Raw genomic sequence first — 130,169 nt, 5'->3', positions numbered from 1 at the left:
TGTTTCTTCTTTTGCTACTGTCCACAAGCTCCTTTCTTAGACACACCAGCGACCTGGAGCTGGATAGAACACAAAGATGATGCCTGCCAGCCTAACCATTTTTGGAGAGGATTCAGTAGGTCCTTAGATGTGCGTTAAATTAGAAGACTGCCCGTCAGGCTGCAGCTATTCAGATAAACTGGTAACCTCTTTTATAGAAAGACTGGGTCAGACTGCTACCTGGAAGGATAGATAGTTAAGAATTATTTTGCTGTTATTTGTTACAGATCTGTGAGACCTGCAAACGTAACTCCTGTTGGCCACCAAAGCCAGCAGTCAAGGAGCATCCTCTGGGTGGCAGATGCAAAAACCGTTGTGCCAGACATCTGCATAAATTCCTTCGCCTCTCAAGCCAAAGCTTCTAAGGTAAGCAAATAGCATTTTTCATGGAAAGACTGAGTGCCTTTTGATCTGCTGCCTCTGCACTGGGCTCTGGGAGGTTAGCCATAGTGAGTTCCTGTGAGCCCTTTCAGAACTGTGTTTTATTTCATGATAGCCTTGTGGGTCTTATAGATTAAAGCCCTGTTGACTTTCAAAGCTAGATGTTTTGGGAGCCCTTCTCTCAGGTAGAAGTCTTAAAGTTGTGGTACCAGCTATGAGGTACCCTTTGCTCCTCAGGGAGAAACTGGGAATTTTGAGTTTCCTCCCAGTTGTGTGTTACTGCGCCGGGTGTGGGGTTTATGGTGAATTTGTGTCTTAGCCTCTGCTACCCATTTCGATGTGGGTTTTTTTCTCGTTTGCCATTGTGTAGGATTCACTCAGCTAGTTTCTGGATTTCATTAAGAAGGAATTATTCCTTATGTAGAGGTAGATTTTGTGTATCTGTAGGAGGAGATGAGTTTCGGAGACTCTTACATTGTCATCTTAAACCAGAAATACATGTTATGGATTCCTACAAGAAATGCTATATCACCAACATTTTTGATGTCACAGATACTGATGTTGTATGGAAATACATGGATATCAGTTATTGATTCCAGAAATGATTCAGGAATGTTGGACTCAATGAGAAGTTCTAAGAATACCTTAACCAATTTATTTCATTCATATTTTCCACTTAATGTTTGCACAAGAATTAGATATAACAATTCATGTCTAATTAAGTATAAAGAGCTATTTTATTATTAAATAAAAGTTCCAAGTGAAATGGAAGCATGTATTGTTGTGTTTAATTGGCCACATTGTTTCTTTCTTAGTGGCATGTAAACTAATGGTGCATTGTAAATGTGTCTTAAGATTTGAAGTGATATGGGACATACCTTAAAATAATAATTCTATAAACATGTTCATAAATTATTTTATTCTCATATGAATACTGTAAAATAAGGTGGGCATTATTGTTTACATACGGCAAATGAAACTCAGGTAATTTTAATTTTCTAATAGATGAGGATATATTTTATTTTACAGACTTTTGAAATTAAGCTAATAAAATAGTTCAGTAATTTGTTTTCTATAACGTTAAGCCACAAATATAGAGCGTTTCTACTGTTGAGCAGATAATGTTACATAATGCCACTTTTTTAAAAATGAAAGATAGGAGTTAAGGATAGGGAGATTTATGTGTGAAGTTAGGAAATACTCAGATATTCCTGGAAAGGAAGCAAAAGATCAAACTTGGGAGAAATGTAGAGGTATGGAAAATATCTCTAATCTAGGCAAAGTGCTTTTATGGTATTTATTATCATATTATAGATTTAGGTCTTGTTGTTCAGTACTTCAAAGGTGGCTCATTTTCTCCTAGATATTGTGCTTTCAAATTATACAGTTGTTTGGTAGTCAGGTTCTTGCTTCCAAGCAAAAAAAAAACCAACTCTGGAAGGATTGTTAGTTTATAGAATCAATGGAAAGGCTCAGAAAATAATAAAGGCTAAGAGAGTCTAGGCAGCAAAGAAGACAGCCACAGGTCATGCTATGAGAATATGTTTGTTAGATTGCCATCCCAGAATACTCACCATCACAGTACTACACTCAGGTGACATGTCTGCCCAGAGTCTGGGACAACCAATATTTTAGCCTTTCAGTTTCCTCCTGTCAAGAATTATATATTTTTGAATTCCTAAAATGGGGAATTCATATTCTGAGCAACCAGAAAAGCTACAGGTATATTTGATTATTATATGTCATGCGGAAAGTACACTCCACATATATTTTGTTTAAATATGACTGAATAGAATATTTTAAATATACATTTAATAAAGCCACTTTTACCTATAAGGAGTTTTATTATTATTGCTTTTCTTTTAAGGAGTGCTATTAAGAAGTTGGAAAACCTGCAAAACATCCCTAGAACTCCAACCTTCATCCTGCTATGGGCATGGCCATTTTATTAACTTCTTTCTTGCCAAAAGTTAAAATATGTAGGAGTATTCTTCCTCCAGAAATCTAATCCAATTTTATTGTAAAATATAATATGATTCACCTTATTTGCAGGAATTCACCTATAAAAGTAGGTGTGCCTATAGATGGTAGAAAGTCATTTTTAACCATTCCGTGATTACACCAAGCTCCAGTGGCCACTTGACTTCCATCTCTGAATGCATAGACTTTCAGTATCTAACATAAAGTTTATCTATTTGTTTGTTTTTTACTTACTGCAAAGGTAATGAACGATTATTTAAAAATTTGTAACATTACAGAAATACAAAACAAAGAATGATCAATCCCATAAGCTTGCTCTCAGGAATAACTCCAGTTAATAGCTTGGTTGATCTTACTCCAGACTGCCTAGGTTCCATTTCCAGCATTTCCATTTAGCTGGCAGTCTTGGGCAAATCATTTGTCCTCACACTGCCTCAGTTGCCTCATCTCAGTGTAATAGCACTGGCTTTCAGGGTTTGGTGAGGGTGTTAAGAAGAATATGTAAAGTGTTCAGCATAGTTTTTGGCATATAGTAAGTGCTTAATAAGTGCTAGTTTTTGTACAGGTATTAGTCAGGATAGGGTAGATTATGTTGAAGTAACAGACAGTAAAATCTCAGTGGCTTAACACAACAAAAGTTTGTTGCTAATGCTGCATCTTTTACACAGATTGATGGGATGTTTTATCCATGCAGTCACTCAGGGACCCAGGGTACTAGAGACTCTACCATGTTGTGGTCATATTCTGCAATAAATGGCCCCTTTAGTTATAGCAGTGAAAAGAGACTATAAAATCACACTTGGAGTTTTTACTGCCTCAGTCCATTACTGACATACTCCACTTCCAATTACAATTTATTGGCCATACCTAGTAACCTTAGCTTTGCCCAACTGCATGTAAGCTGGAAAATATGGAGAGTGGAGTACAGAATATTTGGTGAGTGCTTATACCTCTGTTGCAATCCACTCTTTTCCACCCAGGAAGGTATGTTATCCAAACTGTGTTGCAGTTTTTCTGTTTTCTTTTTTTTTATTGCAATATATCATGGACATTTCCCCATATCAATACATATTTATTCATTTATTGACTATTTATTAAGCCCTTCTATGTGTTTGAGGTAAATTCTGAAAGATACAAAGAAGTGAGCCTTGTGAATATCTAGAGGAAGAGCATTCCAAAAAAATAAAAGTATCAGTGTGGCTTGGTGACGTGTACATGACGATGCATTTTCCTGTTTTGTATATGTTTAAAATATTCCATAAAAAAATAACAAAAAATGTTACTGGAGAGCAGACCCTTCTCAATTATGTTACCAGAGAGCAGACCCTTCTCGGCGAGGTGTCCATGTTCTTGACGTCTTGAGCAAAGAATTGAAAGAGACACAGAAATACAGTGGTGAAAGAGTAGTTTATTAGAAGAGAAAGTACACTCCAAAGGGATAGAAGCAGGCCTCAGCAAAAATGAGGCTCAAAAGGCATCATTATTATAAGAGAAAGTACACTCGAAAGGGATAAAAGCGGGCCTGAGCAAAAGCGTGGCTCAAATGGCGCCAACTGGTGAGAACTTGGGAGTTTTTATTTCCTTCTCTTCTAGAATGGGCTACTCCTTTCCAGGTGTGGGTCCACTCGATAGGCACCTGTGATTGACAGGAGACTATTACCTCATCTTTTTAAAATGCACATATTCTTTCCCAGAATTCAGTCTGTTATAATAATATTAACGAACTTCTGGGCATATGTATAATATTATAATGAGGCCGAAGTGAAATGAAGGTCATTGTGGCCTTTACTGCTCAGGTGTGAGTGATCAGTCTGATCTAATTAGATATCTTGTATCCTTTAGCTTCCTCATAGTGATTGAAGGTTATAGTAAATAAGAGAAAGATTTGGGCATGGAGGGGAGGTCTTCTGGGCAGTTGCTTTCCATAGTCTGCATCGAATGTGTAGGAATGTTTGGAGACCCCATTCCTATCTCTAACTGCCTGACTTACATCCCCCTTGAGAGAGTGATCCCCATAAATTTCTATGGGAAGTTGAGGGACATGAGATGTCTTTTGTAGTTGCTTCCTGCTGAATGTGGCCGTTGTCCCTCCCTGTCGGGGATTCACAGAACTCTTGCCCTGTCCGATCTTAGATGAGGGGAAAGAGTCTCGGAATCCGCCCGGAAAGTTGTGTTGACCTCTTTGGATGGGATATACTAGAAGTCTTGCTGGGGCATCATTTGTATCCCATCGGTCTCTAGATGAGGAAAGATAGATTTTGGTTAAACAGTTAAAAGTGTTCACCCAAGAAACAGAACCCCAAACCACAGATGCAAGGTGGCTGTGTGATGGAAAGTATTTAGCTTCATGGAGCCTGTGGCCTTTTTCTTTGGTTTCACCAGTCATTCAGGTGGCATTGTTCACCCAGGAATTGGGCCTGGAATGGGCTGGAGCAGGGGGCAGGGGACTTCCTATGATTCAGGCTAGGAACAATCTTCCGTTTAAGATTAAAAAACTGATTTGAAAGGTTTTTAAGATCAGCAACTAGGGAGCTAAGAAACTAGGGAAGAGAAGACTTAAAATTCCTATAGTAGGGGGGCTCTCCTGTATCAAAAGTAGCCCTGGTTGTAAAGCTTGCATCCAGATTTTATGTCTGCATTTTGGAGAAGAAAAATAATGATAGAAAATTTAATAGATATTCTCAATTTCCTAAAAAAATAAAAATAAAAAGATTTTATCAATTTGCCTCCTCAGAAACAATGTTTTGTAATAACATCCTCACTAACTCTGGCTACTGTACAATCTAGCACTTGATTAGAGATTGCTGTTTGTCACTGCATACACAATTGTTGTTTATGTGAGTCCGATCTTTCCAATTATTTGTTAAGCTCTTAATTGCTAAAATTTTTATACCCCTTTCTGTCATTCCCTTTATAGTGATTAAACATATAATAAATTTGCTATAAAAATTATAGATTGAGAAGTAAAATGTAGTGATGACTTTATTAAATTTAACCTCAGTTCTTATAGCATTTTACTGTTTTGAGAATGTAAAAGAAAAAAAAGTAAGCTGCACAAAAGTTTATACCCACAAGCAATTTAAGTTTTGAGCGTTAGAGACCTGATTCAAACATATTTTAGGTTTTTTTTTCAAGTAATTGGCCAGATGTGAAGTACAATTTGAATAGAGACCTTTTTTAGTTATATACTTGTCATGATTCTTCCACTGAAAAATTTGTTCTTTTGGTAGTTTACTTTCTGTTACCATAGAACTAGGCTACATTGCACAAACACTTTGAGTAAATTTTGTCAGTTTTTCCTTAAGATGACCAGGAGTTCAATAATAAGATGACTATGATTGAAGCAAAATAATGAAATCAGCCTTGTTCAGTGCAAAGAGTTTACTGAACTCTAACTTATTTGGCTAGATTGTGAGGTCACGCCCAGACACCAAGGAGGAGTGTTACTAAAAGATCATTCACCTACCGCAGAACCACCCTGTGTTTAGGGAAAGTGGTGACAGGCTGTTCAATCCGTGAGGAAGATGCTTGTCAGAGACAAGTTTGTCAGTGTTAGTCATACAGCTAGAACATAATGTTTAAAGGGAAATACATGACACTGCTGGGAAGCTATGTTGGAAGAGTTGTGGCCAAAGAAAAGAGAATTACAAATTTAGGGAGAATTGCACTTACACGATATAGATAACTTGGGAGCCCGGTGTATAAAAAGTTTTGTTTTCATATTTTATTTCACCTTAGTTATGATCTATTTTATGTGAGGCAAAATCTCTATTTTGAGAACAATGTCATTACCTCAGGAAGGAAGGATTACTGCATCAGGCTGACGTTCAGTTGGAAACATTTTTAGGATTTGGAATGATTAATTTTTAGTATCAAACTGTTTAACCATAGGCCTTACCTAATCATAAAAACATTTTTGAAAGAGTGGCCATACTGCAATGTCAAACACAGAAAAGGCTTCATTATAATTCACAGGTCTCCAAATTGCTTGGAGACCACAAACAGTAATTTTGATCTCTGAACATCAATTTCCTCATCTGGAAAATGGAGACACAGATTATCTTTCTTCTACATTTTCCTGGTACGTTCTGAACCTAGTTCTTCAAAATCCTGAGCCTAGTTCTTCCAGGCAGAAACCCAAGCGTGTGGAAAAACAAATAATAATAAAAAGAACCACACATGGTACCCTCAAAAAGAATGTTCCCCATGTTAATTGCTAGTCCTCCTCCCAAGGGAGAATTTCCTTAGATTTCTAGGTGAGGAGTAGAGCTTTGCTTTATACTCCTCTATCATGTCACCAATGCTCTGTTCAATCATCCTTCATTTATTCATTCTTTTTGTGAGTTGATCATTCACCAAATATTAATATCCAACCATGTGTCAAACTCTGTGCTAGAGACTGGAGGTAAAAAGCAGAATAAGATAGCCATAGTTCCAGCCCTCAGGGAACTCCTAATAGAGCAGAGGAGACCGTCATAGACTTGAGTTTATGCAGAAGTAGTGCAGGATGCTATGGGAGCTTTCAGCAGGGGGTTACTTTACCTATTTGGGGGGTCATAGTGGGTTTTAGCAATATCAAAGCTAAAACAAGAAAAATAGGAGTTGGCTAAGCAAAGAATAGAGGGGAAAGTGTTTTATGCTTAATTGATTTTGAAATCTGTACTGGAAAGAAAGCCAACATGGCTACAGTGTAGAGAGACAGGATCCAGATCTCAGAGGCCTCATTAAGCATTTGGTCTTTATTCTTAGAGTAATGGGAAGCCACTGAAGTTTTTCGTTTGTTTGTTTTATATATTTATGCAGGAAAATGACATGATCACTTGCATTTTTAGAAGCTCATTATAGGCACTATGTACAGAATGGAGGAGAGGGTGGCACACCAATAATATATGTAGGTAAAGCAATTAGCAAGCAATTGGAGGAAATGGATTAGGAGATTGGGAGAGAAGAGGAGGCAAAGTGGACTGATTCAAGAGATATATAAAAGACAGAATCAGGGTGACCTTTATGTTTGCTTTGCCTTTCTGAATTGGGAGTGCCTTGTGATGTGAGGTGCAGGGAGGTGAGCCCAAGTAGGAAGCAGCAGTATTTCTAGGTAGAAGAGGCAGAGGTATTCTAGGTAGAAGAGGCAGAGCCCAAGTAGGAAGCAGCAATATTTCTAGGTAGAAGAGAAGAGGCCAAGTAGGAAGCAGCAGTATTTCTAGGTAGAAGATCAGAATTTGGGCTGCGGAGGTAGCTGTAATTTGTGACAAATGACAGAGCTGTGAAGAGGGGACTCTCAGAGGTTATCTTCAGAACTATGGCTAAGTGCTTGGCTGTACATGTGCAAGGCAAGACCATGTGAGGCCTACCAGTACTGACTGTTAGGGAACTGACAGCTTAACAGAAATACCAGTGCTAGAAGATTGTGGAATTCCAGTTCATGGAGAGATCTTATTGAGTGCCTTGGGAATTCAACGGAAACCCTAGTAAGGTCCATGCTCTAGAACTAAGGACAAAACTAAAATAAGATCAAGGTTAAATCACAGTAATTAACAACCTGCCAGAATGAAACTCAAGACTCTTTAAGGAAAGACAATAAATACAGTTCCTCACAATGTAGCAGCCAAAATTGTTTCATGTACAGTAAGAAATTATTAGACAAGTAACTCAGGAGGGAGGGAAATGTGACCCTTAATCAAGAGACAAAATAGTGAATAGAAATAGAGATGACCCTAGATGTTGGAATAAGTGGGCATGAACTTTAAAGCATCTATAAGTATGTTCAAGTGTTTAAAGGAAGAGGTGGAGTTTTTAAAAGTAGGAGTGAATAGATGGGGTATCTCAGCAGAGAAATAGAAACTAGGAAAACAGAACTGAATGGAAATTCTATAACTGAAAAACTCCTGCTAAACAGAGCTTACAGGGAAACTTATCTTAAAGGCTTCTATTAGAAACAAAGAAAGGCTAAAAATTAATGCTCAGAGCCTAATACTTACATTAGAAAAGAAACAGTAGAATAAACAAAATAGAAGGAAGGAAACTAAGAATAAGAAGGGAAAATGATGACATAGTAAACAAATTCGTGTAGTGAAAATCCTAAATGAGTTCAGGTAGAAAATGGAAACTGACAGTATATAAAAGAGATAATACATCATTATAAGGATTAGTTTAATATTAGATAAAAACATGTTTGATAAAATTCAATACACTTATGATTTTTATTTTAAAAAGCTTTTTAACAAACAAGGAATAAAAATGACCTTTCTAAGCAAACAGAGGTTATCTACCAAATACAGCATTACCCTTAATTTGGTATGTTGAAAGCATTTTCTTTAACCTCGGGCAGAAGACAGGTGCAATAAAGGAGAACAGATATAATGGATCTCAGGAGGTAAAAGATACCTATGAAACTCAACAATACTGTAGTCCTAAGGAAATGAAGAGATGTATCATGTTTATCAATTATAAGATTCAATATTTTTTAAATCAGTTCTTCCCAAATTGATCTATAGATTTAATGCTATTCCGATAAAAATGCAAATGAAATTTTGTGTGTCTGTGTACAACTTGTCAAACTATATAAGTTATATTGTAAGAGCCAAAAATATACTCTTGAACAAGATGTGGAGATGTGCCTTACAGATTACCTTATTAAAAAGTTATAGTAATTAAGGAAGTGTGATACTGATTCAGGGATAGAAAACTGACCAATGGAGCAGAATAGGATATCCAAACTGAACCCACCTATATGGAAACTTTATTTGTAGCAAGCTTGTTTTGCAAATCAGTGAAAGAAAGAATGGACTTTTAAAAGTATTAATATAATTTAAAAGAATGACATTAGACCCCAGCCTCCCACCATGCACTAAAATAAATTCCAAATAGATCAAAGGTCTAAACGAGAAGGGCAAACAATAAAACTCTTGGGAAACCATATAGAAAAATATTTGATGGGTTTGGGGTCCAAAAGGATTTCTTTTAAAAGGTCCAAAAAGTGTAAATTAAAAAGCAAAAGATAGCAGCCCTTGCAGCTGCAGAGAATGGATTGGAAGGGGACAAAAGTGAAACCTGATGGAACAGCTAGGTACATTACTTTTCAATATTCATGTGCATATGGGTAACCTGGAGATCTTGCTAAAATGAAGTTTCTGGTGTGGAGGTCTGAGATCTGCTTTTCTGTTAAGCTCCCAGGTGATACTGATGGTGTTGGTCTATGGCCCACACTTTGAGTAGAAAGCTGCTGGGAGATTGTGCAGTATCTAGGTGACAGATGATAGCAATTCAGAACAGGGTCATGGCAATAAAGATGGAGAACAGTAGATGGATCCAAAATATCTTTCATGCTGGTTTGGGGAAAAGGAACATCAAGGTGGGTTGCAATCTTCTGCTCTCACCACCCCCGCTCCACCCTTTTAAATGAGAATTCTCACATAGGGAGGATGAATTTTAGGTCAAGAGCTCTCAGTAGAACTATTTGTACATCAAATCAACTCCCATGCAAATGCTAGTGAAACTTCTGGACTCGACTGTGCTAAAAAAGCATTTCTTCTCCCTACACATGCATTGCAAAGTCTTCTGTTATTAATATTTATTGGTATTGCCATTCCCAATTACCTTGGCTGGTTCCCGGGATTCTTCCCTACCCTGCGGTGGAAAGTATGGAACTAATAAGAAGAATAAGAGTGGTTCTCAAAGTATGGCCCCCAGATCAGTAGCATCAGCATCATATGGGGATTTGTTGGTGATGAAAAATTCTTGGATTCCACTTTATACCTGCTGAGTCAGAAAACCTGGGGGTAGGTTCCATCAATCTGTGTTTTAACAAACCCTCCAGGTGATTCTGAGCCTCATTTAAGTTTAAGAACTGCTGAATTAGAAAATATTAGTGGACATTAACATCATGGATCCAGGATCTTTCTGAGGGGATTTTTCAGGAAGATAAGAAAAAGAAGATAGAAGAACTTTAACCAAACACATTAGAAGACCTGGGACACACGAAAATAGGCCATGTGAGCCTCTGAGATCATGTGCGAGGGCAGCTTTCACTATTACAGTCTGCCCTTCCTGTGTGCTACTACTGTGACAGGAGGCATAAAGAAAGGAGGAAAGAAAAAGGAAGGCCTGTTTTCTTCCATTTAAAATTAATCATTTAATAATTTTCAGCTTAAGTGGGTATTTGACATTTGCTCTTATCTTTGTACCTCTCCTTTCTACTAGTGAGAATTATGAATTAGAGGTATGAGGATGGAGGAATATAAGAAGCTAAAGAGCTTTTTCAAAATATGTATCTCCCATCCACTCCCCCTGACTGAAGTGCTGAGGTAGGAGTGGACGAGCACATATATCTGAGAAATCTTCCTTGTGATTCCAATCTACTTTCATCCTCACCTTTCCCACCGACTATCTTAGCCTCTTGTCAATGCAGTAGGAAGTATAAGGATCGCCATATTTATCTTCTGTCTTCCAGTACTTACTAACATGTACCTGCTATGGAGTGAGATATGGTCTCTGCCTTAAGAGATGTAATTTTCTACATAAACAACCAGTGAAAACTACTAGATGAAATACAATCAAGTGCTATAGTGTGATAGAGACTTCAGAACTATGAAATTTGGAGAACAAATCTACGTTTCCCACTCACTTTCACAAAGTTTATCTTCTCATCTCAGAATATTGGGGCCAGATGGTCTTAGCTGTCAAAAGGACAATTATGCACTCACATTTCACCTATGCCTATGAACAAAAACTACAGAAGGGAAGAGTAACAAGTTACTTTATGAAACACATGTGAAAATTACAGATGAGTTAACACCAAAGTAACCTAAAAGAAAATAGGAAAGGTCTTTTGTGTAGGACCTACTGTTGGGCTTGTGTGTGTTTCATGTTTCTCCATTTCCTGTTGCCTGACTCTTCAACATTTTGCTTGTTTTTTATTGTTTCAGTGGTAAACAATACTACTACTGTTTACTATTGAAGGGGAAGTAATAAATGCATTTTAGTATAATTTATCTTATACATTTCTAATGATGAGAGATTTCAAAGTGTTGGCTAAGCTTTATGTAGAGATATGGATGTGAATTCCAATATGTATTGTTAAGTGAAAAAAACAAAACCCAAGGTGAGAACAGTGTGTAGATATATAATTTCTGTTAAAAGGGTAAAAAAATAATATTTGTAAATGAGCTTAAATGTTTTGAGGAAGATAAATAAAAAACTGGTAACATTGCCCCTGAAAAAATGAATTGGTGACTGGTGGACAGGGTAAAAATGGGAGTTTTCACTGGATACTTTTTTACATTTCTTGAATTTTTAAACCATATGTTTGTATGACCTATTAAAAAAAATAAATGGCATTTTTTAAAAGTATTGGCTAAGACGAGATTTAGGAATCTCAATCATTTCTTCTAAAAGGTTCATGGTACAATAGAAAGAGCATTGTTTTTGGAGTTTAAAAAAAAAAAAAAAAAGGACCTGGTTCCAAAACCTGGTCTGCTACTGACTAGTTTTGTGACCTTGGCCAAGTTCCTTAAATTAACTCAATCTCAGTTTGGGCATTAATAAAATCCGTATAACAAAAGCTACTTTGTGAGGATGAGACATTATATAAAACTGCCTTGTGCTTACTAAATGGTCGCTATTATTCCATGGATTTCAATTATCCCTGCTATCCTTTACCACCAATTATGAGTTGGATGTTGGTTAAAGGGAACCTGAAGTATGAATGAGGTCTAAGAGAGTCTTACTTTACAGAGATCAAATAACTACCTGTGTGTAAGAGAAACCAAACATTTTTTAAAATATCGTATTCATGTGCTTTTTGGGTCTTTGGGTACAACAGTCCAAGACCTTTTCAAGACTTATTAAAGACTATCCCAAGAGATCAAACAATTAATGGCATTTAATGATGGCCCACTCCATAATGCAGTTTCATAGTGGTTCTTTGTCGTTTCCTGCTTCACCCCACCCCCTTTTCTTACCCCGGTTTCTTGAAAGTGCTGGCCCTAAAAGTAGCAATAGTCCATAAGCTTTGTGCCTCAGGTTATATATACTTTCTGGGAAACCCAAGCTAAGAGTGGGGTCTGCCTAATCCTATTGAAAAGTCTGGGAATCTGCAGCAGATACTGTTAGTGCCCTGTCCATACCCCTTCAAGCCTTATTCATATTAATAGGGATTGCTTTCCTGACTGCCAGCATTTGCATCTCTTGCTCTGCTAGAGGGCTTTCTTTGCCACCCAAAACCAGTATTTTCTCCCATTCAATAGGTTGTCTTTTAATTTTCTTGATGGTATTATAGTATACAGCACAAAAGTTCTCAATTTTGATTAAGTCCAATTTATCCTATGTATCTTTTTTTGTAACCTGTCCTTTTGGTGTTGTCTAAGATCACTGCCTAACCCAAGGTCACTAAGATTTAATCCTGTGCTTTCTTCTAGTAGTTTTATAGATTTTTTACATTTAGGCCTATGAACTATTTTTAATTCATTTTGTGTATGGTTGAGGTAGGGGTCTAACTAATTTCATTCACATGTGGTTATCCAGTTGTACAAGTATCATTTATTGAAATGATTGGTTTTTTGCCTATTGAATACCGTGTTTCTCCAAAAATAAGACCTAGGTGGACCATCAACTCTAATGCTTTTGGAGCAAAAATTAATATAAGACCCGATATTATAGTATGTTATATTGCATAATATATTAATGGGTCTTAATATAAAACCGGGTCTTATATTAATTTTTGTTCCAAAAGATGCATTAGAGCTGATGGTCTGGCTGGTCTTATTTTCGGGGAAACACGGTAGTCTTGGCATCCTTATGGAAAATCAATTAACCATAACTGTAAGGGTTTATTCTCCATTTTATTCCATTGATCTATATGTCTATCCTTATACCAGTACCACACTATCTTGACTACTGTAGTTTTGTAAGGTTTGAAATAGGAAGTGTGAGTGCTCTAACTTTGGTCTTCTTTTTCAAGATTGTTTTGGCAGTGATCCTCTTAAATAAGATCATGTCATTCCCCAGCAAAAAACAAAACAAAACAAAACAAAACAAAAAAATCCCCACTCTGATGGTGTCCCGTGGCTCTGAAGAGTCAAACTCCTTTGTTAGCCTGTTGCCACACAGCAGCCTACCTGTCTGTCTCCTCGTACCTGCCCCTAAAGAAAGGAGAGTCTGTGAGACAGATCCTTTCAGGGATTTTGCTTCCCTTTTGTGCTTACACCTTATGTGTCCCTGTTTGGCCCCGGAAAGATGGCTGGCTAGTCAAAGACGGGTACGACTCCCCATGGTGGGGTCAACCCAAGCCAGACACAGCCATGTGGGGACCATCTGGGGAACTCACGGGGTTGATAGAATTGGGCACAGCCCCCCACCTTCCCCCTGCTAAGAAGGGCTGCATCTGTCTCTGTGGCTGCATTTCTTCCCACAACCTGCAGGGGAAGTGATTCAATGATGTACTCTCCATCTATTCATATGCATGAAGGTTTTATCCCTCGGTGAACTACTATTCCTGAGACTTAACTGCCTGCAGGCAAGGGTGATTGGCTTAAATCAGTTTCCTATTGTAACGTATGGGATTCACAGATCTCGAGTTGACAAGCTTTACTTCTTTTACTTCCGCACCTAACTAATAAAAGCCATGTGTTGGCCGATTCTGGGCTCAGTCCTTGAGGCTGCAGTCCCTTGGCCCCGCTTGCACTCTATTCCTGTCTACTGCCTTTCTTAACCTTGTGTCGCCCTCCTCGCTTCCCACAACTCTTGTGCTGAACACCACGTTAGCCCATGAGGCCTGTTGTGAGCTGGACCCATTCTTTCTAATACATACTTATCTGGCGTCATGCACCTCTCTCACTATGCTCTAGCCAAACCTTACTTTTCAGTTTCTCTCATGGGTCAAGATCTTTTTTGCCTTCAGACAAGCTGTTCCTTTTGCTGGGAGCAGTTTCCGTTGCATACCTAGCTCCTTCTCATCCTCCAGCTCTCAGCTTAAACATCACCTCCTCAGAGAAACTACCTTGGCCATGCTATCTAAATTAGTGCCCCAGTATTATTAATTTCCTTCATGGTGTTTACCATAATTTATAATTATAATCTTTTATCTGTTTACTTTTTGGGTCTAGCACCACCCTCACGAAGGAAGTAAACCTCTCTTGGTCACAGTATTTGGCACACAGTGTGCCCTCAGTAAATATCTACTTCAGGAATGACCCCTTGTTTGTTTACCAAGCAAAGGAAAGTTGGAATGGAAGTAGGAAATAGCCTTGGATTTTAAAGACCCCAGAACAGATAGGACCTGTAAATTTCGGGGGAAAGGAAGGAAGTGGGATTTCAAGAAAAAAATCAAGATGAGGGAAGAAAAGGCAAATTTGTTGGTTGAGGCTTTATCCACATGGGGTTACTCCAAAGTGTTAGCAAGGCCCACTTCTCATGTGTGGGAGGTAGGGACAGGTTTGTGAGTTAGCTAGCTGGCTAGTTAGTTTGGTGCAACACCTGACGTGTGCTTCACCCACTGCTTTCTCCCAACCTCTTGTTAGCTGAATGGTTTGGATTCTATCATTGGCTACCAGGGATAGAGAAGGAGGGAAACGTGCTTCCACTTCAACAGTGGTCAAGTGAGATGCCCTCTGCAGATAACAGGGATGCCCAGGGCCCCACCCTGTGTAGAGCTCACACTCAAATTGTTAAACATATATTTATAACTAATGCTTTTCTCTCTCTCCAAAGGATCTCCAGTCTTTGCACTTGGCCAGATTTTCATTTAATATGGTGATATAATTCTTAATTGCACTATGATAGTGCCCTATTTTATGGTTGATAGGATTAGTTTAGATTAGAATGCTGATAATCAGATTGCTTTCTTAAACATCTCTACTTCATTCTGTACTCAAATTTCTGAACTAGGAAGCGTTAATCCGTAAGACATACTTCATTCAGGTGTCAACTTTGTTAATACTGACTTCTAAAGTACCCAAAAGGTGACTGATTGCGAGTAGTGCACCGTAACTACTGTAGTGACCATGAGGTTGATAGGGTGGGTTTTCCTCTATACTGGTCACTTAGGTTTTCATGGAGGAAAACTGACATGGTTATAAATATCTTAGCCAGCTATTCAGAATGGTGTTTTTCAACCTTGTGAAATGAACAGGCCTCCTGTAAACACCTCTTGTAGACCTCTAAGAATATGTCAGCAGAGAAATATTGACTTAATAAGCTAAAAAATCTTTTTATATAAAAATACCTTTTAATTGTGAGTTATGATGAGAAATGAGTAGTTTATAAGTGATAAATAACTGTTTTAAAAGCAATCAGGGATTGAGGAGCCCCGTTTAAGAAATCTTGAAATATAACCAGATGAGAGAGTGGAGCTGGTACAGTTTCTCATCACCATGAATGGAAAAACAGTGTCATGGGCTTGTCTGTCTCCCTCTACTAAAGCTAATAATCGTTAGAACAGTGTGGAGAATTCGCTAGGAGAGGTGGGAACAAGGAGACACTTAACTGGAGAGTGTGGCATTTGAGCTGAGTTTGAAATCTATGCAGGACTTTAAAAAGCAGATGGGAGAAGGGGGAAAAATCCATTTCAGGCAAAGTGCAAGGATGGAGGTGAAAAAGGTCAAGACTCACTTAGTAACTGGCTGCAAATTGCACAGGGTATTTGAGGGCAAGGCACATTTGGGGGAGTGGTAGGCAATGAAACTGTAAAGATGGTCAGAAGGTAGATCACAGAGAGTCCTGTATTTCATGCAGAGGAACTTAGACGTGATGCTGTAAGGGGTGGGGAGCCCCTGGAAGCGTTTAAGCAGGGGAGGGCCCGTCAGATCTGCACTCTCAGGAAGACTCCACTGCCAGCAACAAGGGCAGTGAATTACTTGGAGGGACTCAAAACAAGAAGCTTGGAGACAGAAAGCTATTGTTATAGATACACACCAAGATGAGGCATGTCTGAACTAATACTAATTCAAATGGGAATGAAAAGGGGGTATTTTGACACATATTAATGGAATAGAATTGATAGGACTTAGTAAAAATTGAGTATGGGTATGAACATGAGGGAAGAGTCTAGGGTGAATCCCAAGAGTATGTCTTAGATAATTGAGTGGGTTACAATGCTGTAAACAAGATGAGGAAATCACGAGGAACTAGTTTGGGGAAGAAGATTAATAGTTTAGCATTGGGCATGTCATCTTAGTTGCTGGGAGATGTCTGTAGATAGAAATATGGAATATGTGTTCAGATATGAGGTCAGGGCTAGAGAAAAAAGATTCTGAAATTCTTGGTGGTCCCTACCAGCTTAAGGTCCATGCTCTTAATCCTTGTCACTGGGCCTAGTAGTTCAGGTTCAGGTCGTGGGTATAGACGAGGTTGTCTACTGAGGATTATAAAAGGAGATGAGAAGAGAGCCAAAAATGAGACCCTAGGAAATACTAAAGTTTGAGAGATGGATGAAAGAAAAGAACTTGTTAAAGAGACTGAGAAGTTAAGACAAGAACAGTTGCCTTTGGAGATGGGAGGAGGTGGTACAGAGACGAGAAATATAAATGAGTTGAGAATGTTCTCCGTATCAGAAATTAATGATGAGTCCATTGGGATTTTGTGTATCCCTTCCAAAGTGAGTAAGCTGCATCTTGTCACAAGAATGTAGGTAGACCTGATGTTGCCAGATGTTTTGATTTTTCAAAAGATATTGGGAATTTCAATGTTTATGCCAAATCTTCTCTTATACAAATGTTGGATCAAATTAAATACAAACAAGAACTACATATGACCATAGTTGGTAGGACGTTTGAAACAAGGAAATCAGAGAATGGCATCATCATTGGATATACATTATTAGAGAATATTAAATGTCTAGAAAACTGCTTAGATAAATCAAAAATGAAAAGTTATGTTTGATAATTATATTTTCTGGGTTATCCTACTCGATGTATACTGTTGTTAGATGTATGAGACTATAGAAAAAATAAATGGCTATAAGATTTTAGGCTTTAGGCTTTATGAGTATAAAAATGTATTAAGAGAACTTTTTCAAGATGGAAGTTTCTGGTCAATTCCATTCAAAATATCACTTATTTTTATTTGGCATGTCCGACTATTAGTTCTGTTCAACATATAGCTTTTGCATGCCATTTCTTTTTCGGTCAAGAGCCAGAGAGTAAATATTTTAGGCTTAGAACTTTATTTACCAAAACAGGTGGTGGGTCGGCAATAGTTTTCTGACTCACTATGGGATACTTCTTAGACTGGAAAACAGAGTTGTGTACATCAGCATGCTGAAATAAAGTCCTGATTTGCACTGTTTGTCGATTTCTGTAGTGTAAATACTTCCAGTAAAATGGGTGGTTTCACACTACCAACAGTTTAGCAATTGGATTGCAAAATTCTTGAATATTTAACAATTGGCTTTCATGAGCTGGTAAGAGTCAAATCCAGCACACCACTGGATCCATACCCCTGGGATAATGCACTGGAAAGAGGTAAAGCCAAAGGAAATATAGGGAGAAAAAAGTTTAGCACTTTTTTTTTTTTTTACTTTAAAAAGGTTTGATACACATGAATAAGCAAAATTACTGGAATATCCTTTTCCCTACTTACTAATATTTACGTTGTTTTTGTTTGATTATAAAACACAGGGAGAACATTTTATGTACATGAAGTGATCAGTTTTGCATTATCGGAAAATTTGGTGCCATGTTTTATGTATATATATGGACATTTTATATATAATGTTTTTTATATTCTAAACATGCATGTTTTATGTTATGTATATCATTTTTCAGGCCCTTTTCTGGTTCACACCTTGTTGCTTTTTTTCTGTGTCTTGTGATTTTTTTTATATCAGACATTATAAATGTTATATTGTTAAGTGTTTGCATTTTGTTATTTGTTTTTTTTTCAGAGTATTGAAGTTTGTTTTGGCACACAGGTTAGTGGTTAGGTTAGTTGTGGATCAACTTGACATTTTTGACCATTATTTAAAACTTTGTTGGAGTGTGCCCAGAAGTGTGCATATAAAACCTAGGGCTAGTTTATGTTTAATACTAAGCCTTGACCCCTCTGGGGTTTCTATTGATTGCCCAACGGCTGATGTAGGTACTGCACTTGGATTGGGTAGAATTTAAACATCTCCTAGCCCTCTAAGTGCTCTGAGAATTTGCTCAGTTTACACCCTTTGGTGATAATTCTTTGACCCCAGTCTTGTGGAATTTCAGTCTATGTGTATGCAGATTAGTATTTGGCCATAGACTCTGGAGACCCTGTGCAGATTTTGGAAACTCTTTCGCAGTATAGCTCCCTCCTCTCTGGTACTTTGTTCACAAATTCCAGCTCCCTCCCCTCCCCAAAATTGAATCTCTAGCTCCTCACCTTAGTGAGACCACTGTGCTTTGTTTGCATTTTCCTTCTCTGTGCTGTAATCTCAAAATTGCCACCAGGTAGGAGGCTAGGGCAATTATGAGGCTCATTTTATTTGTTTTGTTTCTCTCAGAAATCAGTCTTCCCCTGTCTGTTGTCACAATACCTGAAAACAGTTGTCTCTTATCTTTTGTCCAGGTTTCCAGTTGTTTACAATGTGAGAGCAAGTTCTGTACCAGTTACTTCATGATCAGTAGTGGAGCTCAGTATTTACAACGTTGAATCTTCCAATCCTTGTATATTTATTTAGATCTTTTTTGCTATTTGAATAAACTTTAAAAATTCTTTCCATAGAATCTAACATTTAGTGTTAGATTTATTCCCAAGCCTTCATACTTTTATGCCATTGCTAATGGTGTTCTTTTAAATTTCTTATTTTTCTACCTACCAGTTGCTAGTATAAAGGAAAAACATAAATTTTGTTTATTGAGTTTTCTATCCAATAACTTTGTACATTGATTTTTCTCTCCAGCAATTAAAATATTAATTATTTTGAATCACTTAGATATCATTTTCAAATAAAAATAATGAGAGTTTTGTTTCTTTTTTTTTTTTTTTTTAAAGATTTTATTGGGGAAGGGGAACAGGACTTTATTGGGGAACAATGTGTACTTTCAGGACTTCTTTTTTCCAAGTCAAGTTGTTCAATCTTAGTTGTGGAGGGTGCTGTTCATCTTCAAGTTGTTGTTCTTTCAGTCTTAGTTGTGGAGGGCGCAGCTCAGCTCCAGGTCCAGTTGCCGTTGCTAGTTGCAGGAGGCACAGCCCACAATCCCTTGCAGGAGTCGAACCGGCAACCTTGTGGTTGAGAGGACACACTCCAACCAACTGAGCCATCTGGGAGCTCAGCGGCAGCTCAGCTCAAGGTGCCGTGTTCAATCTTAGTTGCAGGGGGCAGAGCCCACCATCCCTTGTGGGACTGGAGGAATTGAACTGGCAACCTTGTGGTTGAGAGCCCACGGCCCATGTGGGAATCGAACCGGCAGCTTTCGGAGTTAGGAGCATGGAGCTCTAACCGCCTGAGCCACCGGGCTGGCCCCGAGAGTTTTGTTTCTTTAATTGCAATCCTTATGTATATTTTTCCTTGCCCTACTTCACTGTTAAAGAGCTTCATTGTAATGTTGAATACATATTTCTTTCTATTTCTAGTTGTCAAAGATTTTTCAGTCATTAATAGATGTTGAATGCCATCAAATGCTTTTCTGCATCTATTGAGATTTTGTATGTGTTTTTTCACTTTATTCTGTTAATGTAGTAAATTACATTGATTTTTTAATTCTTATTTGAAACCAATTTGTACTTCTGAAATAAACCCAACGTGGTCATGTTAGATTTTCCTTTTTATAAATTGCTTGATTTGTTTTGCTATTATTTTGCTAAGGATTATTGCATCTGTGTTTGTGAACGAGACTGTCCTGTAATTATCCTTTCTGTTTCTATTCCTATAAAGTTCGGACTTGTGTATATTACACTAGCCCTGAAACATTTTGGAATTATTTATTTCTTGAATATTTGCTAGAACTTGCCTAGTAAGCCATCTAGGACTGGAGTTTTCTTTGTGAAAATTTTGAACCTCTGTATCTCTAGTAGTGCTTTTTGCCTTAAAATTTATTTTGGCTCATATTAATAGGCCATACTAGCCATCTTTTGGTTAGTATTTGCATGATATATGTATTTACCACATATCTTTTTACTTTAAACTTTTCTATCTGACGTGTTTTGGATGCCTTTCTTTTAATGAAAATGTCGTTGGATTTTTAATTTTATCTAGTCTGGCAATCTTACCTTTTAACTGGAGCATTTAGTTCACTGTCATTTAATTTTGTTTCTTATATATTTAGGTTTAAATCTTTTTTGGGATTTCTATATGTCCAATTTCTTTTTCTCTCCTTTATTGAATTCTTTTGGATTAATTGAGGGTTTTTTTTGAATAACCATTCCATGTTTTACCATTTCTTGGGAGTTATAGTAGACTATTCCTATTCATTAGTCGTTGCTAGAAATTTTAACGTGTATTAACTTATCAAAGTCCTAAGCTAAGTATTGCCTTTATGTTTGGTGTAACATAAGGACTTTAGAACGCTTTAACTCCATTTATCTTCTTCCTGATTTATGTTACTGTTGCTGGTATTTTAATTCCAGTGTTTCAAATTTTACAAGTACTTCATAAGTCATTATTTTTATTTTATACCTATATTTACCAGTAAATTGTCACTTCTTTCTTGCATCTCAGACTATGCATACCGTACTACTCCTTTAGTTAATAACAATTTTTGTGAGTCCTTTTCTGCTGTCATTTCTGCTGGTTCTTGCTCATAATGCCCTGTTTCTTGTGTGCTTGGTTATAATTATAGATTTTCTTTGTTTACTGTAAGCTGCTCTTTTCCCTGAAAATTATTTGTGAGGGGAACAAATATATGGTGATGAAAGGAGAACTGACTCTGGTTGGTGGACACACAATGGGATTTATAGATGATGTAATACAGAATTGTACACCTGAAATCTATGGAACTTTACTAACAATTGTCACCCCAATAAACTTTAATTAGAAAAAAGAAAAGAAAAAGAAAATTATTTGTGGTGATTCTGTGAGGCCTCAGATGAAGGTGAATTCCTTCAGAGTCTTGTGCATCCTTCTACCTGGTGCATAGCGTTCTCCCAGGGCAGGCCCACTTTAAAACTATCTTGCTTGGGGTGTTAGAATCATCAGGTGGTGTTTTAAAGAATATTTTAAAGGTTAATTAAGCATATTTAGTTATTGATTGGAGGGGCTGTCTGAATAAGTGAGTGTGCCAAATTACTGAAATGGAAGACATTTCATAACATAAAATTGACCATTTTCACCATTTTTCAGTGTACAGTTCAGTGGGTTTAGTACATTCACATTGTTGTACAACCATCACCACTGTCCATCTCCAAAACTTTTTCATCTTGCAAAATTGAAATTCTCTGCTCCTAAAAGACTAACTCGCCATTCCTTCTTTCCCAGCCCCTGACAGTTACCATTCTGTTTCCTGTCTCTATGAATTTGACTACTCTAGGTACCTCATGTGAGTGGAATCATATAGTCTTTGTCCTTGGGGATTGGCTTATTATGTTTAGTATAATGTCTTCAGATTTCATCCATGTTGTAGCATGTGTCCTTCTAAGAGTTTTAAAGTGATTTTTTTTCATACTTAGGTCCTTGATTTACCTAGGATTAATTTGCATTTAGGTGTGAGGTGCAGATCGAAATTTATTCCAATATAGATATCCTATTGTCCCAATACTGTTTGTTGATTATTCCATCCTTTTTACATTGATTTGTAATGTCACTTCTGTCATATATTAAATATCCATACATAACCTTGCTCTGAGCTGTCTGTTTTGCTCACTTGGTCTATTTATCTGTACGCATACCAGAAAACTGTATTCATTATTAAGGCTTGAAAATAATTCTTAATATCTGGTAAACCCTTCACCTAGTAGATCTGGGTTTTCCTAGTGTCAACCCTGGTCATAGGGAGCTCCCCACAGTCCTGTGGGTGGTGTGACACAGTGTACAGGCCGAGAATTGTAAGTCACCTGCTATTTTACTTTGCTGATAGCTTCAGGTCCTGTTAGGTTCTGTTCGGCTGTTTCTCCCTGATTTCTGGAAATGCTTCAGGTTATAGCTATGTGGAGCAGAAGCACCCACTTCATGGCACTGCTGGGACTGAGAAGTCCACTGGTTGTCTATTGTCTTCCCAGAGACTACCGTGTTTCCCCGAAAATAAGACCTAACCAGAAAATAAGCCCTAGCATGATTTTTCAGGATGACATCCCCTGAACATAAGCCCGAATGCGTCTTTTGGAGCAAATCTTAATATAAGACCCGGTTTTATTTTCGGGGAAACATGGTAACAGCTGCCTCAAGAGCTGAAACATTCAACATATCCCTTTAGTAAATATTTATTAAATACCTACTGTATGCTAGCATTGTGGATGTAGCAACGATCCTAACAGATCCTAGACAGTCTCTGTTCTCATGACATTTGTATTCTAGTTTATTAAAAGGAAAGTAGTTTTTTTTTGGGGGGGTCGGGTATAAGGCTATACTAAAAAATGCTAAGGGGCCTTCTACATGATCATTAGTGAAATTCGGTCCTGTTGGTCTTTGTTCTCTACATTTCAAATATTTCTGAGGACATGTTAATTTGAAAAATGCTTCATGGCTGGTGATGAAATCTTGAACAAAGGTCAGTGTTTTCATGAGCACAGCATTCACTGGAAAACAATGTACGGATATCTGTGTAATTGAGGCCAACTTTCTGATGGGCAAAAAAACCCTGCAGAAAACCTGCAAGAGTGGACAAGACTGCCACCAGAACCTCACCACACTCTGAACACAGCTACCTCCATGCAGCCTTCCTGAAGATACCTTACCCCAGAGAATGTGCCTCTTTACTTTCTCAGTCTGTCAAGAGGGATGGTTTAAAAAAAAAAAAAAAAAAGAAAGAAAGTCAATTTTACAGTCTTATTAATTCTAACCTTTTTATGCAACCTTATCACACAAAGAAGTAACTGAAAATTGCTCTTTTAAATAGATGGATGCTGGCTGAGAGGAAGGCACTGGCAGGAATTTCTTTGAATTCAGGTTTAAATAATTTTCCTTCTTACAAAACCAAAAAAAAAGTATCACAACAAACTGTGAAAATCTAAATAAGGTGAATGACTCAATTGTTCACCTTACATACTGGCAGGTGACTTACAAAAAGTTGGCTTATTGAACAGATTTAACCAACAACTGGAAGGCAGAACTATACCGTTCTTTACTAGATTCCTGTAATCAATATTTATCATGGAAACTATGAATTATTTCAAATTCTTCACATACATGTCATAAAAATTATAGTGTTTATGGTAAAAATCATCAGTCATTTTTCTTTTCTGAAACAGTTCTTTGACAAATGTGTCTCTTAGATTCTAAAAGAAACTGACAAAGAATCAGAATATTTTGTCCCAGTAAATGACATAAATGCTTACAATCTTATCAGATAATACTCATCAAATTGTTTACCAAAATTAGATTGAAATTGTTGCACTCTAATCACCTCTTTTGCAATAGCCTGTGTATATCTTGTCAGGATTAGCCTGCCATAACTCAAAAGATCAAAATATTATTGCTATTAATATCTGTATCTTTATGTAAATCTGAGTCCTAAACATACTGTGACCCCAAAAAAGATGAAAAAAAGTGCCTAGATGCTAAACCTGATATTTGCTATTGGCCCCCTTTAATTTATTTGGGTACAAATTTGGTATGGCCTGTAGCCTGATAAAACAAATGAAATACTCTTTTCCACCTTGATGTTAAATTTAAAACCATTTTTTACACTAATTTTTAAATTTTTCTATTACAGTTGACATTCAATATTATATTAGTTTCAGGTGTACAACATAGTGATGAGACATTTATACAAACTGATCACCTTGCTAAATCTAGTACCCATGTGGTACCATACATAGTTCTTACAATATTATTGACTGTATTCCTTATGCTGTACTTTACTATTTTGTAACTTCCAATTTGTACTTCTTAATCCCTTCATATTTTCACCCATCCTCCGAACCCCCATCCCACCTGGCAACCGCCAAAATATTCTCTGTATCTAGGAGTCTTGAGAAAGTATTTCAGGATTAAGTGTCACGATATCTGCAACTTAGTTTCAATGTTCAATATATATAAATATACATATTATATTTACATATAAATATGTACATTTATATGTAAATATGTATATTTATATATAAATATAAAGTAAAGAAGAATGTTAACAATGGATAAATGTTTATGGGTGCTCATGGTACTGTTCTTTCAACTTTTCTGGATGTTTGAAAACTTTCAGGATAAAAAGTTGAGGAAGTCTTTTAGTCCATTTTTCTCTTCCCTGTTCAGAACAATTTATACTTATGCAATTTCCCAAAGGGAATCTATTTGCCAAAATATGAGTGAGAAATTGGAGACCATACAAATTTAAGGCAGTTTCTAAGTCTAAGTTATATCAGTCAAGGGTAAACTCAGATCTTAGGCAACACTTTCTGAACTTTGTCACAACAATTTTTTAACGTTTATTTGCCTGAACTCCGTTTTACCTTGTACATTCCCCTTTGCCAGAGGAATTGTGTCTTCCTCGTCACTAGCAAGGTAGTGTCACTCAGTCCACACAAACAACCACATTATAGCTCGCTTGGGGTGGGAAAGGGGTGAATCCAAGACAATCAGAAAATCAGTGTCAGTTGGTGCGCTTCCAATTTAATTAGACGGTTGAATATGATGAAGCTGAAGAACACACTCAGAATAGTTTATTAAGTACAAGTTAAAATAGTGCAGTTCCAAAGAGAGTTATAAAGAGGAAGCTGTTGCTAACATCGGCATAGAAACAAAGCTGTTGTGACAATCTAGATGTTACCAGTAACTGGACATTATAGATTTCAAACCTTTTCATAGGTTAAGTTTTTCTTCAAGTTCAAGTAGGTTCAGTGTACCACCACTAGAATTTTCTGATGGAACCCACATTTCCAACTCAGGCATTCTTTTCCCTGAAGTGGAAGCCAGGGAAAGACATTGTGTTTCTAATCACAGAGACATTTTTTGACCATGGTTTTCATCAAGTCCACAAAGCCCCAAAGGGTAAAGAATTAATCTAGGATACCCAATATATATTGTGTACTACAATCTATCATATTATTAAGTAACCATGACATCTGTGGTCCTCAGAGTGAGACTTAAGATAATATCATTGATTTTATCAAGCATTGCCAAAGAAAATGGTTGATCTCCTAAATCAGTGATGGTAGGGGAAAAAATGAACTAAATTTATATAGTAGTTAAGAATTCTTTCAGATGTTGGAAAAGGTTTACCCTATCTTACAGAGGCTATTAAAATTTGTATTCATTTATTCAGGCAACTTCTGTTAATACAAAACTTATCAACCTGATAATTTAAAAAAAATTTTATTGGGGAAAATTGGGGAACAGTGTGTTTTTCCAGGACCCATCAGTCGTTGTCCTTCAGTCTAGTTGTGGAGGGCATAGCTCTGCTCCAAGTCCAGTCACCGTTTTTAATCTTAGTTGCAGGGGGTGCAGCCCACCATCTCATGTGGGAATTGAACCTGCAACCTTGTTGTTGAGAGCTCTCACCAACTGAGCCATCCAGCCGCCCCTCAACTTGATATTTTTTAGACTTAAGGTTTATTTTTAATTAGAATAAAAATGTATAAAATTATTATTTTTTACCTCTAGGTGGTGCTGTGTATTGTTTTATATAAGCACAAGACTGCATAGTTTTGAAGTTGGAGTCTTAAAGATCATGCGTCTCATTTTACAGCTGAACAAATTGAGAGTCATTGAAATTATGTCTTGTTTAAGATAAAATTTCTGGTTTGAGGCAGAGCCAGGACTAACGCCCTATTTGTTTTGTAAAATGTTTAATGTATGGTTTACTTGAGAAAAAATTAGTCATGATTTGAGAGAGGCGCAGAATATCTGAAATTATGCTTGCATTGGAAAATCTGGCTTCCCCTCCCATATATTTAAAATCACTGCTGATTCTGAAATGCTTTTCTGTTCAGAGTCTTTTATAACAGTGTTTACAGCAGGAAACTCCTGGGCCTTTATCTCTCAAGCTTGCACCCAGCTCCAATAGTTTGAAGGCCACTGTTTTCTTCTGTTTTCTTAGTGCCTCACAGAAGGCAGTGCTTAAGTGTTGGAGCTGGGGACATAGTAGCTGCTACTGAACTCCTAAAATCATGTCTCGTGTCAGCTGCAACCATGAACACATCTGGAAGGGTACAACAGCCGTATGTACGAGTGTTCCTCTGTTTTGCACAGGGAGATGTTAGCAGACACTCTAGTGTATAACGATTCTCGAATCCTCTCCTTGCAAGGCCTACCTTAAAGTGGATAGAATACATAGCTGGCTACCCACAAGGCATGATTGAGGGGACACAGACAGGGTGCTTCATCCAAAAAGGCCTACTTCACTGCTTCTTAGTCCAACGTTAGTGAGCTTAACCTTGGCTCTTGAAAGCTACCACAAATGCATTAAAAACACATCTTTCAAAAAGTGGAAAGACATCTTAGGAGAACAGGACCCTCACAGAACACAGTAAGTCAAGTTCAAATTAAAACTTTGGTGAGGGTAACAGTCAGACTAAGAAAGACTTCGGTGTACATATAATTCCTGACAGGAGGTTAAAGGCATCTACTTCTTACACTGTGAACAATGCATCTTCACATTTCACGTTTTACTTTATTCATTCCTGTGTTATCAAGTGTACCATGATTTAATGGTAAGTCACAAAGTCATCTCTCAGTTTGCCCGTTTGAAAAATAGATTTCAGGTTAAGGTTTACTTTGTGTCTGGTTTTAAAATTATTTCTTTGATATGAGTCATATTCCATTTTTGGCCATCAATATTTTTATAGGCAAACTTCTTACATTTGTCTTGTTTTAACAAGTACAAAGGCAGTGATAATGAAATAAGTAAACTTTCAAAATAATGAAGCAAATAATTAATCAATTAATTAATTATAATAAATAATGAAATAATTGAATAATTATTAATAAATAATGGATTAATTAACACGGCATTGATAATGAAATAATTAAACTTTCAGGCAAGAGATTATGAAAATGTATTAAACACAGGGAAAATATCTATGCCTTGGCATTGTAAGCTATAAACAATGAACAGGCTTTATTTTCTCTTAAAGTTCTTAGAGCTATTTATAGTTTATAAACATAGTGATGGTATAAGCCTATAACATAAATTTATAATTTTAAACTTAACTCATATTAATTAGTGATGAAGACACAAGTAGATGCTGAGAAAACAGAATTCTGAGCCTCCCAGACAGATAGTATAGTGTGTCCTTGTTTGGCCAGAGCTTGGCTACTGAGATTTACGATGTACTTGACCGGTTTTATTGATTTTTCTGTGATTCCTCTTCCTCCTGTACATACATTAAAAGTATTCTCTGAAGTTTTAGATACTAATCCATTTGTACGAAAAATTATCTGTTGGATACCTACTGCGTCCTGGGCACTGTACTTGTGCCTGAAGCCACAAAGATGAATAAGACATACTCCCTCTTGGTGTTAGTGGGAGACGATTACAGCATAATGATCCACAGAAATATGCCTGAGGCTCCATGAGGTCTCATAGGAAGGAGGCCTGGCAATGTCAGCAAAGACCTGCCTGAGGAGGGAATACTTACCAGAGGTAGATACTCCTGCCATCTTGATCTAGGGAAGGAGAAGGCAGGTGTGTGTGATAAGTGTTTTGCTATGGGAGCTCTGGGGGGTTTGCTGCAGGGCATCTAGCCCAGCCTGAGATGTTTTGGTAGGGTGCTTGAAGGAGGACCCACAAAGGGTTGGAGGAAAATATGGAATAGGAGAGTCTTCCAGGAAGGCAGAACAGAGGGCCAGGTCACAAAGGTGATTTCATTGGTTATTCAGGGAACTGCAAGTAGTTCAGAAAGCCTGGGAGACAGGACTTGTGCGGGAAGTTGGTGAGAGAGAGAGAGTGGTGAGATCTAAACTTGGTAATGACAGCAGTAATAGTACTTACTGACTGAGTTCTTACGGTGTGCTGTGCACCATTCTACCCTTAGCACATGTATTTACTTATTTAATCCTCACATAACTCCATAAATTGGTTACTATTATTATCTCCATTTTGCAGAAGAGGACATTATGGTGGCATTAAAATATGTCCACAAATTCTTCGATGCTCTTCCATTTAAAAGTAGACCCTCATTCCTTTCCCCTTGAGTGTGGGCTGGTTAATGGCTTGCTTCTACCTAATAAGTATGGCAGGAGTGATAATTTGTGACTTCTGAGACTAAGTCATGAAAGGCATTATAGCTTTGTTGCTCTCTCTCGGATCATTCACTCTGGAGGAAGGCAGCTGCCATATGATAAGGACACTGAAGCAGCCCCATGAAGGGGCCCACATGGCAAGAAATTGAGCGCTCCTGCCAACAGCCATCAAGGGACTGAAGTCTCCTCCCAGCTGCCAAGTGAGGGAGCCATTCTGGAAAGATCTTCCAGCCCCAGTCAAACCTTCAAGTGACTGCATCCCCAGCCCTGACTGCAACCTCATGAGAAATCCTGAAACAAAACTACCTAGCTAAGCTGCTCCCAATTCCCAGTCCCCCAACAACCTCTGGGATTATAAATGGTTGTTGTTTTAAGCCACTAAATTTTGAGGTAATTTGTTACGCAGAACTAGATAACTAATACAGATAATGAGGCATCAACATATTAAGTAACATAAGGTCATGTAACTCATAAATGAATAATTTGAAATTTGAACCCAGGCATTCAAACTCTAGAGTCTATGCACCTAAGACGATTACAGCATAATGATCCACAGAAATATGCCTGAGGTGCCATGAGGTCTCATAGGAAGGAGGCCTGGCAATACTGTTCCGCCTTGAAAAGTAGGTGGGGGGGCCTATCTATGGAGATCCAGTGCTTATATTACACTCACACACACACACCTCTGTCTCTCGTTCTGTCTCTCTCCCCGTTTAAGGACTTAATCCTGACAGTGATAGGGAACCATTGAAATCGGTTGCATTTTAGAAAGATCCTTTCGTGTAGAGGCCTGACTACAACTGGAATTAGGAAGAACAGCGTCAGGTAATGGGAGTAATCCAGACTGGGCAGGGTGTGGCCCTGAACTAAGTAAGGCATGGGATAGAAAGGATCAGACCCGGCCGTGAAATGTTTAGTGCGTGGTCTTGAAGCACTGCTAGGTGGCTGCCTAGATGTTTGTGGTGCTGGGCTGTGAGAGGGCAGGAGGAGTCAACGAAGCACCTTGCAGAACTGGGTAGATCATGGTGCCATGGTGGGTGGGTGGGGAGAGGGATGTTGGCAGCTGGTAGGAGAGTAGGGGAGGGTCATTGTGAGTCCTGTCTTGGCCATAGTGCATTTGGGATTTCTTTGAGACACTTAAGGGATACCTGAGAGGTGGAGTCCTGGCTCCACTGGAGAAGTCTGAGCTACAGTAGGGACCTGGGAGTCATCAGCCTGCCTTCAGCATCATCCATGCTGAAGTCACGGCATGGACGACTGCACCCTGGGAGAGTGTGTGGAATGAGAGGAGAGAGGTCTCTCTCCAAGGCGGCCTGGTCTCACCTTGACATGGAATTGGGCAAAGAGAGAGAAGCCAGAGAAAGGAGAGCCAGGGAGAATGGCATCAGAAAAGCTGAGGGGAGAGAATTTCAAGAGAGTATTATTAAAGTGTCAAATGTAGCCTGAGTACCTGACAGATGCCCTTTCTGATCAGTGAAATCTGGCCACCATGACTTCCAGGCCTGCCGCTTGAAAGCACCTTGGGGACATCCTGCCCCACTGTCCTCCGAGGCATCTCTGGGCTCCCTGTGAAACTGCACGCGTTCACCTGCTCTTAGCTGATCAACTTCCTTAACTCGTTTTGGTTCAAGAGACCCAAACTTTACTTATGTAAAGTTTAGCACCTAATAGGGAGATAATAAATGATTGTTAGATGAATAATAATACATGCAAGGAACTGGGTAGGGCAAGGCTTCACCCTATTTGCACATGCAAAAGTAATATAAGCAGACTTCTCCGTGAGTCCTATTGACGCATAGGAAGGAGCTGCAGATTTTAATGAGGGTTTGATGTCTCCTGTAGAGACGTAAACTTTTATTTCTCTTGTGGAAGGGCTATGAGTGTTAACAACAGCAACAAAAGGAGTCAAAGGCCTGGGACTCCAAAATTTTTCCTGCATTTTAAGGTTGAGTTTACAAATACAATTTGGAAAGTTAACATGGATTAAGCGGAGATTTTGAAAGGGGCTTCTTTAATAATATAAGCTTCTTTTTACTCCAGTTGTTCTGATGACAACTTCCTGTCCATCTGAGAGTCATTCTTTTTAAAAGTTTTATTTAAGTTAAATGCAATAATGTCAGGACTTAAACTTTTTTAGTGATTAGATATAGTGATTAGATTCTCTTTTTAAAATTATGCTTGGGTTTTTAATTAAGAAAACCACGGCAAAGTCATAAAATAATAGGGCCATAATAAAGATTCAAAGGTCCAAAAACTTTTACAGACTGAAAAATACTGAAGTTAAAAAATTGAATTCTGTGGCTTTCATATTAAAGGCAAACAAAAGTTTCCCACATACATATTTAAATAATTAAGACAATTAGAAAACTGTAAACCACACATTAAATTCTGTAGCCCTTTATAGTATGAAAGCTTATTTGTAAATCTGCTGGGTTTATTAACTAAGGGTGCTCATTTAGTGGGGCATAAAACCCTATAAGATAATGCTACTTACCCAGGCTTGTTTTGTGTCTCAGTTTGTTTTAAACTCCCCAAGAGTAAAAAGACTGGGAAGAGGAAAGAGTTTATGGATCTCATCTGGAAGAAGCTCCTGTCCCATCGCCCAACAGAAACCTTACCCCTAAACCCCACCTACTCCTTTGTCTCTGAGCCCTGCCCCTCTCCAGGCCCTTTGCACCTGCTTTGAATCCCTGTGCTCTGTACCTTGCCATGAGGCTTCCATTCTGTTGTTTTAAATCACTTGATAGTTAATTCATGGGTACTCAGTACAGATTTGTCTCTCAACTGAAGACAGGGAACACTCGGCTTTATATCCATTTCCCCGCAGTGGCTGAGACAATGCTGATCACTGAACACCCTGTTTCCAGTACTGGGATGTTTAATTTTGTGTCACATTGACTAGGCTGTGGTGCCCAGCGTTTGCTCAAACAGCAGTCACGGTGTCCGCAGCGCCCGTCAGCGCCCATCACGAGGATGAACAACCCCGCACTCTACAGTGCAGTATTAAATGCATTTTTGACTACAGTATTCTCAATTTATGATGGGTTCATCAGGACATAACCCCATCATAAATTGAAGAGTAACTATCATTTCAAACCTACAGAAATGTTGCAGGAATAAGCATAGTACAAAGAAAACACATATCTTCTACTCATCTAGTTTATCCATTTACTTTATCATTGTGCAAGCACTGTTTCTCTCCACATACACACACACACACACACACACTTTCTTTTTCTGAACCACTTGAGAGCAACTCACCACAACTCTTTTAAATGCATCAGTATATATTTCCTGAGACTAGGGATAATCTCTTACTAATCCATTACAGTTATCAACTAAAGAACATTTAATATTGATTTAATGCTTATATCTATTCCATAATCTGTATTCCAGTTGTATTCATTAGTCTAATATTGTCCTTTAAAGCATTTTTTTTTTTTTTAGTATAGGATCAAGGTATCATGTCTGTACTCTGGAACATTTCCACAGACTTTCTTTGTGTTGTATGGCATAGGTCCATCAGTTTTGATGCAAATTTTCCAGGGAAATTGATTGTTCAGCTAATGCTAGTTTTAATAAAATTCCAAGTCAGAGATAAATCAATATAAGATGTAATTTTCCTCCTAGGACTTCATTAAGATCACACAAAATTCTGGACATGAAACACATACCCTAATAATGCCTGACTAACTCCTTGATGGTCTCGTCAATCTCTAATATACTTTCCTAATCTAGGTTTTCCTTTTTGCCCTGGGCACAGTCGGTGGCTAACACAGGCTTTGCGTCTGAAGTTCTATGACTAAGAGCTTATTCTGAATTAGAGCTGGACTGGGAATTAGAACCAGATCTGTTTTTTCAGTTAATTAATTTATAACATAGGAGAAAAAAACTAAGAGCTTGAGTTTTTAAAAAAATGAATGAGAAGACATTGAAGTCTTTGGGAACAGGCTTTTCCCAACTATGTTCCCTTCAGCTTTATTTAATATATTTTATAAAAACTAATATAATTAAGCTAGATTTAGCACATAAGCTCTTGCTTTTTCTTTTTCTTTTTTTTTTTTTTTTTAACAGGGGAACATTCAATTAAATTACCATTCAACTGAAAATATTATTTGATGGGGGAAAACCCATTAGATTCATAAAGACAGATAACATTAAATAGTTAATTAGGAACAAAGAATCACATGGTGTAATACAGATAACTAAGAAAAAGAGCTCCTTGTTTTGAAACATATTTTTATGCGATGTCATGAAGTCTAGTTAAAATCACTGTCATGGTACATTTTGGTCCAAAAATGGAAGTCATATAGTATGTCCTGTAACATCTTCCCTTTGGCTGACTCACTGTCTTCACCCGGTTTTTGCTGCAGATGAGTATAGAGATGGTTCATGTCATATTTTAAAAAAATGTCTTTGGATAACAGAGCAGAAAAAACACAATTACAGAGACTTTTGAGTTATTAGATTTTTTTTAAAGAATAGATAATTTAAGGGCATAGTCTTGTGACCAGTGACAATGCCTTAGTTTTTTAATTTTTTCTTTACAGGAAAAATATTAATTTGGTATTTGATGGTCTGGGGAAGGGTTGTACATGTTTAGGTGATTAACAATGAGCTGGTTACTAATCAGAAATCCCCAAGTAGTAGACATTACTTTGTGAAAAAGAAAACATTTTGTTTTACTTAGAAAACTTGATGAATAAAATGATTACCATTTAATAAAACTGAATACCATTCTCATTTAGGACCCAACTAATTGCGGGCCTATAACCCAGGTCAGGAAGTTAGTAATAAAGCATATGAACACAAATTGGCTCAGTTACCTAATTCAGTCAACACCCCTTGCTCTGGAAGCACAAATGGCCTTAGGCCAGAGGAAGTTCTGCTAAGTGTAAAGCATCTCTGATGAAACAGAGGTTTCCAGACACATTTCTAAAACATTTTCCAGTATTTACCATACAGGAGGTTAGATGTGATGAAAACAAAAGGCAGTTATTTTTATTAATGAGAGCCACCCAGGCTTCCCTGGGACACCTTGACAAAGACGCACTTCCTTCACTTGCGTAAAGGGAAGAAATAGATTGTATCCTTCTGAATGAGTCTGTACTGGCTGATGCAGAAAGCAAGGATGTGCGGGCGGGGCGGGGTAAATTGTGGCCTTTGCCTTCCTGCTTCTTCAAGTGGCTTTCCACCCCTTAATGTACCTAAATGGGATTTGGAAAGGCGGCTCACCACTTCCTCCCAAAGAGACAGCTCCTCCAGTGACTCATGCATATAGACACACACCACAGTCCCAGGGCGTTTTCCCTTCTAAGCACCAACAGGGTTGCACTGCACCAGTGTCACATGTTGGCTAGAATGTGACAGCCTCCTCCAGTTCCTCAGAGAAGGCTGCTGACTGCCCAGCTAGAGCCACAGCCCTGAGGAACCAGGGCATGTGTCTAAAGACCATACAGAACAGGAGAGAAAAGTGGGTAATCGATGCCCATTACTCTGCAAGAACCACAGGTGTATGTGTATACGGGGTGGGCGGGTGGGTAGAAGTGTGTTGGGTCAGGGGTGGGGTAGACTGGTGGAGCTAGTAAATGGGGCTAGGGTTTGGATTGCTTGCAACAGTACGTCAGGCCTTAGGCAATGCTTTGTAAATCACCGTGAAAAATTTCTTTTTCATTCTCCCAAGAGAGCTCAGATGTAATCATTAAATTTTCTAGCTTTTAGAATGTTATGGACCTCTGGGCCCAATCACTGTTGGATTTGATTTACCAGAACTCAATTAGATGACTGGAGAAATGATTGATTACTTTGCCAGTAACTATGATCCTTGTGACATTATCGCTTTTGAAAGGCTAAAATTTTTAAACTTCCAAGGTTCCTGCTAATCCATGTTAAAGAAAAAATTTATTCTGACATGTGTTAAAATGGTAAGGAAGATATTATTCAGGACAACTGTAGTAAGAGCATTGCAGTAGAGGAGAGAGATGGGGCTCAACTCCAAATACAATAAAGACAGCTAGGGATTAATAATGAACGAACAGAGTGAGGGGCTCAGTGGATGGAAAATTACCAAGAGGAGACCTCAAGGGTAGGGGCACTTGCAAAACCAACTTGACAGGATTCTTGCCAAAGGCAGGTCAAGGATGCCTACATCAAAAGTGGCAGATGAGGAACTTGACCTCAGCAAGGCCAAGGGTCAAGTTCAAGACCTAGTCAGAAAGAGGCCTCAGAGGAGCCTGACTCAAATTTAGTCAAGGAGAGAGTCTTTGCTGTATGTACTAAATCTGATCATTCATCGCAGAGGGAAATGGGGGCTGTGGTGAAAGTAATCTGAGAGGGAAAAAGCCTTTCTCAGTCTGTGTTGGAAGGCAATACACAGAGTTGTTATTCAAAGACCCATGACTTCTCTTCTGAAGGGTGGCCACAAATGCTGCAGAGGGCCAGCAGGCTCAGCAGTTGGGCCAGCCAGAGCTTTCAGACCTTCTGCCCACTGTGTCCCATCCCCATCCAGCCCAGCCAAACAATTTGCTGTTAAACCAGATCCAGGGAGACTTGGAAGTCTTTATTGTTGCCAGTCCCAGAGTCAAAGGGGAAGAATCAGATTACTTTTTATTAGTTTTATGTATTATAAATATTGGAAGTACATTTTTAGGTTATAAACATGACCTTGTGTGCTAAGATAATCACCTCCAAAGCTTATTCAGTTTCTTTTTATTGCGGTAAAATATAACATAAAGTTTACCATTTTAACCCTTTTTGAGTGTAGTTTGTTGGCGTTAAAGTACATCTATTCACCACTACGTATTTCCAGAACTTTTCCATCATCTGAAACTGAAACTCTATACCCATTAAACACTAACTTATCATTCCCCCTTCCCTTAGTCCGTGACAAACATCATTCTACTTTCTGTCTCTATAAATTTCTGTACTCTGTGAAGTACTCTAGGTACCTCATATAAGTGGAATCACATAGTATTTGTCCCTTTATGACTGGTTTATTTCAATATTTATCCCTTTGTGACTAGTATAATGTCTTCACAATTCATCCATGTTATAACATGTGTCAGAATTTTCTTCCTTTTTAAGGCTGAATAATATCCCATTGTATGTATCTACCACATTTTATTTATCTATCCATCAGTGGACACTTGGGTTGCTTCTACTTTTTGGCTATTGTGAATAATGCTGCTATGAACAGGGGTGTACAAATATCTGTTTGAGTCCCTGTTTTCAATTCTTTTGAATATATACTAGAAATGGAATTACTGGATCCTCTGGTAATTCTCTTAATTTTGGGAAGAACCATCATACTGTTTTCCACAATGGCTACTTCATTTTGCATTCCCACCAACAGTCACAAGAGTTCCGATTTCTCCATATCCTCACCAACACTTGCTATTTTGTTTTTGTTTTTGTTCTTGTTTTATAGCAACCATCCTAGTGGGTGTGAAGTGGTATCTCATTGTGGTTTTAATTTGCATTTCCCTAATGATTAATGATGTTCAATATCTTTTCATGTGATTATTGGCCATTTGTATATCTTTGGAGAAATAGCTGTTAGAATCCTTTGTTTATAAATTGGGTTGTTTGCTTTTTTGTTGAGTTATAGGAGTTCTTTATATATTCTGGCTATTAATCCCTTATATGTGATTTGCAAATATTTTCTCCCATTCTGTAGATTGCTGTTTCATTCTGTCAAATTTTGATAAAGTCTAGTTTATCTGTTTTGTTGTCGTTGTGTTTTGGGGTCATATCCAAGGATTCATTACCAAATTCAGTGTCATAAAACATTTCTCCTATATTGTATTCCTAGGGTTTTACAGTTTTGCTTCTCACATTTAGGTCTTTGATCACATTTTGAGTTAATTTTGTATATGGAATAAGATATGGGTCCAATTTCATTCTTTTTCATGTGGATATCCAGTTTTCCCAGCACCACTTGTTCAAAACACTGTCTTTCCCCCATTGAATGGTCTTGGCACCCTTGTTGCTCATTCAGTTTTATCTTACACTGAGAAGAGGAAACTGTTAGAATAGCATTATTTTGAGATGTACATTTCACTTTTTAATCGGTTTTTCAAAATCAATACATCTGCTACCATTTTTCACCAGCCCTTCGGTCAAGAATCCTCCCTCTGTTGGGCATGAGGAGGCCTCGCCATGTGAGGGACTCTGCCAGTCCGATGGTACTTGCACGGTTTGAAGAAACCCGGACCTCTCAGATTTTCTTTGTTGGGTATCCTACAGGTTGAACTTTCCTCCTAAGGAACACATTCGATTAGCTTAACAAACTTTCAGAATGCCAGCACACATGGGAGAAATAAAAAATATTAGTCCCTGACATGCCAGTATGAATTCATTTACAACATTCCTTTCCTCCTACTTGATTCGCTGAGAAGAAGGGAATTTTAAGTTTAACTTGGGTTGAGGGTTGCGGAGAAGTAGAAGGAGAGGGAGAGAAGCAGTACTTTAATGAGAAGGCTGCATTCCAAGGAGGGCAGAACAGTGTGCTGCAGCCCCGGGCAGTATAAGGCGGTGAGTACCTTGGGGAGATCCAGAAGGGGAAGTAGGAGGATCTAAAGATAAATTTTGCCTACTTCACAGCTGTGCCCGGGAGAGGCCCTAGAAGCACGTATGAGTAATCCATAGATGTGCATGACCAAGACCCAGCCCTGTTGTGTTTATTTTAAAACAGTAGCACATATTTCTCCAGGCTGAGCAACATTTCTTTTAGGTCCGGTCCGGTCAAGTCCTTCTTTTAACAGAAAAATGAAAAGACTTTAGTGCTGAAAAACATCTAACTAGAGGGTTTTCTTTCTGTGACCCCACGCGTGCACGAGCGTGTGCGTACACACATACACATACACACACTTATCTCTTTCTGGGATTTGTCTTGATTTTGTAATAATTCTAATTTGATTTGATTGCACATATTTAAATGCAGATATTTAAAATTTAGACTATATTGTTGAAGCCGCATACCTCTGATGACTACTGAATATTTTAATAGTTCTATTAATAGTTCATACATTTCAAGGATTAGAATTTTTTTTTTTAACTACTTACTAAAGGTTGAAATTTTGTCCTGTAAGCTCCTGTTTCTAGCCAAAATCATCTCTACTACACAAGAAAAAGTAGTTTTAAATTTTGGTTCCATTATCTCTAAAGCATCTTTTATTCCCAAAGGAAAAGATGTACCTAGATCACATTCAAAATTTGTATTTTATTCATGCCTCATTTATCTTATTAATTTGGTCACATAGACCTTGACCATCACTGGATGGTCGTACCATAAAAAGTACCACTGAGGCAGAACCCTTTCTCCTTTAGTACCTTGCTAAGGCTTTTCCCTTTTCTATTACAGAACTACTTATCTTTCACTTCTTGGTCTTTGAACTGTTATAAGAGAGTTGACTTGTGACACTAGAGTACAAGATAATCACAAATCACTCTGGCCAATGCTTTTTCTCTTTAACAAATCACACGTGACTATTTTAAAGAAGTTAACTAACGAGAGAGGCTGTCTTGTGCTATCATTAGAATGCCGGGGTTTTCACTTTCCATTATCTTTTCTTGCATCTACTTTCTGTCTTTCTTTCTTTTTTTTTTTTTTTAACATATATTGTCCAACACTTCAGGCCTTCAAATCTAGTGACTAATTTCCCCTACTCTTGGATACACTGTGACTGTCCTCTTAACACTCTGCTAAAAAAATGCATATCCCAAAGAAACAAACACAAATATATTTTAACACAGTGCTGGACATCTGCTTGATTAGCTCATATATATTTCCTTTGTTTACATTTAGGAGGATGCATTTTTTCCTGTTTGGAATTAAAGTTGACCCTTAACAATGTGGGCGTTAGGGGCCCCAACCTCTGCGCAGTCAAACATCCACGTATAGGATGGCCCTCCACATACTCGGATTCCCAATCATGGAGTTGACTCTTGAACAGTTTGGGTTTGAACCATGTCTCAATTGAAAAAAATCCTCACATAAGTGGACCCCGCAGTTCAAACCCATATATTCACGAGTCAACTGAATTACTATTTATGTAATGTGTGACTAAAATAATGCAATAGCTAATAAGTTTTTGAGTACAATAGAAAGGAATAGAAATTGTACTCAATTTATAACCTTAGAATATTTCTGATAACAGTTATTTCTTTTAAAGATTCCAATGTGGTGCCATGTGTGTACACATATGTCCAAACTTATCAAATTGTATATATTATATGTGCAGGGTTTTTTTGTATATCAATTAAATTTCAATTAAATTTTGTGGGGTTTTTTTAACAATAACTTTGTTTCTGTCAGGTAAATAGAGGCTCAGTCTTGCTAAAAATAAAATAAAATAAAATTCCAGTAAGTGGAAAGAGATACCATACTCACGGATTGGAAGGACTCAATGTTGTTAAAATGTCATTTCTCCCCAAGGTAATGAAGAGATTCGATACAATCTAAGTCATAATCCCAGCAGGCTTTTTAATGTAGAAATTGACAAGATAATTCTAAAATCTATATGTTAATGTAAAGGACCTAGACTTGCCAAAACAATCGCTAAGAAGAATAAAGCTAGAGGACTTATTTGACTCAAGATTTGCTCTATAAACCTGCAATAGCCAGTACAGTGTGGCTCTGGCAGAAGAGAGAAAAGCGTGGCATAAGGACAGAACAGAGTCCAGAGATAGATACTCACTTATATAGTCAATTTATGTTTCTCAAAGGGACAAGGTAATTCAATGGGGGGAAAGGGAACAATAGTGTTTTCAACAAATGGTGCAGGAATAACTAGATAACCACATGGGAAAAAATGAACCTCAACCAGTACCTCACATTGTATACAGAACTTAATTTAAAATGAATCTTAGACCTACAGGTAAAAGCTAAAACTATAAAGCTTTAAAAAGAGAACATAAAAGAACACATTCATGAACTGGGGATAGGCAGCTATTTTTTACATAGGACTCAGCAATAATAATCATAAATAAAAGTTTATAAAGTAGATTTCTTCAAAATTAAATATTTATTTTTATCAAAACACTTTTAAGAAAATAAATAAGCAATCCATAGCCTGGAGGAAGAAGTGGCAAAATGTATATCTAATAAAGGACTTATACCCAGAATATATAAAGAACTCTACAATTCAATAATAAAGACAACCCACTTTTAAAAAGATGGATGGGGCGGCCGGTTGGTTCAGTTGGTTAGAGCGCGGTGCTCTTAACAACAAGGTTACCGGTTCGATTCCCACATGGGCCACTGTGAGCTGCGCCCTTCATAACCAGATTGAAACAACTACTTGACTTGGAGTTGATGGGTCCTAGAAAAACACACTTAAAATAAATAAAAGTTAAAAAAAAAGATGGACAAAAATCTTAAACCAACACTTCACAAAAGAAGATATATGAATGGTCAGCAAGCACATGAAAATATGCTCAACATCACTAGTCATCAGAAAAATGCAAATTAAAACCACAATGAACTATTACTACACACCCATTAGAATGGCTAAAATTAGAAAGACTGACAACATCAAATGTTGGTGATTCTGTAAGCAACTTGCTAGCAGAAATATAAAATAGTACATCCACTTTAGAAAATGGTTTAGCAATTTCACATAAAAATCAAACCTATACCTACCCTTTGACTTAGAATTTCCACGCTTAAGAGAAATGAAACACATGTTCCCCAAAAGGCTTGTATGAGAATGTTCAGGTGGCCCAAACCTGAGTCTTGGCCTCTCACCTTCTTCCCGGAACAACATGAGCTTCAGCATCCACTCCAGCTTCTCCACCAACTATTGGACCCTGGGTTCTGTGCAGTGACCCGGCCACCAGGTTCAGCCGGCGAGCAGCACGGCCAGCGTGCATGCAGGCACAGGGGGCTCAGGTTCCTGGGTCTCTGTATCCCACTCCACCTGTGTCCAGTGTGGCTGGGGGCCTGGGGGCCTGGTGGGCCTAGGGGGCATCTAGACCAAGAAGGAGACTATGCAATGCCTGAATGATCGCCTGGCCTCCTATCTGGAGAGGGTGAAGAGCCTAGAGGCTGATAATCAGAGTCTGGAGAGCAAAATTCAGGAACACCTGGAGAAAAAGGGGCCCCAGGTCGGAGACTGAGGGCATTACTTCAAGACCATGGAGGACCTGAGGGCTCAGATCTTTGCAAGTTCTGTGGATAATGCCCGCATTGTTCTGCAAATTGACGATGCCCATCTTGCTGCTGATGACTTCAGAGTCAAGTATGAGATGGAGCTGGCCATGCATCAGTCTGTGGAGAGTGACATCAGTGGCCTCCAAAAGGTCATTGATGACACCAATATCACTCAGCTGCAGCTGGAGACGGAGATCGAAGCTCTCGAGGAAGAACTGCTCTTCATGAAGAACAACCATGAAGAGGAAATAAATGGTCTACAAATCCACATTTCCAACTCTGGGTTGACTGTGAAGTTGGATGCCCCCAAATCTTAGGACCTCAGCAAGATCGTGACTGACGTCTGAGCCCAGTATGACGAGCTGGCTTGGAAGAACCGAGAGGCGCTAGACAAGTGTTGGTCCCAGCAGACTGAGGAGAGCATCACAGCGGTCACCTCATGGACCGCTGAGATAGGAGCTGCTGAGATGACACTCACGGAGCTGAGACGTCTAGTCCAGTCCTTGGAAATCGACCTGGACTCAGTGAGAAATCTGAAGACCAGCTTGGAGAACAGCCTGAGGGAGATAGAGACACGCTATGCAGACGAACAGCTCAATGGGATCCTGCTGCACCTGGAGTCAGAGCTGGCCCAGACCCAGGAGTGTGAGGCCCTGCTGAACATCAAGGTCAAGCTGGAGGCTGAGGTCGCCACCTACTGCCACCTGCTGGAAGAAGGGGAAGACTTTGATCTTGGTGACATCCTGGGTGACATCCTGGACAACAACTCCATGGAATCATCCGAAGGACCACCACCCACAGGATTGTGGATGGCAAACTGGTGTCTGAGGTCAATGACACCAAAGTTCTGAGGTGCTAAGGCAGCAGAAGCAGGGCACCTCTTGGGGGGCAGTAGGTCAATAAAAAGTTCAGAAGTCACTGGATTAAAAAAAAATGTTCACAATAGTTTTATTCATAATAGCTCCAGAATGGAAACATCCCAAATGTGCATTAATAGGAAAATGCATAGACAAATTGTGGTGTATTCAGACAAGGAATGAACTACTGATACATTCAACAACATTGGTTAATCTCAAAAATATGCTAAACAAAAGCCTCCAGACACAAGAGGACACTCTGAGTGATTCCATTTATAGAAATTCTAGAAAAGGCAAAACGAATCTAAGGTGGAAAACAAAACAATAACAGTGGTTGCCTCTGAGGGTGGGGAGGAATGACTGGGAAGGGACATGGAGGCACTGTCTCGGGGGATGGAAATGTTTTGAATCATAGGAGGACTGTAGATTACATGTGTGTATCCATTTGTCAAATTGTACAGCTGAGATTTGTGCATTTCAGTGTATGTATATTTTACTTCACAAAGCTGCAAAAAACAATTGAATGAAGAGTAGGTAGAAGTAAAGATGATACAAGAATAGCAGGATATCGGTAATTGTTAAAATTGTGTGATAGCATGTGGGGGTTCTATTCATTTATGTATGTTTGAATTTCTTCCATAATAAGTTTTAAAATGTGTTTATATAATATAAAAAATGATTTGAGTTGAAGGATCATGGATTGTTCTCGTTGCTGTACTTTTCCTGGGTAATGTTTAGTTACTCATATTAATGGCTCAGAATAGAGTGGTTTAAGATTATAAGCTTTGGGACCATTTACTAGCAATGTTACTTCGAGAAAATTCCTTGATTTCTGCATAGTTTAGATACCTCATACAACTCTGTGAGGTTTAAACGAGATGAAATATATGTTAAGTATTGAAATATATGTTAAGTACTTTGCCAAGTTCTTGCTCAATAAATGTTAGTTGTTATTAGTGGAGGGAAAATATGGCAGAGATCACTTTAAAAAAGTTATTTGGCTTTGAAAAAATCCTTTTCTGTTTAATTTGAATGTGACAGTCTCTGATATTTGGGAAATTGACACAGGGAAGGTTTGGCTGAGAAGAAATTAGAAAAGGGTTCCTGCCCTTTCAGTGAACTCTTCTACCTGTCTAATTTTCAACATTTAACTTGAAAATTAACACCAAAACTTTATCTCCATGAGACTTTTCAAATTTCTAACATGAAGCTCATAAAATGATAATGCATACAATCCCGAAATCTTTTTTCTTTTCTTGTTGGTTTCTTTTTCAATTTGAACTTTTCTTCTTTTTTTTCTTTCAAGAGCACCTGTCTCTGGGAGGTTTTGCTTGGGCCAATATTTAAATTGGCCCTGTTTTCTAACTTAAAAACAGCTAGTGGTAAAGAGAGAAGGCTAAGATTTCTGGACCTAAAAATAGCAAAATAAATAATCCCCAGCTGGCTAGTGAAAAACCAAGGATATAACCACATTCAATCTCAGGCCTGGAATATAGTTCCCTCTGAGTTTCTTTTCTTAGCAACTTGCACTTCCATGTTTTCACATTGTTAATGGCTAATCCTTTCCTTTATGGCTAGAATTCTTTCCCTCATTCATTCAAGGAATACGTTTTTAGCAACTTCTCTGTGTCCCACCCAGTAAGGCACTGGGGTGGAGGGGCTGGGAGGTGAGCCTTGCCCTCATAGTACTAAGGCTGTGAGACAGACAATAAATAATGCATAGCTTGTGGGGACACAGAGAGAGTTGTCAGGGAAGGCCTCTCCAAGATGTCATAACCCGACCCTGTCAGATGAGAAGGTCTCCATTGGTCTCTTTTTCTTGCTTTACATAGTGTTGGGTTTGGGGGTCATTTTTCTTTAGAGTACGTAAATGGAATTTGCCAGAAAGAGCTATCTTTAAAGACTTATCAGTGGTGATCATTTTTCCCAATTCCTTCACAGAAGTTTCTCTGAGCACCACAGTATATTTTGCTTTAGAAAAGCAGATTTAGGCGCATCTGCTCAGGGTCAAAGTTCTCCGCGCACCCCTTGCTGTGTCACAGAGATTCCCACGCCTCAGCTCTTTTGCTGGGTGGCCGTATTTCTCTTCTTCCCTTCTATCCTCCCCTGAGGACGTGTTCATGTACTCATATCTGTTTCCAGCCCATTTTCCTCCTCATCCCAAAATGTAAAGAGCAGCCTTTAAAACGGAAGTTGGCCTTTCCCATAGGTCTTTTCCATGACATTTTGTTTTGGGAAACTTCAATATGTTACATTCCTTTATTTTGTACCATTTTAGCACCTCTCTTATTGTGTTCTCATCTTTGTTCCTCCACTGCTAAAAAAACCCCAAAAACAAAAAAAAAACAACATTTATGCTAATTAAGAGACAGTAGCATGCACGTTATTTTCCAAGTTTGTTCAGGATGATTTTTAATGGTTTGTCTCCCTCACATTCTGGTTTTCCCATCTGTACTTCTTCATGTAGTTGGCTAATTTTAGCTTCATTTGAGTAACTCAAATGCATAGCACATTATTCCACATGATTTCTCTAGATATTTTAATCAGTTTCCTTTTAAAAAGAGAACCCCCTCTTTTAGATTTTCACAAATATTTATTGAGCACCCACCATTTCCTTGCGTTGAGACTGGGATTTTTCTCACTGACCTGGAACCTTGCTTTCAGCCTTCCTGCATCTTTGCCCTCCTCGCTGGACTTCTCTCCACATCCTCTGTGGCCCCACTGGTGCCCCCATGGTCAGTCAGCTTTTCCGGCTTGCACCGGCCCCCAGCGTTGTTTGACTGGTGAACACTTATCACTTCCATCGCTCCCTTGGCACTTAGTCATAAAGGGCCATGTGACATGTATCAAACTTATCAAGTGCTGTCTTCCACGATTATAAGAGTCTTTTCATCTCTGGGCCCTTTAGTATTTAATATAGTATTCTCTTCCTCTAGCACACAAATACTAGAATTTATTAAAAAGATAATAGTTCATTGCTTTCTACTTCTCTGTCTTCAGCTTCAGGAACCTACTTTGGTCTTCAGTCCTACAAGAAAAGTTAACTCCCTTTCTCAAAAGAATATCAACTCTGTGGCCTTACCTGCCTCATGAGGAATGCATCTGAATTTATAGATCTCTTGGAACAAAATGAGCTGACTGGCCCCCATGATTTGTGACCTCTTACTTAGAGACAGAGCTCAACTAATTATCTACCAAACAATTAGTGATTATACAACCCCCCCTCCTTTTTTTTTCAATAGTTGCTTAACAGATTGCAAAAGACTGTGCCCAAGGCTTTTAGGGAACACAGCTTCTTAGCACAGTTTTTCAGAATATAAATCAAGGGCAAGGCTTAGAATCAAATCTCATAAGCTTATAAATCATTTTTGATTAGAGATCAACATAGTTTGATCTCAGTACTGGAGACTAGAGGAAACGTTGTTCACTCATGTTGTTTGCCAAAAAGCCCAAAAAACAAAAAACCCCACAACTCTAGAAGTTCTGCATTCCACAGATTTGTCTTAACCATTGAAGATTACAGAAAACATCTGTCCAGTTGCCTCTCTAAAGATCTCCATAGGAGGAATTCTGGGCATGTGAAAGGAGTCAAGTTCACAGTGTAGGCCTTTATCTGTAGCACCCCAAGGTCTGGGCAGGACATCACAAGGAACTTACTTCCGGCTTCCTGCTAAGCATAAGTAGAAGACACGTACTCTTCGTTATGTGGTTGCTTTCAACAAAATTTATGAGAAAGGAAAGGAAATTTCTAAACTACTGCTAGATGGCAAGTACTTGGAGCACTGCAGTGAGACTAAAACCCAATCAGAAAGAAACGTAACATATTTAGGGCAAGAGAGTCGGGCCTCTTTTGAGAATATCTGGAACTAAAGCATTTCCAAACCTTCCATGAAGACATATAGGCTGATTATACAAAATGACTTCCTGAGTTTGAAGTTTAGAAAGAAAAGTCCAACCTGAGTGACAAAGAGGACCTTCAACAACAGATTTCTCTTTGCTGGCTATTCTTCGCTTTTAATTAAGTACATTTCTTCCATGTTGAGGCTATTTTTTGAAGAGCCAGCTTCCTTTTCCCCATCATTGGTCCAGATGAAGTGGTTTTGTCACCCCCCTGGTAAAATGATGGCTTTTCAAACTACAACACAGGTTTGAACTGTGTGGGTCTATTTATACGCAGATTTTTTTCCACTAAATGCAGTCGGCCCCCTGTGGCTCTGGATTTCACATCTGAGGATTCAACCAACTGGGGATCGAAATTACTGTTTTCAGTTCGTAGTTGGTTGAATGCACGGATGCAGAAGGTTGACTGCATGGATGCAGAGGGTTGACTGCATGCATTAATTGTCGCCATTTATATAAGGGACTTGGGCACCCTCAGATTTTAGTATCTACGGTGGAGTCCTGGAGCCAATCCCCTGCCGATACCGAGGGACAACTGGGAGTTAAGTTTGGGGGTGGGGGGGTCAAAACTTATATGTGGATTTTCAACTGCACAGAGGGTTGGTGCCCCTAATGCCCACGTTACTCAAGGGTCAACTGTATGTCCTGTAAGAAAATTTTATAGAGAGCTCATTTAGTCCATGATATTATGTGTCTTTTCCATTCTCTCTGTAGCTGCACTGAACTAGTTTTACTAATCAATTTTTTTCTAAAAAAAAAAGCCTTCTAAGTGTTTTACTTACCTGCAATCACTCCTTACTCTGATACTTTCTGTAATGAACCAGGAACACTTTTCAAACAAACCAAACTAGATACTAGGTATTTTTAAGATTGTCCTGCTATACATAGCAGTGATTTTTACCTACCTTTCCTGTTCTGTTGACTTCACATGCATACATTTATGAAGCGCTTTCAAATCATTAAAGCCTAGTTTCTTGAGACTCTACATCTAGTTCAGAATTCCTGTCTCCTAGTCTCAGCATCTCTATAGAGAAGGCGGGCTCTAAACCCCAGGAACACTTCGGTACCAATCCAGGCAGCGAGAGTACGTGTCCAGTCAGTTGCTCCACTCCTCCGCTTAAAGATTTAAAGATTTCGGTTGACACCTTTGCACCTGCTGGTGAGAAACAGTGCTGTGATTTGTGTACTGACCAGAGCCTCGAGCTTTAAGTTGATTTTCTAATTGAGCTGACAGATCTCTTCTTCTCTTGTCCAGTCCCTCTTGTGATTAACTGTGCACATTTACAGAATACTGGTGCAGCCTTCGGCACAGAGCCAACTGAACCACAAGGGGACTGAACCACTGACCCTGGGCTCGTTAGCTCCATTCTTAAACCAAGGCAGCCAAACAGTCGGCCAATTAGTGATTCACTTGACAGCAGGATCCAGACTCCTTGGCTGATCTAGTCCAGATGCAATAAAATACATATATTGGAAGAGCAGAGTGGCAGCTGTCAAGAGCAAGACTCCTTACTCCCATTAGGCTGCAGTGACTTTTAGTGTCACCCTGTTTCACACCAGACTTTAGAATCACCAACAATCTGTCGTTTAGAAATGCAGCATTCACTCTACAATAGAAGAGAAAAATATTTGCCACTTCTATTCTTTTTAATGTTTAAAAATCTTGCACATTTAAAAAGTTCATTCATACTATGTGTTCTGCAGCCACATTTTTGGTTCAGCATTAGGATCCATCCATTTTGTATTTTGGAATTTATTCACTGCTATTTTGTTCCATTTTATGAGTGTGTTATAACTTATACATTCTACTATAATGGACATTTGATCATTTCCAGTTTTTTTTGCTATTATTTATAAATAGTTTTGCTCTGCATAGTCTTGTGCCTGTTTCCTGGTATGCACATGCAAGTTTCTCCAGGATATATACGGCTGGGTCACAGGATTCATCTTTAATTTTACTAGATGATGTAACAGTGTTTCTGAAGTGTTCTGTTCCAATTCCTATTTCCATCAACAATAAGTATTCCAATAAGCCGCCATCCTAGCAATACCTGATCTTGTCAGACTTTGAAATTTTTACTAATATACTAGGTGTGAAACTGTATTTTAATTGTATTTAAAATTTGTTTTTCCGCCACATTTTCTGGAATACAAGTGGAGTTAAACAGTTTTTTGTAGATTTTTTGGGCAAGTTTTCCTCTTCTGCCCTGATCAGTTGAGCATGTTGTGTATTTATATATAAATACACACACACACACACATATATATATACATATATGTGTATATATGTACATTTATATATATATATGTACATTTTTTTTTTTTTAAGGAGGGCGCAGCTCACAGGGGCCCACGTGGGGATGGAAACCAGCACTGTGCTCTAACCAGCTGAGCTAACTGGCCACCCCTGTGTTTATATTCTTGATACTAATCTTTTGTCCATTATGTGTTACAAATATCTTCTCCCAATTTAATTTGCCTTTCTACGCTTTATGATATCTTTACAGTTCTCATTTTAATATGATTGCTTTATATGCTTTGCACCTTGTTAATACACAAAAATATTTCCTCAGTGTCATATAAATGCTCTCTTATGTCATCTTTTTAAGTTTTAGTTTTGCTTTTCACACTTTAGTCTTCAAACCATTTGTAACTGATTTGGACTACCACATATATGAGGTAGTAGCCCAAATTCCTTTGTTTCATAAAGATAACTGCCAACACCATTCATTAGGAAGTCCTTCTGTTTCATGCTGTTCTGCAAGGCCAGCTCTCAGAAATCAAGTTTCCACACGTGCAGGTTTGCTTCTGGAGTCTCTGTTTGGACTCTTGTTATCTTATTTATCTCTGTGCCAACACTACTTTCAGTATAGTTTTATAGTATAACTTCTTGCTCTCTGGTAAGGATTGTCCCCTTACCTGTTCTTTAGGAGTGTTTTGGCTATTGTTGGCCATTTGCTCTCCTGGAATAGAAGGAGTGCTCTTTTCCAAATGTTCCTTCTAAGAGCTAATTGAATTTATAATTAGATAAGGAAGATAGAAACAAGATTCAGGTATTCTGATCAGTAAACCTGAAAGACAATACTACTTGAGTTTTACTTGGTCATAAAGTTTGCGAAATTTAGATTTGAGAATTTATACTCATAGTGTTTTCTTAATTGTGTGATATCTACAAACCATATTAATACAGATATGTTAAACTTTGGTTGGTTGTGCTGTTTTTATCATAAATTTAATTAACATTGAACTTGGACCACTTCCCTGAGCAGTAATACAGATAATGCCTGGCCAATGAAGCCACATGAGACTATGATTAGATCTCATGAAACAACGGTCTGAAATTATTTTAAGTGCTTGTACTTTTTAGTAATATGCAGGCTCATGCATAAATATCCAAAAGGAAGTTTGAATAGGGTGTGTGTGTGTGTGTGTGTGTGTGTGTGTACACGCACATGCTGGTAACTATTTATTAAAAAACAGAGAATTTTAATGTACACATTCAGCCTGGGAAACTTTGTATTGTTTATTAAATAAAGCAGAGAAAGCAAGAGAAGAATCAGCACAGTGGGAAATAAGGTCACCGGATAAGGCGCTTTTTTTTTTTTTTTTGCTACTGTTTCCTGTTCTGGATGGCTCTGTGACCCACTCTTAAGAATCTCATTCCTCTTACCCAGATTGAAAATTTCCCTTTCCTGTCACTCTCTCTACTCTCTCCCCAATTCTTGAGCTGCCAAACCAAAGCAGTCCAGACAGACACAGTTAATTTGTTGAAGAGCACAGAGCTTTCAGTAAACAACCTCTTCCTGGATATTACTATGTATAGGAGACTGTAATTTTATTAGCACAGTAAGAATTGGGTCAACTTAGAGCATATAACAGGTCAACTCATCCTTGTCACTCTTCACAACTATATAGCTACAGAAACGGAATGACTACAATAGCTACGAGAAAAAGTTGGGGGGGCAGGTTTTTGCATCTGTGTCCACATTTTTAGAATAAGCAATGCACAGATGGCAGCTGTGAAGGGTTATGCTTTTGGGAGAGGCATTCAGTAAGTATCAGTAACGATACAAAGCCCTGTTCTCTTAGTTTCTGAATTATCAAAGTGGTGAAAATGTTGCCATGGTTTAAGTGATTACTCTAAAAATAGCGGCAGCCCTTGTCAAACTCATAGACAGTAGAAATAGTTATGAAAGGCATAGGACAGGGATGAATTCCAGAGGATCCAAAAAGTTCTGACTTAACATTTTATTGGGAAACTACCGTAATCAATGTAGGTAGAGTTGTGTACGTCAAACATTTTATTTAACTCTATAGGGTATTTCTCCTTGTAAATTAAGGGTCAGGAATCCAGCCTGGTCTGATCCCACTTCATCACTAACTGATAGCTATTTAAAAGCAATATTTAAGGGCCCGGCCAGGTGGCTCAGGTGGTTAGAGCTCACGCTCCCAACTCCAAAGGCTGCCGGTTCGATTCCCACACATGGGCCAGTGTGCTCTCAACCACAAGGTTGCCAGTTCGATTCCTGGAGTCCCGCAAGGGATTGTGGGCTCTGCCCCCTGCAACTAAGATTGAACACGGCACCTTGAGCTGAGCTGCCTCCCGGATGGCTCAGTTGGTTGGAGCGCATCCTCTCAACCACAAGGTTGCCAGTTCGATTCGTCGAGTCCCGCAAGGGATGGTGGGCAGCACCCCCTGCAACTAAGATTGAACATGGCACCTTGAGCTGAACTGCTGCTGAGCTCCCAGATGGCTCAGTTTGTTGGAGCGTATCCTCTCAACCACAAGGTTGCCGGTTCGACTACCGCAAGGGATGGTGGGCTGTGCCCCCTGCAACTAGCAACAGCAACTGGACCTGGAGCTGAGCTGCGCCCTCCACAACTAAGACTGAAAGGACAACAACTTGAAGCTGAATGGCACCCTCCACAACTAAGATTGAAAGGACAACTTGACTTGGAAAAAAGGCCTGGAAGTACACACTGTTCCCCAATAAAGTCCTGTACCCCTTCCCCAATTTAAAAAAAAAAAAAAAAAGCAATATTTAACACCAACTCCCCCCGCACCGCCGCCAAAACGAAAAACAAACAAAACCAAAAAAAACCCACTATGGTATATGGAATGAAAAAGGTATAATCTGCCACATCGTTGCTTTTTGGCCTGTGAAAGAGCAGACTATCAAGACCTGCAAGTGGCTTTCCTTCTACAAAGTTCATGTCTGTAGGGTGATGGATGTGTTAAGTACATGGTGGGAATCAGTTCATAATATGATGCCTGACAATTAAGCTCGCAAACCCATCCTAGAAAACGTGCTACATACCTCACTGCTGAATATCAGTATGGTCACCCTCGAAGTACTCCCCTTGGGAAGCTGTGCACTGACACCAGCGCCTAGTCCACCCTTCAAAGCAATTTTGGAACTCTTTCTGGAATGGCCGTCAGAGCTGTCATCTTATTACCCTTGATGTCCTGAATGTCATCAAAATGTCGTCTTTTCAGTATTTCCTTTACCTTTGGATAAAGAAAGAAGTCATTGGGGGCCAGATCAGGTGAGTAGGGAGGGTGTTCTAATAGTTATTTGTTTACTGACTGAAAACTCCCTCACAGACAGTGCCCTGTGAGCTGGTACATTGTCGTGATGCAAGAGCTGTGAATCGTTGGTGAAAAGTTCAGGTCATCCAACTATTTCACACAGCCTTTTTAGCACTTCCAAACAGTAAACTTGGTTAACTGTCCAGTTTGTACAAATTCATAATGAATAATCCCTCTGATATCAAAACATGTCAGCAACAGCGTTGCAACAAGTTCACGAACTTAATTGTCAGACCTCGTATAGGTATATTGAATCACAATATATACTTAAAATGTTACAATTTTGTCAATTATACCTAAGTAAAACTGTAAAAAGAAAGTTCATGTCTCTAGGTCCCTGACTTTTGAAGTTCAAGGTTGTGTGAAAAGTAATTTGTATCAAGTTAAGATTACTGACTAACTACATCAGGGGCTTCCAGCAGGTGTCTAACGTGATTTAAGAGAAACAATCAGAAGTAACTTGGTTGCTCCACATGAAACTGAGTCACACAAATCAGAAACCTGAAACTACATGTCTGGAAGTCCTAGCCAGTGTTCTTTTTAGAGACCAATGTTCTCTGAAGAGATACCACTACCAATCGGGATACATGAGGGTTGGTTGTTTTTAATTGAATTTTTACATTTTTCTATCATAATTCACATATTAGTTTCAGGTATACAATGTAGTGGTTAGATATTTATATAACTTACCAAGTGATCCCCCCAGTAAATCTAGTATCCACCTGACTGTAGCTATTGACTATATTCCCTGTGCTGTACTTTACATCCCTGTGACTAATTTGTACTTCTTAATCTTTTTTACCTTTTTCACCCACACCCTCAACCACCTTCCCATCTGGCAACCATGTTTGTTTTTGTTCATTTTTTTAAGATTCTACATGTAAGTGAAATTATATGGTATTTGTCTTGCTCTGTCTTATTTCATTTAGCACAGTACTCTCTAGGTTCACCCATGTTGTCGCAAATGACAAGATTTCATTCTGTTCTGTTTATGGCTGAGTAGTATTCCATTGTATGTATGTACCAACTCTTCTTTATCCATTCATCTATTGATGGGCGCTTACGTTCCTTCATATCTGGGCTATTGTAAATAGTGCCGTTATGAACATAGGGGTATATGTGTCTTTTTAAATTAGTGTTTTGGATTTCTTCAGATAAATACCCAGAAGTGGAATTGCTGGGTCATATAGTTCTATTTTTGATTTTTTCAGGAATGAGCAGTTTGTTTTTAACACTACTGGATAGGGAGATAGAAACCAGAGTTCCACTTCCAGCTCTGCATTGGCACTATTATAGCTGTGTGAGTTTAAACAGGTCATTTGGCCTCTCTGAGTCTCATCTATAAATGAGGAGCTGGATTATATGATTCTAGAAGAGCTAATGTACGTGAAAGCACGTAGTAAAGCTGATAAGGCATAGTTTGTGTCCAAAAAATGTTTGTTTACTCTGTATTAAACTGTGCTGAGGCTATAAAAATTTTAAGTTGTAATAATTTGATTTCCAAAATAATTATTATATTCAATAAAGAAATACATATTAACTGATCTTAAGTATAAACCATGAGTCTCAGACACAGTCCTCAAGAAACTAATTTATTAGGGACAACAGGATATACTCAATAAGGATGACTCTTAAGTTCCAAAAATAATCAAATTCAGTGGCAGTTCAGAGGAGTAAGAGAACATTTTTGGCTACAAGGAAATTTGCAAATATTCATGGAAGAACACCTGAGCTCTCTGTAAAATTTCTAAAATGAGATTTGGACACATGGAAGGTGGAGACATGGAAGGAGGTTTGGGGATGAAGACATACCCGGTTTGGTGTATGATGTGGAGATGGGCAAAGTCTGTCTGTAGAATGTGATCTATCCAGTTTGATTGGAATGCAGACTATTGGGAGATAAGGATGAAAATGTGAGCAGGGAAACAGCCCCCAGAAGACCTCTGAGCACTTGACTGGGACTTCGGCATTTATGCTGTTGGCAACCAGATGTCACAGAGCTGGAATCCAGGTGGTGCTGTCCTAGGGGTGAATTAATCTCAGAATCGCCGCGAGGCAGTGGGGCAAAGCAGAGGCAGAGAAGTCAGACAGGCTGTTCTAACTTGTGGGGAGGCTGGAGGACAATAAAGGACTTGGGTGTGCCATCGTTTAAATATATTGAAGGGCTTTTAGACGTGACTATGCAAGTTGGTGACCTGTCTGTAAGATGCGGAAAGGGAATGTATTACTTTAAAACTTTTATTTTTAATGGAAAGGAGCTCTAAAATTTTGGAGTGAGGCCTGTTATGACATGGCCTTCGAATACAAAGAAAAGCCATGGAGAATGTGACCTGAGTTTTGCTTTAAGAGGCCACTGCATCATGGCAGACACAGGATAAAGATCTGAATTCAGGTGACGGTGATAGCAAAGACAAGAGGAAGACACAAGGTTGCATCAGGGAAAGATCAGTAAGACTTGGCCTCATTAAATACAACAGGTAAAAGAGAAAGTCTAGGTCTGAAGGTTCAAGTCTGAATGATAATGTAACAGTAACAGGGAGTAAATTAATGTTTTTTTTAAAACCAAAAGTCATTTTGCCATTTAAACCAAATTCTGCCCAAGTCAATAATGTCTGTTCATCTTTTTGTCATGTTTTTGTTTATACCTACATTTCTAACATTTAAATATTATACAGTTCATTCTTAGGTAACAGGAAAAATGAGGTGTTTTCAATTTAAGTGGAACACTCTTAAGAGATTAAGTATCTCCATCGGGTAACACTTTAGAATACTATAGCAAGTTGTTCTCACACACAAGATGTAGGCAAAGTATTTTTAAAAGGCACAAGTTTGTTTCTACGAAGTTAATTCTATGTAAACCGTAAGAACAAGAAGTACAAAAAGAAGCATTAAATAAAAGATTTTGCTTTTATTTAAAATAAAATGCATTTATACAGTCTTTGAACCATGGATTATTCAACAACACTGGTAATCCACCCTCCCTGGCACCCCTTCGGGCTATGTGAGCTAGGAATTTTGTGACTAGCACCAATGCAGATTGTAACAGCGCAAGAGACTAGAACGTGGCCAGTCCAGGCATTTGAGTTAAGGACACTGTGGCAAATCATGACTATAATGAAGTCATTCTTAATTTAGCAGGTATTAAAACTGCACATCAATTATATTTTTAAAAGCATTTAATGTAAAGATGCTACATCTAAGCCATTTGCTAGTTGTGAGTAGTTTAAAAAAAAACTGTACAATTTTATAAAATTTGTGTTTGTACATTAGTTACACAAAGATGCATACTTCATAGACCTTTACTTCATATTGCAATGCAAAAGTTGCATATTTTAGGCAGACAGTGAATATGCTGGTGAATACTAAGTGTTGTAATACAATATGGTGTAAAAATAAAAACACAAGACAATATACATACATGCTTATTCAAGGACAAAAACAAACCAAGCATAACGGACTAACAGCATTCTCCTTCAAGGTCAAACAATGACATTATTAAATATCAGGCATCTTTTGCAGGCCTGATTTATTTTGGGGGAGGGGATGTTTCAAATGGCTACCAGAAGTAGGATATCTTTAAAAACACAAGGTCAAATTAAACATACATTAAAACACATGCATTAAACATGATAAATAGACTTCATATAGTTTAAGCCCTGGATAGCTTTAAAGTAGATGGCTTGAGTTTCTTTACAGTTTGGCTAGCTTAAATCAGTGATGTTTTGTTCCCGACTTGCCCACTACTTCAGTTTTCAATTCATGGCCCTAAGGAATGTGTGCCATATTCAAGTTCATATACTGTATCATGATAGCAGATTAATAGTCGTGCTTGTTAGTGCACATATTAACTGGTCAGGTAAGGCAAAAAAGTTTTCATGATAAAAGATAAATTTCAAGCTTACTTTATTAAGCAGCATATAACAAACAACAGCTTTTAAAGTTAAATATTGTCATGGCCATGGGGTTTCCACTACACAGTATTTCTATTCACACCCAACCACTGGTGAGTTTGTAGAACATCTCTTCATCTAAACTCTCATTTTGGTCTTTTGCACGTGTTGAGAGAAATATGTAACCACCGATGAATTCATGAACCACTTTGCAATCTACTTCAGTACAAATGAAGGACAATCGTACTTCATCTGCAAACTCTACAGTGACCTGGAACAGAGAGAGACAAAGAACCGTAAATCCCAGTAAAACTCCAGATGGGCGAGTCCAAGCAAACCTACTGTGATATTTAAGGTCTGTCCTATCACAAAATACCTGATCCTCAAATATTCTTTTTTAATCCTAAACTAATAATGCCTTCAAGTCCAAAAGAGTAAGCAAAGATTACTAGCCTCTCCCCCAATCCTTTTTAGTTTTCATGTTCTGAAAAGGAAGACAAGGGGTTTAGGTCATTAAGTTCCCAAATGACCTCTGGTGATTCGATTAATAAGAATGTCTCTCTTCAAGTCCTGGGAGAAAACCTACTTCCTGTGTTTAATATTAGCTTTAGATATTTAACCTTTAGGTATCATATTTAAATATTTCAGAAATATGAGATTCTATGAAGTGATAGGAATTGATACAACAAACCCAGTGATCTTAAAACAAATGACTTATTAGTAAAAGATTCTGTTTATTTTAAATGATTTTCAGGCACTCCATGGCTAGGGGCAGCATTCTACATGGTAGTAGATGGGCCAGGCTTCAGAGCCCTAAACATCTAAGTCTGAATCCTGATTCTGTTACTAAGTGTGTGTCCTGGACAATGACAGCCCTCAGGCATCTAAATTTTAGTGTCCTCATTTGTAAAGGAGGGATAATCCATCTACCTCCCAAGGCTGTGGTGAGATTTAGAAATAGGGTACAGATGTAAAACACCTAGTATCATGCCTTGCACAAAGCAGGCATTTAATAAACAGTAGCTGCTATTGTGAGTGTAAGGAATTTATATATTATAGAAAGACAATCTTAAAAAAGATAAGGCAATCTTCTAAGTGGATCGTTATGTCTTAGAATTACAGTAACTGAGCTAGTTACGAAATAGGTGAATTAAGTGGGAAATGAATAACCAACCTTGTTTTATACTTTAAGAAGTAATGGTACAAATAATCTTCAGAATTTATAGGTCTTTTTCTTAATTTTTAGCAGCATTCAAGTAACACTGTTATAGCTTACCATTTTGATTTCCCAGTTTACATTCCACTGTTTCATGTTACTGAAACGCCATGTTTTAATTGCGTCTCCTGTGCTGGCATCCATCCTAATCAATCTGTTATATGCAATTCCAATAAGTTCTTCTTTTTTGCCTCCTTGGAACCTACAGTAGTAAAAACATAGTAAGTAAGAGTTTAAAAACATGTTGGGGGTGGGGGCCATGTTGGTCTGTTTCTCTTCAAGATAGGTGCACTTTAACTGTGACTACATTCCAACATTCTTTAAATTTTACTGTAAAATAGGTTAATGAGTCTCAGTTGTAGCTTTAAATGTTTAATTTCTAATTACACGAAGTAGATTGAGTAAAAAGGTACTGATTAAGGTTTATACTTAGGTGCTTAGTAGAACCACTGACCTTGCAATGAAGTGTGTGATGCCGAATTCTGGTAAGGACTGCCAAGCTTGAATAAATCTCATCTTGGCTTCAATTAGGCTCATCTGAGCTACATTCTGATGGGCTTCCAAGATTCTTGCTGTTATCTAAATATGATTAAACATCACCGATACCATTGGACATTATTCTTTCATGGTAGAATCAAGACAAAAAGATTAAAAAATTGAATTAGGTGTCCCACCCCAAAATCATATGTTGCAAGAGTTGGAATTAGAAAATATCTGAAGCTACATGTCGGAATTTTAGTAACATAATGACTTTTCAAAATAAACTTTGATATATTCTTAATTTTAGTGTCCATATACTAAGAAACAAAAAGTACTAGGAATACGTAACTGCCACTTTTGACACATATTCCAAGCATACACATATGATACTGCTATTATAAAATGGCATGTTCTAATCCTCATATACATGGTATATTTTAAATTTAGCACCAAGATACATATAATCAGAATGAGTACCTAGAATACAAGTTTCTAGCAGAAATAATAATATAATTTTTAAATTTTTCTAAAGGAATGATTATAAAAGTTGAATTTTAATTTAAATTATACTCACTTTGGGATGACTACTCCCACAGGAGTGGAAGGAAATTAATCCATGAGGGGAGATTGTGCTTAGGGCTTTAAATATATTTATTTTCTTTCTTTTTTGGTAAATATGGAGAACTTACCAAATCTCTTATATAGCCTGGCTGTAGATGGCAATGCGAGGAAAGAAAAAGGAGGCAGAAAGAAAAAAAAAGGCAATCAGAAAAAATGGCAATGAAGCAAAGAAAAAGTTGCGGTAACCTGCAAACCAAAATTCCAGCCAAAAACCATGCAAAAAATTACTTTAGGTGGAAACCAAGCAAAGTAAATGCAAGCATGAAAATGAAAATGAGGAAGCAGTGATTACTTTCCATTTAGAATCCTGAGAAACACTCCACATTATTTTAGATTGTTAAGTGTTACTAAAACTAGGGGTAGATAATTGTAGGGAGAAAATAAAAAGAGCAAATACCCTTTCCCCCGTTATGTACCAGTTCTTACTGGTTAGGGTAAGGCTAATTATTTTAGTGGCAAAAATCACAATTAATATTCAAAAGCCTTTCATGTTGTCTCCGATTGAGTCAGCTAATATGATCCATGCACGGCTTTTCAGAAATAAGTTGAAGACAAAATAAGTGCAGTGACCGTGCTGTTTATTTACACAAGAAAAGCAAACCCCTCAATTACCATCTGTTTTTTGCATCCTTTTTCCTGGAAGGGAAAATAAAAGAGATGCCATACACTACACTAGGAATGGTGGCTATAAACATATTAGTCCATTTCAATTTGGATCAACATGAATAAAACATTGAACAACTCTTTTCTTTAAAAAGTAAAAATCCAGTTTGGGAGACATATTCATGTGAAAATACCCATAGCAAGTTTAATTAATTAATATGTAGCTTTGGGGAATTAAAATAGAGTAAATATAACAAAAGCTATATTGATAGACCCAAAGGAAAACAATGCACTTATGCCCTGGTAGGGATGAATGATGCCAGGGCCGTCACGTCTTCCTACCTGACTCTTGAGTGCCACTGGATTCTATAGTTTAACAATTATTAGCACCATGTGCAGCGACGAGTATAGCACTCGACACACATTAGAAGCAACTAAACTTCTGCCTATCAGCACTTACTAGTTGTTAGGGTAATACATGGTCTCTACCTTCTGGGAACAACTTGTAAGTCTAGTTAGGGAAAGGAGGGTTAAAAAAGAATGTGCATTTGATAAGATGCCACAGTGGAAGACAAGGCTAGAAGGATCCTTAACCACGGACCATACACATGCTGCCATCCTGCCATTAGAGACTGTTGGACATTCATTGTCTTTGTCCTCAAGAGAATGTTCAGTTGACAATCTAGCTGAGAACTTTTTAAAGTGAAAACCATCATTTTAAAGGCTGCTGGGAAAACAGTACATATCTTTGACAGCTAAACCAACATTTGGCCACTTTCACAATTATACTTTTAAGATCTTTCTTTCCTGATAACTGATAGTGAGATGATAAGATTGCTAAGATTTGAATTTATTCATCGTCTTTGAAGACAAATGAATCTACTTTCAGAAAGTTTCTTTACAAATAATCTTTAAATAAAATAACTAAGAATAAAAAAATGAAATTAGTATTTGATTCTCTTTTCAACTTACAATCTACATTCCACAAAGCTCCCCAGGGCAGCATTTCCTCCATTCCTTACTACTCCCACATCGTATGACTGTGGGATAAACAATTTCCATGTAGCTTACACAACCTCAGAAACTGAAATACTTGGTAATTAAAACTTCTGAACATTTCTAACTTCTACTTAACTGATTTCAGACCCCTATGATAAGCACGATATTTAAAGTTAAGAATTACTAAGTGTTCTGGGTATTTCACTGGACCTTTTTAAGTAATGTTTTTAAATTAGCCCTTAAAGATAAAAATTAAACTAGATAAAAATAAAATATTTATTTTAAAGGTCTTCTTCACTCCCCACCTCTCAAACTGAAGCCTTTTCCTTTTATGGCATGATGTTTGGTGTAGAGAATACTGGGGTTATCCCAAGTGAAATTCCCCTGAAAAGAACCTTTTATGTTGTACCCAAGAACCATTTTCCTACATAGCAATCCTTTTATGGTATTAATTTCCAGAAAAGGAATTCTAAACAGAGTGAACAAAAGCAGTGGATTTCAATGAAAATTTATCAAATTTTGTCACATAATGCAAATCTTGGTTAGGTTAATATTAAGAAAAGACAATGTTAAAACGTAGACTATTTCTACTCTTGTAAAATTTATTTCCAAAGCTGGAAGAGTCAATTTCAACAGCAAGAAGTGTCATTATAGATTGTGTTGGGAAATGAATAAAACTGCATGAAGTAAGGAACACAAAGCATTAAGACCATATTTAATTCTCTGAAAGAACATCCTGTTAATAGTGATTTCCTCAGGTTGTTTAGAATAAATATGCTCCCAACTAGTTTACCTCATTTTGTCCTATTAAAATGATAGGTGTTTTTTTTTTAAATAACCAATTTAAACTGACTGAAGGCTACTGATTTCTGATTTTATATTCTAGCCATCTGATATGAAATTAATACTAACTGAAACTAAAAAGTTTTGTTGAAGAGGGGAAACTAAATTTAAAGTATATGTAAAATTGTAAAACAAACCAGCAGAAAATAGATTAAGTAAAATGAATCAAGTACCTGCTTATTCTTGTACTTTTTTAGATAGCGAGGGGACACCAAACACTCAGGATTTATATCAGTTGTGATCTGCTCTGGTATTAACTGAGGATCTGGGTTTAAATGCTGCATCTTCAGAAAGGAAAGAATATTCTGAACTTCTAGGTTATAAGAACTGTCTGCCATGGTCTTGCCTTTGGAGGCTAGTCTGCATGCTGCCATCCAGTGTGCATATTGTTTTTCCTGTTGAAAGAAATATTGAGGTATGAGCTGTATCACATGATGAGTCCTTTGAGTATAACATATAAGGATGACTAGTTAACTCACTGAAGAATCAAAAAAAAATTGAGGTTTACTTTTAATTGGAAAACTTACATTGTCACAACGAAGCCAGATTTCATTCATGCCTTCTGCAACTGGAATCAGGAGTTTAATGTTAAATTTTTGGCCTGAAATGTTTACATCTGGGGTAACTTCACATCCTGTAATTAAAAAAAATTATTAAAATGGTCAAATATACTTTTAAGAAATCCCAAGCCAATATAGGCAGCCTTCATTTTAAGACATCGTAACATGTAGAATTTTGCTGTTATGGAATCTATAAACCAAAGAATAAATTCTTTATACCCAATAATTTTGTTTGGGGTGGAGCGGAAAGTCAGATCTATTATAGAAGACAGAATTTGTGGCCCTTACAATTCACAAAACTTGACTGAGAAGAGAAGGAAAAGATCTTGTTAAAAGGATATTACCAAAATATACCACTTGCACTCCAACGAGTTTTGATATGTGTTGTGTTAATATTCGTTCTTTGAATCTTAAGTTATTTAGGATGTAAATTTCTAAATGTATAGAGATTTAAAAATTTATTTCTGTAATTAAATTCTAATTTAATTGTGTTATGGTTAGAACAAATGACTTTTTGATGCCTTAGAAAAGTGTGAGGGGGATTAGCCAGTTTGAGTTAAGAGTCCCATATGGGAGCCTCTTCAGAGCCCTGCTGCTCCCTAACCCAACTGCTGTGCCCCCCACTCCCGTGGCAGGAGCCTGCCGGCACAGGGGAGGGGAAGCACAGGCTCTCAGGAACTGCATGCTACCAGGCATGTGCCTCCTTCCACAACTCCAGGGTGTAGGAACACTGAAATGTTCACACTTACCAATAGTTCAATTCAGAGGGTGACCATACGCACAAAAATGGTTTCTTTAAACTGTAATTTCTTTATAGATATGACTCAATAGATTAACTTTATGCACAGTATTTCAGGAGTGCATCTGCCATAGAAAGTAACATACACTTATACACGTGGAAAGTCAGTACAAAAATAACTGGTATTCAGAATTTCATTTTATGGGCAAGTTCTCAGAAATACATACATTTATGGGTTACAAAAATCCATGTAATCAACTCTGGTAAGTGTTAGCTGGTAGCTTTACAGAAGATTTATTGAACACATACACAGTTAAATAAATAATAGGTTGGCATAAAAGTACCAAGCAGTATATTATAGTGGAGAACAGCTCTGCAATCAGACCTTTCTCTACCACTTAATAATTATAACCCATTTAACATCTCTAAGCCCAAACTGCCTGACCTTAAATCCACCTCATAAGGATGCTTTAAGGATAAATAAGACAATGTACATATCAAAGCTCCCTAACGGGTATCCCAGTTGTTTGTACTTAGTTCCTGTCACCCTCAATATGTCTTAAGACCATCCAGTAAGTTCTATGATGAAAAACGTAAACTGTTAGCAGGGCATTCCGTTGCCTTGCTCTTTGTACTGCAGCAAGTTCTCTTTGGCACAGAAAGTACACAGAACAAGATAATAAAGCTCTATATATCTACGACACAGAAAGAATAAATACTAAAATGTCATTTTTTTCCCTTCACATAAATGTTTTAAGTATTATATAAAAGAAACAGATCATTTCAGATAAAGGAGATCCTCTTCTCTCCACAAGCAACTCCTATCATGAATTTGGCAGACTGTCTCCCTCTATTTACTTTAAAAAAAAAAAAAATTTACTACATATAAATAGCTACAGCATTTAACTCCTTCTGTGCAAGCATTAGAAACCATGAGGAAGTTGGGTGACAATGTGTTAACCTGCAAAGTTAAAACACAGAGATGTTTGAAGATACATAATCTTTTGCAAAATTCCATTAATTATTCAAGCGGATTTAAAGTACACAAACCCCAAATTCAGCCTCTTTGAAAACTAAAATACCAAGAAAACTAAAATGGGAGAGACGCAGGTGACGGTGTAGACACAGTGGCACTTACTGGGCCCCACCCCAAACAACATTCACTCCAGACCACCTCGGCTGCCTATTTCCATAGCAAAATGCTGGGCTTCGCTGTATCCCAATTACTATTCCTGTGAACTGTTCAATGCAAACAGCCCATTCGGATCAGTCTTCAATCCTAACTCTCTTTCTCGGGACAACCTCACCTCCTGGTTTTCCAAGAACATGAAAGGCCACCAGAAGTGCAGTGCCCCATTTCCTGCCACCGTATTGGATAGCCCTAGCTGCCCTTGTTTCCGTACAGTGCAGGCGGCCCCTCTCCTCCTAGGCTCTCCTATCCAAGCGGCTGGGTTTTCTACCGTCCCAGAAACCTTGCTCCATCACAGAGATCCTCTGCCTCTCCCAGATACTAGGTTTCTTTCTACTGTGGCATTTCCATCAGCAGTTCATTTCCTTGAGTCTCTGCCATCTTAAACCACCAAATGCCTCTCTCCTCTTTATACCTGTCTTCTGTTACTGTCCTTTTTCCTCCTTCCATGTCATAAATAAGGGCCATTAAAAAGCTGTCTGTTTGCTATTAACTTCTCAATAACTGTACTCTGACTCTCATACTCAAAACACTGAAATCTGCTGAATCTGTTCTGAATCAAGGCCAATGACCACCTCCACGTGGCTTAGCAATCTTTCTCTTACTTTTCTGCAGCATTTGACGCTACTGACTATTCTCTTTTGAAACAACTTTTATCTTAGCTTTCATCATTTCCATGGTCTTCCTATGCTGTTTCCTTTGTAAGCTCTTCTTCCTTCCTCTCATCTGCAGGAGTGTCCTGCAGGATTCTGTTCTTAGCCGTCTGCTATTATAGACAACTATTCCAATGGCTAAATTTACCATTAATGCTGATTGCTACCATTTCAGTATCCATAGCATGGATCTCCCATGATCCAATGGCCTACAGGTTAGCTCCAAAAAGACATCCCACAGGCACCTCAAATTTAAAATACCCCCAAATCAAACTCATCTTTCTCCCCCAACTCAGATCTTGTCTATTCCCAATCTCAGTATCACCCTATCCACCCAACTGTACAAGCCAGAAACAAGTCCTTCCCCTCGAGCCCCTCCCAGCCAATCACCTAGTCCACTGATTGAACTACTACATTTATATCCTTTCTCCATCCATACTGATAACCTTAATTTGGATCACTATCCCTGCTCTGAAATTACTCCCCTACACTGTAGCCAATATAAGTATGATAGATACTGTCATTTTGTTGTTAATAATCTGTCAGTGGCACTTTATTGCTGCCAGTTTAGAACACAATCTCCTTAACATTTTTATCCACTGATTCCTGCCAACTTCTTCTTCTATTACCTCATGTTAGCAGGACTCAAATTCAACAGCTATTAGGGAAGTATTCATCCTCCTCCCTTGAACTCTGCACTCCAGCAGCACAAGCACTCCAGTGGTTGCTGATGCTTTTCTCCAGGCATTTTTGCACACTAGTCTCTGCCTGGAATGCTCTTTTATCAATGCTCCTCCTCCTTCCCGTGGATCTGTTTTCTCTTTTGGATCATAACTCTGACACCATTTCCCCCATGAAGTCTCTCCTAATGCTCTCCACCATCACTGAAGACTGGCTAATACAGCATCCTTACCTCTTGCTCCTTTGGCCTGTTACTTTGTAAAGTACTATTTACTGCCTGAATTGTAGTTGTTTATCTCCTCAGCATAGCCTCAACATCTTGCAGGATGGGACTATAACTGGTTCTTGCCCATGTCTCTAGTACCTAGCTTTTTGTGGCACAGGAATTCAATTCATATTTGCTAAACTGAATTTTTTAGAACTTTGCATTTTAGATCTCACCTTACAGAGCATCTAGACCAACACCCTCATTTCTCAGAGGAGATATTAAGGTCCAAATAGGCTGTTTTTCCAAACTCACAGAGCTTGTTTGGTGGCAAAGCGGAATCTAGGCCATTTGATTCGTAGGCCAGTGTGCTGTGCGGAAGAGCGCTCCTTCGGGAGGACGTGGGCAAGGTGGGGTGAGGACACCTTGTGAGCTTCCCGTACTGGGACGTGACTTCCAGTCATACAAAGTCATACAAGGAGAAGGTTAAGGATGGAATAGGGACAGAAAGGCCAGGGGCCAGAGACAGATCTGTCTCTTACTCGAGAGTGAATAATCTGAGCTGCTCCTGAGCAATTTAGAAGGTAAGCAAGAAGAAAGCTACAATGGGTTCTCAGTAACAAACAATGATAGAAACCCAAAAGTTAAACTCATGTGACTTGAGAGAAAGGCAGTGAGACTTATTAAAAGTTTTAGGAAAATTACAGGATTCCAATACACGAGCATAGCCATCTTCTCCCCAGGATAGAAGTTTTCTTTCTTGTACAATGTGTATACACAACTATAAAGTAACAGTTCAGATGACTACTGGGCAGAACAGAAATAAGGTAGAGATTTGGGCTTTTTGTTGAAATATGCTAAAAAGATCCTAATGTATGATGTACTAAGAAAAATTACGAATATAGATCAGGAAAAGCACCTCTGTATTTTAAGTGAAATTATTTTGGGAATCATTTTTGTGAAATGAGTCAGGCAGCCCTCTTCTTTGGTACTTTTGTCCAAATACAAATATTTTTAGATATCCGGAAAGACACTGCTTTACATATAGTAATAAATGGACATGTAAAATATAACACAAAGCAGCTGGGCTGGGCTGAAAGGAGTTCCTCCCTGAACACTACCTCCTAACTGGCCTGCCAAGGGAGGTGCAACCTTCATTACAATCAAGAAACTGGGGAACCAGGCGGCTGCCACTGCCCGGAGCCCCGAAGCACCCCACTCCTTTCTTACTTCTGTTTCTCCAACGCTTTCACTCAGGTGGGAATTCAAGTCCCACATGAATTCATCTGATTAGAATCTAAATCTCACTGGAAATGAGTCTGAAAAGTGTATTTCCATTTTCTGGCCTCTGCTAAGGGAAGCACAGTAAGGTGTGGAACAGTGAGAAGCCAATGTCCTGTCCCCTTTACCAAGCATGCAGGGTGTCAAGGGTCCCCGTACCAACGGTCCCCAACTTACAATGGCTCGACTTAGGATTTTTCAACTTTATGATGGTGCAAAAGTGATATGAATTTAATAGAAACTGTACTTCAAATTTGGAATTTTGATCTTTTCCCGGGTTGGTGATATGCAAAGTAACTGGGCGCTGGGCAGCAGCAGTGAGCCACAGCTCCCAGTCACACGATCACAGGGTAAATACCCGATGCTCTCAGTGTCCTGCGCTGTCAGCGTTTTTTGGATATTGTGTTCTGAGCATGTTTAAGGTCGGCTTGGCTGAGCTATAATGTTCAGTAGGTTAGGTGTATTCAATGCATTTTCGACTTACGACACTTTCCATTTACGGTGGGTATAGCTGGACGTAACCCCATCCTAAGTCGAAGAGCATCTTTAGTGAGTGCTATGTGAGCTTGTGGGAGAGCGGTCCTCAGGGGGACAGCTTCCTAGAGGGAGTGGTATCTAAACTGGGAGTGAGCCAGATGGTTTTAGGGACTACTGCTACAATTGAGAGGCTCATCCATAATCATGACTAAAGGCCCTGAGAGAAGTCACTGCAAGAGGCAAGCAGGGTGTCCTCCAGCTGCAGAAGAAGCAACCCAACTTGGAGAGGAAATTCTACCACCTGAACCAGTGCATCCATCAGATAAACGAAGTAAAGGAGCAGTGTGAAGAATCAACTGAAGTAGTCTACAAGTCTAAGACAAGAACTAAGTAAAAAAATACATATCTAAACATAAAGTACCTAAAGGAGTAAAGAAAGTGCTGAAAAAAATCCCCCCCCCCCCCCCCCCCAGCAAAGTGAAGCTTATTGAAGATTAGCTAATGGATATTCCACCATCAACTCTGGCCATTCCAAGGCTTTCCTTACCTCTCAGGTTCATCTGGTGAGCTGGTGTGCCACTGGATTCTTCTTTGCTCTTATAGCAAGAAATAGATGTATCTTTAAAGGTGCACCAATATTGCTTGTAACCTTTTAGAGTCAGCTTTTTTGGCCTATGTGTCAAATAGAATTAAGAGAAAAACCACTTTTGAAATAACTTTATCAATGCTTTGTTTTAGCATTAAAGTTTCACAATGTTAAAAGCCGAAGGCCAAGTTTTACATATGCTGAATTCAGTTCCCTTTGGCCAGTGTGTTATAGGCAGTGTCGCTGTTACTGGATGTGCCCCTTCCTTCCCCATCAGTCTACTCAGGAAGATTTCACACATGGTGAGTGGGCAGAGCAGACAGACAGTAGGGCCGGCATTCTAGGATTCCTGTCAGCTCTAGTCATCTCTATCACGAGCAGGTCACATGGAAAGGACAGGAAGAGGTGAAGTAAATATAAATAATTAGGAAGTTCTTAGGTCTCATAATTACCTACAGGTTCACAGGTGCCCTGGAGCCTGTCTGAACAAGTTTACCTGGTTTGGCTAAAGTGAGGGAAGAGGGAAGTGCTTCTCTCTCTCAGGGAGGTATTTCAATGGTGACTTGAACTTGCCACTCCAGTGTCAAACACAAAGAAGAGCAGTCATGAGGGACAGTGGATAAGGAAAGGTACAGATTAAAAAAAAAAAAAGGTGTGTAAGTGGAGGAGAGAGGGGTAGGCAGCAGCACCTGAAATCATGCCCTTCTTTCAGAAATGTGACACATGCTGAGCTCTTACACATTTAGCTATAGGAAATGGTTTATTCCATAATGGCTGTGTATCTTAGAGTCCACATCACTCCTCTCCTCCTTCCCTTCTCTGCCTGAATGCCCAGCTCTCTTGATTCTGTGGAATATGACTAGATTAATTGTCTAAAACTCCAGGCAAGAAACACTGGAACCTTAATTATAAAATGTCCCATGAACAAATGAACAGAATTCAATAGAATGTGGAGCTCTGAACGAGGAAATGACCACTGGCAGGAACAGTTTATTACGTCCTGTGCTTTGACCCAGACGGGATGCTTTCTACTGACATGCATGATACAATCTAGGTTCCAGTCTCTCTCTCTCTCTCTGCCTTAAGAAAAATGTTTACCAGATAAAAGAACTTAATCAATACTATGATTTTAATTTGATAAAAATGGTTATTTTTCCCCATTATAATTTAGTGTTCACCAAATTGGTAAATGCTTTTACAGATGCGTATGCCAGTTAATCTTACAGTAAATTTCAATAATGTGAATGTGACTATAAAACTGACACTTATTATTCATTAGTATTTGCAATCCCTCTGCTTTGTGTACTTACTTGAAAACTTTTATATAGTCAGCGAGTTCAGGAATGGAAGTGATGTCACCCTAGGGAAAGAATTTAATCATTTTTAAATTTTTCTTGAAATGTCCAATTTTAATATTTGGTATCTGATATCAAGGACCAGCTTATTTAACAAACAAAATTATATGGAATACAGATTACAGTGATTTTAAAGGCACAATCGTACTATATGCTTATATACTACAAAGGCATTTTCAAATGTCATAAAAAGCTAATAAAATTCTATCAAAATGGCAATTTATACAACCCACAAGAATATATTGTTGATTCTAATACCTAAAACTATTTGTACCTGCATGTGGAAATTTTGTAAATTACTAACAACCCCGAGATAAGTGTTTATTCGGAAATATCTAATTCCTAAGCTTTAAAACCATAAAATCAAACTTAGCATTTAAATTTTTTCCTGATACTTGTTTCTCTCTTCCTTTTGAAATATTTCAAATGTGTAGAGCACTAAATGAATTTTACCATGACTAGAAATTAACTTTTTCTCTGCAGAAATATTCTCCAGCTACTTGTAAGACAATGGGCAGAGAAGATTTAACTTTATTATGTTGGAAGCAATTGAGACTAGAACCATGTTAGTTTTAAAAGTTTCTGAAAAATCGGTGTCTGAATTCTCTAAAGCATTAAATATTTCTCTACATCCCCCAAATACTTCATGAGAACCTAAATCCACAAAAAGGTAATAAGCATCAATTCAAAGTAAATTAGTAGGTAAAAAGATTCAGCCTACCAAAATTGTTGACGTTTTACCCCCTTCCAAAGTAATCTCCAGGTCGGAAAGGGCAGCATCAACTTCATCAACTTCTTTGTCACTGTTGTTCAAATGATTCTCTGATGTCATGATTGACAGCTTATTGATATGATACTGAAACCAGAAAAGGTATTTTATTTAAATGATTCTTCTAACTGTAAAACTTTGAAATTTTTGAATGCTTTTCATCACCTAATTTCAAAAGATAAAGGTGTCTAGAAACAAAAATGATAGGAAAATAAAGTACATGGTACCTGAAATCAATGTCCTAAATCTGCTAATAAATATTTATCCAAAAGAAGTAGGGTCTTTGGTCATATACAAATGAATTCATAATTTGGGAGGCCCTAGGACATAGTTAACATGGACTCCGCTAAGCTCTACATAAACAGAGATTTTCGACTTTTTCTTCCCCACTGAACTATTCCTTGAGTCCAGAACAGTGCCTGGAACGAATGGATACTGAATGAACAGAATATGCATAAGGTCACTTGTAGAAATAGATTAACATTGATTACCTTATAATTCCACTGTTACCCAGAAAGAGAAAGTTAGTTATCACTATCATGTTGAAAGCTAAAGTTGAACTTTCCCCCTCACCCTCAATTCAATGCTGAAAACATGATCAGAGGGAGATGTCATTTATATTGTTACATAGAATGATAAGATTATGTTTATATGTGAACACACACAAGATACTAACATACACATATATACATGTATGAGTAGTAAAAACTACTCTTGTATGTAAATAGAAAAATCTTTGGGTATAGAAAACTAGTCATGATTTTAAATACACTTAGGTAAGTGACTTAGAACAAATATTAATGATCTATTAGATTTTGATACTGCACCTTAAGAAATCTTACACAAAGGAAAGAACTTTTAAATTACTTACTTTTCAAAGCACTAAGCAGCACTTCAAATTTCTGATGTATTTATTCAATGAATACAGTCTATTCATGGGAACATTTAATGAACTAATCTGAGGCCAATGTCCCTCTGTATTTTAAGATTTAGTGGATCAGTAATGTATAGTCTGTGGCTCTACCTGCAGTTGTGCTGAAATGAGATCCTTACAATGGTAGAAACTTCCATGTCCACAAATCACGGAGAACAGGGTAGGGTGAGGCTCTCTGACCGGGGCCTCAAATGTCAGAGTATATTAAGAATCGTGTGGAGAGATTCTTAGGGTTACCCCCAGAGATTGTGATTCAGCAAATCTGGGGTTAGGCCTGGAATCTGCATTTTTTAAGTAATTGATGCTGAGCAGTAGTAGGTACCAGCAACATTTTTTGTTTAATTTTATTGGGGAACAGTGTGTTTCTCCAGAGCCCATCAGCTCCAAGTCGCTGTCCTTCAATCTAGTTGTGGAGGACGCAACCCAGCTCCAAGTCCAGTTGCCATTTTCAATCTTTAGTTGCAAGGGGTGCAGCCCACCATCCCATGTGGGAATTGAACCGGCAACCTTGTTGTTAAGAGCTCTCGCTCTAACCAACTGAGCCATCCGGCTGCCCTGAAATCTGCATTTTTACTGAGTGCTTTAGGAGATTCTGATGCAAAAGGTCCTCGTGAGTTAAATGCTCTAAAAACAGTTACTAAATTATCTACTTTGTTTTTTATCCACATCTTATTTTGAATTACTCTGTTGCTTATTACTACTGTAGTTTTATTTTACTCAAGGAATGAGAAGCCCCAGGAGAGAATAGCTAAGAGTAGAGGTGTGTCTGAAATAGAAAATAGCAGGCATCCCTTTGCCATACTTTCCAAGTTTCCCACTTCTGGTACCAGATGGCTACATACAGCCTTCAGGTCAGTCTCTGGAAAGGCTTCTAACAACTCGGGACTTGTACTCCAAAATTCTCTCATTAAATCTAGATTCTAAAATGGTCTATGAGAGCTATGCTTTGGAACATTCAATCTCCACAAATTAAAATCTATGGTTTCTGAGGTGTTTTTTCCTGCACTGAAATTGAATATCTATTGTACACTGAGTGGAGGTAGGGGGAAAGCTGCAGAATAATCTCATTTCTGTGAAAATACAACTGTGTGTATACTCATTTAACAAATATTTTTTAAGCACCTACTGTGTGCCAAGCACTGTATGCATATACTGGCTTTTAAAAGATGTGTTATTTTTATAATAAAAAAATAAAAAGAAATATCATACAATAAAAATCTGGGGGTTTCTTTCCACAAATGTATTTTACACATATTATTATTCTATCATTGGCAAAACCTTCACTAGAAAATTACAAGCTCATATTCTAAGTGAGAAAGAAGAGGTAGAAAGTCGTAATCAAGTGAGGGACTTTAGATAAAATTGCTCCAGAATTTAATTCAGGAAATTCTTCAAGCAGTCTGAAGTATATCCAGAAACACAACAGAAGATTCTTTATTAGTTGACTAATAAGCAAGTCTCTAGAAAATAGTTGATTAATTCATCTGTCATCAAACACTTTCTTTTTCTGAGTTTTGTTTCAATTCCATTCTTTCATCATATAAACTAAAGAGAAATTGGCTGTTCTTCCTCTCTAAGGCACAACTTTTTGAGTCTTAACTAGAAAGCTTTTCTGGGCACATAGAAGCACTTGGAAGCTCGAAAGTAATTTTTATTTGTGTTCTACGGGGGAAAAAAATCATTTTTATAGTGAAAACTTCTCCTAACTGAATACAACTTGGCTTCTTGTATTTAATTATCAGGACTTTAGGTGAAACCAGAATTCCACCATAATCTGAGAACACTTAACAAAGCCTCACTCAAGTGTCTGAAATGCAAGTGGTCAATCAGACCCCAGCACCTCTAAGAATGCCGGTTTGTGGACGCCACCCAGAAGTTATGTTACCAGAGGGGGTAGCAGTAATGAAGTGGACAATTAATTTTGAATACGCCCTGCTCTAATTATGAATCAGGTGGTGTACAAGTACTACATCTGGGAAAACACTGGTTTAATCTAAGTAGAATGTTAGCTACCTAGTTCTGAAGGATTATTTTACAAATTTAACTTGTTTGGTTTCACTAGTCTCTTAAAATCTTCCCAAAAGATATTATTTCTGCCATAGCCCATTTAAAAATACTATCCCCAACTGTTTATGAAATTATGCAAGTAAGCTTCATTTCATAAATCTGCCTTTAATACAGATTCTATTTCCAAGGGGAAAATGGATAGTTTCAGCTACGTAATATACAATTGGTTGGGTGGGAGGATAATTTTTCTCCTACAGGACAGAAAAGTAACTATTAAGTATACCACTAAACTCTTAGATAAGACAAAATATTAAACAAAATTCATGTATTTATTTTGCCTTCATAAATGTCTATTCACTTTTTTACATAGCAAAAAGTAAACATCAAAATGCTACTGGATTACTATGCCACTTTACTATGTAAAATAATCCCCTATCTTTTCACCCCCAAAAGTCACATTTACTAAGACTGTCTACTACCTGCAAGGCTGCAAACATCATCATTTCTTCTTCTGTGCATTCAATTTCTTCTAGGAGAATAGCCCATTTGGCCTGCTCATAAAGCTGATTGATTCTGATTGCATCATACTGCAGCAAAAGAGACACAATTCTTTTGTAATATAATACTTTTAACATTAGAAAGTTTGAAAACTCTGAATATTGATTTTTAAAGCTTGACAAGAAAAACTTAATATACAATCTTTTTTTCTGGGATTTTATTCATTATCAAATACACAATAAGATACCTACAGGGTTAGGTATATATACAGAGGATCCCCAAAAAATGTATACACAACTTAAGAGAGGGAAAAACTGTATTAAAATTGTAATACTAAATATATACCAATAACAAAAGATGAATACAAGTCACGTTTGACTTCTGCAATTACAAGAGGTGCTCAAAGTGGTTACCTTCAGTTTAATTTTAATACTGTTTTTTCCTTTCTTAAAATGTGTACACATTTTTTGGCACCTTCTGTATATAATTTATATACATCTAATTTTCCATTAAAAATGACATTGAAATATGCCAAAAGATTATTATTCAGCATTAGAAGTAGATTCTATATGTTGTTTTCCAGGAAGATAACCATTAGATATTATAGTCCTTAACAAAGGAATCTAACTTGAAGATATTACAGTAAGATAGAACTGACTGCCCTTCAATATTGTTATTGCAACTTGCCACACTAAAATGTCATAATGAGAGAGTAAATGAATTATTTTAGGGAATACTTTGCTCACTGTGGAAAAGCATTCCCAAAGTGGATGGTCCTTGGAAACAGTAATTATTTTAAAAATCCAAATAGAGGTTACATACATACATACATACATACATACATACACACACACACACACACACACACACATATATATATATACACACACACACTTGTGGGAAAGATTTGTTATTAAATTATTTAGTTATGCTAATAAACATCAATAGCAATGTCTTAACACTATTTTAGAATGTTAACAAAATACAGAACCCCTTTGCCTACCAGCGGCAAATGTACTTATGTTCCCAAAACAGCTCTGTTTTACTAAAATTAGTTATGGCCCGGAAAAGGATTTAAATGATTTTTTCATAGTTCTGTGTAAGTTTTACTGTTGTATAAAGAACTATATAAGCACTTAATAAAAATCGTTAACTAGATACATTAAAATCTAGACTATAATCTAGAGATGAAAAGGATGAGAAGGTAGTCAAGAGAGGCCCCCAATGCACCCCCACCTACCCAAGGGTGATAGGGAAGCTAAAGATCCAACTATTTGTGCCATGTTTTTGCTGGGGGAAAATACTCCAGACTTTTATAGTAAATTTAAATCTTATCAGAAAAACAAAGTACTTCAGTAGCACACATAATGCCCATCATTTGATAGTAAAAAACATATTTATTTGGCTATAAGATAGGAAGACATGTAGACTTAAAAAAAATTTTTTTTAAGCAATATGTTTTGGTATGTAATTAAAAATCAAAGTAATTGAAAAGGTAATCTTTTTACCTAAAGTACAGCTGAAGAGGTATGAAGAAAACTACCAATTCTGTCCCTTTTACCAAACTCGTGCCTTTAAAATATAATTCAACCAAAAATTCAATTATCTTAACAAAAAAGAAAAGTTTTAGTTATGCTTTCAACCTACTAAAACTTATTGAAAATAGATGCCTTTATTTAATGCTTTGGGTTTTTGTAATTATTCAAGACTTGCTTACAAGTTTGTAAACAAGACTTGCTTATTGTTTACAAACAATTCCTTACCCCACCAACTTCCAAAAACAAACATCCAAATGAACAAAACAAAAAGGGAAAAAGAAGAAATTCCTCTAAACCCTCGGTACCTTTGGATTCAAATCAAAAAAGCTGTAATACTTGAATCGGAGCAGTAAGGCCTCGTTCTCCTTCACATCTTGTTCCATTAGAGACCTTGAGGAATCGAGCCACCTGGACAGAGGAACAAGAGCAGCAGAACAAAGCAATACAGAATTAGTAACATACTTCTACTTCTAATGGATAAAGGAAGTCTTTAATTATATCTTAAAACTTACCCCTGGTTGATTTTTGCTTTGTCAAGAAGAGCCTGAGGCTTGAACATTTTTGCCAAGATTTCTGGTGATGTGATAGGCTGACTGACAGCAAGGATACCAGGGTTGCCTTCTGACAAAGCACTGTCACCAAACCAAGCAGAAGTTGGTGACAAAGGACTTCCATCATGAGCATCGTAAGTGGGGGTCATTGTTTTACTATAAAGTCCTGGGCTTGAATATATACTTCCTAATAAATAACATGAAAAATAAGTAGTAAGTATGAAGTACAGAATCTTACTTTTCAGTAATACATGCTATAATAATATAAAGCACATTGTGAAAAACAAGCTTCATTCTTGAAGAAAGCTCAGTACATTATTTTACCTGTCTTGAAATCATGTGAAATTAATTTTAACACTCTATTTGTAGAACATTCAAACATATAATAACAACGCTAAAAGAATATAATTAAGTTGGTGGAAATTCTGGGGGGGAAAATCAGTTCAAGAGAATTAGAAGTTAAGGTATAGCTAAAGCAGACTCATACTTTTTGTTTTTAATTGTGGCAAGGCTCACCTTTCAGAGGGCCAATGTAAAGAACATCAGTGCCTATAGGAAAGGAAAGAAAGGAATTCAGAAGATAAAGGAAAGGCAACAATAGAAGACAGAAACAAAAGAATGAAAAGGAAATGGAAAAAAGAAAAAAAGATTTTTTCTAATTGTGAATCATAAACTAAAGTACATATTTCAAGTGGATTTAAGAGGAAAGAACCCAAGCTATAACCTAAGTCAAATAAGTTTTCTGTCCAATTCAAAAGAATGAAGTTGTGATCCAGTCAAGTGTCTAGTGACAAACATATCCACATTTATCATCCTTTGAAATCCATACCCTGCATTTTAAGACTGCTCAATGTTAAGTGAATATTCACATAAATTAAGATAACAATGTTATGTTAGTGTTTTCTCAGTGACTAGCTAAGCTGGTTCCAACAGATTTACAAATAAAGTATTAAAGCAAAGGGGTAGATAAAATTTTGGCCTGGAAAAAGGCTTACTGTAACTAACAAAGGTACATTCTGTAATTAAACCCCTGGAGGCAGGGATATTGTCTTTATCTTGATTCCTTGGTATTAAAGGACTAGGCATACAGTAGAGGCTAAATTAAAAATTTGTCGAATTAGTCAACTGATGACATATACTCTGTCATTTAAACTACAAAAATTAAGGTTAGACATTTTTTAAAAGTTCAGAATGACATTAAGTAAAAACACCTCTCCTCCAGAGTCCTGTTAATTTTGTCCTTTAGTCATCATTTTTAAAAAGCTAATGTATAAATGGGTATCACATTGATAATGGATGATGGAAAAAAGAACGGCTGTTTCCCTTACCTGATTTAGGACTATGCTTGGGAATTCTCTACTTTGCTCTCTAACTCCCTCTACCCTCACGCAATGGTAGAAACAATTACGTATGAAAAAGTGATGGCAAAGCTAGAGACTTCTGTAGTTGTCATAACCTATTCTAGGAAGAGAATGTACAGTAAAAAAAAAAAAATCTTTCTAGCTACAGGGTATGTAATTGGATGTCCTTTATATGTGTTTTTCCAATGTTAGTACTAAGCCACTTGTAGAATCTCTACATTGTTATACTTAAATAAGCAACATAGAAAGCTGTGAACTCTCCTATTCAGGCCTTTAAAGAACACTGGGGTATTATTTGTAGCTTTAAAAGACAGAACCTTGAACTACAAGGGCATTTTCTGAAAGATTACTTGGGCACCCCACACTAAAAGGGCTGAAAACTACTCCAGCTCAGCTGGGCAAAGGATAATTCTGTTATATAGAGAATGCATGTACATAGGTGTGGAAAATAATACCTTCTTGGCAGAATCTTCTCACTTATTTCAAAGACCTATTAAACAAACCTTTTACTTAAGAATGGCTGAATACTGAACTATAATTACTATTCAGAACTGAGTAAAATTAGAGTTGACTGTTTTCTTTATGAAATTTCTGAAACAGAAAATATATTCCCCTAAATCACACACTTAATAGAATCAGCCACTCATACAAATCTCTTCCCTCTCAATTTCCTATACTTTGTATATTCTACACTTCATCTTTAATCACTTCATTTTTCCTGTTTGTTCTTATTTTGTTAGGCACTCTATGGTAATAACTCATTTAGTGTTCTCAGCAACTTCATTATTCTCATTTTAGAGGAGCAAACTGAGGCACAAACAGGTTAAATAGCTATTAAGTTGCACAGCCAAGATATAATCAGCCAGTCTGCAGCTACACACTCTGCCTCCTGTGTACGGTAATTTAGTTAAGCTGTTCCCAACTGGTGTGCATTTATTTGTTTAGTGTTTTGTTATTGATGTCACCACTGCTATTGCAAAAAATGCTTCCAGGAAACATTTTTGTACTTATTTCTCAATTCTAGCAACATTGCTGGGTAAGAGGGTAAGTGCATTTTAAATTCCTTTGAAGTCTCAGTTCAATGGCCGTCCTACTAGCTCTTGTATTCCTGATTGCCCAATTTAAAACATATTTGAAGCAGAAAACTAATAGAGGGTAAGATGAAGTAACATATTTAGTCAGCAACACAATATGAGTATGCTGAACTATATGGAAAGATAACGTAAAAACTAAGGAGAAATCAAGAGTTGAACTAGCACTACAGTATTGGGCCACCTGCTATAGATATTAAAAACCACCATATAACCTAATAGTTCCTGAGAGTATTGCTGTATTTTAACACTGTAGAATCTGCCTCATAACTTGGTTATTACAAATTATGTTCTTATACGTTCTTTTTAAAAAGAGAACTAAAGTTATTTTAATACATTTTAGAAAATTTTCCATCAAATTATACCACAATACAGGTGAATTAAAAACATAAATATGAAATAATTATAAAAGTGTTAAAAGGAAATACAGCATTTTTATATCTGTAAAGATTTTGAGTGAAAACTCAGAACTATAAAGTAAATAATAGATTTGACTACATACAAATGTATAACTTTAGTATAGTAAAAAAGACCACAACAAAATTAAAAACCGAATGCCAGTATAGGGAACATATGTAACATATCAAATGATTAATATCACTAAAAATAAAAAATGGATCAAGTCCATAATTTGAAAATTCCAATAGGACAGGAATGGCTATATATGAATATAGTCACACTAGTGTTTATCAGGGAAATAGAAATAAATTCTGAGATACTACTTATTATCATATTGGCAAAAATCTGTAAAGTTTTACGTTTCATATTGGCAAAATGTAGAAAAGGGGGCATTTTCATATACTGTTGATGGGAATGTGAAACCATCACTTTCACATTCTCTTTTTGAGTATATTTGAACTTTTGGGAAAACTTTATGGAGTATATTTGATAGAAAAATTAGATACAGTTAAATAGTTTTTCTAATATGGAAAACTTTGAAGCCATTTGTAAAGAACTAGTGAGACATCTCTATTCTGACACAGAAAAATCATTAAAACATATTGTTCAATCAAAAATACTCAAACTGCAGAATACACAATATGTATTTGGGTTCTCATCATGTTATTAAAAATACTAGACATGTAAGTAGTATATAAACACATAGAAAAGGTACTGGCAAATTGCACTCCAACTGTTTACAATATATTTATACACAGCAATCAAGAAATTACTTCTTGAGAGGGAGTAGCAAGAGAGTAAGTTGAAGTGGAATTTCAGTTTAGTAAATTTTCTGTAATGTTTGCATTTTTTATGAGATTAAAGTATGACTTGAAATTAAAAACAGATATGAGGTCAATTAGTATGCACTGCTAAGTGAAAAACGCAAATTACAAATGTGTGTATAATACTCTCACTTTCATTAAAAACAAATGAATACATAATTCTGTATTTGAATTTTTATGATGTACATGCATTACTTTTATAATTAAAGAGTAGTTTTTAGACAATGTTTTGCTGCTTAAAATGGCAAGTGCCAGTTAGGAAAAACGGCATCCTGCAAAAGTGACTTTCCTGACAGTGCCAAGCAAGTATTGATTACTTCCTGTACGTGTTATTTTAAGACCCAGAGTTTTCCTTTGTCTAGCTGTGCCTTTTACATTTTTCAGAGAAGTTTCTGATGAGATAATTTTGTATTTCTATTTACATATTACATCCTGAGATTAGTAATTTGTATATCAGCACTATACTGTAAAATTAATTCTTACTTGAAAATTGTTTTCCCCAGATCTGGGATCAGGCTAGTTCAGTGGGTTCCCTCCAATAGGTAATCGGAGATTAGATATTTATCTAGATATAGCTAGGAAGTGGCAAAGCACTCAAGAGCATGCCATTTGAGCACAGCCATGTAAGCAAGGTAGTTAAGAACTCAGATTTTTACCATAACTCTATGTAAGAATTTGACTGAAGTCTAAGAAGTATTAATTCACTCATGATCCTTTACTTCTTAAAACATTACTTGTTTATAAATTAGCTTTGAGTTATAGTTTACAAATTAATATTTTATCAAATGTTTCTATTAGAATTCACAAAATACTTCTTTAAAAGATAATAGGAGAGATGAATGTTCCATAATGGTTACAAATACTAGCACTGGAGCCAGGCAGACCTGGGTTTGAATTCTAGCTGTGAGACCTTAGGCTAGAATTACTTAACTTTTGTAGGGTTCTTCCCTTATAAGTAAAATAGGCATAATACCACCAAAACTGAAGGGGTTTGTGAGGCTCAAATGAAAAACAATGTACTAATTAATAAGTATCATTTACATAGATTTGTTGACCATGCACACACTGAGATGCTCATAATTCCAGAAGCATGGTGGAACTAAGGGAAACTGTACGCTCCTCAGTAAACTGAAGATTTACTCTAACGCCTTCACATCTGCAGTAGAAGAACACTTGTGAACACAGCATAGTGTGTCCCCAAGATGTCAGGCACTGAGATATATGGACCTATCGCTATTTATTATGGACACAACATTCAACTGATCATATTTTTCAGTATTTGGCCCAATAATTGACTAAAGTGCTAACAAATCATAAAAGCAGGCAAACTAGACATTTAATATTTCTTTTAAAAATTAATTACACATTACTTTTTATGTGTGCATGGTACTAAGTGAAAATTTTCTCTACAGATCATCAGTCCTCTACATACCCCTATCTTTGGGTACTTCCTTAGTATTTAATATCAACTTGTTGGAAATCCTCACATGTTTTTATTTAAACTACTTGGGTGTAGACAACTGAAACCTATTTTTTAATTCCCGCATTCAAAACACTGTCACTTTACAGATACAAGACAACGCATAGTGTATGATTCCTTCATAGGAGGTTCAAGAACAGGCAACACTAATCTGTGGTCACAGAGGCAAAAGGTGGTTATTTTGTGGGACATTGACTGGGAAAGGCATGTGGGAGGCCTGCGGAGGTGCTGGTATCATGCTATATGCTACATCCTATTCTGGGTGATTACAGGTGTATACAGCTGTAACACACATATGTAATTTAAAATGTGTTCATTTCACTGTATGTAACACCTCAATTTAAAAAAAAAAGAAACCTACATTTATTCAGTCCAAATTACCTCATCTAAATTCATCATCCTTTGTCTTCCCTTAAAGCAGTGTACAAAATCTCTCGTTTGCAATTCTAAGACCAATCCTACCTGATTTCAACCACCCCAAAATCATCCCATAAGTAGACTCTTCTATGTTAAAAATTAAATGAGTTTCCATTTAAACTATGAAATAACTGAGAACCGGGATTGTGTCTACTGCCAGATGCCTTCATCAATATAAATCACCATATCTAAATCACATTTTAAAATTAACCTTATTCTGAGGATGGACACAACATTCGTTTATTCACTTTTACTTCCCCAATCTGTAGGCTTCCACTACTATTTGCAACCTTTCCTGTCATTCTGTCCAACACATTTACTGACTAGAATTAGGTATTCTTTCTAAAATAATGACTTGTTCATTTTGTAACATATTTGGAAGCCAATGACTCTACAATGCACTACTCTAAATTCCTCAACCTGACTTTAAATACCCTCCAGCGTGACCCTGAAGTTCCTTGAGGGTCTCTCCCCTATGAATTGCTTCAACTAGTTTGTTCATGTTCTGTACTTTTTTTCTGCCAGCATGTTGTCAATATCATGTTTTTTCTGCTTGGGTCGCCTTTTCTTCCCACCCAAATCCTACCCACTGCTTAATTCACAAACTTACTTCCCCAGCCCATAAACTGAATATACTCTACTTGAAATTGTTTTGTCTTCTGAATCCCTACAACATTTTTTCTACAACATTAATTTAGCATCTATATATTACCTCCTTAAATATAGTAACTGTTTTTCAACTAGCCTATAAACAAGGGTAAAACGGATAAAAAATATGGTGATGGAAGAAGAACTGACTCTGGGTGGTGAACATACAATGTGACATACAGATGATGTATTACAGAATTGTACAACTGAAACCTATGCAACTTTACTAACAACTGTCACCCCAAGAAACTTTAATTTAAAAAAGTAAATAAATAAAAGGTGCTAAAACGATACATTAAAAAAAACAAAAGTAAGGGTTATCTTATTTCTTGGTAACTCCCAAATGCTATCGGTATGTGAGCAGTGACACAAAGTTGCAAGGTATGTTCCTAACCTTACTGTGCCATAATTTCTTCATCCTTAAAATATGAGTAATAACATAATCCACTTCAAAGGGTTGTAGTGAAAATTAAATGAGTTTCCAAGGATAGTGTGTGAAATAGTTCTGGGCATACAGTAAGCACGATATGGAGTATTTGCTTTCATTTTCATCATCCCAGCATTTAAAAGACCAGGAATGAGCTGAATTAGAAGAATACCTAATTCAGGTTGGGGAGGTAATAGAAGGAAATTTGAAAAAAGTTTCTTAAAGGAGCAAACCATTAAAGGAAAAAGGCAGAGAGGCAAAGGGACCAGCAGATGCAAAGTAGACAGAAGGTTTTAAGTAACCTGACAAAAATAAAATGTCTTAACTAAACAGTGGTGTTTTTCACAGAATATAGAAAAAAGAAAACTAAACACTAAAAAGCTATCCAATATCTGCAAAGCAAAGAACTAAGCCCAATTAAGATACTGTCCCTTTTTGACTCTTCCTGAGCAAAGAACCAGCCTTCCTCTTTATTGATGCAACTATTAACACCTGACATGACGATATTCACAAGACGCACTCGGCTGGTGGTTTCATGACTGAGGGGGAAGATGCCAAAAGGGTTTTTGTTTGTTTGTGTTTTTTTGCTAACCTCACCATTTTCCTGATCTATGTAACCCATTTATCGGCTGTCAGAAAGACAGGCATACAGTCAGTCCATGCTTCTCACGCTGAGCCCTTGCTTAGTCAGACTCACCTGATCCAGGAGTAATAAGAGGCCCCTCTAACTCGAGTGCCTCATCTTCAGACTGGTCATCTAGCTTTTTCTTTTTTTTCTTTGTTGGATCTCTGGGCTTCTTCAAGAGAGAAAGTTCTTCAGGGTGTCTGATATCTGTTAAGATAAGAAAACATTTTATTAGACTTAATGAAATTTAAACATTTTATACTGGGTGAATCCATCTATTAATCCATTTCAAAATAAGAATTTGTAATTTCCTTCTGTGTATGTGTTTCTGTTTTGCCATATACTAATGTCATGCAAAAGACAGATATGACACTTTTAAAAATCTACTAAAGCACTCTTACTTCATAACTAAGTATAGTGACATCAAAATGGAACAATAACGATCTAGGTTACAAAAAGAAAATACCGTGTTTCCCCAAAACTAAGACCTAGCCGGACCATCAGCTCTAATGCGTCTTTTGGAGCAAAAATTAATATAAGACCCGGTCTTATATAAGACCGGCTTATATAAAACAGTTACTATATTTAAGGAGGTCTTATATAAGACCGGGTCTTATTTTACTTATTTATAGTAAAATAAGACCCGGTCTTATATTAATTTTTGCTCCAAAAGACGCATTAGAGCTGATGGTCCGGATAGGTCTTAGTTTTGGGGAAACACAGTATTAGAATTCTTACTCATGTATTTTTTATCTAAAACTGTAAGAAATTAAGCTTTATATTATATGGTAGCCGTCAATTCTGCATGAAAAGTAAATGTAATGAAAATACTTTTGTATCACTACCAAATCTCGAAATTTTAACTGAAGAATCCCCTAAGAGGCAAAATAGTTAAATGAAAGTTAACAAAAGGAATTAAAGAAAACCCAAATATATACCAGGGTGCCAAAAAAAGGTATACAAGTGGACACTTTGCTCAGCATTGCTCAAGCAGTAATCAGAAGTGTCTGAATGCTGATGGTAACCACTCTGAACACCTCTTATAATTGCAGAAGTCAGACGTGACTTGTATTCATCTTTTGTTATAGGTATATATCAAGTATTACAATTTTAATAGTTTTTTCTTTTCTTAAAAATGTGTATACATTTTTTTGGCACCCTCTGTATATATATTATGTACCATGTCCATGAATTTAAAGAATTGCTAAGAAGTCAATTCTGCCCAAAATCAGCTAAAGATTCAATGGAATCCTAGTCAAAATTCCAACTTGCTCTTTTGTACAAGTTGATTGTAAAATTTATATGGAAATGAGAACAATCCTAGAATAGTCCAAGCAATTTTTAAAAAGAGTAAAGTTGGGGGACATAACATACCCGATTTCAAAACTTCATAAAGCTACAGCAATCAAGACATAATTATTGGCTAAATGATGAGACACAAAGATAATGGAATGGAAGTAAGGGTCCAGAAACATGGTCATTTATATAACTGGTCAATTATTTTGAACCAAGGTACTATGGCAATTCAAAAAGAATGACAAATCTTTTCAACAAACAGTGTTGAACAAGAGTAATATTTTTTTTTTTAAAGAACACTAGTCCTTACCTAACACTATATGCAAAAATTAATTCTAAGTGGATCATAGACCTAAAAGAAAATATAAGTAGACAAAGATTTCTTAGATAGGACAAACACACCACAAAAAAAATTGCCCTTTATTTTCAAAATAAGCCCAAAACAAAAACTCACTCTTTGAAAGATACTGCTGAGATAACAAAAAAGCAAGCTGTATACTGGGACAAAATATTCACAAAATATACACTTCTATCTGACAAAAGACTTGTATGCAAAATATATGTGTGTAAAGAACACACACAACTTGGACCAATGGGGTAAAGATTTGGACAAGCACTTCACCAAAGAATACGTAACATGGCTAAGCGACACAGGAAGATGCCCAACATTATTGGTCAGGAAAATACAAACTAAAACCACAAGACAGCATCACACACCCATCAGAGTAGCCAGCAATAGTAAGACTGATAATACCCTATGTTTGTCAGGATGTGCAGGAACTGAAATTCTCATACCCAGCTGCTAGGAATGTGAAATGAGACAACTTTTGAAAAGTTTGGCAGTTTCTTATAAAGTTAAACACATACAACTCTAACATTCACTCTGAGTTATTTACTCAAGAAAATGAAAAGCACATCTGTAATAGCCAAAACTGGAAACAACCCAAATGGACAAACAAAATATATTTTTATGTTAGTGGTATACTCCTACAATGGAACACAACTCATCAGTAAAAACAAACTACTGACACATGAAATAACATGAATGTATCTCCAAACCATTGTGCTAAGTGCAAGAAGATGATTAGAAAAGGGTATATACTGCATGATTCCATTCATAAAATTCTAAAAAATAACAAACAAAACTATAGTGACCGAGTAGATCAATGGTTGTCTGGCTGAAGTTTGAGGGCTGACAGCTATGTTCTGTATCCTGATTATGGTAGTTTCACAGATGCAGATGTTTGTTAAAACTCATCACAGTTTACACTTTAAATAGGTATAATTTATATCAGTTATACTAAAATAAAGTTAATTAAAAAGTAAAGAGCATGTGAGAGAGAGAGAGAGAGAGAGAGAGAGAGAGACAGACAGACAGACAGACAGACAGACAGACAAGAAAAAAGGCAGCAGAAGGGAGAAGCACTGGGTCGATACATCATGTTTGGCAGCACTATACTGTATATCAGGGTATAAAAGAGTGGACAACAAAATACAAATCACTGTATAACTTGTAATGCTACAGATTGCTAGGTTACTAGATCAAAGTTTTACATGTAGCAGTTTGTACCTTCAAGAGCCCACAATATCCACTAGTTTCAATCTAGTATTATAAATTCAGAAAGCTTTCTGTTTGTAGGGGACCTGAAACTAGGATGGTCCATACTGCTGCGGGGCTGATGGGGCACAGTTTGAGGCAGAAGCCCACAGCCAAACTACCTAAATTCAAATCTCAGCGCCACTATGTATTAGCTGTGGGACTTTGGGCAAGCTACTCAGCCTGTCAATGTCCAAGTTTCCTCATCTGTAAAATGAAAATAATAGTACACCTCAGGAAGTTGTTGTGAAAATTAAATGATTCATATTGGTGAAGTTCCTTGAACAGGGCAGGCACATAACAAGTGCTTTGCAAGTATTAGGTATTAATGCTTTTCTCTAATTTTAAAAATTATATAATCATTTGGAAATTACAAGAAAGTATAAATAATCAAGTTCTTTAAAACTGTTCTTGATAAATGGAATGTGACTATGTAAATAAGTGATCATTTGAATAGAAGTATAAAATTCTACTGTGTAAATATATAATTTTCCTGTTCTTCTAATACTGAGCCCATTATAAATGATTCTAGAAACATCTATCTATGTACACATTTTTCTGTATTTTATTTCTTTAAGAATTCATTGGAGTTGAATAGATCAAAGATTATAATAATTTTAAGGCAAAAGTGGAGCAAGATGAACACGTGTTATTTTAAAGCTTTGCATATTGAAAAACAGTATGTTTATCTCCTTGTTTCAATTTACATTTCTTGGACTAGTAGTCATTTTTACATTTCCTCAAAGGTTTTTAGCCATTTATACTATTTCCTTCCTTTACTCATTTTTCTATTAGATTTCTTCAAATCAAGGTTAATTTGTATGTAAAATTTAACATGGTAGAAAAAAAAAAATCACTGCAAACAACACTGGACTTTCTTGTTTAAAAATGTATTTTATATACACCACAGTCCATGTTTGAAAAAGAAGTCCAAATAAATCTTTTAATAACTACATAGGTTTTTTTGTTTCTCTGTTAGTTATTTGAATTTTACCATCAGGAACACTGATACACATTAGGTTTTGTTTTGTTCTGTATTTTACAGGCTATTTTATGGGGAATGTTTTTCTGAAACATGAAAATAGAATTACCAGAAAAAACTGTCCTGAACAGATAGGTTACTAGATAGTAAGTGAATATAACTGCTCTTTTTGTTAATAAATTTAGGGTAAAGTACATCTTAAGCACTAAACAGCAGAAATCGTGTTAAAAATAACTGCATGTTCCTTAAATTTTGTCACTTTCTTAAAAGCTTCTAGATATATCTCATTTCTTTTTAAAGTTAAAAATAGGACAGCACACTCTTTAGCTAAAGTTACACAATTAAAAATCAAGGGTTTTCATCATTCTTACATATTCAAGTTATAAAGAAGTGAACCCATTTATCTTCAAATCTATTTTTTGGGGTTTGATGCATTAGCACTAATTGCTATGATTGTGTAGATTCAGAAACTCCTAGGATATTTCAAGTACATCTTTTGAGCTATACTATCTAATAGAACTAAGTCATCATTTCCTACCTAGACTACTTTGAAAATAAACAAGATTTTTAACATTCTAAGAGACCTAATGATTTATGAGTTACATTTTCAATTCTCAGTGTACCCTCAGTTTTAAATGCCATCACTATCCATGTTGGAAGAAAGAAAAGGCATTAGAAAAGTCCAAGCCTCTGAATAATCAGCTACTTCAGTATTAAGTGAGGGCAGGGTGGTGGTAGTAATCCATTTCTCCACCCATTCGATCCACCAAAGAAAATCAAGTAATGGTACATAGTGAAAAATCTAAAAAGGACAGAAGGACATAAAATGAATCACACCTGAAAGATATGACACCCTTCTATCACAATTCACCATCATCAAGTTTAATGGGAGGGGGAAACAAGCATGTATAATTTGAAAAGGCCTCCCAAATGTATCTCGTGTGTCCTTTCTGCTTGAAAACCACTGCACTGCATGATTCATTCTTTGAGATTTTTTTTTCCTTAAGTCATTTCCTGTCCAGTTTACAAACCAGCGATTAATGTTATTAGAAGAATGAGTATTATAACTAGCTTTTGGTCAGTCCTATGCAGATGAAGCAGTTAACTCTGTGTCCATGAGACTCACTTGTGAAGTTAAAAATAACATTAAAAATACATGCGTGGGCCACATTCCCAGATACTCTTAGTGGCTCAGGGCTTCCAGCAGCTTGTCTTATAAAAGCTCTAGTAATTAATGGATGTTAACTACACTTAGTGTGGTGATCATTTTGCAATATATACAAATATCAAATCATTATGTCGTACACCTAAAACTAATTTAATGTTCCATGTCAATTATATCTCAACAAAAAAGCTCTCTAGGTAATTCTGATTCCAACTCCTTGAGAACTAGTAACTTAGGGAAAGGGGACGGTGGAGAAGAATGACATCTTATTTCTCTGGATAGCCACTGGTTGCACATGAACTCTGTGAATAAGTAGTTTTCAGTTCAACAATAACAAAAAAGGAAAGTAGGCCTACACCTTCACATAAGATACTAATTATTTCATTGATAGAGGAATTTAGGAATCTGAATCACATGTATAAGAGTAGGCCTGGTGAAGCATGTTAAGTAATTAAACAAAGCTTTATACGTACTAAAATAAAATACACCTAGAGTATTATGAGATATAAAAATTTTAAAATGAGTATACCAAAATACAATGCTATCTTTCATTTATGCTAAATTTTATAGTTCAATAATAAACTAGCCATTTATGAGTCTCTACACAAAGCAATGAGCCAGTACCTCTTTATAACAGAAAAATACACTAAGTAGCAATGAAATTTAATGTTCAAAATCAATATAAAGTAATCAAGACAAGTCTAGTGGGAGTTAGACTACATATATGCTATACATATCAAAAACTATGGGGTGAGGAAGTGGGAAACGAGCAGAGAAGGGTTCTCAGGTAAGATAACATTCAGATTTTAGTTTTCTAGAGAGTTTCTGGTTAAACATGTATATTGAGCTGGTGCATTTATTTTTACACCTTTAGAAAATCATACAAAAAATAAAGAAATAAAAAAATTTATAAGGACAGAAAGAACAGGAGAAAATATCAGGTAAGAAATGTCAGAAAAATTCTGGGAGACAGAGCCAGATGGGGGTGTAGTAGGAGATATAGCAAAGAGCAGAAATATAAAATTAAGGTGTTTGCGGAAGGAGATACCAATGGGAAACACGCTGAATATCACCATGCTGAACCAAGCATGACCCAGCAGTAAAAACAGCAACATGAAAAATGAATCCTGCTCCAGAGCCCCTTTCCTGCTCCATCTGGATTAAACCTACCCTTTAGATACACACCTTCTGGATTCCTTAGAGGAGAACCTGAACAGCCAGACCTAGGGAAAAGATCTTATGCCCCATCAGTAAATGTATGAACGGACAATCAATGATTGGTAGACATTTGAGAAAGGCTTCTGTCGTAGGCAGAATTCTAGACATACGCCCTTAAAATTCCTGTCCCTGGATGTACAATCATACACTAATCTAGGGACTGCTGTGAACAAACTTTGCAAAAGTTAAGATTACTAAATGATAAGGTTACTAATCAACTGATTTTATGAAGATTATTCTGGATTGGCGAGGGAGGCTTAATGTAATCACATGAGGCCTTCCAAACAGAAGAGGAAGGAAGAAGAGGGAAGCAGAGGAGAGATGAGAGAGCACAAGTCAGACAGATCTGAAGTGTAAGAAGGACTGGATTTGCTGTTATTGGTTTTGAAGATGGAGGAAGAGAGCCACAAGTCAAGGGATTTGGGAGGCCTCTAGAAGCTGAGAATGACGCCTGGCAGACAAACCAGGGGAACCTAGTCCTACACCCACATGAAACCAAATTCTACCATTTAGACTCCGAGCCTTCTGGAAGGAACACAACCCTGCTGGCACCTTGATTTCGGGCTTATAAGACTCTAAGCAGAGGACCCAGAGGAGCCATGCTGTGCCTGGAGTTCTAACGTTATAGAGACTGTGAGGAAAGAAATTTGTGTTGCTTTAGGCTGCTACATTTATGGTAATTTATTACGGCTGCAATGGAAAACTCACAGAGATTCTAACATTAAAGAGACCAAATGAAAAGAAAAACAACTTAAAGAAGTAGAGCTAATGCTGAGAACAGAAGAACAAAACAAAAACCTCTTATTACAATTCTCAGAAAGATAAGACAATGACATCTATGAGAGATAAATGGATGTTTTATAATCAACCAGAGATTAAGAAAGATCTTGGGTATTAACGAACGGGGTGGGGGAGGTCCTTTAAAAAAACAAAAACTATTTTGTTGAGGTTTAATTTATATAAGTTCCACAAATCTTAAATGTATTCATGAATACCTGAGTAATAAACATCCAGATAAAAACATACAGCATTGAAAATTAAAATTTGATATCCACAACAAAAAACTCCAATAGAAGAGATAATAGGTAAGAGTATCAATTCAGTAACATAGTCTGACTAATTACTACTAACAGAAAGAACAGTGAAAACAAACAGGAGGGATTAGGGCACATTAATTACCATGAAATTTCAAAATGGCAGGAAAAAGAAAAGATCCTTCAAGTTTCCAGAGAGAAAAAGCAGTCTTCAAAGAAAATAAAAATAAAAGTAAAAAGAACACTATCAGCACCATCAACAGGAACACTGGAAGCTAAAACCACTGAACAATGACTTCTCAATTCGGAAGGAAAATAATTTTCAATCCAACAATTCTATCAAAGGGCAAAATAAAGACATTTTCAAGGGTAACATCTCAAAAACTTACATCCCATTCACCTTTTCCTTGGTACGCTGATGGAGGATACAGTCCACCAAAATAAGGGAGCAAATCAACACTGAGAAAAATGCAAGGATCAAATATAAGAAAAAAGCCATTTTCCTTGGACAAAGGTGAAGGGAAGTCCTGGGGCTTTAACTGGACACCTTGGCCTAGAAAACATCCTTATTGGAGCAGGATGACAGAGGGCCTGTAGAGTGTCTCGAGGAAGAGAAAAAGGAGGGATTATTATCAGATAATGTATTTGATCATGAAAATTACACAGAATGTGGAATGTAGAAGAATCAGCAAGAGATACAGGTTGAAAACTAAGCAAATGGTAAACAAAAATACGAGATAAGTAAAACTGTATAGTTTGGTTCAGCAAGTAAAAATATGTACCTTGTTAAAAATAATGTAAATGATACTGCTTTAGCCCAAAATTACAACAGTGAAAATAAAAGGAGGAAAAAAGTTGAATAAAAAAGGTGAACAGATATCTAAAATGGATAAATCAAGAAATAGCAGTATAAACACATTATTTAGAAATATGGAACTGAAAATCAGAAACACTAAAAGAGTAGAAAGTGGTAGGGAACGTGATTAGGGGCTGGGAGAAATAGGGCAAAAAAGTAGTTTTATGCTATAAGCCTTTTTAACTTTAACCTTGCATCTATTACTTTGATAACAAATTTTTAAATGTTCCTGCTTACAGTATAAAGAATGCATTGGAATGAACAACAATGGATAAAGGAGACAATTTAGGAGGCTGCTGGAACAGCCTAAGGGAGAGGTGGTGGTAATGTGGTCTTACTAGAGCAGTAGGGGTGATAAACATGGAAAGATGTGAAAAGATTCAGGACATATCTTGGAGGCAAAAATAACACTTCTAGGTGATTGATGAGATGTGTAGGTGAGACAGAGAGTGGTGCTAACTATGACTCCCAAGTTTCTAGTTTGTTTATCTGGAATGGTGGTACCTTTTGCTGCTATGGAAACTTCTAAAGGACAGACTGGGGAGGAGGGAGCACGGAGATTTGGGAAGGAATGCCATGAGCTCAGTTTTGAATATGTTCAATTTGAAATTACTGTGAAAGAAATGGTCTTCTTTTAAATAATGCTTCAATGAGCAAATGATGGTTTTCAAAAAAGGTATAAGGCTAGACAAAATATCAAGGATAAATTAAAAATGGAGAGTCTCCTCTAAGATGGAATAACAGGGACTTGATTTACCCTCCTGCTTTATTTAACCAATAGAAAGGAAAAGAAAGGTTTTCAGACATTAGACAAAGAGCACAGAAGAGAAAAGAAAAAAGACAGGATGAGCCCTTTGAGTGTGCCAGCTTACTGCCTAGAAGTTGTACAGAGTGAGGTCTTACTGAGTTGAGAGACCTCAGACAGTGTTCAGGAAGGCCAAGAAATGGCTAGAGTTCGTGGGTCAGAGTACTGGAGAGAAGGGAGCTCCACAGAGAGAGCTCTGGAGCTCTGCAGTTAACTGCTGGCGACTGGCTCAATGCTGATCTGTGCATGTGTCAGAGACAAGTCCTCCTAATACACAGGGTATTGAGAGGAATCCCCAGAGGGAAATTAGTCTTAGACTAATGGGGGCTCTGGACCTACCCTAACAAAGCTTAAAAACAAGCACCGAAAGGATCCAACTGATTCCAACTAATACGACTGCTGGCCAGAACAAAGCTAATACTACTTTCAAGAAATCCAGCCACCAATAATGTAAAATGTAATAGAGGGCATTATTCAATCAAAAATTACCAGGCATAGTTCTTTTTCCACCGAAGTAGGAAGTAGCTCAAGACACCATTGGCCACACGGACCGAGTGGCGGGCGTCAGGGCCTGCGAGACTGTGGCCCGGCCTTTCAAGGTGAAACAGAGCCTAGGAGTTGAAGATGAATGAAGGCTGTCATGATGAATGTTTCCCAAAAACTTACAGGATGACTAAACCGCTAGGAGCACAACTGCATGTAAGAAGAGGTGTGGCATGCAACATTTTGGAAGGAAAAATGAAGAATTGGTCAAGAACACATGAATTGAAGCAAATGATGAAAATTAATATTTTATTTAACATTGATCACAATAAATTATGTAGAAAAAAAAAATTACCAGGTATAAAAGAGGCAGGAAAATATGACCCATTACCAGGAGTAAAGGGGAAAAAAGTTATTTCTGCTTCTGTTAAAGCAGAAATTTCTGCTCCTGTTAAAGCAGAAATAACGGCAATGATAGAATTAGTAATCAAACATATTAAAATAGCTATTATAAATATATTCCACATGTTAAGTAGAGGAAAGCATAAACATAATGAGAAAAATGAAAGATTTACATATTTTACTAAGGCAAAAATCAAGCGTCTAGTGATAAAAAAATACATCTAAAATGAAATACACTAATGGGATCAACGGCAGATTAGCAAAAGATCAGTGAAATTAAAGCTATAACAACAGACACTATTCAAAATGAAGCACAAAGAATAAAGACTGAAAAAAGGAACACAGCATCAGTGACCTTTGGAACAATAATCAGTCTAACATACATGAAACTAGAGTCCCACAAAGGATGGGAAGTGTGGGAAGGGACACTAAAAATTATTTGAAAAATTAATTTGAAAATTATCAGATTTGATGAAGACCATAAACCCAGAGATCTAAGAAATGCAATGAACCTAGAACAGAATAAACCTGAAGAAAACTATGCCAAGATACATCAGAATTAAATTGCTGAAAACCAGTATAAATTCCTAAAAGGCCAACAGAGAAAACATACAGGAGCACAAATAAAAGAATATTAACAGAATTCTCTGAATTACACAAACCTGAAGATAATAGAGACATCTGTAAATTACTGGAGCAGGGATAAAGTCCAGAATTCTTCACCCAGCTGCAATATCAAAAATTAAGGCAAAATCAAGATCTTACAGACAAAAGGTGAAAAAATCATCACCAACAGACCAACACTATAAAAAGGTCATATGAAGTCCTTCAAGTAGAGTAAAAAAGATAACACCTGGAAAGTATCCTCACAGAGAGCACTGAAAAATGGTAAATATGTGGGCAATTACAAAAGACCATTTTCCTTATTTTCTAATACTTTGAAAAGACAATGTTTTAGGGGAAAATAATAACATATTGTGGGTTTTAGCATATGTGAAAGTAAAACATGACAGTAGCCCAAAGGACAGGTAAGGGGAACAGGAACTATACTGTTATAAGGTTATTATTACACTATGTGTGAACTGGTATTATTATACTATTAGAACATAGACTGTAAGTTTAAAAGTCTCATGTTGTAAACCCTAGAGCAACCACTAAAAAGACGAAATAAAAGTGGTAATAGCTACTATGGCACAGTGGAGATAAATGTAATCATAACAAACAAATTCCTCTCAATTGGAAAAAGGGAAACAAACAAACAAAAAACAATACAATAAAAAAATAAATACCATGTAAAAAATACTAAGATGGTAGATTTAAACTCAACCACATTGATAATAACATTAAATATGAATGGTCTAAATAGTTTATAGAAGGGCGGGGATTATCAGAATAGATATAAAAAACAGCTCTAGCTATATGTTGTTTATAAAAAATGTAGTTTAAAGACACAAATAAATTAAAAGAAACAGGATAGGAAAAGATATAGGTATATTTCAAAGCAAACAATATTATCATGAATATAGAATATTTCAGTGATAACAGTAAATTCTTCAATAGGACGTAACAATTCTAAATGTGTGTACATAATAAGAATACTTCAATAAAACTGATAAAAGTGAAAGGAGTAAGAAAAAATTAACAATTACAGTTAAAGATTTCAACAATCCTCTCTTATCAACCAACCTGACCTGTCATTCATAGAACATTCCCACCCAATGACAATATACATTCCTTTCACATACACACAGTTTCATATTCTTGAGATAAACCTCACTTGATCATGATGTGTTCATGTTTTTTACATATTGCTGGATGCAATCTGCTAAAATTTTGTTAAAGATTTTTGTGTCTATGAACAAAAATCATAGAAGAAATCATAAACTGGTCTTCATCAAAATTAAAACGTTTGTTCTTCAAAAGACAATTAAAATATAAGCCAAACAGTAAGAAAATATTTGCAAAACACATTCAATAAATTTTCCATATCTAGTATATGCAAAAATGCTTACAACTTAACCCAGTAAGATGACAAACAACCTAATTTAAAAAAAGGGGGGGAAGGCAAAGGATTCAAACACTTTACCAAAAATATTATGTGGTGGCAATTAAACACATGAAAAGATGCTCAATATCATTAGTTACAAGGGTAATGAAAACTGAAATCACAGAGATGTTAACCCATATCGACTAGAATAGCCAAAACTAGAAAATGTTACAAGTAGTTTAAGTGATTCACCATTTGTTTTTCATCTTTACCTTTATAGAAAAGATAATCTGTATTGTTTTTTGGTTTTGGGTGGTGTTTTTCCATTTCACAGTAAGTGAGATCTTTGTCTGACTTCTTTCACTTAGCATAATACCCTCCATTCATGCTGTCACAAATGGCTGGATTTCCTTCTTTGTGGCCAAATAATATTCGCGCGTGCATGTGTGTGTGTGTGTGTGTGTGTGTGTGTGTGTGTGTGTACCTACACACACCACATACATCTTATCCACTTATCTGAGGCAATACAGGTAGCTCAGAGAACTGATCCCCTCAAGGACACCAGGTGAAGCACCTCTCTGGTTTCAGTTTCACAAGAAACGCATGGGGAGTGGGGGAAAACAAGAACCAGTTTTATCCAGCAGGACCAGTATCCATGACCAGGACCTGACGACCTTTAGCTAATTTTAATGTCATTATAACCTCATTTACACTCCCATCATGCACTTGATGCCAAGACAATTCCAGAGGAACCAAATAAGGAAGAAAAAGCAGGAAACGGAGGGTCCCACCCAGAGGGAGGAGAAAACAATGGGAAGTCACCAATTCCAGCCCCTAGGGGAGATAAAATGCCCTGGTCAGGACTTCCTCAGGGCCACTCAACCTCCCAGTTCACTGGTATTTCCTTCTCAAGTATGTACTTTCACTTCAATAAATCCCCTGTGCTTTCCTGCATCTGTCTCGCTCTTGAATTCTTTCTCACAGGAAAGCAAGAACCTGGCTTCTGCTCCCAGCTGAGTCCCCAGCAGAGACATCCCTGAGGGCCTCCTGCGACATGCTGATAGTCCTTAGGTTCTTTCCAAATATTTGCTGTTGTAAATAATGCTGCCATGAATATGGGGCTGCAGATATCTCTTTGACATAGTGTTTTTTCATTTCCTGTGATGGGGGAGGGGAGTCCAGAAATAGACCTATATAAATATAGTCAACCGATCTTTGGCAATGGAGATAATTTTTCTTTTTAGTTTTTTTGTTGTTGTTTTTAATTTTATTGGGGTAACATTGGTTAATCACATAAGTTTCGAATGTACAACTTTGTAATACAACATCTGTATATTCCATTGTGTAATCACCACCCAAAGTCTAGTCTCCTTCCATTACCATATATTTCACCTCTTTTACCCTCTTCATCTTCCCCCCACTCTGCTTCCTCTCTGGTAACCACCATTCTGTTGTCTGTATCTATGAGTTTACACATGTATGTTTTTATGTAGGCATAAATTTAGAATCAGCCAAGTAAATACCTAGGAATACAATTTCTGAATCATATGAAAAGACTGTTTAACTTTGTAAGAAACTGCCAACTATCAGATATTTTTTCAAAAAAATGGTGCTTGAACAACTGGACAGCCACATGCAAAAAAAAACAAAAAAAACAAAACACAAAGAATCTAGACCCAGACCAACACCTTCACAAAAATTAATTCAAAATGTATCACAGACCTAAATGTAAAACGCAAAACTATAAAACCCCTATTAGACAACATAGGAAAAAATCTAGATGACCTCGGGGTTGGTGATGACCTTTTAGATACAACAAAAGCATAATCTACAAGAGAACTGATAAGCTGGAGTTCATTAAAATTAATTTCTGCTCTGTGATAGAAACTGTCAAAGATAATGAAAAGAAAGCCAAAGACTGGGAGAAAATACCTGCAAAAGGACTGTTATCCCAAATACACAAAGAACTTTTAAAATTCACCAATAAGAAAACAGCCAACCTGATTAAAGCAGGCCAAAGACCTTAACAGACACCTCCCCAAAGAAGATGTACAGATGGCAAATGGGCCTATGAAAAGATGCCCCACATCGAATGTAATCAGGGAACTGCAAATTGAAATGAGATACCACTACACATCTATTAGAATGGCCACAATCCAGGTCATTAACACCACCAAATGCTGGTGACGATTTAGAGCAACGGGAACTCTCGTTCACTGCTAATGTGGATATGAAATGGCACAAGTACTCTGGAAGACAGTTGGGCGGTTTCTTACAAAACTAAACATTCTTACCATATGATCTAACAATCACACTCTTTAGTATTTACCCAAAGGAGTTGAACACATGTCCACACAAATCCTCCATGTGGATGTTTATAGTAGCTTTATTTATAATTGCATAACCTGGAAACAACCAAGATGTCCTTCAGTAGGAGAATGCATAAACAAACTGTGGTACATCGAGACAATGGAATTATTTTTCAGTGCTAAAAAGAAATGAGCTATCATGCCATGAAAAGACATGGACAAAACTTAAATGCATATACTACTAAGTGAAAGAAGCCAATCTGAAAAGGCTGCATATTATATGATTCAAACTGTAAAACATTCTGGAAAAGGCAAAACTATGAAGACAGGAAAGAGAATAGTGGTTGCCAAGGATTGGAGGAGGAAGGGAAGAATAGGCAGTGTACAGATTTTTAAGGCAGTGAAACTACTCTGTATAATATAATAATGATGGATACATGTCATATATTTATCCAAACACCAAGAGGAAACCTAATGTAAGCCACTGACTCTGGATAATAATGATGTGTCCTTGTAGGCTTATCTATTGCAACAAATGTACCACTCTAGTGTGGGGTACTGATAGTGGGATAGGGGGTGAATGAGAACTTTGTACTTTCTCCTCAATTTTGCTGTGAACCTAAAACTATACTAAAAAATAAAGTTTATATCATTTATCTATTTTTTAAAAATTAATAAACAGGAAATTCAAGAAAAGAAGAAACTTAGATTAGATGGCCAGGTAAAGATATAAAAACATACTTAACTTTATAAACTAAAATGAAATACTGTATTATTTCACTCGGAGAAGCAAACACTAAAAACTGACAACATTCAAGTATTAGTGATAATTTGGAGCAAAGGATTTTCATACATTGTGGGTTGGAATAGAAAATGGTAGAAAAACTTAGAAGAGCAATTTGACAGTACTTTGAAATGAATTATGTGTACGCTTAAAAAGAAAGCAACCCTACTTTTTTACTTCTAGGTGAACACTCAAGAAATTTCTGCAAACATGTACAAAAACTGTGGAAGAAAATACCCACACAGCAATGGCAGTAACATATATTGTTTTGGGGCATATATATACATAGATATGAATACATGCATATGTGTGTGTGTTTACGTATTTTTTAAAAGTATTGGAAGGATACACACTAAACTTAAGACAGTAGTTGCTTTCTGAAGGGAAATTAGGAAAATGTGACTCAAGAACTTTACCTATTTTGATTGAAAGAGTTTGGCAAAATAATATCAGCTATTAATTCCATTAAACATCAAAATCATTACAATTTCAGACTCATTAGATCTAAAGAGTAATGTCAATCTATCTGTATCTCCTCCTAATCTATAGCACAGTAGAGTTATGTACTAGTGATAAAGACAATAGTTCACATTTTCTCTGAAGGTTGAATACTTCCTGTCATATGACATAACTGGGTCAGCCAAAAGTAATCCATGTCTCATTTCATAAAAGCATAAATAGAATTACTATAAGAGTGTTCATACTGTAGACTGGTTAAGGAAGACAACACTCATAGTCATTTCCCTAGGAGCTGTGCCAGGCCTTCAATGAAGGAAGTGACATAATCTGCCTGAATCACTAAAATCAAATAGTGACTTATGTGAAGGAAACTGCAAAAGCTACATCCCTCTGAAAATAATACCCATTTCCTTCCCTGTTCCCTTCTCCTTCCCAGAAGTCATCAGAATAAAATATTACATAATAATAAATACCTGATACACTTCTAATAAGGAAAGAATATGTACTACATTCCTACTGTTCTACCTTAACCCAACATTTATCTTAAAGTAATATGAAAACTTTAAAGAATAAAGTAAAAATTTCACATACACATACATCGATAGCTCACCCCAATCCCTACTCTTTGAGTTATGCTAAATGTCAGTTCATCATACATACATCACATAATTTAATACTTTGATGAAGAATTTATCCAATACTTACTAAAAGTCTTACAGATGTCAGAAACAGCTTTGAAGACTCTATCAGAAAAATTCACTTTCACTTTCACATACTTCATGTTGGGAAGTTGCAGGCGGAGCAGTTTGTGCTGGGGGGTGAACTGAAGCTTAGCATCTGCCTGAATGCCATACTTATCCAAGGTCCAATGTGTCTTAAGAAGCCAGGTTCTCTTCTTTTCCCACCAGAGAGCATGATCAGACCAATCTTTTTTTACATCTATTAAAAAAAAAAAACAAAACACTTAAAAATTAAAATCACCAAGACTACTTTGAGAAATTAAAAGCAGAAAACTAAATAATTGGGTATTTAGTAAAACAATTAAATATAAAATGCTTATGTGATAGGTACAAAAGAAATACTGAACAGCTGAGAAAACACACGCTGCCTTAGAAAGCCAGTGTACAAAAGGTAGCTGAGGCAGAATTCACACGGCAACTAATAATGCCTAAGTTAGGTAGAATATGGGACACATGGATGCAGAGTAAACGTTCTCTGCAGTCATTCCCAGAAACAGAACCCGGAGGCTGGAATCAGAAGGATAACTAATGAAGTAGAGCTGGTGGGTTCTGAGCCCAGCCTTGAGGAATGGACAATATTCTGATGATAAAGTAGGTGAGAAGGCTGAGGATTGTGAGGCTGTACATGTGTGAAGTCGGTAAGGAGTGGTGAAAAGAAAGATAGAGAACCGGAGTGAGCAAAAACCAACATCCTAGGTGAAGAAGAAGAACACGGGGGGAAAAAAAATCCAAGAGTAAGTAATACTCTAAAACCTGAGGGAAAAAGAAAAAAACAAAACAAAAAACAACCTACATCCCAACCTACACACTGTCCCAAATACAAGGTGTGATAAAAAATACAGTGAATGCTGCTGTCACGTGCCAGCCAACCGAATGGCAGGGATCTTTAATACAGAAAGCAGCGCACTGAACCTTAGTAACAGTGTGTGACAAGTTTCAACTTGTTCAGTGCAGTCAGTCAGGTGTGAGCTACGGATGAGAGAAGGTGTGTTTTAAAGTGTGTTGTAAATCATGGATCATGAACAACACTAACATGAAGTGGGCAAACGGTTTGATCCTCCATCATGACAACACTCCATGTTATGTATTGCTTCTGGTACAGCAATTTCTGTCCAATAAAAACATCACAGTGTGTCCTCATCCAGATCTGGCATCCTGCGACTTCCAGCTCTTCCCCAAAGTCAAAATGACCATGAAAGGTAAACATTTTGAATCCATTCAGAACATCGAGGCAGCCATGATGGTGCAACTAAACACACTCACAAAAGAGGACTTCCAGAACTGCCTCAGAAAGTGGCAAAAATGATGAGATAAATGTGTCTGAAGTGAGGGGGAGTATTTTGAGGGGGATTAATGGCAATGTGTCTTTTACTGTAATACAAATTTTTTTAATTTAAACATTCACTGTATTTTTTTATCACACCTCATCCATTCCAAGAAAAGTAATTTATAAAGTCACAATTACTTTACAAAGTAATTTATAAATTATAAAGTAATTTATAATATAAAATTTATAATATAAAAATAAAGTAATTTATACATTACTTTAAAAAGTGATTTATAAAGTACAAGTGTAACAGAAAATGTTAATACATTAATATCTGTTAAACTATTTAACAGCCTTATGCAATTAAATTAAATGAAACCAAATAAAGAATGTAACACAAGATTTCGCTTACCCCTCGGTAAGGCAGATCTTAACAATAAACTAGCAAAATACACACAAAATACAACTTCAGCTAGTTTTTAAAGTAGCAATAAAAGCGAAAACGTTTTGGATCTATTAAACTAAAAACCAAAAAAGGGGGAAATAATGTTTCAAAAAGAAAATCAAAAAAGCCTTCCAGGGGAAGAAAAAAAAACTTGGAAAATAACATTATCGCAAATAAAAACTATTATGGTTCTCCTAAAAAGATTATTTTAATATAACTTTAGTAAGAAGATAAGTTTGAAAGTATATACTGAACACACAATGGGATTTATAGATGATGTAATACAGAAATGTACACCTGAAATCTATGTAATTTTACTAACAATTGTCACCCCAATAAAAAAAAAAAAAAAAAAAAAGTATATACTAATCTGGAAGATTTTTTAAACACAACTTGTCTACCTGAAAGCCTCAGGAAGTAAAAATCAAATTTCCACATTATGTGTCTACAAACACCTTCTATGGTGAAATTTATGTGATATAACTGAATTTCTCATTATGGAAGAAACACATCACTGGAAAAAAGACTTTCAATTCCTTAGACATTAAAAAATATTTTAATCAGTACGTACTTTACTGTGAGAATTGTAGTTATTTGTGATTATATTGCCGTTTTGAAATTTTAACATTTGTTTTGGGAAAGCCCAATTATGTTATTTGAAGTTTGGCTGCAGAAATACATATAAGTTCTATCGTACAACAACTCGCCTAATTGTGACATAATGTATACTACCTGAATCTTAAATTATTTTCCAGCACAGAATCTGTCAACTCTCTGATCTAGCTCACAGAAGACAACTAAGATTGGGACCCTTTCATGTATTAGGTAAATGGTCACACATTACAGAAAGTTTACTTTTCAAGAATAAAGAACCCCGGGCAGAAAAAGATAACTTTTGCAAAGAATGACAGTACCCGAGTAAGGCTGCGCTGAGTTAACAGTAGGTAGGTATATAATACTTTCTTCCCTGCACCTCTGTCCAGTCACTTCTGTGGTACTCTGGTGCCAATGTCAATGGTTAAGGATGCTACCTCATATGAACTCCCAGTGGAGGTGCGGGGGGCAAAAGGCTGTCACTCGTACCCTGCTGATAATCAACCTCATCATCATCATCACCAAGTTAAATCATTTGGACTCCCCCAAAAGGCAAACCTGAGATAAGAACTTTGGTGCAAGTAGCTTCTTTAGGGGAAGGGAGAACCCAGGAAGCACACTTGAGGGGATTAAGAAAAGTGAGTTTAGAAAGAAAAGTCTAGACAGGGCTCATGAACTGCTGTGGATAACTGGAGTTCAGCTCTGCTAAAGACCCTTTCAGGATCCCACAGAACGTGCCTCAGACTGTGGAGCTAAGGAAAGAGAAAGCCAGGGCATCTATCTACCTCCTTGGTTGAGGGTCGCTCCCAGGGCCATTAAGTTCCCAGAGCGTCTGCTGCTACAGTGTTTCCCCAAAAATAAGACCTAGCTGGACAATCAGCTCTAATGAATCTTTTGGAGCAAAAATTAATATAAGACCTGGTCTTATTTTACTATAAGACTGGGTATAATATAATATAAAATGTAATACAATACAATACCGGGTCTTATATTAATTTTTGCTCCAAAAGACGCATTAGAACTGGTTGTCTGGCTAGGTCTTATTTTCGGGGAAACACGGTATGCATGGGGCTGACCACCCACACTGGGGCAGAGCAAACTCAGAGCAAACTCAGAGATCTAGCGCTTAAGGAAAGAAGGTGTCAGGCTCTGTCCACCACAGCAGCCAGTGAACTGGGGGTGGATGGAAAGGGCCTCAACAGCATCTGTTACAAGCTTGAAAGAAATACTTATTCAAACAAACAAAAAGGTGCTGTTTTACAATGGTATCAGGATAGACAGCAATATTATAAAGACATAATAAATGTCAGTCTCAATGTGGCAGTAAAGTGCTAAAACACAGTGGGCAAAGACACCAACATGATCAGGAGATGAGTAGCTCTTTGGAATAAGTTACAAGTGAACTTGATAAAGACGCAATTTGTCACCAACCCCAAAAGTTTAAAGACAGTTTCTACAACTTGGGGTGTGAAAAGGACTATTGGTCAAGAATCCGACTTCTCATTCAAAGCTACACAACGACGCCATTACTATGAATGGCAAAATCCTGCCTTTGGATTTTGTGTGGCCCACTAACTTAGAATGGTTTTTATGCTTTTAAATGGTTTGAGGATAAATTGGGTTCCCAGACCCAATTTCAGCACGGGGGGGTGGGGGGGGGACAGGGGTTGCTCCCCCACACCAACTAACAAATTCTCAGACACCAGCAGGGAGTCTGAGAATTCAACTGAATTCTGACACACCTACCCAGAGACAGCATCCGATTCCTTAGGTTAAGGGTTCAGCCCTGTAAGACTGCCCCTTCCCTTCCCCAGCCACATGCACTTCAGATGCCTGATGCAAGCCCAAGTTACCTGTGCTTCTGGCCGACTGGCTACAGATTGGAGGTTCCAATGACTTCCCCCAACTCAGAATGCCAACTGCAAGCCCAGGCTGTCACCTGTACTTCTGACCAACCGGCTATATAAACCAGAGGTTAGTTAACATGATCCCTTCCTTGGATTTGATTAATTTGCTAGAATGGCTCCCAGAACTCAAGGGAAACACATTATTTACTAGATCGTTGGCTTCCTGTAAAAGGATGTAACTGAGGAACAGACAGGTGGAAGAGATGCACAGGACAAGGTGTGTGGGAAAGGGTGCAGAGAGCTCCCATGCCCTCTAGGCATACCACTCGCCCATGCCTCCCCGTGGTCACCAACCCAGAAGCTTTCTGAACCCCATCCTTTTGGCTTTATTACATAGTCGTGACTGATTAAATCATTGGTCATTGGTGACTGATTCAACCTTCAGCCCCTGGAGGTCAGGGCATGGGATCGAAAGTTCCAACCCTTCACTTCGTAAGTTATAAGTTATATAGATAAATGTCTCATGACTATGCTGTACACCTGAAACTAATATGATATTGTACACCAACTATAATTGAAGTGAAAAAAAATACAAGTTCCAACCACCTTGTTGGTTCCCCTGGCAACCAGTCCCCATCCTTAGGTGCTTTCCAAAAGTCACCTCATTAACACAACAAACGACACCCCCAACACTTAGGAAATTCAAGAGTTCAGGTGAGCCAGCAATTATGGAAGACCAAATGTATATGAGACATATATTTTGGTCATCTTAATGATAAAATACTATTTCTTATAAATCACAATGTTGCAGAGATTTTTTAAAAAATCAAAAAAATATTATATCATTTTATATAAAATTCAAATTTCAATGTCCATGGTTTTATGGAACATGGACACACTCCTCTGCTCACATATGTCTATGGCGGCTTTTGCATTACAACAGCAGAGTAAAGTAGTTGTGACAGAGACCTCATGGCCCCACAAAGCCCAAAATATTTACTATCTAGGCTGTTACAGAAAAACTCTGCACGTCCCTGATACAATAAAATCTCAACTTTTCATCAATTAGGCTTCAACTCTGACCTCAGAAACAGGTACCTCCCCTGATGCCCACCTTCCCTTTTCAAGGCTGCCTGCCCTCCCTCAATTCCAGCTTGGTGTTTCAAACCAAAGGAGCAGCCCATCTGCACCCAGCAATGATAAATAGACAAGGGCATGCAATCTAGAGATGTACTAGACACCCTATGAGGAGGAACACATACCCACAAAAGGAAAAGAAAATCTCTTTCTGACTGGCAACACTGTTAAGACCAATCTTTTTTACCCATAGAAAATAGTGGTGGATTAAGTAACAATATAAGAAAGAAAAATTAACAAAATAAAAGCACGACACCAGAAAAGATCAGAAGTGTCAACAGTACACAGGCCAAGAGACCAAAACAGGGAAATGCAGGCATTCTAACAGCTAAAGTAGACAGTGATGAAGATGAACTAGTCAGACTGACTTATGTTCAAATAGAATTTTTGGTAGCATTCTTGAAGACTCAAAACACCAGCAACCTAAACAGCATTAATTATAGGGTAATCACTACTACAGAATAAGAACAGCGTCTATAAAACATTCATTAATTCAACAAACATCTCCTGAACAGGTACTATGTACACGGCATGGTTTCAGTGCCAGAGATAGTGATGAGAAGAACAAAGTTTCAGCATCTTTGAAGAAGGCCAATATGACTGGAGTGGAGCAAGTGAAGAAAATAGGAGGTGGCATCAGAGAGCAAGGCAGAAGCCCTGTAGGTCAAAGCTGTCTAGATTTTGTAAGTGTGTGAGAAGCCACCAGAACAGTGGTTTTCAGCCTGTTTCGCATTATAATTATCTGAGCGACTTTCCAAATATACTAATGCCTGGATCCAGCCCAAACTACTTTGGGTGTGGGTCTGTAAATTGGTTTTAAGCAGGGGAATGATTTATGTTTCAAAATCATCACTGATAATTTTGAAGAATTGTGGGGACAAGAGTGTACATGAGTGAAAATGAGAGACTATGTACAAAGTTTAGGGCGAAGTGGACATGAAAGTGAATTACAATGGTTCGGAGGAGAGGAAACAGAAACAAGGAATATAGACAACTTTTTCTGAGTATTTTGTTACAGTGGGGAGAATAAAGGTGGTAGATGGACAGAAAAGCGATGGCAAGTCCAACGAGTATTTTTAATTTCCTTTTGAAAAAGGGAAATCTATTACGGTATTATTTAAACAATGACTAAAATGGTTCTGTTAAGCTTAAAACATACTATTTACAGTTACTGTCATTCTTTAATTTGACTGTCTCTCAGCAGAGACTCGGTGTCATAGTGTCACTTCAAAACTTTTTAAGAGAATTGGTTAAGAGACTTGGTTGAGCTCTCTTAAATATGCAAGATGATGTTTTTCCACTTTCCAGAAAATTTTGGTGCTGGCTTTGTATACTATGTATCTTATTTTGAAACTAATAGTTATCTCCACATCAAGTCTCACAAATGGCTCCACTCAGAATATCACAAGAAATATATCTATTCTACTCAGAAGTAGCAAAAACAAGTTTTACGTACTGGTCAAAATCCTGAGAAAAATGATGGTATACCAACTGAGAACCATTCACCTTGGCAAACATAAGAGCCAAGTGCACATCAAAAATACTGAACTGCACCAAATTGTGTGTGTAAAGCAGTACATCTCAATGCAGTAGCTCTTGAAAGTACTTAAGTTATCTAGTATAGTAGATACACAGCCTGTATCTCCAGTGGCAAGTGGAACCATAACACACTATACAACTGTAACTTGTATAAACACTATGTGCATAATAGATTTCAGATAGCAACATACATTTACCTATTTCTCTAAACAATGACTCGAAGCATAAAAACATTAAGTTTTAAAGGAAAATGGACATCTATACATAATTATTAATAAATAAAGGCAAGCAAAAGGAAAGGCGACTGATTAGGAAAATAATGGTTCCTTTTTCTTGTGCAGTATTAGGATTTATAAAGGAATAGTTATTGACATTCCCTGCACTTGCATAATCTAAAGGTTTGAAGTAACTTTCCATACTTGTAACTCTCCAGTGCAATCCTCTACATCACAATCTGGGCACCCGGACCATGTTCAAAATGAACAAACATTTCTGCCTTTTCCGAATGGCAGCCTTGGTTTCAAACATAACATCAGACCACTGAATGCTACACACACACACACACACACACACACACACACGGACACACACAGACACACGCACGCACGCACACACGCAAATAATCAGCCAGGCACTTGCCATGGTAGGAGTCACCAAAGTAACTTGTTTCAATCAGCATCATGAAACCATTCAAAGTAGATCATGCTCAACAATATATTCTAATACCATGATTTTCAGTTAAGCTCCAGGTTGTTGTGTAACCTTTTATTTGGTATATTATGATTTTAAATTTTTGTTTCTAGATTTTTAGAAGCAACCTACCATGAATACAAACTTTTTCAGAAAGAAAAACTAAAGGGGCAAAATGTACTTTATGAAATCATTGTTCGTTTTCCTTCTTTGGGGGGAAAAATATTTCATTATTTATTTATACATTGAGCCTGTTTGAAGTCAAGAATTACTTGGATTATTGTTTAATATACCTAACAAAGCTCTTCTATAATAACTTTTGGTAAATTATTTTAATTTTTCAAACCATTTTGCCAGGATTCTAGAAAGAATTATTCCTGTGTTCCTCCTTTATTTAATAGAACCAGTCATGCTGTGCTCTGTTGCACATAAAAATAACTGACAGGCACTCAAATTCATATAATTAACATTGGAAATGGCTAAAATATTAACTAAATCAATAAAAATCTCCTTCAACTGTTAATAGAATCCTCCTCAAATTCAAGAAGTGGTTGTATATTTATTCTACAAAGATATCATGTGTTCTAAGGAACAGAAGGCTTAGGATTTCATCATTAGGGGCAAGAAAAACAAATATTTCAAAGAACTTTGCTATAGAGAAAATATTTTTTATGCAATGACAGTTGGTTTACATTTTAGAAAATATGAACACAAAGAAAGGAGATACCCTATTGATAACACCCTATTTAATCTTTTCCTAATAATAGGACAACCAATTCCTACTCCACCATTTTGATGTGGGCTTCTAAAATGCAATTCTTTACTTTCATTCAAATAAAAAAACTTGTTTAAAAAGTCAAGAAAATGCTGAATATTCAGAAAATTAACCAGATAGTACCCACATTTTAAAAATAAGTAACTCATTAGTAATGGTTTGGAATGAGCAGAAGACAAGATATTACTTTTAAGTGGCTTAGATTTCTAGTTGCATATTTAAGAAAGATATTAATTCAAGAAAGAAATGCAAAATTTCTTTAGCATTCTTATAACTTCCACAAACCAGAAGTTTATATACTTTAGATAATTTTTGGTAAGGCAACATTTCATTTTAAGTTGTAAGTACAGAGAAGCTTTCTGGGCACATGCCTTATTTTTGGCAGATATTTCTGAATGTTGCTAACATTGTTGACTTTCTGCTGTTTCCTTTTGTTTTAAGATCATCTTGAACCCCAAATTAGGTAGTATAACTTACCGTATTCCAGAGTTTACTGTCTTTACTGATGTTAAAAAAAACCCTCAATCCTAGTGTGCTAATAGCAAAACTCCTATGCAACTGGTCTGACATTACTGCAAGCAAGTCACGCAAACTCACCAGACCAGACACCACAGGCCACTGTCCTGCTGACCTCCAAAATAAGCCTTCCAAACTCCTACCCCCACACCGCTTACCTACACCACCTGCTCACTCACCTACCAAATTTAGGCATGTCCCAATTAGGCAGATAGAAACAATTCCTATAAACTTAAGGACAACAGGGTCCAAGATACCTCGGAGCAATCCACTATGTTCCTTCTGTCCACCACTGTATTTCCAACTTTGCAGCCACCTCAAACTCCTAAGTATCCTCCTTCTCAGTAGACATCCATGGATTCTACTTCAGAAAATACAGAAGCCATCAGAATGGAACTATCTGACCCACATGCCAACCAAATCTACAAACCTCCTTCCATTTGTTCCCTATGGGTCTCCTGCCTTTGTTATTTGAAAAAAGCGGCTCTTCCTACTATTTATCTGAAAACAAGCCCAGTACCAATGCTCTGCTGCCCTTCCCACCTTCTATGAACCCGCATTTTCTCTCCTTACACTGGCTCCCTAGATTATCTCAAACCATTCCCATGGCTTTAAATGCCATCTGTATAGTTTACCTTCCCAATTTTTATCTCCGGCCCAACCTTCTGCTTAGAGCCCCAGCTTATATGTCCTACTGTCTAACCCACATCTCCTCCTGGATGGCTCACAAGCGTCTCAAACTTAGTATTGTCAAACTTAACCCAATTTTCTCCTATCCCTACTGTCACACAATAGCACTAACGCTCAAGCCGGAAACCTAAAAGTAATGGCGTCTTTTCTTTCCTGTATTCCCCACATTTATCGTCAAGCCCTTCAGCTCCCCTTCCAAAAATCTCCACTTCAGTCTCCACTGGCACCACCCTAATTCAAGCCACCATCATCTTTTCCACTAACTACAACAGCAGCCTCCTAACTGGTCTCTTTGATTCCATTCAGTACTTTCCACGCAACAGCCAACGTGATCTATTCAACACTTTCATGTCATTCCCCTGCTGAAAATCCTTCAACAGCTTCCAACTGCACTTAGAATAAAATCCACATGCCTTATCATCGTCTACGAAGCCCCACACAATATAGCCCATCTACCCCTCCGAATTCATCCTGCGTACTCTCTCTCTGCTTCAGCCACACTTGCTGCCTCCTTATTCTAAGAACTATCTAGTAAGTAAGCTCTATGCTTGCCCCAGTGGCTTTGAACATGCTATTCTACTCTTTGAATGTGTTTCAAATTTTAGTTGCAATTCCATGTTCTCAGAGAAGCTTCCTTAAGCACCCTCGCTAAGATGAGCCCTCCAGTGTCCTACGTCCTTCACTGTTCTGTTGCAGCACACTGTAATGTCACTTATCAAAATTTGTATTCCTTTTGTTCATAGGAGGGGGCGGTGTCTTTCTTCCCTACTAGATTATGAGCTCTGAGAAAACAAGGGCAATGTCTACTTCAATCACCACTATATTTCTAGCACCTGGCCCAGTTACTGGTATGCAACACCTGATAAATGAATGATTCCTCATATTGAAAATTTTAAAGATCCTCCATTACTCTACGAAAACATTGATCCCCACAAGGAAATTACTCTTTAACCATCAAGGAAAATGATGTAAAATTTATGAATCTAATTGTATGTTTAAAAATCCATTTTATCTTCTTCAGCTTCAGAATTAAAACATGCTTCTATACTAAGTAGAAAAGCAGCAGATTCCCCTAGACACGGGGAATCAAACAACTACCTTCCTCTTCTTTCTCCATCTTCTAAAAAAGACAAATTCCTTTGCTCAAGGTAATCGCTACTGTGCAAAGTGATTATGTTCCACACATTCATTTGCAAGTCTTAGAAACCAGATTAACCACAGAGAAACATTATAAATAGGTTCCAAATAAGACTGTTACCCAATCTAAAATAACCCAAAGTATATTACTAGCAATCTTAAACTATACTGATCATAAATAAGGCTTTTTGAGGAATGTATGGCCAATGCTTCAACTTGCAGTGTAGTGGCAGCTGCAGAGTGTGGGCTGGACAGGGGAGAAAGGGAATGTTGCTGGCAAATTGTGAGGCTTCCAGCCACATCAGGGCACTTGGCTACTCCCCAGTCATCTTTCCACAAACTCCAGGAATTAAGCTGCCTCCTTCTCTCCCAGCTACAACTCGCTGTCTTAGGCCAAGGTTCCTTTCCATCACTATGCTACTGACAATAGAAAAGTTTTAGCTTCTGCTTTCCTCTCCAATTCCTGAAACAAACATACAAATATTCTAATGTTTCTAATGAGATATTATTGCCAACAATGTGTAAAGACAGGGCCTACAAGTAAAATTAATGCTTAAATTGGTTTTTAAAATTAACTCTACAATGTTATCGCTAACACTAAAATGTAAAGAACATTAAATAATAATTTCACTATTCAATCACAATCTTTTTTCTTAAAAACTCCTTACTCTCATACATTTTGGTCTCTCTCCTCCCAAACTCCTTTTTTTTCAGAGTTGACAAAGCTGAGTACCCTTCTCCCTTGCTTTTAGAATGTGCCTTCTTGTTTTTGTCTTTTTAAACAGGAAAAGAGTAGGCAAAACAGATGAAGTGTGTTGCTCTTCACATACACAATCAATAAATGAATTAATAAACATTTTCCAGGTACCTACCATATGTCAGACACTAAGTTAGGCCATGGGAATACAAAATCAGAAATAAGAATTCCCTTCTAGAGGTACTTACAGTCCAAGTGAGGGACACAGACAAGTGAAGTGAACTAAAAAGATAAAAGAACAAAATGCCACAGGAGTAACCAACTTTATATGTGAAAGATTAATTAGGCTCTGAAGAAGAGGTGACATTTTACCTGGTTGTTAAGAGATCGGGGAGGTCCAAATGCCTACCCACTGTGCTGTACACCTGAAACTAATATAAAATAATATTGAATGTCAACTATAATTTTATATATACAGAGGGTTCCAAAATAATGTACACACATTTTAAGAAAGGAAAACTGCATTAAAATTGTAATATTCAATATACACCGATAACAAAAGATGACTACAAGTCACATCTGACTTCTGCAATTACAAGAGGTGCTCAGAGTGGTTACCATCAGCCTCCAGACACTTCTGATTACGGCGAACTACTGCTTGAGCAACGGTGACCAAAGCATCACTTGTATACATTTTTTTTGGCACCCCTGGTATATAGTGTCACGGGATATAAAGTACAGCACAGGGAATATAGCCAGTGGTATTGGAATAGCTATGTATGATGTCAGAGGGGTAATAGACTTGGGGGGGTATCACTTTGTGAGAGGTGTAAATGTCTAATCATTACGTTGTTTTGTACACCTGAACTAATAAAAAAAAAAGATGGGGGTGTTCCAACATGTGCTAAGAGTAACTGTCCTATAGAAAATGCAAGGTCTCAATCAGATTGTTTTATGAAGATAATTATGAAGGGCTTATGGAAAACGAATCAGAAAAAGAGCCTGGAAGCAAGAAACATACTGCAATATTCTGGGAGCGGGACCTGACCTAAGGCAGAAGCTGAAGGAGCCAAGTATGAGAGACATGTCTAAGTTAGAATTACAGATTTTAATATTGATTATAGATGAGAGAGGAGAGGACAACTGGAGGGTAAAGAGGAAAACTAGAAAGTTACTAGCTTGAGAATTAAATGGAGGATACCAACAGCACTAAGATTTGTTTATTTATTTATTTTATTAGTTTCAGGTGTACAAAAATCATGTACTAGTTAGACATTTATACTCCTCACAGTGATAACCACCCCCAATCTACTACCCCTCTGACATCACACACACAGCTGTTACACTTCCACTGTCTCTAGTCCTTATGCTGTACTCCACTTCTTGTGAATATATATATATATATATATATATATATATATATATATATATAAAATTACAGTTGACATTCATTATTATTCAGCTTCAGCTTCAGGTGTACCACGATATAATCCTAAAATTTATATAGAACCATAAAAGACCCTGGATAGCCTTGGCAATCTTGAGAAACAAGAACAAAGTGGGAAGTATCATGATACCTGACATCAAATTATAGTAATCAAAACAGCATGGTACTGGCATAAAAACAGACACATAGACCAATGGAACAGAATAGAGAGCCCAGAAATAAATCCATTCCTATATGATTATTTAATCTATGACAGTGGAAGCAAGAATTTACACTGGAGTGAAGACAGTGTATTCAATAAATGGTGCTGGGAAACCTGGACAGACACATGCAAAAAAATGAAGCTGGACCACCTGTTTACGCCATATACAAGAATAAATTCAAAATGGATTAAAGACTTAAATGCAAGATCTAAAACCATAAAACTCCTAGAAGAAAATATAGGAAGAAAGTTTGCAAATATTATCCTTCGTAATGTTTTTACTGATATAGCCCATTGGGCAAGGGAAGTAAGAGAAAAAATAAACATGGGATTACATCAAGCTAAAAAGTTTTTTTTTGTTTGTTTGTTTTTTATAGAGCAAAGGAAACCATCAATAAAACAAAAAGGCATCCTACTGAATGGGAGAAGATAGTTGTCAATGACATATCTGATAAGGGGTAATATCCAAAATTTATAAAAAACCCATTCAACTCAACACCAAAAAAAACAACCCAATTAAAAAATAGGCAGAGGACATTAAGATTTGTTTATTGAACATTTAGTATATACCAGGAGCACTTAACATATTCTCATTTAATTCTCACAAAAATGCTAAGCAGTATGTATTATTCTAATCCCTGCTTTAGAGATGAGAAAACCAAAGGACAGAGAGTTATATAACTTAGCCAAAGGTTCTAAAGCTAGTATATACAAATGTTAGGATTTGAATACAGATCAGTGTGACTTCAGAAATGGCATTCTTAAATAACACTCCGTTAACCAAGGTAAAGGGAGTAGCAGGTTTGGACATTCTGAATTTGAGGACAAAGGACTAATGCTAAGACTCATTTATATTTCACAGTAAAATCCTGATTATTTTCCTATCCATTTCCTACAGGAAATCAGTATTTAGGAGAAAAGATAGACTGGACATCAGGGAGGTAAAGCGATTGTTAAATAAAGTAGAAATACCAGGTCTTGTCAGGGACCAATGAACAATGAGAAGTGAGTAATGTGTCACATGGGGATGTATTTCCTTTCTTCCCTTCCTTAACTAAGCACCTACTTTTCCTACCTCAGAGCTAAGTGACCTGTATTGGCTAAGAGGACTATTGTGGGGAGATTTCAAGCAATCCTGAAGGCTGAAGCAGAGTAAAATTCTAGCTAAGAGTTTCAACAAACTTTTAAGGCTTCATGACTGACTAAAGCAGATGGATTGATCAACTATGCAAAGCATTCAGAACATAAACTGATAAAAAGTTGGCAAATTGATATTTCTTGACTGAAAATTGAGGGATTCACTCATCAAAAACAAATGTGTCTTTTGAAGTTACTTATAAACCCCAAGTAATAATGTCTACCAATTTCAATGGAATATTTGATACTTTGAATATTTGATACTTTGAATATTTGAGTATATTCAAAATATACTACTTCAAAGTAGTTGAGAAACCTTACCAGATCACATAAACCATGCATGCAATTACAGACAGCACACAAATGGAAGGTATGCCAATTATTCATTTCCAGAGGGTGGGTAACTTTCTATCCAATCCCAAAGGCTTACTACTTATTTGGTTCAACTTGGCTTAGTTCCTAGAAGACTGGACTCGGAGTCCGTGCAATGTCAACATCTGACAAATTCTGAGAGTAACATCGGGGCTGAATTCATCGTTAGTATTTGACTCACAGAAGTGCTAACTGGATTTGTCTTTTAAAGGGAATCAAAGGCACTGCTATTCTATAGTTCAAAAGTACCTTAGTAAGAATGTTCTACTGGCTTTGATATTTTAAATTTACTTCAAAAAGTACTAACAAATCCTAATACAGGACTAGAGTGTAGACTACTGGAAAAAAATTTCTTACAATCCAAGAGGCTTATTATTGCTTATATCTTCTGTTACGGACTTATATGTACCTGATGAACTTCAAATTAGTAAAAATCTGATGTCTCTCTCTGTTCAAAATCTTTTATTGGCATCTCACAGTTCTTATTATAACATGATCTTTGAAACCTGGTTTACAAAGCATTTTAAGTACTTGCTTATTTCTTTTTTTTTATTTTTATTTTTAATTTTTTTTTTGGGGGGGTTTAAAAAGATTTTTATTAAAAATATAGCTAACATACAATATGATATTAGTTTCAGGGATACACTATAGTTATTCAACATTTATATACCTAAAGAAGTGATCCCCATGATAAGTCCAGGAACCATCTGACACTGTACCACATTATCACAATATTATTGAGTATATTCCCTATGCTGTACATTACATCCCCATGACTTACTTGTTTTATGCCTGGAAATTTGGACCTCTTATTTCCCTTTCCCTCCCCCCATTCCTAAATTTATCAATTACAGTAGACAGTCAGCATTATTTTATATTAATTTCAGATATACAGCACAGTGGTTAGATATTTATATAATTTAAGAAGTGATCCTCCTGACTAGTACCCACCTGGCACTACACATAGTTATTACCGTATTATTGACTATATTCCCTATGCTTTACTTTACATCCCCATGACTGTTTTGAAACTACCAATTTGTACTTTTTAATCCCTTCACCTTTTTCACCCTGTCCCCTTAACCTCTCCCACCTATTACCCAACAAATCTAGTACCCATCTAGTACCCCAATCTAGTACTTCTTAATCCCTTCCTCTTTTTTTTTTTTTTTTTTTATTAGTTTCAGGTACACAAGACAAAGCAAAACTTAGAGCCTGTCAAACCACTGGTTCCCCATCATTAGACTTTCAGTTCTTCAAATAGCCACCCTCCCCTGCCCCACCTCTCATGCTGGGATTTTTCATCTCCTTCCAACTTCTTGTTCTTTCCACCCCAGACTTCCATGCTTAACATCCTCTGCCACTGGCTGATTCTTATTCCACCTTCAGTTTAAAAGTAATTTCCTCAAAAAATCCTTACCTATATACTAGGTCAAGTTCCTGGGTACATACTCCCATAACTACGGAGGGTGCCAAAAAAAATGTATACACATTTTAAGAACGGAAAAAACTGTATTAAAATTACACCGATGGTAACCACTTTGAGCACCTCTTGTAATTGCAGAAGTCAAACATGACTTGTGTTCATCTTTGGTTATCAGTGTATATTGAGTATTACAATTTTAATACAGTTTTTTCCTTTCTTAAAATGTGTATATATTTTTTGGCACCCTCTGTATTTCAATTATCATAACAATCATCACATTACAGAAATGAGTTATGTAAAGACTGTCATTGTCCCTAAGACTTCAAGTTCAGTGAGGCTAAGCAATGAGTTAATTTTGCTCACTTCTTCAAGTTTTTCCCATTTATAATATAGTGTCTAGCATTCAGTAGGTTCTCATTTAAAATATTAAGTGGGTGAGTGAAGGAATAATAGAATATAACTTCCCCACTTAACTATATCTTTCCTCTCTATAATTTTATCTGCTACTTTTCTAAGCCAGTCTCCAATACCCCATCATAAACACTGCAATCCTCAACCTGAAATGCCTTTCTCCTAACTTTTCACCCTGACCCTCCTTCAACTAAGGCCAGTCACTGATCATGCTTCTAAATCTCCATCATCTTCCTATACCACGTATTTGGCACTTCACAACTAGATTGTCAACTCAAAGCAATCTTCTGTTTTTATTTTGGTAGAAAACTGCTCACATTTTAAGTGGGGGCTATGTCCCATGATCTAATGTAATGCTTGGCTCTCCATAAATGTTTGCTTCTACTACTACTGATGAAGTCAAGTTCATGTACCTCTATTCCCCCCCACAGAAGTCTCATGCTATATATACCTTTATAAACTATCAAAAATAGAGTAATGAGTATATAAAATAATCTTTTTCAGAGAATTCTTATGAATTTATTTGAGCCAAATGGACAACTGCCAAGAAGCAAAATCTCAATAGATTGAGAAAATGCTCCCTAGAATTATCTTTATACAGGAATGTTTACTCATGAATGTCCCATCTCACTTTAGAGCCCCTCTTTCCTAGTTTAAGTTCTTTAAGGCATTTATTCCCCCAAACTCATAAGATATTTAATAGCGAGATATCCCAGAGGTGCATTACGATACTCAATAAAATAATAACAATTATTGTAACTAGTACTATGTGCCAAGAAATGGCACTACGTGCTTTACACATACATAGTCATTTAATCCTCACAACCACCCTGTGAAGTAAGCATATTATTATTCCTAATTTTACTTACAAGGAAACTAAGTCACAGCAATGTTAGATAACTTGGCACAAGGTCACAAAGCTTACAGATAGTCAAGCCAGTATTCAAACCCCAGCAGTCAGGCTTTAGGGAACATGTTCAGAGATTTCGAAACTATTAAACAAACTTTATATAAAATTTTGGTTAAATACTACACAAATGCAATGAAAAATTAACTAGATAAACTACTTCAATCCACAAATCAAATTCATGTTTTAGGTTTACACAGTATTTGAAGGATAACTGAGGATAACATTTTATTGAACTGTAACTATATTCCCTCTACTAATTGCCAGGGATTCTATTACTCCTTTTAAACACTTCATATGTAATAACTAACTTCATCCTTATAAAAAATGCTATGATAAAGGTCTATCATTATCATGTTTTACAGATGAGAAACCAGAGGCACAGGCAGGTAGGTCAGACAGCACGAGGTTGTACAGCGAGGTAAAGTCAGGACCGTGACACAAGTAGGCCACCCCACCTCAGTCTACGCTCCACAGCAAGAACATTCTATCACAGCAACAGAATTCATCAACTCCTTGCATAAAACATTTAAAACTGATACAGCAATGTGCCTTTTTTCAAGTTATTTTTAATTTCAAAGGTTGTGAAATTCTCAAATGTGAACCAGGAATTACATTACCAGGAATTACATTAAGGAACATTAAGCTGGGAGGCACTTATCCAATAGACCTCTTCATCTACAATCAATAATGGTGGCACTTTATTGGTGTTTTATTCATAACCCTATGTGTTCCATTAAGAAAAAAGATACCAAATCATCATTACGCTGATGCTTTGAAATTACAGTTGATCTTTAAAATACCTGATGTATTGTTTTAGTTATAGCATAATATAAAAACAACGTAGTTAAATATCTGAGAAAAGATTTACTACAGATTCTAAAGCAGATGTCACCTCCTCTAGGCTAGAGGTTATCAGCTCCCAAACTCAAAACTGTGTGTCGCCCAAGGAAACACTGAAGAAGGTGGCCGATCCTTCTACAAGTAGGTAGTAAATGATCAAGTCTGAAAACTGAATCACGAAAGAACAGCAAATCCAAATGTATGCCTCACATGTTAATCATTTACTGGTTTTCTTCTCTAATTTACACTAATTCACTGAGAAGCAGAATTAATTGAAATTGAGGAAATACCAGAAGATAAAATTTTCAAAGCATTTTACCTCTTAACTCTAGGGGAGCCGCTGTGAATAAATAGTATAATATTCTCAATGAAGAAAAGTAGACCAGGATTTGTATAATGGACCTTTTATCCACAACAGTATTGTTTTATAATGGTATGTTCTAGTTCAGAGAGTTATATTTCAAATAATAATTTTAAAGAACTCTAATATATTACAAAGGGAAGGGAACTTAAATGAAGGCTTATTCTGTATTTATCTACACTGCACAGATAAAGAAACTGAGATTCTGAATATTGAAAACCCAGTCTAAACAAAATAACAAAGTAAAAAAAATCACACAGCTATTAAGTGGTATGGCCAGAATTGGAACCCAGACTTACTTAATTTTTCTATAGCATTAATCTCTGAACTTTTTCTTTGATAATTCAAAGATACTTCACTACAGATCCATTTTTATGACTGAAGTTCTAAAAGTCTAAGTTTTCTAGTAGACTGATGACAAGTCAGTTTTCATTGGACTATTATTTTATACCTCAGATTCTACTAAATTAAAATTGTAATCGTTGTAATTCATATGATGTAATTATTTTCTTTCCTATGCATAATCATTACCACACCTTATATAGTCCTTTAATATATAAGTAAGCAAGCTATACAACCTATAGGACAAAATCTTTGCCACCTTGAATAAGCAGATATCTTATACATGACAATTTTTTTTTAAAGAGCTCAATCTAGAAAACAAACTGATAAAATGGACTTCATCAAAATTAAGAACTCTGCTCTTTGAAAGATACTGTGTTAAGAAAATGAAAAGACAAGCTAGACTGGGAGGAAATATTGCAAAATACGTTATCTGATAAAGGACATGTATCTAGAATCTATAAAGAACTCAGTAAGAAAAACACAATTTTAAAAAAGGCAAAAGAAGATGTCTTAATGAAGACACTTCACTAAGATATACAGATGGCATATAAGCATGTGAAAAACTCCCAACATCATTAATCATTAGGGAAATGTGAATTAAAATCATAATGAGATACCACTATATACTTACTAGACTGGCTAAAATTAAACAAAAATAAAAACAAAAACACCTGACAACACCAAGTACTGGGGGAGGACTCAGAGCAACTGGAATTCTCATACAATTTGTGTGTGTGTGTGTTGTTCTTATACAGTGCTGATAGGCATACAAAATGATGTGGCCACTTTGGAAAAGTTTGGCAGTTTCTTATAAATTCAAGCATATACTTAGGATACTTCCCAGGAACCCCATTCTAGGTAGTTAACCAAGAGAAATGAAAATACATGTTCATTAAGATGTTTATAGCAGCCCTATTCATAATCTCCAAAAATTGGAAACAACACAAATGCCCTTCAATTGGTGAATGGATAAACTAAGATTCACGTCCACATAATGGACTACTATTCAGCAATAAAAGAACTGACACACACATGAATGAATCTAAAATGTATTATATGCTAAAAACTTTTTAAATAAAATGTATTATGCTAAGTGAAAGAAACCAGACTCAAAGCTACATACAGTATGGTTCCATTTATAGAACATTCTAGAAAAGGCCAAGCATCAGTGGTTTTCTGAAGCTGGGCTGAAGGGATGGGCTGATTATAAAGTAACAAGGAAACTTTTTGGAGTGTTGGATAAGTTCTAAATCTTGATTATGGTAGTTTTACATGACTGTATGCATTGGTCAAAACTCAGCACATTATACTAAAAAGAATGAATTTTGCTATATGTAAATTATGCCCCAGTAAACTTGCCATTATGAAAAAAAATAACAAGAAAAAATTCAATAATTATGCAAATAATTTGTTAGGCATGGATTATAATGCATATGAATTTGTAACCACAAATATGGGTCTACATCTCAATTAAAAAAATTGCTACATCTCAATTTAAAAAAAATACTACATCTCAATTAAAAAAAAATACTTTAGGGATGGCTTGTTAGCTCAGTTGGTTAGAGCGTGGTGCTGATAACACCAAGGTTGAGGGTTCAATCCCCGCATGGGCCACTGTGAGCTGTACCCACCTTAAAAAAATACTTTAAAATATTATTTTACAATATCTGTTTGCCTCACACTGTGCAGATATATGCCATTTTGTAACATACCATAGCACTGGCATTATACCTTTGATTTCAGTAAAGTAATTATTTAAATAATAATACTGCACACCATTTGTTTTTTCTGAAAGAATTTTCATTAGTTTCTAAATGTGCCAAATGTTTTCATATGCCAAGAAACAATTTTACATCATTTTTGTTATAACTGAATAAAAAAACATTGTTCTTATATAAAATGTATTAAGTAAAGAATTAATTTACTACTGAGTCCGTCATGGTTATGCATTTTTCAAATCTCCAAAATACCATCATCCACTTACTGGTCCATTCCATTTCAGAAATCTCATGAAAACAGTAGTTAAATAGCTCTTTACTACATTACAGAGGCAGGTGTGTGTTTGGAAGTGAGAGGAAGGGTGGAATGATAGCTATTTTTCATGTTTAGGGGTGAGAATACAAAGCATTCCCAAACTAAGCTCCTTTTGAGTACAATTCACCACCATTAAAGCTGGAACCTATTAACATTAAATAGTCTAGATTACATTTTAACTCCCTTTCCTTTTTTTTCAGTTCAGTATACTCAATCACTTTCAATGCTACTGAGAAACAGCCACTCTCATTTGTATGGTACTAATAATTTATATAATGAACTTCCACATGTATTATCTTTTTAAATTCTCACCAAAACCTGTGAAAACATTTGTTTTTTTCTAAATTTCCATTTTACAGATGTCAAAACCCAATCAGAAGGTTGGATTAGTTGTCCAAAGAGCACACCAATAACCTGCAGGGCTAGAATGTTGTTTCTTACTATTCTATGTAATCCATTAGCATCGACTACAGTCTGAAGACAGCCAACATGGGAAATCTATAGCCCAAAATATTACTAACAACTTATCTAATAGTAAGCTAAGAAAAAAACTGAACTTCAAAAATACACTATATGAAAAAGTCAAATTTGCACTGATTAAAATCTTATTTAAAAAAAGGTAAAACAATATCTTGAAAACAAAAGCCAAGGAACTGTTCTATAGGGTGATTATGAAGTCTGGAAACAGGTACTATTTATTACTTTACATGTATCTTAATGTAATTTTAATAAACCATTTATTATATATTTTCCTGTGGTTCCAAACTTGGTAGCCATTCTATATATTAAAGGAGACTAAGAGGCCACCTTAGTTACAACTAAACATGGAATGAGATCCTGAATGGAGGCCATTACTAGAACTGGCAAACTTGAATATCGATGCATAGTAGACAATTGTATTGAATTAATGTTAAATTTCCTGAATTTAATAACTATACTGTGATATGTTAAGAGAAAGTCCTTATTCTTAGGTGATACATATTTTAAATACCTAGGTCTGAAGGCCTGTGAAGTCTGCAACTTAACGGTTGAGAGAGAGAGAGAGAGAGAATGTGTGTACACAGAGAAATCAAATTGTAAAATAGTAACTGGTGATCTACATAAAAATTACACGATGTTAATTGTTACTATTCTTGAAGTTTCAAAAAAATTTAGGTTGGTACAAAAGTAATTGCGGTTTAAAAGGTTAAAAATTGCAAAAACTGCAGTTACTTTTGCATCAATCTAATAGTTAAAGATAAAAGGTAAAACTTTAAATTCTCTTTCAATTTTCTTCAATAGCTGTTAAGATATTTCCAACAAGATCTTCTGTAAGAAACTGAATAAACAGATATATTCTTTTTAGTGCCTCTATAAATAACTACTCTAGTTGTAATCAAATAGTATTTGCTGATTTTTTTAAAATAAAGTATAAGACACAGCAGCAAACACATGATATACAGCTCCTTCATTAAGTGCTATGAGAATTTTAGTAAAATTTACATATTGTCCTTTATTTTTAAGGAGCTTAAAATTTACTATGAAACACAAAATTCAATGTCCAATTGCTATGGACCATTAACAGTATTCTTAACATTGAGCAAACTTGCTATCAAGTAGTACGTATTTAACTAAAATTCAATTCACTGTAATTGTATGATTTCACCATTCAATGTTTCTCTCACCCCATTCCAAGATTTTAAAAAATTTCTTAATATCTTCATATATTTTCACTATGAATGCAGTGAGGCTGCATCATGTAATCATTTTATTTCCATTAATACAACTATACGCCCTCGTGGAAAAAACTGAAGATTGCAATAGCATAGATACCATTTCACTACATAATCATCCTTCCTCAAGAGCACGAAGCACAAGTACGAGAAGGGAGCTGTCCAGTTACCTATGCCTCTCTCCCTATGTGCATCTTGCCAAGCTCTAATCCTAGAATTTAACGTATTTTTGTGTAACAAAGCCCCTTACTGCAAGCCAATTTCTTCATCTGGTGCTCAACTAAGAAATTTATTTTTGCAGTTTCTGAAGGGAAAACTAGCTATTTTGCACTTCTGTGAGATGGAATGTGTATATTATACTTCATGATCACTTTAAGGGATTTTTAAGGGTAATTTTAACTAAAATCTGTGTTTTGGTCATGTATGCTAACTCACAAGCTAACTCTATTCTAACATGCCACTCCAACATAAATATACTCTATTTCATTATTATGGCAAGAACATAACACACTTTAAAGCAAGGACAACTTCTTTCTAAAGGCTACATTTAGAAACATATTCCTCAAATTTTCTAAGTCAACTCCATACATTTCTTTTTAGTTATTCTTGAGTCCTCCAACTTACATGTTTTTCCTCTGGATTATTATTTAACCTGATCTAAGCCAACTTCTACATTCTTCCTACTCATAATCACAGCTAGAAGAAACTTAGAAATAATATACTCTATTCTTCCCTCCAAGCTCAAGAGTTGGCAGGAGAGTTCCATTCAGTGAGTTTCCATGTTACAATAAATTCCTCACTCTTCAACAAAAATGAATTTTTATAAAAAGGTAAAAATTTAATTGTACAGTTTTAAAAAAACCTAATTTTTACAAAGTGATACTAAAATGCAATGAAACAAAGCTGTTTAGAATCCTCAACCCTGACTAAGCTCTAAATCCTATGGAGAACAGTTTTAATATTTCTCAGTCATCTTCAGAGGACATCAGGAAATCCCACAAAACCGGGCCTCTTCTTTATAAATTTTGTGATACAACTACTTTACAATTCCGTTTTCTCATATCTTATTTTAATAATCCTTATCCCTGATATTTTATATTTTAACCCTTTCCTTTAAAATAAAAAACACTAAACAGGCTTGAAAATAGTCTAACAAAAAGTGCGATAAGCTTTAAAAATTCTATTTAAAGCTTTTAATCTGTATTTCTAAAAAATAAAAAGGTGGAAATAATTTTTCATTTTCAGAATGAGGTATAATCATTGAGGGAATCAATGTTGAGATTATTTGTCTAGTATCAGCCTAGTCTAAGTCACAAATGCAAAAAGTTTGTCACATCATGATATAATTCCCTAAAGCTCACTTCTTCACGGCATACACTGTTTCCTTTTTAAAAGATTAGTGTAGGGCCGGCCTGGTGGCTCAGGCGGTTAGAGCTCCGTGCTCCTAACTCCGAAGGCTGCCGGTTCGATTCCCACATGGGCCAGTGGGCTCCCAACCACAAGGTTGCCAGTTCAACTCCTCGAGTCCCGCAAGGGATGGTGGGCTCTGCCCCCTGCAACTAAGGTTGAACACAGCACCTTGAGCTGAGCTGCCTCCCGGATGGCTCAGTTGGTTGGAGCACGGGCTCTCAACCACAAGGTTGCCAGTTCAATTCCTCGACTCCCGCAAGGGATGGTGGGTAGCGCCCCCTGCAACTAAAATTGAACACAGCACCTTGAGCTGAGCCGCTGCTGAGCTCCCAGATGGCTCAGTTGGTTGGAGCGCATCCTCTCAACCACAAGGTTGCCGGTTCGACTACCCCAAGGGATGGTGGGCTGTGCCCCCTGCAACTAGCAACGGCAACTGGACCTGGAGCTGAGCTGCGCCCTCCACAACTAAGACTGAAAGAACAACTTGAAGCTGAACAGAACCCTCCACAACTAAGATTGAAAGGATAACAACTTGACTTGGAGAAAAGTCCTGAAAGTACACACTGTTCCCCAATAAAGTCCTGTTCCCCTTCCCCAATAAAATCTTAAAAAAAAAAAAAAAAGATTAGTGTAGAACGACAAATGTGTTTTATACTAAGATTTAAAAGGGACCTTTCAGATCTTTGAATTAAAGTCATATACCTAAAAACCATGGTTTAACGACCTTAACTAAAGTACAAAAGTTCTTTACATACTAAGGAACCATTACCTACCTACTTTTATAGCTTGCTTAATTAACTACCTAAGTCTGGGCCAAACACTGTACCTTCACAATGAGGCTGACCCTAAAGGGCCAATCTATAGAATTTGTGTCAACCATTTTTTGATCATAGGCTTCTTTGAGAATCTGATGAAAGCTAAGAAGCCTCTTCCCAGAAAGTTCCACATGTGCACATACACACAAAATTTTAATACAGTGTTAAGGGGAGAAGTCATCATAGAATATTAATCCCAGGTAAACAACTGCTATCACTGACTCTATGGGAAGACAGCCTTAAAACATGCTATTGTTATTTGTACACACTCTGATGAGGACAGGAAGGGTATCATACAGGCATTTGGAGTTTGAAGTTGTAGGTGAATACTGTGCTACCATCTGTTCTGAGGTACCCTAACTGTTACAAGGCTACAGCAGCCTGGTTCTGCTACCGTGTTTCCCCGAAAATAAGACCTAGCCGGACAATCAGGTCTAATGCGTCTTTTGGAGCAAAAATTCATGTAAGACCCGGTTTTATTTTACTATAAGAGTATTTTACTATAATATAAGAGTATTTTACTTATAGTAAAATAAGACCGGGTCTAATATAATATAATATCATAAGACTGGGTCTTATATGAATTTTTGCTCCAAAAGACGCATTAGAGCTGATTGTCCGGCTAGGTCTTATTTTCAGGGAAACACGGTAATTGTCCATCCCGCTCTGCAATCCTGTGACATGACACCCTGTAACTTCTCATCCCTACCATGATCTCCACCACTTATCATCTAGACTCTGCAAGTTGCTTTGATGTACTTTAGCTACTGTTGACAAGTAGCCATTTAGTCTGCCCTTTAACACCTTCAGTGACCCAACTGAGGCTTCAGAAAGCAGGTCAGTCCAGTTTTAGGAAACTGATGAATTATAAAGTTCTTTTCTAATTTGACTACCCTGATTTGTAAGTTTTAAATGGTACCATACTGAATTTCTATTAGAAGAGAACTCTACTTGCCAATAGGTAACAAAATAGCTTACCATTCAAAGTATTTATTCCTAAAACCAGGAGCAAACAATCGCTTAGCTATCCTTTTATCAAAAAGGAAAGTCATAATTATGCTGAAAAGCACTTTCAATTTGTAAGTCAAAATATAAGAGGATCAGTACTGGTTCAGTTCAAGAAAAGCAAGGTTTCCATGTACACAGCATTTCCTACCATGTTGGGCTTTTTTTCACTACATAAAAAAATTTTAAATGCTTGAACATTAAAAGATGAAAATTATAGTAATTTAAAATTAACATCAGTTCTCTCTTCAAATAGTTTATTCTCTATTTTTCTATTTATGCCTGTGAGTCTGTAATAAACAGTTCTAATCAATGCAATACAAACACAGAAGTCATTATTTATTCATTAAAGGCTGGCTTTCAAGAACTCCAAGTTGTCTCAGTCACCTTCAACAGCTCCTTTTTCACAATATCTCTTGTTGAAATCAGTGTTATTAGTAAGGTCCATTTATCATATATAAAGCAATCTCTGATATAAATGCTTGTTTCCTTTGAAAACAAAGGAAATAAAAACAATTATATTTGGTATTTTCTTCCTGAACTAATTCACACTAGTGCTGGACAAAAAAGGTTCACAAATTTTTTGCAAACAGTGATTGATTTATTCAAATCAGATAAGAAAAATGTTAACCACCAGTTAATTGGAAAAACAATACGCAAAATCTCATTTTCAAAGGGCTACCCAGGGGGGCTCTCTTTCCTGGGCTATGTCTCAGAGAGCCAAACAATGCACAGTCCTGAGGAGGCGGCTACCTTGTAAGGAGCTTCTTTTTGGCCCTTCAATAATTAAACTTCCTGCAGGGATACAAAGAAGGTCCACTTTAATGAATTCTGCCTTATTTTGCAAATTACACAGGGGCACTATTTCAGTAAGTTTATATGGTAGGTATACAACAATCCCTTGTTAAGAAATACCTGATAAATACCACTTTCCTACTTTTCCAGAGTGGCTTGAAGAAAGAACGCAGTGTTTAAAACAAACAAACAAAAAAGCCTAAAAAAGACAATGCCAGACCTATCACTTTATCAGAACTGCATTACATACAAAAGGCACTTTAAAGCTCAGGAAGACAGGCCTCCCAGCATTTTTCTTGTGATAAAATCATCTATTGAATCATTTCAATAGATTCTTCCAATTGAAAATCCATCACAAATAAAATGTGTAGTGAGAAATTTGCCTACCCTACATATTGTTGGATACCCTATCATTTAAAATTAAGCCAGTTTTAAATCAATCCAGTATATATTTGTACCCAAGTAAATACTGTCAATCTCGAATTGGTTTAACAATGTCTGCTTTTTAACACAAAATTCTTTCACTACCTTGTTGTTAAAATAAAATCAAACGCCCAAAATAGCTGACTTAAAGCACCGACTATAGATAGTGAAACACTGCCCCACCCCTTGTACGAGTGGATGACTGGAACATTATTGTAATACACTCCATCACACAGTAATGTAGCTATAGAATCTTCACATTGGCGCCAGAAGTTGCACATTTTTCCGGTAGTTTATTCTTAGTTTGCATCATCCTCAATACCAAACGTCACCAACATTCAGGGAAACTTAAGAGTAAGTAATTGATAACCACAAGCCCTGTAATATCCCCCTCTCAACATCCATTTGCGCACTTTTCTCATCTCTTTTAATATGAAGTCGCAAAATGTAAAGCATTAAGGACTTTTCCCCGGTAACTACGCAATTCATTAACTGGGGAGCTGGAATCACTACATTATAAAAATTTCAAGCGTAACAAAACAAGATGCAGAGGGGAAAAGGTCTACTTGCTTAAATATTAAAAGATCTGCTATATGTTTTTGAAGTATTTGTGGGTGCCGACCAAGATTTTCAAAACTCACCCCTCCCCCCGCCGAAAATCTTCCCCCTCCCCCAGTCTGGGAGAGTTGGTTACTTTGACGCTGCTGGGATGCTACTCACCGAGTTTTTCCACCAACTTGAGCATCACCCCTCCAATGTGCACCTCCCCGGTCACTCTTAGGGTGACATCGCGGTTCAGGTCCGTCACATGAACGCTTAGTTCCCACGTCCCATCCGCATAGCAGCCATCTGGCATCCTTATCCCGTCCAGAGCCATGGCTCCTTCCTGCGAGCACGGAGGAAATGGCTCTCGTAAGCGTCACTCCCCCAAAGGCAGGCAAATCCCACCGAATTCGCAGAGTCGGCCGCGGGGTGGGAGACCGTGGAGGACCCGAGGGTTTCCGCACCAACTCCGGAGAGCAGCGGCGGTGGGGCAGGGCTGCGGGCAGGACTGCGCCCTGCGCCCCTTCCCGGCGGCTGCCCCGCGCTGCCGCCCGCAGCGGCCCTCGGCTGCCCCTGCGCCCCGCGCGGCTCCAGCCCGGCGGCCTGCGCCTAGCGGACCGTGGCGGGCTTCACCTGCCGGCCTGCGAGCCGCACCCCGACCCGCGGAGACGCCGCCCGCGGGCTCCACATTCCTCTTTCCCACCCGCGCTCCCCCTCAGGTCCCAGCCCGGGTCCCAGCCCCTCACCGCGCGTTCCTCGCGCCTCCGACTTGGGACTCGCGCGGCAACAGGCGCGAGGGCGAGGGCTCGCGGGGCAGCGGCGATCGGTCGCCCTCCTCAACGGGCGAAGCGCAGCCTCCCGGCCCAAGCGTCTAATGGAGTCCCGTCGTCGAGGCCCCTTGCCTCTCAGCCGGTGCTCCACCCCTCTCTCCCCGCCCCCTCAGTCCCAGACCCACTGGAGCTGGGCGCGCCTGCTCCCTTCTCCTCCGCCCGGACGAGCAGCCTCGAGCGGGTCCGGCCGCCTCTCCCCCTCCCCCCGCCGTCCGCTGCGGTCGCGCTCCGGGCAGGGGGCCGCGCGGACTCTGGGGCTGGGCGCGGGGGCGGGAGCTGTGCGGGGGAGGCGGGGGGCGCCCGCGGCCGCAGCAATCTCAGCCCCGCGGAGCCGCTGCCCTTTTATGGAAATGAAGGACCCGGCGTAGGGATTGAATCCAACATCCGGGCTCTCCGCGGCGGGACCTGAGGCGGGGGAGCGAGGGGATCGCGGGTGGGCGGCGAGGCGCTCCCTTCCGCGCTCGCGTCTCTGGCTTGAAGGGACCCACAGCCGTGCGTGTCTGCGCTTCCAGCCGGAGGAGGGGGTTTGTCCGTGAGAAATGGCCACAGGAAATTCCCAGGGCAAGGTCGTTTTCAGGGAACAAAGTCCCTCCGCCCCCTCCCCACGCCTGGAGCGAGTCCAAAAGTCTCGGGGCGATGAGAGGTGCCGCACTCCGGCAGCTGGAGAGAGGGATTGGGGACGTAAAAACTTTAAAAAGTAAATGTCCAAGCCAGCTCCATGAACATCCCACAAAAGAATGAGAAACCCAGTGGGAGGCGAGCCACAAAAATTGCTTTGCAAGCAATGTCCGGCACAAGCAGCAACTCCTACTGGACTCCCAACAGTTTGCAGGCGCTCTTAACCCGTTCGGAAGCTCCTACCAGAAGCGATTCAAATACGTCCGTCTCACGATGCTCTTGTTTGAGAAAAGAAAAAGAAAAACCAGCGCAGTGATTTTTTTTTTTTTTCACTCAAACTTTCTCCAGCTCTTTCTACGTATTAGTGTATTTTTATATGCAACTTAGATCTAACAGTCTACTAAGGCTTTGAGATGGGTATACATCCTCTAACCCACTCTCAGCCACACCTTGAAGGAATTTTAATAGCTCTGGACTGGTGCCAGCAAGTATAGGGAAGAACTAAAGAACCTTACCTGTTGAGACTGACTAGTGATGGAGAACAGACTACCGTACTTCCACTTCCCCATTTACTGTTGCACTCTGTGGAGCGGGCTCTATTCAGAAACGGGGAGCCAGGGAAGCTGCCTCGCTGGCAAATGCATAGCTCAAAGTATTTAGGTCCGGTAAGGATTTAGATTCAGATAAGCTATCCCAGGTCCCATAAAAGACCCCAGTTTTAAGAGTCTCAAAGTCGTCTTGAGCTGTGTCAAACACTTCGAAGAGGAACTGACTAGGCAAATAATCCTTCAATACAATTGGGAAAGGGACGTTAGAGGCCTGGAGAAAGGGGTGGGACTTACAAAGGAGTAAAAGGAAAGCGGTGAAATTTAGTCAGATGCCAGAGGTTTGGCACAAAAAATAGCGAAAACCACTACAGTATTTTCAGCTAGTCATCATGGAGAAATTGGTGCCCCGAGTCTGTAGTCTCTCCACGTTCCAATTATTTCTACCCATGGAGGTTCCAAGTAGTTCACTGGGAAGCAATATGAGTGTCCTGACAGGAGAGGATGTTTATTTAAATTATGGTGTTGAATTATATAGAAAAATGTTTTTAATAAAATAGGGAATTGCTTGTTAAGGTACAAAACTACATGCCGCTGTAAAATCACAAAGCCTGCAAGGAAACACCAAAATGTTAACAAGTTGTCTATGTGTTGAGATCATGGGAAATTGTGTGTGTGTGCGTGTGTGTGTCTTTTCTTTATTTTCTACAAACTCGAAAGCTTTGCATTCAGAACCTTTCTGTTACCAGCTTGAATTACACTCAGCATCTCAATTTCTCTGTGCAAGCTACACATTCACAATGATAGATATAACAGATAGAGCAGCTACCAGACTTCTGGCAGGGTTTTCAGGGATTTCGTTGTGTCTTTGAGTATCTCCAAATAAAACATGAGTTCTTTGAGATCAGGGACTTCAAATTCTTTGCATTGCCCACAAATTTACAAATAACTTGGCACAAAGAAAATGGAAAACATGCTAGCACCAAATTAACACAAATGTCAAGGAAACAGGTCTTTCCCATGGACAAATCTCATTACTGGGGAAATCCTGGTTTTTACATTTTTATGTGTTTATTTTCACACCTTATCCCCAAGAGATATGGCACTGTATAAGGATGCACAAACCATGAGATAGAATACATTATCAATGGTATAAAACAAGGGGAAAAAAAGCTGGAGGTGGGGGGATAGAGATTTAAAATGGGACCTGGTAAGAGGCTAAAAACTGTACCTTAATGACCTCGACAAGTGCTCCAATAAGCTCGGCATAGCTATGACTTCTCCAGACATGCCTTTGTAGAACCATAAATATCCATGTCCTTTCTGACTATTCCCTTTCCTTCAGACAAATTTGTGGAAGACAACTGTCATGTCTCAGAAACTCTTTTAATATTCAGTTTCCACATTCCAGTTCTTTTCTCACTTTCCTGGGAGTTACTTTCTGAACCTCCCACTACAATGACTACTACACTGACTGCTGCCCACTCGTATGAATGTCCCATACATATAGTGATGGGGGGATTTAACATTGTGAATAACAGCTCCATTTCATAATATTTGAAATAGTTACAGCTTTATAGGAAACTTGACTAGCTCTAGAAAACCAGCAGCTCATGTTTGAGCAGTAGAAAGCACAGCAAGGCAGTGACCCTCTGTTAAGTGCCGTTGGAGGAATAATTAGACTACGATGGGCACAGCTGGTCTCTTCAGGCCTTCTTTTTGAGTATTTCAAGCTGTTGCTTGCTTTGAAGATTAAAGAGGAGTCAGAGTCAAATCTCTGAAACTTTTTTTTCCTAGTTTATCAAGTGAGACCTTCAAGTGCATTTCTTAAATGTTTATTTCCACCTAAAGTTTTTCCGTGTAGTCAGATGTGGAATCTTATCTGGAATCTCCCACTAGACCCTCTAAGACAGCGCAATACTTGTAGTACTTACATCATACTGAAAAGTAGCTGAGAACTCCAGTGTTTGGAAGAACAGCTCAAGCATTGAAAGCAGCAATATCCAAATAAGGTACCAAGCACCGAACTTAGATTTAGACTAAATGATACCTCACAGATCTGCCGTCAAATGCAGCCCTCGGGCTTGGTAATCCGCAGGTTGACTTCAGCTTTTTCTCTGAGCCTGAACTGTGCTTTATGTTTCTAAAAAGTTAATACACAATATAACCGCTGGGTGTGAAAACAAAAAGAGGGGCTGGGGGATAGGAGAAAATAAGAGGTTTGTGTGAGTGTGAATGTGTAAGGGTGGTTTAAAATGCTCTTTAAAAATGCCACATGAGGCCAGCAAGATGAAATGTAATGAATGACTCCTGTCAAATACCAGCTGAGCAGAATTCTCTCTTTGTCTCAGGGACTGCCAAAATTGGAACATAATGGTAAAGCTACTAAGGAGGTAGTAGAAATCAAGGGGCATGGGATGTAAGCTCAGAATGGGAGGGAAGGTTGTAGAGGCCACATTTTTGGCTAGAAGTGGGCAGTCACTGTAAACAGTAAGAAAAGGACTGGTAAACTGAGAAACAAGGAAGACTTGTTAGGCGTGGAGCTGTTTCAACACAGACCTAAAGAAGGGCTCTGAGATATACTGAAATCTCTACTTCAAGGGAAAACAAATGCACTGCTTGCATTTACTGCTCTGGAGTATAGAAAGCGTTTTGTAGAAAATCATGCTGGGTGATACTTTAAAAAATATTTTTTCTTTGATTTAATTTGAATATCGTGTCATTTTGTGAAATGTTCTGACCCTGACAAAAATATGAAATGTTCACACGTACACTCACACGAACAAAGTAGCTAGTTGTGTGCTTAGCACAATGCAGGCAGGGCACTGAGACAGACATGTAGATGTTATTACAGGTCACAAGCTCTTAAGGTCACATCTATTTAATGCAGGAGCTTATATTTAAAACAACAGAAAGGATATCCACATACAAAAAGAATGAAATTAGACCTCTACCTTACACCATAAATATAAAGTAACCAAAATGGATCATAGACCTAAATGTAAGATCCAAACTATAAAATTCTTGCAAGAAAACAGGAGTAAACCTTTGTGACCTTGGATTAGGCAATGGCTCCTTAGATAAGACATCAAAGCAAAAGTGACTAAAAAGAAAAACTAAATTGGATTTTATCAAAATTAAAAATGCCTATGTTTCAAAGGACAACACCAAAAATGTGAAAAAAACACCCATAGAATGGGAAAAAGTATGTGAAAATCATATATCTCTTAAGGGACTTATATCTAGAATATATAAAGAGCTATTACAACTCAACAGTAAGAAGACAAATAACCTAATTAAAATGGGGAACTGATCTGAATAGACAGTTCCCCAAAGAAGATATACCAATGGCCAATAAGCCCATAATAAAATGCTCAACATCATTAGGCCTCAGGGAAATGCAAATCAAAACCATAATGAGATAACACTTCACACCCACGAAAATGATATAATATAAAA

At 37.3% G+C, this 130,169-nt stretch overlaps 1 protein-coding gene, 1 non-coding gene and 1 pseudogene across 8 annotated transcripts; 2 read left to right on the top strand and 1 right to left on the bottom strand.

The window, feature by feature from the left end:
- Nucleotides 1–38,993: 38,993 nt before the first annotated feature.
- Nucleotides 38,994–42,007, top strand: LOC109444430 (keratin, type I cytoskeletal 18; annotated as a pseudogene).
- Nucleotides 42,008–54,024: 12,017 nt separating this feature from the next.
- Nucleotides 54,025–125,824, bottom strand: FERMT2 (FERM domain containing kindlin 2). Of its 7 annotated transcripts, none has more exons than XM_019725706.2 (18): nt 125,464–125,824; nt 124,895–125,060; nt 97,161–97,394; nt 81,151–81,285; nt 74,323–74,355; nt 73,768–73,993; nt 73,561–73,663; nt 71,699–71,806; nt 68,231–68,365; nt 67,465–67,514; nt 66,116–66,240; nt 60,311–60,417; nt 59,957–60,178; nt 57,951–57,974; nt 57,407–57,427; nt 56,692–56,816; nt 56,298–56,439; nt 54,025–55,292 (listed from the first exon to the last, which is right to left on the bottom strand). In XM_019725706.2, the coding sequence occupies exons 2-18, from the start codon at nt 125,049–125,051 to the stop codon at nt 55,119–55,121; spliced, it is 2,121 nt and encodes a 706-aa protein (XP_019581265.1). In that variant the 5' UTR covers nt 125,052–125,060; nt 125,464–125,824; the 3' UTR covers nt 54,025–55,118. The 7 variants fall into 7 exon arrangements, with proteins under 7 accessions (XP_019581265.1, XP_019581266.1, XP_019581268.1 ...); XM_019725707.2 differs by having other exon boundaries at nt 125,673–125,748; XM_019725709.2 differs by lacking the exon at nt 57,951–57,974.
- Nucleotides 117,521–117,594, top strand: TRNAI-GAU (transfer RNA isoleucine (anticodon GAU)). Its single transcript has one exon. It is a non-coding gene; the product is annotated as a tRNA-Ile (tRNA).
- Nucleotides 125,825–130,169: the final 4,345 nt, after the last annotated feature.

Source organism: Rhinolophus sinicus, linkage group LG03 (assembly GCF_036562045.2).
Source record: "Rhinolophus sinicus isolate RSC01 linkage group LG03, ASM3656204v1, whole genome shotgun sequence".
Taxonomy (NCBI): domain Eukaryota; kingdom Metazoa; phylum Chordata; class Mammalia; order Chiroptera; family Rhinolophidae; genus Rhinolophus; species Rhinolophus sinicus.
Note: the sequence above shows the minus strand (reverse complement) of the source record. Positions and strands in the feature narration are given on the sequence as shown.

Coding starts and splice junctions, on each gene's coding strand:
- FERMT2 (XM_019725706.2), bottom strand. CDS start 125,051: ATGGCTCTGGACGGGATAAGGATGCCAGATGGCTGCTATGCGGATGGG. Junction 73,664..73,767: donor AAAGCAAAAATCAACCAGGG/GTAAGTTTTAAG, acceptor TCCTCTGTCCAG/GTGGCTCGATTCCTCAAGGT. Junction 68,366..71,698: donor TGATGTTTGCAGCCTTGCAG/GTAGTAGACAGT, acceptor TTCTGGTTTCAG/TATCATATCAATAAGCTGTC.